Genomic DNA, 144,179 nt, shown 5'->3' with positions numbered 1-144,179 from the left:
AAGAGAGAGTGAGAGGGTAACACACGTACATAAAAGGCAATGAATAAGTACCTATCAATAATAACCTTAAACATAAATGGATTAAATGCTGCATTCAAAAGACAGAATAGCTGATTGGATAAGAAAACATGACCCACACATATGCTGCCTACAAGAGACTGACCTGAGGATAAAAGATCTGCACAGGCTGAAAGTGAAGGGCTGGAAACAAATTTCCCAAGCAAATATACAGGAAAAAAAGGGGGGGTAGCAATACTCATATCTGACAAAATAGACTTCCAAAAAAGGACCATAAAGAGAGACCCAGAAGGTCATTTCATAACACTCAAGGGAAGAATCCACCAAGAAGACATAAATATTGTAAATATATATGCACCCAACATAGAAGCACCCAAATACACAAAGAAAATCTTAGAGGACTTCAAGAAAGATAGTGACAGCAACACAATAATTGTGGGGGATTTTAACACCCCACTATCAAAAATGGACAGATCTTCCAAACAAAATGTCAACTGATATATTGAGGCATTGAACAATACCCTAGATGAAATGGGCTTTACTGATATATACAGAACCCTCCATCCCAAAGAAGCTAAATACACATTTTTTTTCAAATGTACATGGAACATTTTCAAAGATTGACTGCATGATAGAACACAAAACAAGCCTCAACAATTTCAAAAAATTGAAATCATACCAAGCAATTTCTTGGATCACAAGGGACTGAAACTAGAAACCAACCCCTAGGAAAAAAACCCCAAAACAGTCAAATTCATGGAGATTAAATAGCATGCTATTAAACAATGAATGGGTCAAGAATGATATTAGGGAAGAAATCAAAAGGTTTCTGGAAACAAATGAAAACGAACTCTCAACAACCCAAAACTTATGGGACACAGCCAAGGCAGTCCTGAGAGGGAAGTTCATAGCCATACAGGCCCACCTCAAAAAGTTAGAAACATTTCAAACAAACAACTTTACCCTACGTCTATAAGAACTCGAGGAACAACAACAAAGACAGCCCAGAGCAAGCAGAAGGAAGGAAATAACCAAGATCAGAGCAGAATTGAATGACATAGAGACTAAAAGCACAATTCTAAAGATGAATGAATCCAAGAGCTGGTTCTTTGAAAAGATAAACAAAATCGACAAGCCTTTAAGCAGACTCATCAAGAAAAAAAAGTGAGAACACCGAAATAAACACAATCAGAAATGAAAGAGGAGAGATTACAACAGATACCACAGAAATACAAAAGATTGTAAGAAATTACTACAAAGAGCTGTATGCCAAGAAATTTGAAAACCTAGATGAAATGGACAAATTCCTACAAAAATATAATCATCCAAAACTCAGTAAAAAAGAAGCAGAAAGCCTGAACAAACCAATAACAGCAAAAGAAATTGAAGCAGTAATCAAAAAACTCCCAACACACAAAAGCCCTGGACCAGATGGTTTCACAGGAGAACTCTACAAAGCATTTAAGGAAGAGCTAACCCCTATCCCTCACAGACTATTTCAAAAAATCCAAAAAGATGGAAGACTCCCAAACTCTTTTTATGAGGCCAATATCATCCTAATTCCAAAACCAGATAAAGACACCACAAAGAAAGAAAACTTCAGGCCAATATCACCAATGAACATTGACGCTAAAATCCTCAACAAGATACTGGCAAACCGCATCCAACAGTACATTAAGAAGTTCATACACCATGACCAAGTGGAATTCATTACAGTGATGCAAGGATGGTACAATATTCACAAATCAGTAAATGTAATACATCACATAAACAAAAGCAAAGACAAAAACCTAATGACCATATCAATTGATGCAGAAAAAGCATTTGATAAGGTACAGCACCCATTTATGATAAAAACACTCAGCAAAGTGGGAATAGAGGGAGCATTCCTCAACATAATAAAGGCCATATAGGAGAGACCTACAGCCAACATCATACTCAATGGGCAAAAATTAAAATCTTTTCCACTAAGATCAGGAACAAGGCAAGGCTGTCCACTTTCACCACTTCTATTCAATATAGTACTGGGAGTTTTAGCCACAGTGATCAGACAAGAAAAAGAAATAAAAGGCATACAAATCAGAAAGGAGGAAACAAAACTGTCACTGTTTGCAGATGATATGATAGTGTACAAAGAAAATCCTATAGACTCCAACAAAAAACTGCTTGACCTAATAAATGAATTTGACAAAACAGCGGAATACAAAGTCAATATCCAGAAATCAAAGGCATTTCTGTACACCAACAATGAAATACCAGAAGCAGAAATCAAGAAAAAAATCCTCTTTGAAATAGCAAAAATAAAAATAAAATACCTAGGAATAAATCTAACCAAAGAGGTAAAAGACCTGTATTCAGAAAACTACATAACACTGAGGAAAGAAATCAAGGAAGACACAAACAAATGGAAACATATACCATGTTCATGGATTGAAAGAATTAATATCATCAAAATGTCCATACTACCCAAAGCAATTTACACATTCAATGCAATACCTATTAAAGTACCAATGGCATATTTCACAGACATAGAACAAACACTTCAGCAATTTATATGGAACCATAAATGACCCCAAATAGCTGCTGCAATTTGGAGAAAGAAGAGTCAAGTAGGAGTGATCACAACACCTGACACTAAACTATACTCCAAGGCCACTGTTATCAAAACACTGTGGTACTGGCATAAAAACAGGCCCATGGACCAATGGAACAGAACAGAGAGCCCAGAAATAAACCGAAGTCTCTAGGTCAATTAATATTTGACAAAGGGAGCAGCAACATAAAATGGAATAAAAATAGCCTCTTCAACATATGGTGTTAGGAGAACTGGACAGCTACGTGCAAAAAAATGAAACTCGAGCACCAACTTACACCTTATACAAAAATAAATTCAAGGTGGATAAAACTTAAATATAAACCGTGACACCATTAAAGTCCTAGAGGGGAACATAGGCAGGAAAATCTCAGATATTTCACGCAGAAACTTTTTTACTGACATGTCCCCTAGAGCAAGGGACATAAAGGAAAGAATAAACAAATGGGACCTCATCAAAATAAAAAGCTTCTGCACAGATAAAGAAAACAGTATCAAAATAAAAAGAGAACCAACTGTATGGGAAAACATATTTGCCAATGATATCTCAGACAAAAGTTTAATCTCCAAAATATATAAAGAACTTACATGACTCCACTCTAAGAAGACAAGTAACCCAATTAAAAAAATGGGCAAAGGAATTGAACAGACACGTCTCCAAGGAGGATATAAAGAAAATCCAAAGACACATGAAACAATGTTCAATGTCGCTAGCTATCAGAGAGATGCAGATTAAAACTACAATGAGATACCACTTCACACCAGTCAGAATGGCCATCATAAACAAAGCAACAAACAACAAGTGTTGGAGAGGTTGTGGAGAAAAGGGGACCCTAGTGCACTGCTGGTGGGACTGCAGACTGGTACAACCACTATGGAAAGCAGTATGGAACTTCCTCAGAAAACTAAAAATGGAGCTGCCTTTTGACCCAGCAATTCCACTGCTGGGACTCTATCCTAAGAATACTGAAACACCAATTCAAAAGAACCTATGCATCCCAATGTTCATGGCAGCACAACTTACAATAGCTAGGTGCTGGAAGCCACCAAGATGCCCATCAGTAAATGAATGGATCAAAAAACTATGGTACATTTACACAATGGAATTCTATGCAGCAGAAAGAAAGTAGGAGCTCCTACCCTTTGCAACAGCTTGGATGGAGCTGGAAAGCATTATGCTAAGCGAAATAAGCCAGGCAGTGAAAGACAAATACCATATGATCTCACCTTTAACAGGAACCTAAACAACAAAACAAAGAGACAAGAAAAATATAACCAAGGACACTGAAATAGGGGACAGACTGACAGTGACCAGAGGGGAAAGAAGAGGGAATTTCAGGGGGAAATGTGTAGGGTTACAGGAACAAATTTAAAGGACACATGAACAAAAACTAGGGGTGGGGGGTAATGAGAGGGAAGTGGGGAGGGTTGGATGGGTGGGCTGGAATGGGAATAAAAGGGAGAAAACTGTACTTGAACAATGATTAAAATAAAATAAAAAAAGAAAACAGTATTAAAATAAAAAGAGAGCCAACAATATGGGAAAAAATGTTTGCCAAACATTTCCAAAGTATATAATGAACTCACAGGACTCCACTCTAAGAAGACAAACAATCCAATTAATTAATGGGCCAAGGACTTGAACAGACACTTCTCCAAGGAGGACATACAGAGGGTCCAGAGACATATGAAAAGATGCTCAGTATCATCAGCCTTCAGAGAGATGCAAATTAATACCACAATGAGATACCACTTCACACTGTTCAGAATGGCCATCATAAACAAAGCAACAAACAGATGCTGGAGAAGTTGTGGAGAAAAAGGAACCCTAGTTCACTGTTGGTTGGATTGCAGACTGGTGCAACCACTATGGAAAACAGTATGGAATTTCCTCAGGAAACTAAAACTGGAACTGCCTTTTGACCCTGCATTTCCACTCCTGGGAGTATATCCTAGGAACTCCAAAGCACCAGTCTAAAAGAACCTAAGCACTTCAATGTTTATAGCAGCACAATTTACAATAGCCAAATACTGGAAGCAACCTAAGTGCCCATAAGTAAATGAATGGATCAAAAAACTATGGTACATTTACACAGTGGAATTCTATGCTGCAGAAAGAAAGAAGGAGCTCCTATCCTTTGCAAAAGCATGGATGAAACTGGCATTCACTTAGCATTATGCTAAGTGAAATAAGGCAGGTAGTGAAAGCCAAATACCATATTTTCTCACCTTTAACAGGAACCTAAACAACAGTACAAACAATTGAGCAAAATATAATCAAAGACACTGAAATTGAGAACAGGCTGGCAGTGACCAGAGGGGGAGAGGGGAGGGAATTATAGGGGGAAAGTGTGAATGATTTACAGGAACAATTATATAGGAGAGATGGACAATAACAAGGGGGGGTGGAAATAGGGGAGGGAGGGAGGGAGGGCTGAGGTGATGGGGAGGGGTGGGGAGAAAAGGCAGAGAATTGTAGTTAAACAACAATAAAAATGTTTACAAATACAGGTGGGTTTTTATGAGTGTTTGCAATCAGCAGATGTTTTGCTGCTCAGCTGCTGTTCAGCATCCTGAGGGACACCTTGATCTGTGGCCTTCACTGACCCTATGTTTCCTGCAGGCTGCTCCTGTCCTGCAGGAGAAGGAGGAGTCCCAAACTTAAGCACAATAGAACATGGTTTCTGATAGGAATGGTGGAGTTCTAAGGCCAGTAGGTTGCTTATCCATACCAGCATAAAATTCTGTCAATAACATCTTGTTAAGTGTTGGCTCACTGTCCTCATATACTTCCAAAGGGTGGCATCTCACTACTATGTCATGCTCAAACAGATCAGAAATCTGATTTTTAGGAAAGGCTAAAACTACCAAACATTTATTGAGCCCTTTTTCTGCACCATGCTCTGTTCAGAGCACTACACATGGAGTAACTCTGAGCACACAGCCCCAACTCAGAGTTAACTCTCAGCATGCAGAACCAGTAATACTTTCCAGGTGTAACTTCTTCAGTACATATATGGGGCTCTTACCATCTTCATTGTATATCAGGGACCTCAAATTTTAGTGGACACCAGAATCATTTAAGTAGTGGCTTTGGTCAAAATGAAGATTCCTTAGGCTGCATCCCCAGTCACTGTGATTCAGTGTCTTACTTGAGGTCTAGAAATCTGTATTTTAAACAAGAATGCCAGATGAGATCTGAGCAGTCCAGGACCCAGACCTAAGAATCACTCCTCTGGCTCTGGTGCTTCTGAGAATGCAGCTTGATATTACACTAACATTTGTCAGATGACTGCACTATAGATAAGGATTATGTTGGTTTTATAGCCAGTAAAATGTACATAGGTCTGCCTCCCATTCTATCTACTCCTCTGGAACCTATGGAAGGAATTTGCATTTCTCCTGAGAAAGGCCAGTTTATTAAATTTAGTCCATCTTTCTGATATATCAATGTTACTTATTCTTTTATCCTCAGATTTGCTCTTCCTCTCAGGTTAGAGCCACCAGCAACCATGTCTGCTCATGTTATATCCTCATCTGAAAATGGAAAGGAACTTTTTATTTAACAGGAGAGATGACAAAGTGTGCACCTGCTACCAAGATCTCCCATCTAGCAGTCAGTCAGCTGTGTGTATACTTGACTGAAGTATTGGTTTCTTTATGCTGTATTCCCCTGGAGAGTATTTATGTCTCTAAAACATGAGGGTAAGGCTTAACCAAAAGGAATGTGTCTGGTAGTAGCTTTCAGACTTTATGGTACCTGGATTGAGGTAAAATATGCAGGAATCTGGGTCTTCCAGTTCACCTTGCTGGGCTAATAGGCGCAGAGCCAGAAGGCAGAGTTATTGAATGAACTCATTACTTCTCTGATGTGGTGTGGGCTGCTGACCTCAGCAGACTCCAGGAGAGCTGAGTGTTCAGAAAGGACCCTTTCCACTTCAGTGGGCTCAATCTGGTAGCTGGAAGAGAAAAACAAAACTCTTCCAAGTCCTCCCCACTCCTATGAAGCTTCAAAGGGAGAATGAAAGAGAAGACAGCTGGACCTGTAGGAATTTATTACATTCTTATTTTTGCCCATGAACCAAAATTAGCCATCCCTGTCCATGAGGGCTTGGTCCCCTCTGATGTAAAAGTTCCCTCATTCTGATGTTGCTGTCTTCTCAGGAAAACAAAGAAGGCTCATAAGTGGGGCATCTGGACACAGCCTCTCAGGCCAGTGACAGCCTGAGCAGCCGCATGCTGGAGGCCGGGGACCTCTCACAGGAAGTCTAGAAGTTTCTAAAGACCAAGCTGGCCAGAATTCACCACTGGACAAAAAGCTATGAATTGGTGGGCTTACCATAATTGGAAGAAATCTGTCAGGAAATTATTAAAGCCACCTACTACTATCTTTGGAAGAGTCCTAGGAAGCCTAGTTGAATATAAGTGGGTGGGCACAGGACCATTTGCTCTGTTTTTTTTTTTTTTTTTTTTTTTTTCAGACAGAAGAACACACTGATACTCTTCATGCTCAGGAATCACTGAAGATAAATGTGAGGGACTGGTCAAAATGCAGAATAGAGGAAAGCGATAAAAAAACACACTCTGATTCCCAACTTTTAAAAGAAAAAGTTACCATTCAGAAAGAGAAGGAAACAAATTAATGATGCATGCAGTGTCAGTAAGATGATGGGGACGCCTATCAGACACACATGTGTAAATCCCATGTTCTGCACACACTAGTTGATCGACATCAGATAGGTCACTTCATTTTTCCAGCTTCTTTATCAATAATAGAACTTTGTCAATAATGGTTTCAACCTACCTCCCAGAGTTATTGAAGGGTTAAACAAATAGGTGTTTATAAAGCATGAGGCACAATGGTACAGAGCAATTAATGTGAAATGGTCCTTCCCTACCACTTATCAAATAGCAATTGAAGAAACAGAAAGACATATAGGTCTAATGTGAGCAGCCATATTCCCCTCTTCTCCTGGGGGCAAGATGTTGCCTTCATTGTCCACAATCTGGCTTAGCCAGGCTACTTACTAGCCAAGCCTGGTGTTGGTAACCCAGAAATAAGTTTTGCCCTCCTCTTCCAACCAAGCCTCACCAATAGATGGGGGAGGCTGCCTGCCTGCACATCGTGAGATGAGGCTGCACATGCTTTCCCCATGGAGCCAGGCTTAATTTTAGTGCCTTTTGGATCAGCACAGATTACCATCCAGAGAGAGTCCAATACCAATAAAAAGGAGACTTATACCCTTAGCTTCCTTCCTGGTCCATGTGTTTCACCTCACTCTACCTTCTACTCTTTCTTACTCCCTCTTTCTTCTCCTATCCTCTCCTTCTTCCCCCCTCCTGCCCCTTCCTCCCTCCCTCCCTTCTCTTCCTTTTCTTTATTCTCTGATTTCCATAGTGATCAAATATTTTTGAACACCCTTATGGTTACTCACATATGAAGAACTTAATGTGTCACTAAGCTAAAGGACTCAGCTAATCCCCAAATCTCTGCTCAGATGGCTATAGAGAATACTGTTTAAGATCATAGGCTCTGACCAGAAACAGAAGTACGCTCTCCTGGTAGAGCCAACACGACCCTTGGCCACAGGAGTTTGTTTGCTGGCTATGACATCACAGTGAAGTTACCTTAAATTATCTTTAAGTCAAAGAGAAGAACAGCTGATGGAGTTTTACCAGTGTTTCCTTCTTGTGTTACAGAAAGTCAGGAGGCTTTGAGGGTGGCACCTGCACTGACAGGCTGAAGGCTCAGTCAGAGATGACTTGGGGCAAGAACCTGGCTGGCAGCACTCATGTATTAGGTTGGCCATAGATTCATGCAGCTCCAGGCCTGTCTGGCTCTCCCATCTCTCCCTCACACCAGGATTGAGGGGCTTTACTCTGGTCAAACAGTGCCTCAGGCTTTGAAATGGGTTCCTTTCTCAACTGGTGAAACAAAGCCGCCAGGTCAGGATCCCTAACCACACCTCACCCTCCAGGACTGTTGCATAGGCCCAGACACTAGACACTAGTGAAAAAGACTAGAGAGCACTCTCCAAGCTATTTAATCTGCTCCAAATGTCCCATCCTCTTGGCAGGTATGTTCCTAATGGACAGATCATTTTTTAAAAAAATATCAATCATATTTGAATTTGAAATAAAATCATAACTTCATATAATAATAGGTTTTGGCATAACATGGTGAATTCCAAGTGATTTGGCCAAAATAATTTAGTTGGAAACAAAATGATGATAACAAATTAGTTGGGACAACCACCTGGTATAAATTGATTAAAAAGATAGAAAGTAGCTCTCCAAAAGCCTTAAAATTCTGAGAAATGGGCCAAACCCAGAGATATTAAATATATTGCAAAACAACCTCTCCATTCAACAAATTATTCAAAGTGTGAGAAATCAGTGATTGCAGGTACATTTTCAACCATTTTTCCTTTGAATCAAATTGGTGTGACTGTTACCTGGTATTATTAAGTATTTTTCAACTAAATTGTTCCTGAACAGGTCATTCAAAGACTGCTTTGGGTTAAAAATCATGATGTGGAGATGTACACAACATACCAGGGAATGGGATGCAAGGATATAGGAGTTATAGAAGGACTGACCTTGATACAATCATGTAAGAACTCCTGTTTTAAGTGCTTCATGGAAGATATGTGGGATTAGGGAAGATGAAGGTAAGGCAGTGACAACTCTCATGACTCAAGATAGGATAGAAGAAGGGAACATAGATCAGGGTTGGTAGGTAACTAAAGATTGAGGGGTTTTTCTCCATATACCCCAGCAACTAGACTACTCCTGCTAACAGTTTTGCTTTGGATTCACCCAGGATGGGAGCCATCCACAGTGTCTTGCTACTTTCTCTTGGGTGCCCAATGGCATTGCACACTGATAGTGGCTTGATGGAATGAGTTTAAGGCTGAGGGATGGAGCATCTATTGTGGTCGGTTTGTTAGTCCCACTGGACCTAAGGCCATGATCACAAATTCCATTCTACATGTGGCTATTATCCAACAGTTTCTCTATTCTCACAGAACAGAGAAAACATTGCTGAGCAAATAGTCTATGGGTTGGAAGACAGTCCAGCTCAAGTGCTGATATCTCAGACTGTTAAATTTATTCACTTCCACCTGGATGCAAATTCCTGGGGCCAGAAATTTATTCTTGAGGTGTGTCAGCAAAAGATGTGTATGTGTATGCTTGAATATGTGTGAGAGACAGAGGCACATCATATATACACACACACATATACAGGGACCAGCACAAGTAAGGCCTGCTTGAGTGTGCTTGGTAGGGCAATAATATGGGTGAAATAGTTTATAGTTTTAATTTGAACATTTCATTTCACCTAAAATGTCATATGGTGGGCTTGAGTATGATATTGTTATGTTACAGAATTACATGCTTATGATTTTTTAATAAAAAGAGCATTATTTGTGTCAGATCTTGTGTGTGTGTGTGTGTGTGTATCCAGAAAAAGTTCAGCCATTGTTAATATAAAGAGGATGTTTTGTGTGACATTGATGTAAACTGGCAGTCAAGGGGAGTGGGATGGAATATGCACATGTGGGCAATGATAACTTCATTGTACCAGTCAGTGGGGGTGGTAGATGCCATTGACTGAGCATGTGGACTGTGTGGCCTCACATTCAGAATGACTGAGTGAGTATCCCAATGAATCTGCATCATCTCATTTTGCATTAAGCTTGAACATTCCCTTAGGAAACTATTTGGATGATTTGGAAGGCCACAGCTATGGGCAACTGGTGATTGGCAGCTTCATCAAAACAATATGCCTGCTTAATGCTTAATGTCTCCTGAAGTTTTTTGGTGAAACATCAAGTCACCCAGGTGACTCAGCTCCTCTACAGCCCAGATTTTGTGCCCTGTAACTTCTGGATCCAAAATGGAAACCACCTTTTAAAGGGAAGAGATTTCATAGCATTGATGAGATTCAGGAAAATATGATGGGGCAGGTGATGTCTACTTGGACAGCTGTGTTAGGTCCCAAGTTGCCTACTTTGAAGGGGACTAAGGCATCATTGTCCTATATGCAATGTTTCTTGTATCTTGTATCTTCTTCAATAAATATTTCTGTTCTTTATATTACATGGCTGGATACCTCTTGGATGGACTATATATATGTATGTGTATATACACACTTATATGTATACATACACACATGCATGTATATACACACATATGTACACAATATCTATATATTATAGATAGATTACAGAGGAATTTATAGATAAAGAAACAGAGACAGAGAGTTGAAATGAGACTATGAGTGTGCATGTAGTACCTGTGCTCTATGTTCACATATTTAGGCCACCAAAGCACCAAAAAGAAGTTTGTACCTGGTCATATCCTCCTACACAAGAAGCCAGATGGTAGGGACACAACAGAGGGTGGTGACCAAGAACGTGGAGAGAATCTAAACCAAAACAAATGATGGAAGATCTAAGAGTTATTGATATGGGACTTCATGGAGATGGAGCAGATGAATTGGACAATCATTCATGCCTTTTCTCCTACAAACTTAAAACCTATATTCCACTCATCTCATGTACTCCCAACTCATAAAAAGTATTTTTGTCTCTTACATTCAGGATGACATTGGCATCAACTTGGGGTGGTTCATGCTAAAAAATACAAAATCCATTTGGCCAAGCAGAGAAGAGGGTCCAGGCTGCCTTCACTCAGCCAGTGCCAGTCACATTCCAGAAGATGTCCAAGTCAGTCAAGGCCACCTACCGTATGCCCCAAATTAAAGAAAGCCAGAACCCTCAGTAATGCTTCTATCTTTGAAAATAATTAAACTAACTATGATACATTATTTACAACCTTACCCACAGTGGGTACTCACCCATGCTCTTTATAAAAACTATAAAGTCAACCTTTGTCTCAATAAATATTGATTGAGCATCTTCTATAAAAGGTGCCCTAGGCTAAGGACACAGAATTAAAAAGAGAGATGCCACAATTCCAAGGAATTTGTAATCTAGTGAGAATATGTCAAGAAACAGATAATCTCAATGCAATATGATAAGGGCATTTTATTTATTCAGCCAACATTCATGTAGTACTTATTCTGGATGTAGTGTTAGAGATATAGAGATGAGATATAGAGATCAGTCTTGTTTTGAGGAGTTTATGGTTTACTAAGTATAAAAATGTAGGAAGCCGCTGGAGAGCATGTTTTAATAGTGTTAGCAATAGATCCTCATGTAAATACAGAGAATTGGCACTTAACCTAGTGGAAGATGGTCTAAGAAATTCTTTTACAGGGGAAGGAACATCTGAGCTAGATGTAAATGATGCATAGGAGTTACACAGGTGAGACAGAGAAAGAAGAGCATTCTAGGAAGGGGAAACAGTGCCTACAAGCATGGAGTACAGAAAAGTGGTCCTGTTCTACACTTGGATTCTGGGACACATGCTCTCCTGGTCCTCGTCCACTTCACTGGCTGCTCCACTGCTGAGTTCTCCTTGCCTCCCACTTCAGTGTAGAAATGCCTCAGGTGCTCAGGTCTCAACTTCTTCTCTTTAAAATCCCATTACTTTTTGCTAATCCCATGCAATATAAATAGCCTTAAATACCATCTTTATGCTGGTAACTTCAGCATGAATCTTTTTTTTGTTAACTTTAGACTGGTATATTCAACTGCCTACTCAACACATCTACTTCTAACTCAGGGGATGGAGAGGTCTAATAAGCATATCAAACTTACAATGCCAAAAATGAACTCATTTTCTCCCAATAGACAGCTAAGCCCACAGTCTTCCCTATATATTAATGCTTCTGGTTGTTCAGACCCTAAAAGTTGGCATCATCCTTGACTATTCTCTTTCTCACTTCATATCAAATCTGTCAATAAATCTTACTAGGCTTACATTCAAAATATGTTCAGAATCATGCTTCTTCTTGCTCCTCCTCCTACTACCCCCCTGGGAAAGACTTCACCCTTGCCTCTTAAGGCACTGGCCTCTTAGGTGGACCTCAGCTCCACCCCTTGCCCCCTATATTTTATTCAGAACCCAATATCCTTAGTGGTCCTTCTTAAAAACAAATCCAATCACGTTACTCCTCTGATCAAAATACAGCAATGTTCCTCAAAAAATTACACACAAAATGACCATATGATCTAGCAATTACACTTGTATTTTGGGTTACATACCCAAAATAATTTAAAGCAGTTCTCAAAGAGATATTTACACATCTATGTTCATAACAGCACTAATCACAAGAGCAAGAAGGTGGAAGTGACCCAAGTCTCCAACAATGGATAAATAGATAAACACAATATGGCATATCTATACAATGTAATATTACTTAGCCTTCAAAAGAAAGGAAATTCTGACAAATATTACAACATGGATGAACCTGGAAGACATCCTGCTAAGTAAAATGAGCCAGAATCAAAAGGAAAAATGCTGCATGATTCCACTTATACAAGGTTCCCAGAGTAGTCAAATTCATAGAGACAGAAAGTGGAATGGTGGTTGTCAGGGCCTGGGAAGAGGGGAAGGAAAAGTTAATGTGTAATGGGTACAGAGTTTCAGTTTTGCAAGGTCTGGGTAATTCCTAAAATTCTGTGAACTGGTGAATCTTCTCACCCAATGATTCTCAACCTTGCTTCATCTTAGAGCCACCAGGTAACTTTATAAAAAAAATATCGTTGTCAGGGCCCCATTGTCTGGAGAAACTGAAAACAGAATGTTGGAAAGTGAGTCTGGGATTTGTATTTTATTAAAAAAAACTCCTTGTGTAATTCTAATGAGCCAGATGGAGAACCACTGACCAGCTGACAGCCCATCAAAATCATCTGGGCAGATCTTTTAAAATACTTATTTCTGGAGCCCTTGCATGCCTGGATAAGTAGGTTAGCTGTGGGGATCTATATTTAAAACAGCAACCATCAGTCAATCAATCAATCAATTAATAATAATTTCCTATAGTTTCATGGTAGAAAGTTTATTTTTGGTGCAGGAAATCACAATCTAAAAAGTATTTCCCATATTCTAATTTTTTAATCCTCACTCAAGGATATGTTTATTGACATTATTTTATTTTTTATTTTTAAAATATATTTTATTGATTATACTATTACAGTTGTCCCATTTTCCCCGTTCAATGCCTCCACCCTGCACACCCTCTCCCACCCACATTCTTCTGCTTAAGTTCATGTCCACGTGTCATACTTATAAGTTCTTGGCTCCTACATTTCCCATACTATTCTTACCCTCCCCCTATCTATTTTCTACTTACCATCTATGCTACTTATTCTCTGTACCTTTTTCCCCTCTCTGCTCCTCCCACTCCCCTGTTGATAACTTTCCATGTGTTCTCCATTTCTGTGGTTCTGTTCCTGTTCCAGTTGTTTGCTTAGTTTGGTTTTGTTTTTGTTTTAGGTGTGTGAGTTTGCTATCCTTTACTGTACATGTTTTTTTATCTTCTTTTTCCTAGTTATGTCCCTTTAACATTTCATAAAATAAGGGCTTGGTGATGATGAACTCCTTTAACTTGACCTTAACTGAAAAGCACTTTATCTGCCCTCCCATTCTAAATGAAAGCTTTGCTTGACAGAGCAATCTTGAATGTAGGTCCTTGCTTTTCATGACTTGGAATACTTCTTTCCAGCCCCATTTTGACCATAAGGTCTCTTTTGAGAAATCAGCTGACAGTCTGATGGGAACTCCTTTGTAGACAACTCTCTCATTTTGTCTTTCTGCTTTTAAGATTCTCTCCTTATCTTTAATCTTGGATAATGTAATTATCATGTGCCTTGGTGTGTTCCTCCTTGGATCCAACTTCTTTGGGACTCTCTGAGCTTCCTGGACTTCCTGGAAGTCTATTCTTTTTCCAGAATGGGCAAGTTCTTTATTATTTGTTCAAACAGCTTTTCCACTTGTAGCTCTTCCTCTTCTCCTTCTGGTACCCATACAATTTGGGTGTTGGAATGTTTAATGGTGTCCTGGAGGTTCCTAAGCTTCTCCTCATTTTTTTTGAATTCTTGTTTCTTCATTCTTTTCTGATTGAATGTTTCTTTCTTCCTTCTGTCCACACCATTGAGTTGAGTCCCAGTTTCCTTCCCATCACTATTGTTTCTCTGTACATTTTCCTTTATTTCACTTAGCATAGCCTTCATCTTTTCATCTAATTTGTGACCAAATGCAACCAATTCTGTGAGCATCCTGATTACCAGTGCTTTGAACTGTGCATCTGATAGGTTGGCTATCTCTTTGTCACTTAGTTGTATTTTTTTCTGGTGCTTTGATCTGTTCTTTCATTTGGGCCATTTTTTTGTTTTGTTTTGTCATACCTGTTATGTAGTGAGGGGCAGATCCTTAAGTGTTTACCAGGATAAGGCAACCCAGTCTCTGGGTTGTGATGCTATATGTGGGGCAGGGGTCCAAGAGGAAACAATGGTGCTTATTCTGCTCTCTGCTGGGTTTCAGTTTCTTCTTCCACTTCCCACAAGCAAATTGGGCCCTTCTGGTGCTGATTCCCATGTGGGTGGGTTTGTGTATGTCCTGGGACCTTGTGGGTCTCTCCAATGAACACTCCTGTGAGGCTGGGAGTTTCTCCTGGCACCTCAACCCCCACAGGCATTTTTGATATTTTTGATGGGTGTTTTGAGGCTTTATTTCCCCACCCTGGGGCCCTGGGTTGCATGGTCTGTCTAGCTTCCCAGTTTCACCTGGTTTATCTGTGTGGAAATGTGGGACTGGACAGTCCATGCCCCTCTACAATCTGCCACCCCCGCTAGGTCTGGCAGCTGCCATTTTGCATGCCCGGGGTCCGCCAACTGCTGCTTTGCATGTCTGGGTCTGCCCACTGCTGCCTTGTGCTCCTGGGGTCCACCAGCCACCCTGCCAAGAGCCCTCTCTGTTCCTGCTCCCCAACTCTGCCCCTCTTACTGGTCTAGATAAATGTGTTTACTTTAACTCCTTGGTTGTTGGACTTCTATACAGTTCAATTTTCTGTCAGTACTGGTTGTTTTTTTGTTTTTAAATTGTTGTTGTCCTTATTTTGTTTGTGCAAGGAGGCACAGTGTGTCTACCTATGCCTTCATCTTGACCAGAAGTCTGTTTATTGATTTTAGAGGAAGAGAGGAAGGAGGGAGAAAAGAAAGAAACATCAATGTGAGATAGAAACATTAATTGGCTGCCTCTCATATGCTCCTCCACCAGAGATGAAATCCACAACTTAGGTATGTGTCCTGACTGGGGATTGAACTTATTCATGAGACAACACTCCAATCAACTGAGCCACTTGGCCAGGGCCCCAGCAAAAGTCCCATGTCCTGAAACTTTTAAATATATCTTTTGTGCTTGATACTTAATACTTACACATGTTGAATATTTTTCTGTTCAAGTTTCTACTGCTAATTATTATATCAAAATATAACAAAATATATTACAGAAAACACCATTGTTAGAAACACAATATTTTGGAAAATACTATATATACATGTGTATATGTATACATGTACACACACATATATCATATATACATAAATAAATATATACATATACGTTATTGATTTTAGAAAGAGAGGAAGGGAGAGAGAGAGACATTAATTTGTTATTCTACTTATTTATGCATTCATCGGTCGATTCTTATATGTGCCTTGATGGGAGACTGAACCTACAACCTTGGTGTATCTGGACACTACTCTAACCAATCAAGCCACTAGGTATATTATTTATAATATGTCCTTATGGACCTTAAAAGCCTAAAAATTGTAGTACATTTAAATGAATGTGACACATAGTTCTCTTTTAAATAAAGAGACAAATATTAATACTATGAAAAAATAATAAAGTAAAATAGCACCTAAGTGAATCTGATGCAGTTTGTCAATGGGATGTATGGACATTGTGATTTAATGGTGCAGACCCCTGAGGGAGCCCCTTTTGGTTGTGGCCTCTGATCAAGACGAATTCTCAAATTTTTAGATGGGTTTCCACCAGGAACTTTCTCAAAAGCACATGGCTTTTGTTCTATCCTAACTTGTTCTATCTATGACTTGACTACTTGTTAGCATCTTGAGCAAGTCACTTCACTTTTCCAAATTTCAGTTTTCTCATCTATAAAAGTGGGTTAATGTAAACTCTGTAGGGGTTTTCCAAGAATTGAAGAAGATGATGTCTGATTCACTATTGTGTTCTGAGCACCAGACTCAAGGCTTGTTACAAAATAGATACTCATTAAATCTGTGTTGCTTGCTTATCTAGCATAATACCTGACAAACACTAAGTATTCAATACAAGGAAGCTATTATTATATTACTAACTGACCACCTACTATGTACTAAATACATCATAGGTTATTGCATTTACTCTGGCTGAGCTCTATTAACCATCACCATTATAGAAACAAATGCATAGAAAAGCTAGTGACAGTTCTAGTACAGACTGAATGAGTGATTTTGAAGGCTGTTATCACAATTAGGTCATAGGTCCCTCTGGTTTCTAACGTGAATGTTCATTTCTGATTTACTCTCAATGCACTCCATCTATTGTTGCTTAAAGTTGAAATGCCTTGGCCTCATTTTATGCCGTGTTCTAGTGAGCCTCAACTTACCAGAGGTGTTCCCTGAAGTTCATCCAGGCTAACCAACTGCTGTCAGACACCAGCAGCTTGGTCTGTATTCAAGGCAGGGGCACTCAGGGCTAAAGGCTTCTACCTGCAGAGCCAGGGAGTTCTTTGTAATAATGGAATTGGCCCTGGATGCCTCCAGCTGGTAGTTAAGGTCCTTCTCCAATAGCTGAGGGATGCCCAGAGTTATGATAACCCATGACACCACACAGAGAAAGGATATTGCCTGGGAAGCATGAGAAGACCCCTGAGAAAGGGTCCAGACCAGATGTTTTCACAGGAAGAGCATCAGGAAGGGGGCTAGAGAGGGTTGAAATGACTGCACCAGAAAAGGTAACAATAATGATAACAATAAAATCCATAAAATATTTACAGAACACTTACATGTGCTAAGAACTTTACATGAGTTATTTCATTTAATTCTCATAACCTTAGAGAGTAGAATCTATTGTTATATCCATTTTACAGATAAAGAACTAGGACTTAGACCTTTATACCTTAAATGAATGAAATAATTCATTGAAGATCACACAGCTAACATGTGTAGTAGAGCTGGAATTATAAGCCAGGCAATGATAAACCTAGAGTTCATGATCTTGACCACTGCATTATATTGTTTTAGAAATGTCCTCGCATGGTGGTTTTCCATGCCTTTCAAACAGAAGGCTCCTTAGTGGTGGGTGTGGGGTTGCTTGGGGCAGAGTGGAAGGTATAGCAGTAGGGGTTCCAAGATCCCATGTTATTTCAAGCAAAACCATTGTTAAGGTAGCTGAGTGTATATCCTCCAAAGGGGAAGAAAAGAGAAAACAGAAATTGGGCCAATTTTGATCGGACCCTTGAAACACCACTACAGTATCTCAGAATACAGCCTGACAACACTCCATTGAGGCCAACACTCTTATTTCACAGATGACAGAAGAAAGAGGTCCTTCAAGAATCAGACATCCTGCCAGCCAGAGAATGAGGGCAGAAGATAAAAGAAGAGGCCAATTCCAAATAGGGTGAAACCCAAACCAAAGTTTTTGTTGCTCTTAGCTCTATCTCCTAAATTTTTACATGAGTTAAACCCCATCAGGAACACTTTTGGAGATGAATTATATAGTTCTTCTCTCCATCTCTCTGAGCTATCTCCAGCAGAAGTCAGTTACACCCGATTTATGTGTGGTGCTTGAGGGTCCAAGCCAATGGTAGACAGCCAGAGCTGTTAGCAACAGAAATAAACCCAATACCAGACTGGAATCAAGGTGACAGGTACATACCAGAACATGGGAATGTGAAAATGCATTCTTTAATATGTTGTTGAGGATACTGGACTTGACATGGTAATATGGGATATGACCTTGAGTTATTTTATTTAAATGTCAAAGAAAGGAGGGAACCTGTGTAATGGGGGGAACTGAAGACATTTGGGTAGCAGAAAAAATAATGATAATATTCCAACCAGAACCCTTTATTATGCAAGATGCTTAACAAAATGGCACATAGTAGAACCTCAAGAAAAATAGAGGGGGTCTCTTACCATGGCCTTTGCCTAAATGGACATAATATGTCATGGAAGAATGTGGATAACTTCCCAGACCTGTGTTCCTGTTTCTTCTTATATCTGAGTACACTAGAATCATGCTCACTTTTACAGACTGTGCAAAATATATGAAAAAACAAAATTAAAGTTTCTGCCTTTGCGGGGAGACAATCCATTCACCAGATGGTAGAGTCAAGCTTGTTCATATAGAAAGGTTAATTCTCTGGTATGAGTTTGTATCCCTCTATTTTAAAAACATTATTTGTAAAAACATCTGTATTCCAGGTAGATTGTTCTATGGACATGACTAGAAGAGGGTGGACAACATTCCACATGGTGCAAAGTTTCCAGGGAGTGGAGAAATCAGCTCTCCACTAAAAGCAGCTGTCTTGATTTTGTAAAATCAGTATAAGAATTTCAGCTCTTTCACAAAGTGCATTGGACAGGGTCAGCAGAGGCTCTCTGGGCTGTGTTCTTTGCCTCTTCTACTCCTTTGCTGGAAGAACCACCCCAAGAACATCAGTGGTCTGCTGACTTAGACTTTCATGACAACAGGAGAAGAAACCTTCAAGGGTTAATTTTGCTGTTTTGATTATTTTGTTCTTTTTTTTTTCTTTCTTTGAGGGCTGGAAGATGCTGTGATGGTGGTAACCAGAGTCTAAGGGTAAACCCATGTGAGGTCCTTATGAAGATCTCTCATCCATAACTGCATTGTTCTCTACATACTGGAAGCTTCCAAATCACAGTCAGCAGAAAATATGTTTGGTTTGTCACACTCAGATTAAAAAAAATAGTTGTCAACATTAAAAGACTGAAAGTTTTAAAATAAAAATCCAGTGTTTTCTACGACAACATCTGAAATTTTGGAGATGCTGGCCCTCATCCACATGTGGAAACATTTGGATTGGAGTGAGAAGCACTTGGTTCTGTTTAACAAAGCAGGTGAGTGCTTGCTCAGTACAGTCCTCCCACTGACCTGTTTTAATTGGTTACATTGCTGTCTCACATGGGTACATAAGCAGCTTTGTGATTTGGGGCAAAAAAGTAAACAAGACCCAACACAGAATTTGATTGGCTCCATCTCCCAAGCCTTTTGGACATGACCTGTCTACACATAAGCCATGCTGATCAGTCACCACTGTGGGATCCTCAGGAACTCCAGCATCATTCTGTCCCCAGGCTACAGGTCACACATGCCTCAGTATGTTAGCCACCTCCCTGGACTGTGTCCCCCGCTTCTCTTGACCTCTGTTGCCATGCCAATGACCCACCAGAATGAAGGGATAAGGGCCAATGCCCAGCCTAGGCAGCAGTACAGGCAGAAAAGAAATAGAAACCCATTGTTGAGGATTTCTGTTTGCTTGATGTTGTTTTTTTTCTCTAATTTTATTTTTTAACAATAATTATTATAGTCACAGGCTTCAAAAATCAAAACAATATGAAAAGGCTTGTTTTTATACTTGTGTCCATTTCCTGTGTTTCATACTTCACCTCCCTCAATGAGTAATAGATATTATTAGTTTTTTGCTTTTTAATCTTCACCCATGGACATTTTTTTTTCACCACTTTTAGAGACAGAGGAAGGGAGAGAGAAAACATCCATGTAAGGGAGAAGCATTGACTGGTTGCCTTCCATGCACTCCTGGACCAGGGATCTTACACATCCAGACTGGGGATTCCATGCACCCATGCCTGGACCAGAAATCAAACTGAAACCCAGGTATGTGCCCTGACCAGGAATTGAACCTGCAATCTTTTTTGTTACAAGGCGATGTTTCAACAAACTGAGCCACTCTGACCAGGGCTTGTTTGTTTTTTGTATGGTTTTCCAGTGTTTCTTTAGGCAAACTCAAGTATATTTCTTTTATCATACCACTTTTTTAATGCAAAAGGAAGCATACAATTTATACTAGTCCTTGTTCTACCCATTTTTATTGACATAAAATTCTCATACCAAATAATTCACCATTTTAAAGTATACATTTCAATAATATCTAGTACATTCACAAAGTTGATTGACCATCACCACTGTCTAATTCCAGAGTATTTTTGTTACCTGCTAGCCTCTTCTTCCCCAATGCCTGCAACTACTAACCTGTTTTCTGTTCCAGGGTTTTTCTATTCTGTATATGTCATGTGAGTAGAATCATAGAATGTAAAGCCTTTTGTCTCTGGTTTCTTTCATTCAGCATAATGTTTATCTATGTTGTGAATATCAGTGCTATATTCTTTTTAATGGCTAAATAATATTCCTCTGTGTGGATATGCCACTTTTGTTCATCCTTTCATCAGCTGATGAAGACTAAGGTTGTTTCCAAATTTTGGCTATTATAATGTTGCTATCAATATGTGTGTACAAGTTTCTGTATGGCCATATGTTGCCTATTCTCTGGGGTATATACCCAGGAATGGAATTGTAGGGTCATATGGTTACTGTATGTTTAATGTTTTGAGGAGCTGCGAAACTGTTTTCCACAGCACCTGCACAATTTTACGTTCTCACCAGCAATGTATGAGGGTTCTAATTTTTCTACACCTTTCCTAACACTTGTTATTATTCTTTTCTGTTTGTTTGGTTTTTTGTTTTTAGTCATGTCACTCTGTGTGGAGTGATATCTCATTGTAGCTGGAATTGCTCTTCCCTGAAGAATAAGGCTATTCAGCATCTTCCCATATGTCAATGGGCCATTTGTTCATATTCTTTAGACAAATGTCTATTTAAATCCTTATCCCATATTTTAATTGAATTATTTGTATTTTATTGTTGAGTTTGAGTTCTTTATATATATGTGGATAGTAGATCCTTATCAGGTGTGTGATTTGGAAACATTTTCTCACTTTCTGTGGGCTTTCTTTTTGATACATGCAAATGTTACTAGTTTTTATGAAGTCCAATTTATTTTTCTTATGTTGCTTGTGCTTTAGAAACTATGAGCTAATCCAGTATATACAACTATATTTTCTTCTAATAATTTGATAGCTGCTGCTCCTCCATTTAGGATTTTGATCCATTTTTTAAAATTTTCACCTGAGGATATGTTTTTTTTTTATTTTAGAGAGAAAGGAAGAAAGGGTTGGAGGGATAGAGAAAGACAAACCTCAATGTGAGAGAAACATCAATTTGTTGCCTCCCATGTGTGCTCCCAATGGGGTTGAAACCTCTAACTGAGGTATGTGCCCTGACTGGAGATCAAACCCTCAGATTTTTAGTGTATGGGATGATGCTCCAAACAACTGCACCATCAGTCCAGAGCTTTAACAAGTATTTTTTTAAATAAACAATCTTTATGTTACCTCAGCCTTTGGTTAGTTTCCAGAGTCCTGAAAAAGTGGTTTGACTTTCCTAAGGTTTTTGTTGTTATTGTTTCTTACACAGAGGAAAAACATTTTGAAAGTCCTTATTCCACTATTTATTTTCCTTACTTAACACTATTTGTTTTTATCATTAGGTGAAGCCTTCTAAGGAGGACCCTGTATGATAGAAAGACCATAGATTTTGTGGACAGAAATGGAGAATGCTGGCTCCATCTCTTACATATGCTTCTCATTTAATTCTCACAACTTTGAGTGGAATACATGGTATCACTTCCATTTTGTAGGTGAGAAAACTGAGCTCCAAAGAGCTTAGGGCATTTGAGTCACACTTCAAAGTCACACTTCTTTATTTTTTTTGAAGATCTACTATATATTTAAGAATGTAGAGAATATAAGAAAAATTTAATTTTACTATTTTATTTAACCCAATATATCCAAATTATTATCACTTTATTATTTTTATTGTTGTTCAACTGCAATTGTCTCCATTTACCCTCCACCATTCCCCCCACCCCAGCCATCCCCACCCTCCACCCTTGATCCTATCCCCGTTTGGCTTAGCCCATGTATTAATTATATGTGTTCCTGAAAACCCTTCATTCTTTCCCCACTCCATTATCCCCTTCCACCTCTCCTCTGGTCACTGTCAGCCTGTTCTCAATTTCAGTGTCTTTGGTTATATTTTGCTTGCTTGTTGTTTTGTTTATTAGGTTCCTATTAAAGGTGAGATCACATGATATTTGCCTTTCATTGCCTGGTTTATTTCACTTAGCATATGCTCTCCAGATCCACCCATGCTGTTGCAAAGGATAGGAGCTCCTTCTCTCTTTTCTGCTGCCAAAGTCACCCTTCAAGTGGGTGAACCATGTCTATCTGACTGAAATTCCTGTCTTTACATCTCAGATATTCTCACACCACCTTCATAAATGTTAACATATCTGCTAGCAGTGTATTTCCATCATATATGTAAGGTATAATTTACCTTGTATTTTTTAAACAAGCACTGCTTAAATAAACATGAATGTTCTTTAAATAGTTTATATTTCACTACTACAAATAAAAAAAGTTAACACTATTAACATGAGTAAAAGATGACTATAAAATACCAAGAGACCCAAAAGACGCATAAGGAGGGGAAATCAAGAAGGAAGTACAGGCACAGAGACATACACAGAAATTTGGGGAGTCTCATTCAGGTCTACACAGCTGCTGTAGTCTGTTCACAGCTTTGAGCTTGAGCCCTGATCTACCCTTATTTAATAGGGAAGTATGTGACAAGAAGAGAGATATTAAAGGCAGAGTTACAGAAATAAACTTTCTCCTTCATTTGACTAGCATAACTAAATGGAAATCAAGGGGGTATAATGACACTGTGTGAGTTGGGTTTGGGGTTGGGCAAGGGGGTCTAAGGCTCACACACTTTGTCATATATTTCTTCCTAAGGCTCACAGTTTACAATGTAGGACTCACAAAATTCCCAAGTTAAAATGTCCACATTAACAAGTTCTGTAGCCTTGAGTCTCATTGGGTTACCTGAGGGCAGCCTCTGATGCCCAAGGTGGACACTTAAAAGCAGGCTTCAGTTCTTCCACCTGACTCCACATATCCAGCGCACCATGGACAAAGCTGAAGGACTTGGGCACTTGTTGCCTCTCCAGGTTGATGGCTTCCCAGGTGAGCACAATCTTCTGAGGAACAGGTGGAGGTGGTGGCTGCCCATGAGGTCCCACAGAATCCCTGGACACTGCTCAGTGCTTGGGTGGACCAGACCTCTCAGTCACAGCCCCATGTTTTTGCCTTCTTCCTGTCACCAATGACAGGGGAGAGAACATTTTTCTGAATTCTTGGCTTTGGGGAGAAACTGAAGTTGGAGAGAGAAACTGTCCTCAGCCATGATGGTGACTATATTACATATTGACTTGTAGATCAGCCTTAGTTCCACTGTGTGATTTTGGTCATCTCTCCTCTCTGAACCCAAGGTTACTACCTGTGAATCTCTGTAGATCTGAGGTCAGTAGCTCAGAGTTCATTTCTTAAGGCAAATTCTGAACTGGCCTGACATAACTGGAGAAAGTTCCAAAACAGAGTTGTCTAATAGAAATATAATGTGAGTGGCACATATAATATACAGTTTTCTAGTAGCTTCAGTCAAAGAAGAAATGAATAAAATTAACTATATATTAATTGATGTATTAATTGTACATTAACACATTTTATGTAACCAGCTATAGAGTAGTCTTTCAACATGTCATCTATGTAAAAATAAATTATTATGGAGCTATTTTACTTTTTTTTTGTCAGCAAGTCTTCAAAATCTAAGGCGTATTTGATAGTTACCAGCACTTCTCAGTTTGGATGAGCCACATTTCAAGTACTCAACAGCTACAAGTGGCCTATGGCCACTGTATTGGACAACACAGTTTTAGTGTCTTAATACTCAAAGTGTGGTCTGTGGACTAGCACCATTAATGTCACCTAAGAGTTCCTCACACCTCACCTGACACTGTGGAATTAGACTCTGCACTTTAACGGGAATCCCAGAATATAGCAATGATAGCTTCCATAGAGTAAATGTCTGTGTTTCCCCAAAATGTATATGTTCAGTCCTAACCCCCATGTGATAATATCAGGAGGTAGAGACTTTGAGAGGGGGTTAGGTCTCGAGAGTGCAACTTCTACAAAAAACACCCCAGAGATCTCTCTTGCTCCTTCTACCTGGTGAGAACTCAATGAAAAGAAAGCCATCTATGAATGTGAAAGTGAGTCCACACCAGACATTAAATCTGCCTCTGGTGCCTTAATCTTGGATTTCCAAGGTTCAAGAACTGTGAGAAATAAATGTTGTTTAAACCACCCAGTATATGGTATTGTTGGTATAACAGCCCAAACGAACTGAGGCAATAACCAACAATTATTGCCATCTACTGAAGGCTTCCTGTGTCCCAAGCATTTGTAAAGTGCTTTATGAAATATTATTTCCTTAAAGCTTCATAACAATTGTATAGTGTAAGGGTTATTTTTTCCATTTTATAAATAAAGAAAGTGAGGCTAAAAGGGGACAAGTAACTTCCAAGTTTCACCTCTCAGAGAGTCCTTTGCTGTGGCCACCAGCCCTGGGCCTGTGACCTTAGACTCCCCTACCTTGACTGTTGGCTCCACTACTCCTCACCTCTCCAGAACTCCTCCCAAAGCCTTGTCCTCTTCCTCCCATCCCTGGGTTCCTTGGGCCCCTTATCAGCTGTTAATTAGAATCCCCACACCACCTTTCAAGTGCCCAAGGCTGCTTTCAGCATGGCTGAATCAGCAAAGGTCTCAGGGGCAGATGACACCTGTCACCAAAGGATTTTTCTCTGCAGCACCTTGTTCTTGAACAAAATAAATGCCAAAGGGTTTTATGCTGTTTTAGCTGAATGCAGGCCTTAATGCCTGTAAAATATTCAAGTTCCTCAGAACACTGGTGTGGAGAGCAAGATCAATAAAATGGCATTTGGTCTGATCAAGATAGTATACAATAAAACAAAGTGGGGTCACTTGTGTCAAATAAAATTACTATCCATCAGTCATGACACTTTGATTCAAGAGGGAGACTACCTAAGTCAGAGCAGACTCATCTGGCAAGCAGACATACCTAAGATATCTCTGCACACATGATCAGAACAACCGTGTCTGCAGAGTGGGACCACCCATGGATAGGCTTCTGGGGAAATTCTCCACTTGGCATCAGGGGTGCCCAGACACTTATCAAAAGACCCAGAAGGGTGGAGTACACCACTTTCAATGTATAACTGAGGCATGCCCCAGAACACTGCTAAGACAGCTGAGCTCCACACACCAGAATGCTGCTCCATGCCATGCTGATCTCCCTTAGCATCAGCCACCAGAGGCTCTGCCCTGCTGGACTGTGGACTTCACCTGTCCTCCTGCCCAGCTGGCTTCTTCCTTGCAAGGTGCTGACAACTCTTGCCCACTGTGCTGTCTCCTGGACCTCAAGACTCTGGGACTTGGGTTTGTTATCCCCCATTGACTATTCTGTGTGCATGCTATATTTCTCCGTTACAGTGTAAGTAGGATATTAATGTATGTTGATATTGTACTTTGAGTGAACCTGCATTCAATAAAAGCTGAGTGAATAGCATAGTTACTATGTGTGACTCTTATGTATTCATTGGCCCTGAGCTGTTCAACAGGCAGCTAGCTGAGCAATTGCCTGGCTGACTTATGGGAAAGACTATGTTATGAACACACACTTGCAACTGGTGAGGGCAATTTTCTGACTCAGCCTCCCACGGGGAACTTTGTCTGCAAACACAGCCAAAAGAAGACAGAGCCTGAAACCAGCAGAGGCCAGGGTCGCTGCCACTGGTCAACACATTTGCAAGCTGGTAAGAGTGGTCCCAGCCAGCTTTTCTCACAGCTGACAGTGTCTGGGAGGTTAAACTCCAGCTCAAGTGCCTGGATGGTGTCCTAGACCTGTGGATGTTTTCCCTGAAAATTCAGGTCACAACCTAATCTAAGAAAGAACAGGAACTTTATCACCTGTTAGCAGAAAGGATACATTAGTGGCAATAATGTAAGTCAAGCCATATTCCCTTTCTGTTTCTGCTCCAACCCTCCAGCAAGTAGACAGAAAGCAGATTAGTGGTTGCCTGGGGCTGGGTCCATGGCACAAAGGGTCTCCGTGAGACAACAGAAATTGAAACTTTGGTCATGACTGCACAACTCTGTAAATTTATTATTACTACTACTACTAACAACAAGAACAAACAACCACAACTGTATGAGAAGCCACACTGGTCTTCCTGCTGTGTTTGTTTTTTTGAAGCTCTGGATTGTAGCAGGACTTCTGGTCACTGGCTTCTCTGAAAACAACAAATATGTCTTCCCTCGAAGTGTCTGCTAATATCTGCGGTTAAATATTTCCACTATGGCCAATTTCAAGATGCCAAAAAGTTAACAATCAACTTGCACAGTTCTTCAATATTAACAGTCTCGCACATGCCCTGAAACCTGGCCCAGCCAGCACTGCTTCTTGCCTTTGTGCCAGAACATTCCTTGCTGTGCTTCACTGCCTGAGGTCTCAGTACAAGGTTCCTTCAATGACATCCCTCTCCCACCTGGTAATACTAGTCCCCATTCTCTGCTTGACTTTTCTTCTCAACTTTTATCACTTTTTAACATTTAATATACTTTTAAATATATTCTATTTTTCCAGCTTTATTGAGGTATATTGACAAATAAAATTGTATACATATAAGGTATAAATTGTGATATAAATTATTACCATAATTAAGTTAATTAACACATCCATATCATTACCATTCAATATTTTTATTGAGTCACTGTCTGCCACCTCTCTCCCCATATTTACACACTAGAATATAAATTCCACAAGGAGATAGGTTTTTGGTACTATCATATCCCCAGCACTTAGAGCAGTACCTGCCACAATGCAAGAGTTCAATACATATTTGTTGATTCAATGAATAGTAAACAATAGCTAACATACTTAATTATCTACCAGATATTGTGCTGAAACTTTCAATGTGTAGAGTGTATAAACTGACCTCTGACTTTCTAAATGCAAAATTGTTATTTTTTTCCATATTAAACCTGATGCAAGCTCTCAGTCTCTAGGACCTATGGGAACTTCAAGTTCATTTAATCTTCAGAACATTTTCCTTATTCCTAGAATTGGCTCAAAGTCCTACTGATGGAGGAGGAACTCAGCGTGTTGGCCTCATTAACTGCCTGCCTTTGTAGGAATACAGGTGCACACTGGGTGCTCATCCTTCATTGTATTTTGTTCCCATGTGGCCCTGTGTAATTTCCTATCCAGGCCAGGGTGCCCCATTTCCACAAAGACAGGTGCTTTCCCTCCTGCCAAACTTGGCTACAAGGAACCATCTCCTTAGCTTTCAAAGTGCTCTTCCCCTGTGCCCAATACTCTTACTGAATCCAGACAACCTTCCTTATCTCTGAATTTTCAGTCAGATCTAAATACAATCTATGTTCAGGGAGGCGGGTGTACTACCGACTTGTTACTCAGGCAATTGGATCTCTGCATCACTCCAATGGCATTTGATAAGAGCAAGGCTGCACATTTGCTGGAGACTACAAATTCTAACAGTAATAATGATGATGCTAATAATAATAATAATAGCTGCCCTTAATTTATTCATTCATCCATCATTTCTGAACACCTACTACCGGCTAGGTAAAGTAAATTAGATGAAATTTAGAAAGTGATTAGTCCTAGGAAGAAAAATAAAGCCTAGAGAGAACAGGGAGTGCCTGGGTGGAGGTAGTTGATTCAGGCAGTTACCATTTTGAATAAAGTAGATGGGAAAGACCCAGCTGAGAAAGTGATGTCTGAGTGAAAACTTGAAGGGGATGAGAGTGAAAGTGCGCATACCTGGGCCAAGAGCCGCAAGCGGAGGATACTACCAGTGTGCAGGCCCAGGGGTGCAAATGTCATATGGGAGGAATTGTGAACAACCAGTGGGGTCCTACCCTTAACAGGAAAAAACTCTGGAGGCAGAGTTCAGTGGAAAGGAAAGGAATCATTTCTTCAAAGTCTATACAGTTTGAAATAATGACAGGTTTCTCCTTCAAAGCCTATTTCCCACAGAATATTACCTTGCTACCCTCTCTGGCTCAATTCAAGGTTGAGCCAGGAACCTCTTTCCCCACCCAAAAGCACCATCCTTTAAGAAACATAGGTGGCTTAGGTGGTTTCAGTTGCTGTCTGGCTTTCACCGTCTGTGTATCCAGTTGTTTGCTCACTGGCGTGTTCTCCTCTTCCTCCAGCTGCTGCCCTCTGGTGTGTCCTATGCAGCACAGCTCCAGTTGCTGCTGCTTCTCATGTGGAGAGCGGGGTGCAGGGCTTTCTGCCTGACCACATGGCACCCAGGACCTGCCACCATGGGCCTTCTCCCCTTTATACTTCTTTGCCGGCTGTGCTGCCTCCAGAACCAGCACCACTAAGTACACTAAGCTTGCCTCAACTGGATCAGGGAGAGTGGCAGCAGAAACTGGATACTGCCATTGACATGCTCATAAGAGAGGCATGGGTGTAGTCAGGTGGCCACTACTACTGCTTCCCATGCAGGAGAAAGGGTAAGCTCCTCCTTGCACATTGGGTCTGATAACCTGTTCAGGCAGAAGTAGGTGGACCAGCAGCAGCAGTGGTTGAAAATAACCACTGATAGGTCTATGCTGGTAATTCAGCAGGCAGCTGCCACCATGGCTTCCTGTGTTGGGGAGAGATGCAGGACTTGCTACTCTGCCATGCTCCTCAGGCCTGCCAACCTCAGCTGTAACAGGGGACCCCACTCCAGAAATAGGGAAGAGGTTGAGTGGTGCTGGGGTACACAAGGGATTCTGGAAGTTAGGAGATTCATTAAAAAACGGAGCATGTGGAAACATGGCTCCTTTTGATCTCCACTCCTTCCCAGCTGTGATGGGAAGTCCTGGGCCCCAGGCATTAGGGACGGGGGGGGGGGGGGGGGGGGGGGCTTGACACTGTTAGCAGAAAACCCCATATGTCAAAATTAAAAATTCATTACAACACAGCATGGGCCTATCATCAGTTGGCCTGTGTCCTTCCCCTGTGCGGACCTGTCAACAACTGCAGGCTCCACACCCCTCACCTGGTGGGGGCCTGTTAATGGTTATGAACTGACCTACCAGTGGTCACCAGAACAGGCCTGTGAGCAGCGGTGGCAAGAGGACAGTGTGCCACAGGTAGGAGGGCTGTACACACAGACTCCAAAAGATGCCTGAAGCTAGACAGTGACTGGAGGCCACTACATTTAAGATACTTTTGGGTGAGAGAAGAAGTTACTGGCTTAAGATTGAACTGAGCTGGCAAAGTAACAGGGTGATTTTTCCATAGATGTCTTAGAGGAAACAGGCTTTGAGGCAGAAAATAGCCATTATTTCAAGTTACTGTATTTTGCCATGTATAATGTGCACCCATGTTTTTGGCCTGAACTTTCAGGAAAAAAAAATCTTCCATTTTAATTTTAATACATTTATTTATTTATTTATTTGTTTATTTATTTATTTATTTATATTCAGAAGCAAAACCAATGATCATATTCCAGGGTATTATTACTATTTTAAAGTATATTTTATTGCTTATATTATTACAGTTTTCCCAATTTTCCCCCTTTACCCCCCCTTCCCTGAACCCCACAAAAATCCTGCATCCCCCCCCTCCTTAGTTAATGTCCATGGGTTGTACATATAAGTTCTTTGAATTCTGTTTCCTATAACATATTGACCTCTGCCCATCTATTTTATGCCTACCAATTATGCTTCTTTTTCCTTGTACCTTTTCCCCCATTCCTCCCCTCCCTCTCCTCACTGAAAAACCTCCATGTAATGTCCATTCCTCTGATTCTGTTCCTGTTCTAGTTGTTTCCTTAGTTTTTGTTTTCATTCATTTTCTTTTTTTAAGGTTCATTTGTTGATAGTTGTGAGTTAGTTGTCATTTTACTGTTCATAGTTTTTGATATTTGAATTTTTACATGAGTCCTTTTAACATTTCATATAATAAGAGCTTGGTAATGATGGATTCGTTTAACTTGACCTTATCTGGGAAGCACTTTATCTGTCCTCCAATTCCCGATGAGAGCTTTGATAGAGTAATCTTGGATGTAAGTTCTTGCCTTTCATGACATGGAATACTTCTTCCCAGTCTCTTCTTGCCTTCAAGATTTCTTTTGAGAAATCAGTTGATAGTCTTATGGGCACTCCCTCATAGGTAACACTCTCCTTTCCTCTTGCTGTTTTTAAAATTCTCTCCTTATCTTTAATCTTGAGTAACTTAATGATGATGTGCCTTGGTGTGTTCCTCTTTAGTGTCAACCTCTTTGGGAATCTCTGGGCTTCCTGGACTTCCTGGAAGTCTATTTCTTTTTCCAGATTAGGGAAGTTTTCCTTCATTTGTTCAAATAAGTTTTCAATTTCTTGCTCTTGTTCTTCTCCTCTTGCATCCCTATAATTCATATATTTGAATATTTAAAGTTGTCCCGGAGGTTCCTAAGCCTCTCTTCATTTTTTTGAATTTTTGTTTTTTCATTCTGTTCTGGTTGGATATATATTTCTTCCCTTTGCTCCAAGTTGTTGATTTGAGTCCTAGTTTCCTTCCTCTCACTGTTGGTTCCCTCAATATTTTGCTTTATTTCCCTTTGGGTATCTTTCATTTATTCTTTCATTTTTTTTGGCCAAGCTCATTCAGTTCTGTGAACATTTTGATTACCAGGGCTTTAAACTCCCCATCAGATAGGTTAGCTATCTCCTCATCACTTAGCTCTCTTTATGAAGTTTTGATCTGTTCTTTCACTTGGGCCATATTTCTTTGTACCTGTTAAGTTGTAAGGGGGCAGGGCCTGAGGTATTCACCAGGGCAGGGCAATCCTTCCTGCTGTCCTGCAGTGCTGCCTGTGGGAGAGGGGGAAGAGAGGGAACAATGCAACCCACCTGCTCAGCTCTAGCCCCACTTTCCAACAAACTTGTGTGAGACTGGGAGTTTCTTCCACTGTGGCAACTCCAGTCATAGTCTCCAGTCATAATCTACAGTTATCTCCAAGTCTCAATTTTTCATTCAGCTAGCCCTGCCCTAACAGTCAGCTGCCTTGCCACAGGTTCTCTCCCTCTGCCCATCTTACTGGTCTGGTTAGTCTGATTGACTGCTTATTACCTTGCCAACCAAGGTATTGGTTACCTTGCCAACCAATACCCTGGTTGTTCGAGTTCCATGCAGTTTGATTTTCTGGCACTTCTGGTTGTTAATTGATTTTAGATTTGTTGTTATCCTCCTTTTTCTTGTGTGAGGAGGCAAAGGGTTTCTACCTATGCCTCCATCTTGGCTGGAACTCTGCAGGAGTTATTTTGTATATGAATATTGTTATTGCTTTCTATAATTACACTTTTAATGCATAAGCATAAATAAAAGAATTAAAAACATTTATATAGAGGTCCCAGCCACGATGGAGGTGCATGCAGAAATGCCTTGCTTCCTCCTACAACCAAAAGGATAACAATCAATTTACAAACAATAAACACCAACAAGTGCCAGAAAATCAAACAGCATGGAACTCTGACAACCAAGGAGTTAAACATTAATCTACCAGTGGAGAGGCAGAAACAGGAGAGCTGCAGTCAAGCTGAAAGGATGCATGGCAAGGTGGCAAACTACGTGGGTGAGGTGGGCTGGCTGAATGGGAAACTAAAGACTCAAAACTAGCTGTACACTACTGCAGGGTTTGAAATGGCAGGAGAAACTTCCAGTCTCACAGGTGAATTTGTTGTAAAGTGGGCTAGAGTGGAGGAAGCAAATGGCATTGTTCCCTCTATGACTCCACCTCCACAGAAAGTGCCAAAATGCAGCAAAGAGGGCTGTCTCCACCTAGTAAATAGCAAAGGCCATGCCTCCTTATAACATAACAGGCACACTGAAACAGAGAAATATGGCCCAAATGAAAAAAAACAGATCAAAACTCCAGAAAAACAGCTAAGCCACAAGGAGATAGCCAACCTATCTGAGGCAGGGTTCAAAACACTGGTAATCAGAATTCTCACAGAATTGATTGAACTCAGTTGCAAAGTGAAGGAACAAACGATGGCTACCCAAAGTGAAATAAAGCAAAATATATGGGGAACCAACACTGAAGGGAAGGAAACTGGGTCTCAAATCAATGATTTGGAGCAGAAGGAAGAAATATACATCCAACTGGAAGAGAATGAAGAAACAAGAATTCAATAAAACAAGGAGAGGATTAGGAACCTGTGGGACAACTTTAAATGCTCTAATATCAGAATCAGGGGTGTGAGAGGGAGAAGAACAAGAGCAAGAAGTTGAAAACTTATTTGAATAAATAATGAAGGAAAATTCCCCAATCTGGAGAAAACTTCCAGGGAAGCCCAGAGATCCCAAAAAAATTGGACCCAAAGAGACACACACCAAGGCACATCATCATTAAGTTACTCAAGATTAAAGATAAGGAGAGAATCTTAAAAACAGCAAGAGGAAAGGAGAGTGTTGCCTATGAGGGAGTGCCCATAAGACTATCAACTGATTTCTCAAAAGAAATCTTGAAGGCAAGAAGAGACTGGAAAGAAGTATTCCATGTCATGAAAGGCAAAGACTTACATCCAGGATTACTCTGTCCATCAAAGCTCTCATTTGGAGTGGCAGGACAGATAAAGTGCTTCCCAGATAAGGTCAAGTCAAAGGAGTTCATCATCACAAAGCCCTCATTATATGAAATGTTAAAGGGACTCAAGTAAGAAATTGAAGATCAAAAACTATGAACAGTAAAATGACAACAAACTCAACTATCAACAACTGAAACTAAAAAACACACACATACACAAAAATAAAACTAAGGAAACAACTAGAACAGGAACAGAATCAGAGGAATGGACATCCCATGGAAGGTTTTCAGTGGGAGGGAGGAAAGATACAAGGAAGATGAAGCATAATTGGTAGGCATAAAATAGATGGGGAGAAGTTAAGAACAGTATAGGAAACAGAGAATTCAAAGAACTTATATGTACAACCCATCATACATGAACTAAGGGGGGGATGCTGGAGGGTGGAGATATCAGGGTGGAGGGGAAATAAAGGGGATAAAGAAATTGGGAAATCTTTAATAGCATAATCAATAAAGTATACTTAAAATAAAAAATAATTTAAAAATATATTGCATATATAAAAACATTTATATATATACAGAGTTAGTACTACCCATGTATAATGGACATCCATATTTTTTCCCTCAAAAATCTGGGCAAAATGTCCAATATACATGGCAAAATATGGTATATGATTGTTACAAATATTTAAATATCTACTTTTTTTCCATTTGCCTTTGTTATGATTGTTAAATAAAAGATTCCCCTCCTTTCCACCAAACTCTGTCTCTAGAGATTTGCATGGTGGGCAGTAAGTGGTAGTATTTGTCCCCTTACTGGTGGGATTTGGAACAAAAAATGTCAGTTCCACTTGGACCCTAGCCACTCATGGAAGGTTGACCCTGCACAGGAAGTGGAACTGTAGAGTCTTCTAGTTGCTGGGAATTTCTCTACACACCCCCTAGTGGTATCAGCTGCTTAAACATGCCTGGCAGGTGGAAAGGAAATAGGTCTGTAAAAGAAAAAGACTCTGGGAAGGAGGATGGATCACCTGAATTTTGAGGCTGTGAACTAGGGTCTGGGTGAGAACTGGTCAAATTTTGTGGTAGCTGTTGCTTGGGGGCCACCGTTTGTGAGATTAGCTGGTAGCAGGCTTGCTTGTGAATACTCTCTGGAATAATGGAGTTGTGGATTCAGGTTTTGCTTCTATGTTCCCAGCTTGCCTGCAGTCGTAGCTTTAGGTCTGTATGTCCAAATCTGTAGGGGCTATTCTGTGTTGGCTCCTGGAAGGAGTTCACTGAGTAGAATTTTGGCAGACTGGAGCATGTATTACCATTATTCAAAGTCAAAGGAGGAGTTATTATTGTAATACTGTGTGGCCTATGCATGCTTTGGATTATGGAGAAAGGTGGCCCATAGATGGTTCCCTAGATTACTGTAATTATTCATTTGGAACAGTATTTCTAATGGTTAGGTTGATGGGCTGAAATCTGTTATGTCAGTGCATTTATGTTATTGCACAATAGAGTTTTACCAGAGACAGATGTGCCCTTGATGGTGCAGTGAAGGAAAGGGGCCTTGAAACCTCTTCCTGATAGTAAGACATAGGAAGAAAAGGAGAATAAGGAAATAAACCTCATCAATGCCCTGAACCCAAGGTACTCAGCATTGGTGGCAGGGAGATTTCCTTCATTACCACACTTTTTGCTAGCTACTCCTATCATTGGGCCCACCGGGCTTATGGCTCCACCTATGTATGACAAGGGGCCAGTCTCTCCCCCAAAGACCTATCAAAGCACCCAATTTGGCCTGGGAGCCTTTTTACCTGGAGCAAGGCAGTTTCCTTTGACGCAGTACTCTGTAGACAAATAACTGAGAAAGGCCAGGCCACTGGCTACTTTTGGGCCCCTACTCCATTCTCCACTTCAGACTTAACGAATTGGAAGAATTCTAACCCCTCATATATGCAGGATTCTCAGAGAATGGCAGATCTTATTGCTTCCATTTTTGTCACTCACCAGCCAAATTGGGCAGACATATAGTCACTTCTTAACATCTTGTTAACCACAGATGAGAGAAACCTGCTTATAAATAAGGGTAATGAAGATGCCCAACATCTCCACCAAGAGAGTCCCAATGGGGCATCAGCCCAGCTGTGGCAATTCCCTTAACAGAGCCTGACTGGGACTCAAATGGTGGGGGCCTAGACTTCTTGGAACATTACAGAAAGTGTATACTGGAAGGGCTTAAGAAAGGGGTGCCTAAACAAAAGAGACTGAATATGATATAAGCCCTTCAACAAAAAAACAAATGAAGACCTTTCTGAATTTTTAGAAAGGCTCTACCAGGCCTATAAAAAGCACACTGATGCTGATCTGCAGGCACCAGAAAATATGTGGATAGTGAATATGACCTTTATCAGACAAAATGCCCTGGATATTAGAGGAAACTCCAGAAGTTGGATGGGGCATTAGGAATAAATCCCTCTCAGCTGGTAGACATAGCCTTTAAAGTCTACAATGGCAAGGAAGCAAAGAAGATAAAGCAGGCCACGGTATTCTTAGAAACAGGGTGGTGAGACCAGAAGAAAAGGTGGAGCTCTAAAGGAAAAGAAGAGGCCCACTAGTGACAATAAATGTGCCTATTGCAAACAGTAGGGCCATTGGATATGGGAGTGCCTGGAGTTCAAAAGGGAAAGTAGAGATGGAAACTGCCCCTCCCCTGAGAAATGCTAAAAAGGTGAGGGAGTCTGATGATGAATGAAGAGGCCCAGGGCCTCCCTTGGACATCTCCCAACCTATTATCATTTCCCCACAGAAGCCCCAGGTACAGGTGATGGTGGGGAACAAGCCAATTGATTTCCTTGTAGATATGGAAGCTACACACTCAGTGCTGAATACAAAAGTAACTAAGAAAAGTGTGGATTCAGTAATGGTTGCTGGAGTGACTGGACAATTATAAAAACAGGAATTCCTTCAGCCCTAGAATGTCATTTTGGGGGTCAGAGGATTACACATAGTTTTATCTACATGCCAGGATGTACCATTCCACTGCTGGGCCAATACTTACTTTGCAAATTAAATGCACAAATAATTTTTTCTCCTGAAAAGCAGCAACTGTGCACTGAGTTCTTACTGGATCATGCTCTATACTCCAGGCACTCCTGACTTGACTGTAAGGTCTTGGAGATGAATGCTTCCCACCTGAGATCTATGAACAAGTCAATCAAACTGTGCTGATGGAACCACAGGTAAAGTGGTGAACATCCAATACATAAAAGTTAATTTAAAAGACAGGATGAAGATCCTGTGGAATAAAGATTACCCACTCAAAAAGGAGGCTTTAGAGGGGATTCAGCCAATATTGCAAAAGTTCTTAAAGTTGAGACCAATTCTGCCATAGCAGTCTCCCTATAACAGTCCCATTTTGCCACTCAAGCAGCCTCATTCTGACAAATACTGATTTGTACAGGATCTTAGAGTCATAAATGACATTATGCAAGACATTCACCCAACAATGTCCAACCCCTATACTCTGTGACCATGGTGCCTGGTTGTCAGTCCTAGATTGAAGGGTGCCTTTTTCTGTATCCCAGTAGATGAACAGGCTCAACTACTATTTGTCTTTGAATGGAAAGACCCAAAAACAAAAGCCATACTTCAATACTGCTGGACTGTGCTGCCACAAGGATTTAAGAATTCCTTAACTATTTTTGTTGAAGTATTAGCCAAGGACTTAAGGGATGCTCAATTGAAATCAGGAGTTCTTATGCAATATGCAGATGGCATATTAATAAATAGAAACACCTATAAAGACTGTTTGCGCAACACCATCACAGTTCTAAACCATTTGGCAAAAAGGAGATATAAGGTATCACTTCACAAGACTCAGGTTTGCAAACAGGAGGTTGCATACCTGGGATTTCAACTGAAACAGTGCACTAGGAGCTTGATGGCAGATAGAAAGCAAGCTATTGCTACACTAAGAATTCCAGAGAACTGGAGGCAGCTTCCTGGTTGGGAGTACAACATTCTGCCAAATTTGGATTACAAACTTTGGATTTATAGTAAAACCACTGTACAATATCTTGAAAGGACTGGACTCTGTGCCTTTTGAATGGACAAGAGGCTGTCAGGTAGCATTTGATACCTTGAAGGAAAAGCTAGTTTTGGCTCCCACACTAGGATTGCCCAATATACAGAAGATTTTCAAATTGTATGTTCAAAATAAAAAGCGGGGCAGGGGATTGGACTGGGTTTACTAATTCAGACTCTGGGAGACATCTTCGGACCCATAGCTTATCTCTCAGAGAAGTTGAATCACATGACAAAGGGATAGCTACAATGTCTTTGAGCAGTGACAGCTACATGTGACATCTCATGGATCCATCCATGCTGCCACAAAAGGTAGGAGCTCCTTCTTTCTTTCTGCTATGTAGTATTCCACTGTGTAAATGTACCACAGTTTTTTGATCCACTCATTTACTGATGGGCACCTAAGTTGCTTTCAGCCCTTGGCTATTGACATCTCACAGAAAGCTGAGAAGTTCACTTTGGGACGATTTACTATGGTATTGGTACCACACCAGGTCTTAATTCTATTGAAATGGAAAGGGTGGTATTGGCTGATGGCAGGGCATTTGGGAAAATGAAAAGCCATTCTGTCAGAAAACCCAAATGTTACTTTGCAGACTAGCACACTTTTTATTCCATCCATTTTCCTCCATGACATGGAGGGAGACTCAGCCCTCCAGCATGACTGCTGGAAATTATTGAACAAGCTTATTCCAGTAGACCAGATCTACTGGACCAACTGCTGGTGGAACCAGACTGGGATCTGTACACAGGTGGGAACAGCTTCATGGAAAATGGCCAGCGATGATCTGGGTATGCAGTAGTCACCATTGACATGGCAATAGAACACCAAGCCCTTTTACTGAGAACCTCAGCAGAGAAGGCTGAACTGATAGCCCTCATGAGATCCTTGGTACTGTCACAGGGAAGAAAGTTAACATCTACATGAACTACAAATATGCCTTCATGATAGTCCATGCCCATAGAACAATATGGAAGGAGTAAGGACTCTAAACCTTGGGGAACTAGGTTGTTGAACATGAAGAGAATATTATACAATTGCTAAAAGCAGAGAATATATTGGACCAGGTTGCCATAATTCACTGCCCAGGACACCAAAGGGATGGTTCCCAAACAAACCAGGGAAATCAAACTGCTGATAAGGTAGTAAGACAGGTCACTGGAGGGCTGCCATGACTGGGAGTTTTGATCCTCAGCTTGGACTTATAAAAATTTAAGCCCCATTATACATAACAAGATGAGAAATGAACCCATGAATGAAAGTTCACTAAAACTTATCCTAATTCTATATGGAAGATCAACACTCATGGTATGATCTTATTCCCTGAGGCTCTACTATATCCCATCCTCAAACACCTACATGAAGGGACCTGTTATGAAAGGGATACTTTGATGGGCTATATTAGGCCACATTTGAAGGGCCCTCATTTGCAAAGGCCCATTCAGAGGATCTCTCAAGCCTGTCAGATATGTGCCAAAAACAATCCTTAGAGCATGCACAACCAGAAAGGGATTACAATATAAAGGGTTATTGTCATTTGAGTACTTGCAGGTAGGTTTTTAGACAAATGCTTAAAATCAAAGGGAATTTCAAATTCCTATTACAAACACATATTTGTGAACACTTTTCTGGGATGAGCAGAGGCATATTCACTAGAACTGAGAAGGTGACTGAAGTAGTGAAACTTTTTTTTGTATTTTATTTTATTTTTTATCATTTATATTGTTGTTCAAATACAATTGTCTCCATTTTCCCACCACCACATTCTTCCACTCTACCCACCCACCTCCCACCCTCCATTTTTCCCCCTTTGGCTTTGTCCATGGATCCTTTATACATGTTCCTTGACAATGCTTTACCTTCTTTCCCTTGTTTTCTCCCTCCTCCCTTACCTCTGTTTTCTGTCAATTTGTTCTTTTTTTCAATGTCTCTGGATATATTTTGCTCGCTTGTTTGTCTTGTTGATTGGGTTCCACTTACAGATGAGGTCATGTTGTATTTGTCTTTCATTGCCTGGCCTATTTCACTTAGCATAATGCTCTCCAGATCCATCCATGCCATTGCAAAGGGTAGGAGCTCCTTCTTTCTTTCTGCTGTGTAGTATTCCACTGTGTAAATGTACCAGTTTTTTGATCCACTCATTTACTGATGGGCACCTAGCTAGGTTGCTCTCAGCCCTTGGCTATTGTAAATGTGGCTCAGTGTGTGGAGTGCCAGTCTGCAAACCAAAAGGTCGTTGGGGGAGAGGGAAGATGGTGGCTTTACTCTAGACAGTGTTTTTCTCAGCTTCTGTGAAGAGGGGGGAAACTCGTGGATCGGTGGAGAAACAGAGCAGGTGGGCTAGGTTACCGAGTCACTTTTGAAAGCAGGACATCAAAAATTATTGCACTCACTGGAAAACTAGACAGTAAGGAGACGGCTACAGGACAAAAGGGGCCCAGGGATCAGCGCGGGGGGGGGGGGGGGGGGGGGGGGGGGGGGTCTAGGGGTATGCAGACCCCAAGCCCGCCCAGTGCTCCGGGGTCTGCCCCAGGGCTCCTGGGAGAGGAAAGTCGCTGCTCCCTCCCCCAAATACGGGGGTGAGCAACTCCAGGGGAGAACGTGTTGCTAAAAGGAACAGATTGGTCAGTTGGACTAGGAAAAAATCGCCCAGGGTCTATGAACACCCACCCAGAGACCTGGGAGGAGTGAGGGACTCTAGCCAACAGGACCAGGGGCAGCCTGAAAGGGCACCTGCACCCCTAGCCAGGTGGAAGTGTAGATCGGTGGAGAGTACAGAACCAGGCCGTGCTCCACTCGCGCCCCATAGGGAGGCCTGAATCTCGCGCTGCAATCCCGATCCCGGAGGGACTTGGCGCTTGGTGCGTTCCTACAGTGGTGGCTCAGAGATTTCCAGCCAGCCTGACCAGGGGAGCAGGGAAAGGCGCCAACACCCGGTTGGAGTGCGGTTCAGCGGGGAATACGGAGCTGGAAACAGCTTGGCTCGAGCACTGTCAGGATGACTGACTCTTGAGCGCTTTGATCCTGGAAGGGTCGCAGCGAGGCGCTAAGGGCGATCCTAGACCCCAAATCTCAAAAGTTTGGGGGAGGGTGCACCCTCTTACGATCCCCAGGGAGGGCGCAATGAATCCCAAAACGTCACGGGTGCCTCCTGAGATCATAGAGCTGGAAACCTGCAGGACCCCGGAGTCCAGAAGAACGTGGAAGTGAGATCCAAACAGCCAGTGTGTTCTGGAGTGCCCAGGCTACCTGACAGACTTGCTGAGATCTGGCTGGGACAGAGAGAAGCATTTCAGAGGTCTCTCAGCCAGCTGAAGCCAGCAAGATCAGAAAAACTGGTCTGGCCAGTTAGAAACCAACAAGAGGTTTGTTTTGGGGGTTTTTTTTTGGTTTTTTGTTGGTTTTTTTTTTGGTTTTGTTTGGTTTCTCCAGCTGTTGTTGGTTGATTGATTTTATCTTGTGTTTTATGTGACATTTTAATTTTCAATTCTTATTATTTTTATCTTGCAATCCCCTATGTTTCTCTTCCATTCATCCTAATATTATTCTTTCCACTCCAAATTTATCTCTCCTGCACTACATCTTCTGCTTTTCTTTCCCTTTTTTTTTAATCTTCCAAGTTACTGTAAATTTGTATTATATTTTACTCACTCTCCTGACATTTTTTATTTTAATAATATTATGGTATTCTTTTTTCTTTCTGTATAATCTTCTTTCCTTGGCTGGTTATACTGTCATTTGATAGGTTCCCCCTGGTATCTCAGTCACAAGGTATTGATAAGTTACTATCCTTCATCTGTGTTCCATTAATACACCTCTCAAGGTTCTATACTCTTTATTCTTATTATCTAGACCTCATCAATTCTGCCACAAGACTGTCACTTTACTATTACTGCTAGTAAGACCTAGTCTATACAATTGTAAATGCTTCTCAATACCCCTACCTGATCTCAGCCCACTTTGCAATTTTCTGAACTATCCTATTGTGGGGGTTGTCTCTACTCTTTTACTCACTACTCCTATATACTAATCTTTACTCCAACCCTACCTTAGAATCTGACCTCTCACAGCCTCACAGCTTTCTAGATCCAACTAACAATCTTCTCGTCCCCAATAAGAGTCTTACCTTCTTTCCATCCTTTCTACATTGTGGATACTGGAGTGGAGGATCACGGTTAACACTATAAGGAGTCAAAGGATAACCCATCTCTTCTCTACTGGCTGCTAAAGTAAATATCATAGTATACTGTCTTGCTGTCTTAAACCATTTTGCCTTACTCCTCCAACTGATCACAAAAAAGAATAGGGGGAAGCTGTGAGCACCAGGATACGTGAAGGAGATTGTACCACTGAATCTCACAAATATTCTACCACAGAAGTTCACACCATAATGAAAGGGAATTAGAACAGATCAAATTAACAAACAAGAAGAAAAAAGAAGAAACCCACGAACAATGAGGAAACAAAGAAACAACCCCCAATTGAAGGAAAACGAGGAAGCCTCAGGAAAAATGCTAAATGAAATAGAGGTACCTCAACTATCAGACAGTGAGTTCAAAACAATGATTACCAGGAAATTCAATGAACTCACAATGAGCTTTCAGAAATTAGAGGGAAACTACATCAATCTCACTGAAAACTATATAAACATGAAAAAGGAAATAGAAACTCTCAACAAAGGTCAAGAGGAAATGAAGAATACAATTTCTGAACTGAACAACACAGTAGAAGGAATGAAAAGCAGGCTTGATGAAGCAGAAGATTGGATTAGTGAGCTGGAGGACAAAGTAGAAAGCAGCATCCAGAAAGAGCAAGAAAAGGAAAAGAAGCTCAGAAAGAATGAAGAGGGATTAAAAAAAATGCAAGACTATATGAAACGTAATAATATCCGTATAATAGGGATACCAGAAGGAGAAGAAGAAAAGCAAGGGATCGAAAACCTAGTTGAACAAGTAATGAAGGAGAACTTCCCTAATTTGATGAGAGAAAAAGTCACACAAATTCAGGAAACACAGAGAGTCCAAATCAAGAGGAACCCAAAGAGACCCACCCCAAGGCACATCATAATTAAAATGACAAAATTTCAAGACAAAGAGAGAACCTTAAAGGCAGCAAGGGAGAAAAAGGAAGTAACATACAAGGGAGCCCCAATAAGGCTAACAGCTGACTTCTCAATGGAAAAACTTCAAGCCAGAAGAGAATGGCAAGATATATTCCAAGTAATGAGAGCCAGAGGTCTGCAACCAAGGCCACTTTACCCAGCAAGGCTCTCAATCAAGATAGAAGGCCAAATAAGAAACTTCCCAGACAAAAGAAGTCTAAAAGAATACACCTCAACCAAACCAGCTCTGCAAGAGATTCTAAAAGGACTGCTTTAAGGAAGAGAGGGAAAAGAGAGAGAGAGGAGAGGAACACACGTACATAAAACACAATGAATAAGTACCTATCAATAATAACCTTAAATGTAAATGGATTAAATGCTCCAATCAAAAGACATAGAATAGCTGATTGGATAAGAAAACATGACCCACATGTCTGCTGTCTACAAGAGACCCATCTCAGGATAAAAGACCTACACAGGGTGAAAGTGAAGGGCTGGAAACAAATCTTCCAAGCAAATGGACAGGAAAAAAAAGCCGGGGTAGCAATACTCATATCAGACAAAACAGACTTCCAAAACAGGTCCATAAAGAGAGACGCAGAAGGTCATTTCATAATACTCAAGGGAAGAATCCATCAAGAAGACATAAATATTGTAAATATATATGCACCCAACATAGGAGCACCCAAATACATAAAGAAAATCTTAGAGGACTTCAAGAAAGATATGGACAGCAACACAATTATAGTGGGAGATTTTAACACCCCACTATCAAAAATGGACAGATCTTCTAAACAAAATATCAACAAAGATATTGTGGCATTGAACAATACCCTTGATGAAATGGACTTTACTGATATATACAGAGACCTCCATACAAAAGAAGCTAAATATACATTCTTTTCAAATGTACATGGAACATTCTCAAAAATAGACCACATGATAGGACACAAAACAAGCCTCAGCAATTTCAAAAAAATTGAAATCATACCAAGCATTTTCTCAGACCACAAGGGACTGAAGCTAGACCAACCTGAAGGAAAAAAAAAAAAACAAAAACACTCAAAATCATGGAGATTAAATAGCATGCTATTAAACAATGAATGGGTCAAGAATGAACTTAGGGAAGAAATCAAAAGGTTTCTGGAAACAAATGAAAATGAGCTCACAACAACCCAAAACTTATGGGACACAGCCAAGGCAGTCCTGAGAGGGAAGTTCATAGCAATACAGGCCCACCTAAAAAGGTTAGAAACATTCCAAACAAACAAACTAACTCTACATCTACAAGAACTCGAAGAACAACAACAAAGGCAGCCCAGAGAAAGCAGAAGGAAGGAAAAAAACAAGATCAGAGCAGAATTAAATGACATAGAGACTAAAAGCACAATTCTAAGGATCAATGAATCCAAGAGCTGGTTCTTTGAAAAGATAAACAAAATCGACAAGCAGACTCATCAAGAAAAAAAGAGAGAAGACCGAAATAAACACAATCAGAAATGAAAGAGGAGAGATTACAACAGATACCACAGAAATACAAAGGACTGTAAGAAATTACTACAAAGAGCTGTATGCCAAGAAATTTGAAAACCTAGATGAAATGGACAAATTTCTAGAAAAATATAATCTCCCAAAGCTCAATGAAAAAGAAGCAGAAAGCCTGAACAGATCAATAACAACAAAAGAAATTGAAGCAGTAATCAAAACACTCCCAACACACAAAAGCCCTGGACCAGATGGTTTCACACGAGAATTCTACAAAGTATTTAAGGAAGAACTAACCCCTATCCTTCACAGACTATTCCAAAAAATCCAAAAAGATGGGAGTCTCCCAAACTCTTTTTATGAGGCCAACATCATCCTAATTCTAAAACCAAATAAAGACACAACAAAGAAAGAAAACTTCAGGCCAATATCACTGATGAACATTGACGCTAAAATTCTCAAAAAAATACTGGCAAACCGCATCCAACGATACATTAAAAAGATCATAAACCATGACCAAGTGGGATTCATTCCAGGGATGCAAGGAAGGTTCAATATTCGCAAGTCAGTAAATGTAATACATCACATAAACAAAAGCAAAGACAAAAACCCCATGATCATATCAATTGATGCAGAAAAAGCATTTGATAAGGTACAGCACCCATTCATGATAAAAACACTCAGCAAAGTGGGAATAGAGGGGGTATTCCTCAACATAATAAAGGCCATATATGAGAGACCTTCAGCCAACATCATACTCAATGGCCAAAAACTAAAATCTTTTCCACTAAGATCAGGAACAAGACAAGGCTGTCCACTTTTACTTCTATTCAATATAGTACTGGAAGTTTTAGCTAGAGCAATCAGACAAGAAAAAGAAATAAAAGGCATTCAAATCAGAAAGGAGGAAACAAAACTGTCACTGTTTGCAGATGACATGAGAGTATACATAGAAAATCCTATAGACTCTACCAAAAAACTGCTTGACCTAATAAATGAATTCGGCAAAACAGCGGGATACAAAGTCAATATCCAGAAACCAAAGGCATTTCTGTACACCAACAATGAAACAGCAGAAGCAGAGATCAAGGAAAAAATCCCATTCAAAATAGCATAAAGAAAAATAAAATATCTAGGAATAAACCTAACCAAAGAGGTAAAAGACCTGTATTCAGAAAACTACACAACACTGAAGAAAGAAATCAAGGAAGACACAAACAAATGGAAACATATACCGTGTTCATGGACTGGAAGAATTAATATCATCAAAATGTCCATATACTACCAAAAGCAATTTACACATTCAATGCAATACCTATTAAAGTACCAAAGGCATATTTCACAGACATAGAACAAGCACTTCAAAAATTTATATGGAATTATAAATGACCCCGAATAGCTGCTGCAATTTTGAGAAAGAGTCAAGTAGGAGGGATCACAATACCTGACACTAAACTATACTCCAAGGCCACTGTAGTCAAACAGCCTGGTACTGGCATAAAAACAGGCCCATGGACCAATGGAACAGAACAGAGAGCCCAGAAATAAACCCAAGTCTCTTGTCAATTAATATTTGACAAAGGGAGCAGCAACATTAAATGGAATAAAAATAGCCTCTTCAACAAATGGTGTTGGGAGAACTGGACAGCCACGTGCAACCATAATTAAAAGCTTCATCATAATTAAAAGCTTCTGCACAGCTAAAGAAAACAGTATCAAAATAAAAAGAGAACCAACTGTATGGGAAAACATATTTGCCAATGATATCTCAGACAAGGGTTTAATCTCCAAAATGTATAAAGAACTTACAAGACCGCACTCTAAGAAGACAAGGAATCCAATTAAAAAGTGGGCAAAGGACTTGAACAGACACTTCTTAAAGGAGGACATACAGAAAATCCAAAGATACATGAAACGATGTTCAATATCGCTAGCTATCAGGAGATGCAAATTAAAACTACAATGAGATACCACTTCACACCAGTCAGAATGGCCATCATAAACAAAGCAACAAACAACAAGTGTTGGAGAGGTTGTGGAGAAAAGGGGACCCTAGTGCACTGCTGGTGGGACTGCAGACTGGTACAACCACTATGGAAAGCAGTATGGAACTTCCTCAGAAAACTAAAAATGGAGCTGCCTTTTGACCCAGCAATTCCACTGCTGGGACTCTATCCTAAGAATACTGAAACACCAATTCAAAAGAACCTATGCATCCCAATGTTCATGGCAGCACAACTTACAATAGCTAGATGCTGGAAGCCACCAAGATGCCCATCAGTAAATGAATGGATCAAAAAACTATGGTACATTTACACAATGGAATTCTATGCAGCAGAAAGAAAGAAGGAGCTCCTACCTTTTGCAACAGCGTGGATGGAGCTGGAAAACATTATGCTAAGCGAAACAAGCCAATGAGTAAAAGACGAATACCACATGATCTCACCTTTAACAGGAACCTAAATAACAAAACAAAGAAACAAGCAAAACATAACCAAAGACACTGAAATAGAGGACAGGCTGACGGTGGCCGGAGGGGAGAGAAGAGGGAATTTGAGGGGACAGTGGGAAGGGTTCACAGGAACAAACCTCAAGGACACATGGTCATAAACTAAAGGGAGGGTGGTAATGGGAGGGAAGTGGGGAGGGTTGGAGGGGGGACTGGATTGGGAGTAAAGAGGAGAAAACTGTATTTGAACAATGATTAAAATAAAAAAAATTAAAAAATTAAAAAAATAAAAAGGTCGTTGGTTTGATTCTTGTTCAGGACACATGTCTGTGTTGTGAGCCAGGTCCCTGTTTCTCTTGCACATCGATGTTTCTTTCTTTTTCTTTCTCTCTCTCTTCCTCTCCCTCTAAAAATAAATAAATAAAATCTTAAAAATAATAAAATTTCAATGAAATTTTTTAAAAAATAAAAAATAATGTAAATTTCACTTAAAGAAGTGATTCCTAGGTTTGGATTTTCTCACAGCATTCAGAGTGACAGAAGACCATCACTCACTTTGGAAGTCTGCCAGAAAGTTGGACAGGCACTGAAAATACACTGGTAACTACATGCATCTTAAAGACTCCAATTTATGGAAAAGACTGAAGACAATGAAGCACACAGTAAAGAAGGCCCTGGCAAAAGCATTCCAGGAAATACATTTGAAGGGACAAGGAACCCTCCATTGCTTTGGACTGAATTATGATGGCACCCAGAAGTGGGCTCTAGTTAAACCCTTTTGAAATAGTTTATGGGAAACCCTTTTAAATCTCTGTTTTAGGAATTCCCCCTTTAGATTTGGAACATGAGTCGAAATTAAACCATATATATATTTTGGGCAAACACTATTTTGCACAAGTGTGCTCATCACCTGGAGACCTAGTCTTACTAAATAAAGACTCAGAAGACTCAAGGACCTGAACATTAGCTAGCTGAGAAATGGACTGGTTTCTATGACATCCTGTTGACAATGCATTCTTCTCTAATGCTCATGGGAATTAAGCTTCGGATCCACCATACACAAATAAAATGGGCACAATAGGAGAATTTGAACATGACTGCTGTGGTCAGTGCTGAAAAATACAGCTAAACCTGCACTCTGGAAGGAGATTTTGGAGAAGACAATGACCCTCCTGATACAAAGGGACAATTTTCCTTCATTTTACTTATTTTTGAAAACCTTGGGACTTTTGACTCCTTGATCTGAATGAGTATAGAAAGTTCTGAAACACTTAACTTGAAATGAAAGAAACCTCAGTTCTTGGTTCTTTATGATCTTGTGGGGACTAGAGGTAACTTAGCTGTTTTTTTTTTCTGCCATGACCATTTGTGATACCAGTTGAAGTGAGGAAATGTCTCTGCCATTTGGCCTTTGTGCCATTTGTACCTAGGAGAGGTTGTCTGTGTGACTGTTTAGTGTGACTGGTAGATGTGAAACAAGGTTCTAAGGCTAGTTCCAATCCTCTGCTTCCCTTTTCCCTGAAACTTTGTCTTTGCTTTGGCTGTTTTGAAAAGAAATTGAGGTTTCAAAAGGTTAAAACTTCACATTCAGTTGAAAAGTAGAGTAACAAATGATATAAGGCATAGAGATAATTATGGGTAGTGGACTTTAATATAGCTCACTGTCCTCAAAGTTTGTTTACATTTAGAAGTTGAACTAGTTATATGAAGGATTTGTCAAATTGTCACTGCTTGACAAGGTCTTGCAGCTGAACATCTTCCCCACTTGAGAAGCCTGCATTACCACCTCCTAAGACTCAATTGTTTGGCTGGACTAGATGATTCATTGGTGAATTATGAGGCAGCTTATCATCTTTGAGAGCCAAGGTTCTAAACCTAGTTCTAGTACTTCCTTATTTCTTTCTGCTGTTTTGTTTTGAAAATAAATTGAGGTTTCTAAAGGTTAAAACCTCACATTAGATTGGATAGTAAAGTAACAAAAGATATAAGGCCTGGTGATAATTGTGAAAATTGGACTTTAGTGCAGCTAACTGTTCTCAACGTTTGTTTTCACTTTGAAGTTGAACTAGTTCACATGTCATTACTTAATATCATTCCAGCAAAGGCCTTTCAGATGAACATCCTCCCCAATTGAGAAACCCACCCACTTCATCTCTTCATAAGACTCAACAGTTTGGCTGGACTAGGTGGTTCAGGTAGTGAAGTATGGGATGCCATTTTGGCTTTCTTTTGAAACTGGTCTCCTTCTCTGCCTTAAAGGTTTGGACAGAAAAAATCCAGAAGCCTTAAAAGGGGGAAAATGTAACAGTCCCTACCTTGGTTACTTAGTTGTTGTGGTTTGATTGTGCCTCTAACCCTCTGCCAACTTTGTCACCTCCAGAGCAAAACCAGGTTGCCAGTATCTCCATCAATGCAATCGTTTGGACATTGCACATGCCACTTTCCAGGGAAAACTAACTGAACTGCACATTGCAATATTCTTCTCCCTCCCATGAAGACTCTCCTCCACTCCAAAAACCCCTTTGTTAGGGAGCTATGGACCAGGGTATAGGTCAGACTATGTCCTTGGCCAGAAGGAAGTAGTTACAGAAGAATAAGACCTTCATCCATATGCCCTTGTAAGATCACAAATATCCAGAGTGTTAAAGGGAGAGTTTTAATGAGGGTCCCCACCCCTGGAAATCGGTGAGGGTTTGAGAGATGCTTGCATGTTTTGCCCTGGCAACCAGGGTGAAATGCACTTGTATATGCAAGGAATTCTGGGAGGGAGACTCATTTGAAAAATAGAAGCAGCATCATGTGGAAATGCAGCTCCTTTTGATCTCCCTTCTTCCTAGCCAGCTGGAATTCCTGGGCTCAGGACATTAGGGACAGGAGGGGCATGGGGATGAGGCTTGGGCCTATTAATGGTAGGCTTCATACCTCAAAATCTGTAATTCATTACAATGCAGCATGTACCTGTCAGCAGCTGGCTCCTTGCCCACATGAGCCTGTCAATAGTTGCCCATTTAGGCCTGCCAGGGGAAGACCCCATTCCACACCCCTCCCCTGCATGTACCTGTCAATGGCCACAAGCCCCACACCCCTCTCCCAGCAGAGGGCATGTTGACAGTCATGAAGACATCTGCCACCAGTTGCCAGTGTGTTTCTGTGAGCAGCAGTAAGAAGAGGACAGTACACCATGGGTAGAAGGCCTGGATGCACAGACTCTGAAAGATGCCTGAAGGTAGAGGGCAATTGGAGACTACCTAAGCCACCTATGTTTACGATACTTTTGGATGGGAGAAGAGGTTCCTGACACAACCTTGAAATGAGCTGGCAAAGAGTGTGACAGGGTGACTTTTCTTTGGGTGTCTTAGAGGAATTTGGCTTTGAGGCAGAAACTAGCCATTATTTCAAATATATGATTGTCTCAAATATTTAATTAGCTATTTTGTTTTTTTTTTCCCTTCTTTGCCTTTGTTATGATTGTTAAATAAAGATCCTTTCCACTGAACTCTGTCCTGGTAGGCAGCAGAGGATAGTACCTCCCCCTCTTACTGTTTGGGTTCAGTAACAGAGCATCTTCCTCTTTCCTTTTACAGGCCTAGTGCCTGCTGTACTCCAGGCAGTCTGGAGTTCTCAGGGAGGGGACTTGGGAACATTCCTGGATCACAGGATCCTTAAGACCTGGGACCCAGTAACTCCAGTTCCCAGTGGCTGGGAATGTGCATAAATCCTAGAGGGTGGTGTGGTGTTTCTGTGTGCTCTCCCTTTTACATAAAGGCCTCTCCTGTCCCCAGAACCTCCTGCATTTCCAGAATATGTTGCCCTAGTTATCAGGTGACATGCACTGCTTTGGCAGCCACATTGTGGCTGCTGTTCATGTGCTACCCTTGGCACTTCCCAACCCTTTCTTAACTTCTGGGGTGGAGGGAGGTTCTCTCCATTACAGAACATTAAGAAGGCCAGTGTGGCTGGCACAGATGGGGAGGGTACAAGAAGGGGAGGACAGGACAGGGCTTTCTGCCTTCTAGGTAGCATGCTGTTCACTTTCCACACTCCCTCTTCTTTAACACCCCTGTGAGCTGTATGTCATTTTTTGGAGAAGGGACTAAGCTGCAGAATACCCAGTGACATGCCCAAGGCCACACAGCTGGTTAGAAACAGAGCTTGGGATTCAGTTTTCAATTTTTAGGCATGAAGTTCAGGAATCTTCTATGTCCCCCAGAGCCCCATAGTTTGTTTTGTTTCTGGCTTCTAGGAGATCTCCAGCTCCCTACCACCTCCATGACCAAGCTCATCGCAGCAAGGGTAGGAGGAGCTCTTACTTCACAATAGCACATTTTTTTCCAGGCCACCTAGTGCTCCAGAACCCCAGAACTCGGAACATTGCTGCTGAGGCCATTGTGTCCTCATATGTCTAGGGAGGGATGTCATTTCTGCCTCTGAATTTCTTTAGAAATTCAGCTGCCTGCTGGTCCTACTCTGGTCATAAAGGGAAGCCAGAAGTTGCCCTTTGGACCACAGCTTCACTCCTCAAGTGCCACAAAGTTTGCTGCCCCAACCTGGTTTGGCCCCAGCAGTCCTGAAAGTAGCCAGGCTTTCTGCAGGTATGAGTTTGAGTAAGATGGAAATTCTGACTGACACTGACAGCTCCTACCCTGTCATCCTTCCTTCTGCCAAGGTGGCTACAAAATTTAAGTGTGGATTTTAGCATAGGTGGCTACACATCAAGATCACCTGGGAGCTTTAAAAGTGCTCAAACTAAACCCACTCCAGGTCAAAGAAATATGAACCTGTTAGGTGTGGTTTCCAGCACCAGTAATTTTTTAAAGCTCCTTAATGCTTGGTCATGGTTGAGAGCCAAAGAAACTGACCACAGAGCTGGTAGAGAATTAAATTAGGTCACTTGTTCATTGACCAATTCAACAAACATTTGTTGAGATCAAAATCTGGGTCAGGCACTGTTCTAGGTGGTAAGGAAAACACAATGAACAAAGACACTTATATTAATGAGTGTAGAAACATATACAAAGTACACCCAGAAATAATAATACAAACAGGGATGATGTGGCTGAGAGTGCTAGAAGCAGAGGTGGGTGAGAGAGGACAACCTAGAAAGACCTGATCTACATTATGTTTAAAAAAGGAAATCTCTAACAACTTATAGAAGAAAGCAAAGAGAATAAGCAGAGGGACAAGAAGGGAGGCTGCTGCTTCATTTATGAGAGATTACGGTGGCTGGAACAGAAGTATCTCTGTGGAACTCTGGTGGAGACAAGGAACATTTAGTGCTCAGCGCAGAGGCCAGTTGGTAGTAAGCCCTTCTGTGTACCTATTCTTCTTATTATGCTTACTAATAAAAGTTTTCCATTATGGCACTCTTCCACTGGTGGAAGGTGGAGGATGAATGCAGGAGCTAGTCTTGGAATTTATGGGATTGGGGCTAAGGATGCCCTGGGGACACAGAGGGGCCACAAGGGACATCAGGCCAGAGGGCAGGTGCAGAGACAACTGGGGTTCATGGGCAGAGCCATGGGCAAAGGCAGGGCTAAAGGCTCAGTGCAGAACATTGAAATAAAATGGGGCCCAGAGTTGAGGGAAGCCTTGTGATGAGGCAAGGCTGAGAGGTAGCCAGAGAGCATCTCAGAAGAGAACAAAAAGGAGAGGAAAAGACTTTCTTCTCCCCATACCTCCCCCCTACCCCCAGCAATGCAAACAATTCACTTCTTTGCTATCTTCAGTCAAATGCTAACTTCTGAATAAAGCTTTCCATATGATCACCCTATTTAAAATGTCCACACATCTCCCTCACCTTATCACTTTCAAATCTTCCCTGTTTTAGGTTTTGTTCTTAGCATTTATCAGCATCTATACAGATCAGAAACTATACTATACATTCTATCTCTTTATTTTCAGTCATTATGTTTCCCTATTCTAGAATATATGCTCTACGAAGAGAAGCACTATTGTCTATTTAGTTCACTTCTGTATTCCCATTACCTAAAATGGTGCTCAGCATGTATTAAGACCTTAAAAATATTTGATGAATGAGTACTTGTTGAATGAGTGGGTGAATGAATGAATGAGTCAGTGCATAAAGTGAATGATTAAAAGTTGTGACTGGAGTTGGCAGGTGTCTGTTTCAGGAAGGCTTTCTATACCAGTGGGGGGCTTGATTTCTGTCCTGTAAGATGAGGACACTGGAAGCTTTCTAAGCTTATATTCTAACCTGCCCATACTCCAGGAAACCTGCCAATCCCTCTTGGGGTTCTGACTTCCCCTTACCCACAAATTGCTCAGGAACCCATTGGGAATACTCTTGTCAAAGTCTTGTGATGGGAGATTGTGAGGGAGAGCCCACCTTGTGTCCTCAACCTATTAATGGTGAACAGCACCAGATGTTAGACATCAGTCCTTGAGTTTGGCTAGGAAAAAATTCAGAGTCAAGACTCAAGTAAAGTGAAAGTTTATTTAGAAAGAGACACAGGTAGAAGTGAACCAACTGAGCTGTGTGGACCCAGTAAACAACTTACTGAGGCAAGAGAAGTGCCCTTGGAGCTTAGGAGAAAGAAAACAAAGACATGCAACTTAAAGGAAGAAAGGGGAAGGAAAGATGTGGGATGGGGAAGATGGCAGCAAGGTAGGTGGGAGGTGAACATATTTGCTCCTGCATCCAACTGGGACATCTAGCTGATCTTCCAAAGAAAAGAGTAAACAACCAACAGAATCCCAGCTGATATGAAGTTTGGAAGCCAAAGATTGCAGAGGAAACTTAAAAATGGATGGTACAAAGATTTTGTAGACCAACAGGAGGGCCCTCAACACTGCACCAAAGACCAAGGCTGAGTCCAGGAGCATTGGAGGAGAGCTGGGTCAGTGACTGAAACTTAGAGGCTCCTTCCCTCCCAGAGAAGGGAAGTCACAAACCTGCACCAAGAGAGATCTTGACCCTTAAAGTTGCTGGGAGGATAAAGACACAATAATAGAAACACAGCCAGCAGTGTACCAGAGCTGTGACTGGGGTGGCAGTCACTGGCTGGGACAGTATCAGAAAATTTTCAGTGTCTTCTCACTGTTTTATCTCTTGCCTTTTTTCTCTTTTTTTGTTCTTTCACTCTTTCTATTTTCCCCTCTCTCAACCTGGGCTTTATCCCTTACTCTTATTAGTTTGTTTCCCCTATCTTCTCAAAATAATTTTTCTTTACTGTGGATACCTTATATTAACTTTTTGTTTTTCCTAAATATTATTTCCATTTCAACCTTATTAAATTTCATTCAGCTGGCATTGCAAGCACCCCTTCTGCAGGTTTTCTGCAATTTTGCTGAGATATGTCCAGTACCTTTTCAGTTTTACATCAAATCTCATAGTATAATCTTCTCTCTTCTTACTCCATTTTTCCCATCACCCTTTTGTGTTTTACTTATGTTGTAAATTTTGCTGTCTCCCTTTCTTCTCATTGTCAATTCTTACCAATTCTCTTCTCTTTTGCCACACAACAACATTTTCCCCTCTTCTAATAACCTCATATTCTCTTTGTCATAGCATATAATATCTTTGATACCTCTTCAAATTTATTAATCTTAGTTCTATTGTGGTTGAGGCTGATGATGTGGTAGGGGATTCTTTTTGCTGGCATATGTTTGGTGGTCTGGTAATACTGCTTTGTTAATCTACACATGTACAACAGCATAGAAGACAAGGTGGGAGTTGTGAATACTAGTAAACCTGCTGAAGAAGAGACCCCATCAACAAAGGATCCACCCACAGGTAAAGCCCAAGTACAAGAAGAGTTTCCACATAAACAGAAAGAAGGGCAACCCCTCAGCATCCAGACAAGGAGATCAAAGAGACTGAGCCACTGAGTCCCACAGAACTCCTACCACAGAATTTCACCCTATGAAGACAGCTGCAAAGAAGAACTTTGGGGACCACAGAAACAAACAAAAAGAGTAACCTAAAATAGGGAGACAAAGAAAGGACCACCAATAAAAGGAACAGAAGTTCCCCAATAAGAGGGCTAAATGTAATGGAAAAGAGCAAACTATCAGATGAAGAATTCAAAAGAATGGTTATAAGGATGTTCAAGGAACTCACTGAAAACCACAAGGAACTAAGTGGTAACTACAATACTATGAAAAAGGATATGGAAACCATAACCAAGAACCACGATAAAATGAAGGATACAATATCTGAAATAAAAATACACTAGAATTACAGGCAGGACGGATGAAGCTGAGGACAGAATTAGTGAGCTGAGAAAAGAATTAATGAGGACAAGTAGATAGAAATACCTAGGTAGAGCAGCTGCATGCAAAATACTAAAAAATATGAAGATAGCTTAAGGGAACTCCAAGGCAACGTGAAATGAACATTAGAATCATTGGAATACCAGAAGGTGAAGAAAAGGAGCAAGGGATAGAAACGCTGTTTGAAAAACTAATGGCAGAAAATTCCCTAACACAGAGAGGTGTAAAACCACTCAAGTACAGGAAGCACAGAGGATCCCAATCAAGATGAACCCAAAGAGGCCTATTCCAAGACACATCATAATTAAAATGGCAAGTTTTAAAGACAAAGAGAGAATATTAAAAGCAGCAAGGCAGAAACAAGAAGTAGCATACAAGGGAGCTCAGATAAGGCTAGCAGCTGATTTCTCAACAGACATACTTCAGGAGGGGAGAGAGTGGCAAAAATATTCCAAATAAAGAAAAGCAAAGGCCTGCAACCAAGACTATTCTACCCAGCAAGGCTCTCAATTAAAATGGAAGGTGAAATAAGGACTTTCCCAGACCAAAAAAAGCTGAAAGAATACACTTCCATCAAACCAGCACTGTAAGTTATGTTAAAGAGACAATTTTTAAGAAGAGGAAGAAAAACAGTGAGAGACAGAGGAAAAAAGGTACAAAGTGGGGCAAATGAATAAGTATCTGTCAATAATAACTTTAAGTGTAAATGTATTAAATACTCCAATTAAAAGCCATATGGTGACTTCCAGCCAAGATGGAGGCATAGGTAGAAACACTGTGCCTCCTTGCACAACCAAGATAGAGACAGCCAACAATTTAGAAACAGAATAACAACCAGAGCTGACAGAAGATTGATCTGAATGGAACTCAGAGTTAAAATAGACAGGTTCCAGCAGACCAGTAGGAGGGGCGGAGTCAGGCAGCCAAGCGCCCGTCACAGCGAGGACAGCAAAGAGTGTTGGAACTGGGTATGTAAGGCATCTGGGTCATGCAAGACCACAGCGGGTGGACCCTGAGAGTGTAAGCGGCAGCTGGCAGACCCTGGCCGAGGGGTGGCAACCGGCAGACCCAGCGAGGTGGCGATTGTGAGGCAAGGCACTGAGCGCAATCCAAGATCACAGCACTGGGAAATAGAGCCTTGGGGAAAATAGAGACAATTGTACTTGACTCACAGTAAAAAAACAAAAAATCAGAGCAGGTTTAAAGGACATGGAGACTAAAAGAACAATTCAAATGATCAAAAACTGCAGGAGTTTGTTCTTTGAAAACATAAACAAAATTGAGAAACCCTTAAGCAGACTTATCAAGAAAAAAAGAAAGACAGCATGGATGGAAATGGAGACCATCATGCTAAGTGAAATAAGCCAGGCAGTGAAAGTCACATACCATATGATCTCACCTGTAAGTGGAACCTAATGAACAAAACAAATGAGCAAAATAGAACCAGAGACATGGAAATAAAGAACAAAGTGATGGTGACCAGAGTGGGATTATGGGGAAAAAAGGGAGGGGTTGTCAAGGTACATGTTTAAAGGATACACTGACAAAGCCAAAGGGAGCTAGGATCGAAGGTGCGAGGTGGAGATGGGTGGGGCTGGGGGAAGTGGTTGGGAGGTAAATGGAGACAACTGTACTTGAGAAACAATAAAAATTATAAAGAGGGAGGAAGATGAAAAGAGAGTGAAAGATACTGAGAAACACTGAGAAAGTGAAAAAGAGAGAGAAGAGAGCATGCCTGAGGAAGGAAGGGAGTGGGTTGTTGCAGGCCTAAGAGAGAGAGAACTGAATTCTTGAGGGTTTTTATCTGCTTCTCTAAAAGTGTAGATTTTAGGGTAGGCCTCAGCTTTCCAGGTGTGTCCTCTCAGGAACTTCTCTACTGACTGGTTGGTGCTAGAGTAGGTGATCATTAGTCATCACAGCTGGTCCTGATATCAGCCATGTCATCCCTTCCTGGCTTTGCTATTTTACTGGACCTGGAGCTGAAACATAACTGAAGCTCTAGTTTCACTAAAACTCTGTCTTCGTAATTAACAGACTACAAACTATGTTCCTAAGATTATTTGATGTGGTTCTGAACCTCATGTGCTGAGGGCTTAATGTTTAAGGGAGTTGTTGTTCAAAGGCTTGTATGAAGTTCTTCTCTGGTCCCCTTGTTCCTTCTCTAAGGGTGTCTAAACCACATAAGTAGCAATAAGCCAGGGGAGGAATGACCAGCAATATGAAAGTTCAAGAGGTCTAAACCACATGACCAGTGATATGTTAGGGGAGGAAAGGTTTCCCTGGGGAGAGAGGCTGCACACTGTAATACTTCTGTTCCCAGTTTTGCTTTTTGCTAAAACTCCCAGGGCCTTCTGCCCTGGTGACCTTCTGTATCTGGCCTATATTTTTTCTACTGTGCTCATGTCTGTCTAATTGCCTACTCTATCAAACTGACTTACTTGGAAGGCTTAAAAGCACAATAACTAATGTTAATATATGGGTCTCGTTTGAACCCCAATTCAAATAAACTTAAAATTTATGAGACAATGAGGGTAATTCACATACTGTCTGGATAATTGCTGATATGAAAGAGTTATTTTTAATTTTTAGGGCAGGATCCCAAGCTGACATTTATTAAATTGTTTTTCATAATGTTAGAAACCAGCTCATAGACCTACTTAGCTTCATAATATTCAAAACAAAACAAAATAAAACAATACATACCACATAAGTCTACATTTCCAGCTTCTTTTAGCAAGGATACCCATTCCAAAGGGTATTTGCATTCCTGTTACCACAGCCCTCAGCATTCCCTGTCCCTTAGCTACCTGGCTCCTATTGGCACTTTAGTTCATGAACTCTGGATCAGAAGCTGCAAAGAAGATGCCCACTCCCTCAATTAAAGAATAGTGATACCGCTGTCCTATCAGCAGGCTAGTATTATAGATCTGTTTTCTCTCAGTAAGGACTCTTCACTGGGAGGGTTCAGGAGACCTGCATCAGCTCAGATCTCTGAGGCTTCAACAACACCTGAAAAAAAATCTATTGAGCACCTGACCTGACCTTCAGTCTCTCTTCATTTTGCTTTTTTCTTCCTTTTTTTTTTTCTCTTGGTCAGTGCTGACTCTGGATCTTTTCTCCTTTGCTTGCTGCTGCCTCCTCCTCCCCCCTCTGCTGCTTGAGCTCTCCCTAGTGCCATCCCCTCATATCCATTCCTTGTAGCCAAGATATCCTCTTCTTGATGCTGCTGTCTTTTCTTGCTTTTGCTTTTCTTATCACTGCATGTTCTGCTTTCTGCTTCCCAGGTCTCACTATCTACAGCAGCCTCAATTTCTTTATCCTCTATGTTCTTCCTCTTCATGTTGCTGCCTCCTGCTTCTGCTGCATAGATCAGTGTGTGCTCTGCTCTCTACCTCTGTTCTGACACTACCTAGAACCTCCTTACCTTCTCCTTTATCTGAGATCCTCAGCTTCTCTTCCTGGTGCTGCCTCTTCTTTTTCTTCCTTTTCCTAGAGCACTGATCAGTTTGTTCTCTGCTCTTCAGTTTCCCAAGATCTTTTGTTCCTGTGACTTCCTCCTCATCCCCTATGATTATTCCCTCTCTCTCACCTGTGACCTTTACTTCTTGATATTGTCTTTTCTTCTTCTTGCCTTTCCTGATACTATGGTCAGTGTGTTCTGGGTATTCCTTTTCTGCATTCCTTTCAATTGCTGTAGCCTCTTCCTCTTCTTTCTGCTTTTTTTTTTTTTTTTTTTTTTTTTTTTTTTTTTTTTTTTTTTTTTTGAGAGAGAGAGAGAGAGAGAGGCTTGCACTCACACTGCAGTTGAGGGATCCCAACATGCTGGCCTTGGAGCTGATCCAGGAAGGCCTGCTCCTGGGCTTCCAACTGAATAGGCTTAGCCTTCATCATAATCCCAAGATGGGGAGCCTTCTGTGCTGTTCACCCCTCACAGGCTTCAAGCAACATCTCATCAGTCAGACTGTTGGAGGGTTGGGGGAGAAGGTGGGAATTACAAACGTCTGGTAGAAAAGCTTGACCTCTCCTCCCCCTAAAACATTCTTTCAACACTGTGTTTCTGTTCAGGACCTGGCACTATTCTGATCCCAGGGCTAAAATGAAGTCTCACATTTTCAGAGGCCCCTGGTTGTTGCCATCACCGCAGCTTTCCAAGTCCTTATCTGGCTTCTCCCCACCTGTCAGCGTGGCCATTTGCAGAGACTCTTGATACAGCAAGTTGGGCTTGGCATAATTATGATGGGCGATCTCCTTAGAAAGGTGCTTTATCTGTACTCCATACTGTCTAGTTTCAACTACCAAACTGGCTGCAGTTTTGTTGAAGAGCTCATTCCATCAGTAGTTTGTGAACTCCTTGGCAGGGTCATGTCCCAATCCATGAGTGTCCTGCTTTAGCGTTATCCTGAGCACTGGATAATGCCATTCTCCTTCTGGCCCAAACCTTTGCCTTGAGTCCACCTATGCTTTAGCAACTGCTCCTCAGCAAACTTCATCCCATGACTTCAGGGTGATGACACTCATAGTGAGAAAAGAGTAACTGTCTTTGAGTCTTCATCAAAGAAGAGGTCACTTATCCTGTCAGACACTACAAAGCCCTCTCAGCAACACATGTGCCAGATCCAGCCAATGTGCCACCATCTTCCCAGAAGTGTCCAGACTTATTGTTAATTTTTAAGTAGGATAATGGTATTGTGGTTATGTTTTATTTAAAATCCTTATATTTTAGAGTTGCATGATGAAATATTTATGGATGAAATGATGTGATGCCTGGGACTGGCTTCAAACAAATGAAGGGCAGGGAGAGGATAAAATTATAAATGAAATAAGATAAACCACAAATTCTTCATCCTATAAAGGGGTTGTTCACCCATTCCACAGAAGCAGGTGCTAAGTTCTGGTAGTGGATTTTGTACACTACACAGGCAAATGGCTCATTGCTTGAGGAGGACGTGAGAAGATCTGATCCTAAACTCTAACTTGTTAGGGAAGATATATGTTATTAAGAAGAGAGGCAACTTCTGACCAGACCATCATCCTGACCATTAAGAATTTACAAAAACACTCCTTGAGGATAAGACTAAACTTCACATATGGTCTGAATTCAGACAGAGGAGGCTTAGCAATTACAATATGCAAAAAGCTCATGAGTTAGAATAGGATAGAGATGTTCCTAAATGGTTCAAAGAATTGTAACCAGATGCATATTCAACATATCAATGATTCTACTTCCAAGTTTAATTTTACCTGCAATTATAATTTATTTAACAAGTTTTCCCAAACTCCCACTGATGTACTTGCCATCTAGAGATGCCACATATAATGATAGTATTAGCTCTGTGCATAATAAGCAATTGGAAAATATGCAGAACTTAGTTCTCTCATTTATTGTATACACATTATTTTCAAATCTAAGGAATGACTTTCAGTATTCAAATGAAGTATGTATAGTTAAAAGGGAGTCAAAATACCTAATATTAATAGTATATAATGTTTCTTAACAGTAATTTTCATAAACTACTACCAATAATAAATAATATTTATAAGTTTAATTGTAATAATTATTTTTCTTAAATTAAACCATTAATATTCTAAAATAAAATTTGAGAATATAATACAAAAAAAAAAGAATTGCCCAAAAATAAATTTAAAAAAAGGAGGAAAGGAAACTATGTTATAGATTTAGTATGTACTTTTATGGGAAGACATTTAGGATGTATTTCATATTATTAAGTAAGAAATCATAAAAAACAAAGAATAATTATGGCTGATTTCATTTATGTTTAAAAACATTCATCCACATAAGCATTTTAAACCCCTGCACAGATTTATTCCAGACTGTTCATAGTATCTTTTGGGGGTGAGATTATGGGAGATATTTTTGTTTTTTACTTAACATATTTTATTGTATTGGTTGGCATTTTACAAGTGTGCACTCTAGTCATAACTTGTAAGTACATTTTATTGATTATGCTATTATAATTTTCCCATTTTTTTCTTTTATCCCCCCTTTGCCCTGCACCCCCCAACACTCCAGCATCCCCCCCCCTTAGTTCATGTCCATGGGTTGTACATATAAGTTCTTTGAATTCTCTATTTCTTATACCATTCCTAACCTCTCCCCATCTATTTATGCCTACAAATATTGCTTCTTATTCCCTGTACCTTTCTCCCATTCTTCTCCTCCCTCTCCCCACTGAAAAATCTCCATGCGATGTCCATTTCTCTGATTCTGTTCCTGTTCTAGTTGTTTGCTTAGTTTGTTTTTGTTTTTCTTAGGTTCAGTTGTCTATAGTTATGAGTTTCTTGTCATTCTACTGTTCATAGCTTTTGATCTTCTTCTGTTCCTTAGATAATTCCCTTTAACAATTCACCTAATAAGGGCTTTGTGATGATGAACTCCTTTAACTTGACCTTATCTGGGAAGCACTTTCTCTGCCCTTGCATTCTAAATGATAGCTTTGCTGGATAGAGGGCTCTTGGAAGTAATTCCTTGCCTTTCATGACTTAGAATACTTCTTCCCAGCCCCTTCTTGCCTGCAAGGTTTCTTTTGAGAAATCAGCTGATAGTCTTATGGGCACTCCCTCATAGACAACACTCTCCTTTCCTCTTACTGCTTTTAAGATTCTCTCCTTATCTTTAATCTTGAGTAGCTTAATGATGATGTGCCTTGGTGTGTGTCTCTTTGGGTCCAATTTCTTTGGGAATCTCTGGGCTTCCTGGAAGTTTATTTCCTTCTCCAGATTGGGGAATTTTTCCTTCATTATTTATTCAAATGAGTTTTCAACTTCTTGCTCTTGTTCTTCTCCCTCTCACACCCCTATGATTCTGATATTAGAGCATTTAAAGTTGTCCCACAGGTTCCTAATCCTCTCCTCATTTTATTGAATTCTTGTTTCTTCACTCTCTTCCAGTTGGATGTATATTTCTTCCTTTTTCTCCAAATCATTGATTTGAGACCCAATTTTCTTCCCTTCAGTGTTGGTTTCCCATATATTTTGCTTTATTTCACTTTGGGTAGCCATCATTTGTTCCTTCACTTTGCAACTGAGTTCAATCAATTGAACCCTGCCTCAGATAGGTTGGCTATCTCCTTGTGGCTTAGCTGTTTTTCTGGAGTTTTGATCTGTTTTTTCATTTGGGCCATATTTCTCTGTTTCAGTGTGCCTGTTATGTTATAAGGGGGCATGGCCTTGGCTATTCACCAGGGGGAGGAAGCCCTCTTTGCTGCTTTGTGGCACTGTCTGTGCAGGGAGGGGTCAGAGAAGGAACAATGCAACTTGCTTACTCTGCTCTAGCCCCACTTTCCAACGAATTCTCTCATATGAGGCTGGGAGTTACTCCTGCTGTGGCAACCCCTGCAGTAGTTTACAGCTAGTTTTGGGTCTTTAGTTTCTCATTCAGCCAGCCCTGTCTTGCCCATGTAGGCTGGGAGTCCTCTCAGCTAGCCCCACCTCACCCATGTGGTCTGCTGCCTTGCCCTGCATCCTCTCTGCTCAGCTGCCTGTCTCCTACTGGTCTGGATGAATGTTTCTTTAACTCCTTGGTTGTTGGATTGCCATACAGTTTGATTTTCTGGCATTTCTGGTTGCTTATTATTTTTAGATTGGTTGTTATTCTTCTTTTGGTTGTGCCAGAAAGAGTTTCTACCTACACCTCCATTTTGGCTGGAACTCCTAGTCATAACTTAAAAGACATAATTGTTCACTTGAGGAGAACATTTGTTCTAAAATCAAATGGGGTACACTGTGAGTAGTAAGCTTTCTAGGATAAGGGGCATTCAAGCAGGAGCTGGAGGAGCATGAAACAGAGGCTGTGAAGGGGGATTGGGCAGGTTGCCTCTGAGATCCAGAGGCTCAACCTGGGACTCATCTCTTCAAAAGCCATGCCTAGTGTCTGAGCAAACAGTTGCCTCAGTGGCTGGTGTGTGATTAGGCTTCTTGCTGCTCTGACTGAGGCCCTGTGTCTCTGAGCTATCCCTGTACAGTTTAAATGAGCCCTGAAGTTAACCTGGTGTTTTTGCCTTTCCTCCAAGACCATTGCCAAACTGTGGGCACTGCTAGGGAGACAGTGGGCCATGATCAGGCCATATTCTCCATACAGGGATTGGTGGACAGGAAAGAATAAGGGTGGGGGGGGAGTCATGACATGGGGCCTGCCGCCTGTGTTGTTTTTCCTCCTGCCCTGCAGGACAGTCATGGAACTGCTTTGGATATTGCTGCTGGTGGTGGCCTTTTGTGTATCTGCTGTCCAGAGCTCACCAGGAGATGACATCAAGGAGAACATCAATGTCAACATGTCCCATCCCTTGCACATCATGGAGGAAGGCAACCTGATGGTGCTGACACCCCCCAGCCTGACCCAGATGCTCAACCAGACCCGCTTCCTCATGGTGCTTTTTCGTGAGTGTTCCCCAATCCTTGGGGAAAGAATGATGTGTTGGGTGAGACCGGCATCCTTGCTCCTGGAGGGCAGAGGATTTTTATATATTGCTAAACATATGAGAACACATGTTATTTTTAACAATAATGTGCATGTAACATCCTTCCCAGTTTCCAGGTGATAATACAAATCCAGGCAGGTTAAACAATTTGAAAGACATTGTACAATGTTGCCACTACAGTTTTGATTTATATGTGGCTCTTCTGTCCCAGTGAAGACAAGGAGCCGGGCTTTACCTTCAGTTGTTCTTAGCATTCTGAACCTCAGTCATTTTTTCTTCTGTAAAACTTGCATGAAGATAACGACCATACAGGATTGTTGTTTAGATTAAATTAGGTAATGTGTTAAGCTGCTGGAACACAGTCAGAGAGCAATAAATGATGGCAGCAATGGGAAAGCTCTCAAAAAGAGAGTTTAGACCATTATCTTTATCATCTGAACTGCATGGCCAGCCTTACTCTTTGGGCTTTTATCCTTTGCATGAGCAGATATTCTGGGGGAAAGAACACATAGTCCTTTCCTCAAAGCACTAGCACAAAGCTCTGCCTGGGGACAGGGTAGAAGATATTTTCATGGCAGTTCTCAAATAGTGAGCACTTCCTTTGTGTTGGGCATGGTCCTTAGTGCCTCACTAAACATTAAGCCATTTAATCCTCACAGCAACCCAGTGTGGTGGAACTATACATTTTGTTTTATAGCTGCGGAAACAGAAATTCAGAGAGGTCGAGTGATTTTCCTGATGTCACACAGCTCACAAGTGAGGAACAAAAACCCTGGGTTCTAACACATCCCATGTGCAAAAATTGGAATGATACAGAAAGTAGATATAAATACTTGATTCCAGAATCCTGCCTTCACAGTTACTTCTGGAAAGTGTCTGGCTCTGTTTCAATCCCCAAAGTTCACTTCCAAGATGTGCCAGGCTTGTCAGTACCCACCCAAGTTATCAGAGACCAGGCAGTCCCCAAGTTTCCAGTACTAAGCATGGCTATGCAGGGCAGGTGCCTTTCACTTCTTGGTTTCTACCTCTTCCCATGCAGCCCCCCACCCACATTCCCCTTCCTCCCTCCTCTTGGCTGCTGTGCATGTGTAGCTATTTCCCCCCTCTCTGTTTGCCCTCCTCTAACCATAGCCCTTTAAAGATTCCATACTACCTCTAGTCTGACCAGTGCATGGGAAGAAGTTGGCTCTAGAGGGTCACAGTCATATGCTCAAGTGCTGGGCTCTATCACTTATTAATGAAGTGACCTTGGAAAAGTGGCCTTGATTATTCTGTGAACCTTTATTTATCTAGTTGTGAAATAGAAGTATTAATAATGTAATGTAATTCCTACAGTGTTTATCACAGTGCCTGGTGAATAATAAGAGCTTAAGAGTAAAATTCCTGCCATTCTCTTTATTCTTATTTCTGGCTTCCTTGTCTGTACAAAAGGGTCAGTAATTTCTCCCTTGCCGGTGGTTGGGGTGATGGAAATGGATTCAGATATGCAGTCATTAGCTCTTAGTGATCACTCATTGGGCAGAGCTATTACTGTTGAATTCTGATTTACCCCACTTTTACACAGTCCTGCTCCATTCCAGACCCTGTGTGGACCCAGCTGGGGCACCTGAGAAAAAGGGCCTTGATTTCTGCTGTTAGAGACTTTATAGTTTAAGCTAGAAATATCACAGACATGAGAAGCTCATGTCATGTTTAGACTATTAGAATAGTCTAAACTCTATACTTTGGGGGCCCCAAGGAGAAGTGACAGCTTGGACATGTCCTTGAAATGGTTCTTCCATCTGCAAATCCACTAAGCAGTTTTCTGTAGCTTGGTTCCCAAGCCCTTGTGTCTTCACATACACAAGGGCTTCCCAGGCCAATGCAAATGCACTCTGAAATTTGAAGTCTGGCTTCAAGTGAGAGAAATCCTTGCTATTTGGATCCCCAGTGATAACCAGTGATGGGGGATCTTCAGCCAGAGCTGTGGAGTCAGCAGAAGACTTTAGAATCAATGGTTGCTGTTGCCCAAATTTATCAAAGACCCTACTCCAAAGAACTGGTAAACCCAAAGAGTTTCTCTTAAACTGAGTCGTGTACATACTTTGGTCCTTACGTGACAGCAAGGTTTGGTGTAAAGGGAATGGGTTTAAGAATCAAGCCCGCCTGAGTGTGAAGCTCTATTCTGGCAAGACCTAGATATTAATATGTGGCCTTGGATACATATCTGTGTCTCACTTTCTTCATTTGTAAGGTGGACATAATGAAACTGGTAGAGTCGTTATAGGGATGAACCGGGACTATCTGGAAGGACCTGGCACATGGAAGGTGCTCAGCAAACATGAGTTCCCATTCTCCCCTGACCCTGTGGCACCTGAACAGATGCAACTCATGAACTTCCTGTCAGTAAGGACTGGGTTCAGCTGCAAGTAATAAAGAATCTGCTAATAATGGCTTAAATTCAAGAGTTTATCTCATATCCTATGTGGGCCATATAGAGGTGGTCAATGACTAGCATAGCAGCTCCACAGTGTCAAGGACCCAGGCTCCTTCAACTTTCTTGCTTTTTTACCCTTTCTTGCTTTCTTACCCTTGTTTTACCTCAGGGTCATAAGATGGCTGTGGAAGGCCCTGCATTGCATTGTGCATCTAGCCAGGAAACAAGGGGACAGGCAAACAGAAAATGGACAGATATGTACCAGCCAAGTGTGGTCCTTAAAAAAAACCTTTTCCAGGATCCCCACCACTGACTTTGGTTATACCATATTAGTTAGGGCCCTTGGCTGTTTCTTACTGAGGTGGCTGGAATGGTGAATGGTTTAAGTTTCTAACCTCTATGGTTGAGAAAACAAGAGGAAAAGAGGGCTGTGAATGGCTGATTCACAATATTTGCCAAAATATCCAAGGTAATAGGCTAACTTGAATATGCAATTATATTATTAACACTTTGTGTATTGTGGGTTTATAATGCTAGTGAAATCCTTTAAAGAAACAAATTCTAAAATTGATTGCCCACTTTTACACTGAAATTCCTCCTTTCCTTCCTTCCTGATTCTGATTAGCTGTTTTAAATACCACTGTACTATCAGGGAAAGCTAAACTTTATAACCTCTCAAATCCTGGTTCATAAAGTGTCATTTCATGCTTATGTCTTAGTTCCATGCAGGTTTGCAGAGGATCTGTGGTCCACATAGTCATTCAGGCACCCTGGATCCTCCCATCAAGTGACTAAAGCATGATTTAGGGCCTAGAGTACTCCACTGAATCCTCTGTCTCCAGGAAGCAAAAAGGGAGGGAGAAAGAACACATGTTTCTGAGCCAGGCCAGCCCTGAAAATGGTGCACATCAGTGCTACTCAAGGTGTGGTCCATGGACCAGCAGTGTCAGCATCACTGATGAGCTCACTAGAAATGTAGAATCTGAGGCCTCATCTCAGACCTACTAAATCCGAATCTGCACTTTAATGAGATCCCAGGTAATTCACATATGCTGAAAAGCATGAGAAACACTGTTTTACATCATTTCTACCCACATTCCATTGGCCACATCTCTACCATTAGCTGTACCTCCCACTGTTTGAATGGGATGCTGGGGAAATGTAGTCTAGCTGTATAAATGAAGAGGGAAAATCAGGGTTTGGGGAGCACATGACATTGTCTTCCTTAATCTTATTGTGCCTACTTTTGATATAGAAAACTTGAATGACCTTTGGTCAAAAAACTTGAAATGGCTGAGAAATACGCTTGGTGGTATAAGATCTTCCAGATTGTGAACCACCAGGAAAAGGTTATCTTATGGGCAGAAATTTCAGGATCTATTTTAGACCCTGTTTGGCTCAAACTAACATTCTAAGGACATGTGGCTCCCAAATCCATGGGGCACCTGCTGCTGCTCACTTTCCTTGGCCTCTTTGCAGCTCCATGCTGAGACCCTGTGCTCCTTGGTGCCCATGAGCCTGTTATCTTCTGGTTCCCTTTGATCTCTCTGGCTCGCTTTCTCAGTTCTCCTTTATGTCTACTCTTCTTTCCCATAACCCTGAAATCAAGGCTGTAACAGGCAGATCATGAACTGAAGATGACCAGCAGGTGGGTTATGTTTAGCCCACACTGTGTTTTAAAAATTGGAAGATTCACAATTAAAATTGAATTTATATTTGCTCTTGAAAAAAAGCAGATCTGGAAGCACTATTTTTGCACTTTGATAATTTGCTGGAACTGACTAATGATTTCCCCTTTTAATCAGAAAACTTGCCTATCAGTTTGCCATATCCCTATCCAGCCAACTCCACAGATCATACCCCTATCTCAACTTTGAGTTTGAATCTCCTGTCTGAAAGTCAGGCCTATCTCTGTCTCTTCTTATGTGATACATTCTCTCTGAGCCACTGCCACTTCCATGATGGAATCTGGATATGTTACAGTACCAGCAACTCAGTTGCGCTTGTCCCAGTGCCTCCTCAGTGGTCTTGTGCAGCCATGCCATAACCTACTCTGCTTCTTGTGGAATTAATTGTAAGATAATGGTTTCTACAGGTCAGACACCCAAGCCCTCTTCTATTTTTTTTCTGTGGTTCTAATTGCCAAATCCTGGGCCCTCAGTAGAGTTGTTGAAGAATTTAGAGCTACACATTTTTGTATGATGCAACACATGTATCAACACTCATTTACCCTTCCAAAATGGTACCACAGGTAGACAAGACTAGGGAGCACATCTGGTCCATGTGAGAATGCAAGAGTACTCTGTTTTAAGCAGGGAAGAAGGGCAAGTTCATGACTCTTGGGGATTTTAACTGAGCTGTTATCACTTAGAGATTTACACTGAATCTGGGGCTATACAGAGAGCAAATCAATTTTAAATTATTTAATTACTTTTGATAACAACCAATTTGAACACTTTAAACTTAAAGCATTCCCGCCAGTGGGTATTTCCAAGCAGTGAACACCAGCAGAGACTCTTATCTAAAAGAGACTCAGGGAAAATGGAGACAACTGTACTCGAACAACAATTTTTAAAAAGTTAAAAATAAAATAAATAAAAGAGACATTCAAACTGACTACATTTGAATATTTAATTCCTTCTAATATACAGTTTAAACCAAAAGTGAGTTCTCAAACATTTACAGTCCTTCTAAAGTGAACTTTGGAAAAACTAATCACTTGGTAAAAGCAGTATAAAAGCTTTTTTCCATGCATAAATGGGCTCCTTACAAAAAGGATATTTCCAATATTGTCCCACAGAAATATTTATTTGGTAACTCTCAAATCTTTAGTGGCTGTCCACTTTCTCCTCTCTCCAAGGAATCCAGGCTCAAAAGCCAGTGGTCAGGGGCATCTTTGCTCCTGGATGTCCTTCTCAGATCTTAAATGCTGTGTGTCTCTGAAAATAGACCCCATCATCTTTGATGTTCTCCCAGCCACCTTCTTCTCACATCCTGCCTTAACTGACAGCACCACAATCCACCCAATGTCAAAGTCAGAAATATCAAAGTCATTCTTGGCCCCTGTCTATTTTTACTTCTTACCCATCACCAAATCCTATTGATACCACCCCCCCCAAAGTCCTCTATAATCATCAGTTTTTTTCTATCTCCCCTGCCACTGCCCTAGTTCTAGCCTCATCATTCCTCACCTGAACCACTGCAGCATCTTGCTAGATGGTCTCCCTTTTCCTTTATATTCTGTCTCTACAATGAACCCAGACATATTTTTCTAAAATGCAAATCTGATGGTGTTGCTCCCTGATTAAAAAAAACCCTAAAGATTCTATAAGACGCCATGCTCTTTAACATGGCTATAATGTCCTCTGATTGATCTAGTCTAGGCCAACTTCCCCACTCCGTTTGAAAACTATAGTCTGGACCCTGATTTATTTCCAGATAGGTCACAGTGACTCAGGTTTTGGGAACTTTGCATTCACATTTGCCTCTGCTTGTAGTTTTCTTGTGCACTTCTTCATCTGGTTTGGGAGAGTTAAGCTCATAAAATCACCATGTCATGAGACTGTTTTCACCTCACTCTTACCTGAAAGGGCTATTCTTAAATCCTATGTGCTCACATAGCCCTTGCACCCACACTTTCATAGGATTTGTGACACTGTATTGAAACCATTTTAAGATTGTGTGCTCCAGGGGGGATAGGGACCAAATCTTACTCATCTTTTGATTCTTAACATCTGTCATTGTACTTGGAGCATGGTAAGTCTGTAGAGATGTTGAAAAAAACCAAATGAATTAGTGAATGAGTGTTCCTTTGGCCTATAATGTTCCTGAGAAGGTGTCAGTGAAGGCAGTAAGGCAGCAAACCCTGTAGATATCTTGGAGTAGAGCATTTCAGGCAGCAGAAACAATAAGTGCAAAAGTCTTGAGGAAGAAATGTGCCAGAGCAGCTGGAGCTGAGTTGTTGAAGACAAAAGTAGCAGAAAATGAGGTTATAAGGGTGAACAGCAGAACTTTTGGAGCTTTTTAGGCCATCACAATGGTCAGAGGAGTTCACTGGCTGGCCCCTGAGGAACTAGAAAGGGTTGATGACCATGCTGAAGTCCTCACCACCTGTGAGCACCTTTGTGCCCTATAAATGGCCCTATGGCATGGGAAAGAAGCTTATTCTCAAAACAACTTTTCATACTCGACCTGGAGTTTGGTCTAAAATAGGGTTCCACATCCTCAGCAGTATTGACATTTTTGCTGGGTCATTCTTTGTTGAGCATATTGGGAGATAGGGTTATAGTCCTGGTCATTATAGAATGTTTAGCAGCATCCACAGTCTTTGAACACTAGAGACCAGTAGCACTCCAGTAGTGACAACCAGAAATGTCTCCAGACATGGTGAAGTGTTCTTCATTGAGACCCATAATCTAAATAAAGGCCGATTCCAGCTCCCTGTGCTGAAAGCTAATCTCCAGTCCCTATATTCACATCTCTCTGATTGATCAGCCTCCATTCTGACTCATACTGGCTGCTCAGAAAAGGGAACCCAGGATTTTCTGAATACTAAGGACCCAGAAAAATATTGATTCTAGGTTCATTACCCATGAACATGTCTGCATTTCATGCAGGCAGGCAGAGAACCACAGCGTATTCCCATTTGCTTACCCCAAATCCACATGACATCCTCATGGTAGGCCGAAGCCTTGAGTCGGGTGACTTGATGCCAGTTACCCTTGTCTTCATTTCCCCCAAACCCAGAAGATCTGCTAAGGATTCTGACATGTCCATAGGACCCTCCATTCCCAGAGAGAATTTTGCAAGAACAAAGCCAAAGATTGCCCACTTATGTCATTATAATGGTTCATGTTTATTGAGCACTTCTGCACCAGGGTTTTGCATACCTTCACCTACTATGTTGGATCATCCTCTGGTATAGGATCTATTAATATCCCAATTATATAGATAAAGAAACCATGAAATGGAGATAGTTTAAAGATCACCTTATCTGGACCTCAAGTAGTGTTAATCACCATAACTGTTTTATGAGTTGATCTAAAGAATTCACATTCACTGAGTACCAAGTATGTGCTAGACAATGATCTAGGTGGAGCTCAGGACCTAAGGAGGTCTGTGCCCAAGCAGCAATGTATATGTAAGTGCCTCCATGCCCTACCCAAACCAGAATTTCCAGTCGGCCAGGGCAAGATATAGGCTCTGAGGCCTGAGGGTTGTATGCATTCATCTCACCTTTACAAACTCAGAACTCAAGCTTCCAGAGCCTCAGAAACCAGAAAATAGGCTCTAAAGAATATATTTGCTCTGATGGGAACCACCCAAAGCAGGGGATATGGGAAATGCACCCCAAAACTCCCTTAAGGAAGAAGGATGATTTTTCAGACCAGCTTAAGTATAAGGTCAGTTAGAGGGTGGATATTGGAGCTGAAACTCAGCATAGCTACTTACTAGCACTAAGATATCTGGGCTTTTGCTTCCTTGTCTGTAACTTTGCTTACCTGTAATAGTAGATAACTCATAGGTGTTGTTCTGAGGATTAACCAACAAAACACATGTAACACTTAGCAAAAATACTTGACATAGTAAGCGCTCAATAAATGTTGGTGTTATCTTTCTGTCAGTACTATCATCTTCCTCCTCCTCATCATCATTATCATCATCATCATCCTTTTGGTTGCTCAAGTCAAAAACCTTGATTCTTCTCTTTTACTTACATTCCACATTCAATCTATCAATAAATCCAGTTAGCTCCTCCCAAATATCTTTAGACTCTGACTACTTCTCATCCCCTCCATTGCCACTACCTTAGTTTAAGCCATTTCCATCTCTCACTTGTATTATTGCAGTGGCTTCCAACCTGTCTCCCTGGATCCACTCCCTTTTGACTTTAGGCTACTTTCCATTTAACATGAAGAAAAATCTAGTTAAAAAGTAAGTCAGGTCACATTTCACTCTGCCCCCAACCCTCCAGTACCTTCTACAACCCTCAGGGGAAACATCACAGTCTATTCAGTTGCCTTCATGTTCCTACCTCAGGGCCTTTGCACTTATTGTTCCTCTGCCTAGAATATATCCACATAGCTTTCTCTTCCACTTCCTTCAGGTTACATTAAAATGTCCCTTCTCAGAAAGGCCTCTTTTAGCTCCCCTACTTAAACTCAATTCCCCTGACAATCTGAATCTCTAGCTCTGCTTATTTTTTTCCTATAGCACTTAGCCTCTAATATAGAATACATCCTACTTTATTTTGTTTATTTTCTGTGTTCTCCAATGAGAGCAGGGACTTTTATCTGTTAATTGTTAAAACCCTAGAACCTAGAACAGCCCCTGGCACATTGCAGCTCGTAATATAACTTTGCTGGTTGGCTGGTTGGATAGATAGATGGATAAACCCCCATTACTATTATTGGTACGTCTTTCCTCTTAGCTGTCAGATCCCAGCATTTGAGCTGTCACAACCTCTTTCTCTCACTTTAATTTTGGACACTTGGGAGCACTGAGCTATGTGTGGAACCTCTAAAACTCCATCTTTGGATAATCATTCCATGTGTTTCTCTTACCCTGAGCTCATTCCCTTAGAAACTCAGATTTGGAGGCTATGTCAATTGACAACCCTGAGTCAGGCACCACTGAATCTACAAGAAAGTCAGGGGGAGGCCTGCAGGACAGAGCAGCTGGCAAAAGGCCAGTGTCAGTAGGTGATGACTGATAGGAGTATTGAAGGCAATAGTGGTGACAAAGCAGGCAGTAACAAGCATTGATCAATCAATCTATGAGGAAGTGAAAGGTCCTACTTTCCATTCATTGATTGGGTGTCTAATAAAAATAATCATTCACTTTCAGTTTCCACTGCAGGAGCAGGTATGCTGATTGGCAAGGGGGGACATGCCAGCTGTCCCAGGCCTGGCTTTTCTAGGTTTTGTTGAACTTGGACCTTTTCTGCAGCAGTAGAAGTGATTTGCCACTTCTCTCAGTGCTGTAGATGGACAAGGGTGTCTGAAAAAGATAGAGTTCTGGCTGGGAAAGGTGCCTTGGCTCAGCCCACCTGCCTCAGACATCAGGTAGTGAGGGGGCCAGATGAGGGACCCACAATGTTATCAGGAGGTAGAAAGGCAAACATGACTGCTTTTTAGTCCTTGGCCTTTGGGCCAGGAATACCTCATCTGCTTCCAGGACCATGTGCCAGTTCCCTGAGGCTGTTTCCAAAGAAGAGCTCCCCTTCCTACCTCCACTCACTGCCCAATAATATGAGAGGTAAAGAAATTTAATTTAAAGTTTTAATAAAGTATAGTTGACATAAAATAGTTTATTAGTTTCAGGTGTACAACATAGAGATTCTATATTTATATATGTTATGGTATGATCACTAGCCTAGTAACCACTTCTCACTGTACAAATCTTAATCCAGAGTGTGAGATCTCTTTGATGCCCCCTCCAAGAGAAGGTAGGAGAGCATCATAACCTCTACCTATACTCACAATTCCCACTTATGGCCTTCCTTACCTGAGAGCCCCCTGCCATATTTTATGGAGCTGCAGGGCTGCTGGGGACAAATTTGGCCTGTTACTTCCAGGACTTTCCACCAGATTGTGATCATACTCATCTCATTCTGTCTCCCCGTTGGTCCCCTGTAATTTCTCACCATAGAAATTTCACAATAATAACAGTATTCATTATATATATACATTATAATATGTAACATATTAAATTTTATATTTTGTATATTACAATGTATAATATATTTATATGTATATGTTATATTTTATATATTATATATTTATATATAGTTATACATAATATTAATATGTTAATATATAGTAACAGTGTGTTCTAAGGGTTTGGCAGGCCAAGTGGAGGTTAGAGAGCCAATGATGTGGGTTGAGATCCTGGCTCCATCTCTGCCTGCCACATGGCCTTGGGTGAATAGGTCATTTTGTTGCACGTCAGTTTCCTCATCTATACAATTGAGATATAATACCTTGTAGAGGTACTAAAAGGAATAAATGGCTTAATCCATGTAAATCTCTTAAAGATAATAACCACTATATAACTGATTGTTAAGTAAACCCTTTGATTGTGACAACTCCATGAGGTGCCACCCTTTCCCCCTTCACTCTGAGGGCATTGGAGCTTAGAAAGATGAAGTTGCCTAAAGCTGCATAGCTTCCAGCAGTGCTGAAAACTTCTCCCCACAAAAGACCCTAATGTGTGTCTTTCAAAGTGGCCAAATTCTTGAACCATGTGTCACATTTCTGAAAAAATCATGAGAGTATGAAAAAGGCTCAGGAGCTAAGTAGCCAAACCAAGCTTCCTCCTTGGGAGTTGGGAAGGGGAAAGGCTCTAGCAAGTCCTGTTTCACACTGGCTCTTTCAGACAACTCATCCTCAAAGCAATCCTGGAACCTAGCTGAGGAGCTGGGAAAAGCTGTGGAGATGATGGGCAAAGGCAAGAATGGGGTCAGCTTTGGCAAAGTGGACATTACAGTTGAGATGGAACTTCGGAAGGAGTTTGACATCCAGAAGGCCCCAGAGTTGAAGCTGTTTTTTGAGGGCAACAGGTTGGATCCCATCAGCTGTGAAGGTAATGGTGCCTGCATGTCATTCAAGGTAACATTAGCTATGGAAACACATAAACATCAACATTTTAATGGCTTAACAGAATTATGAATTAAATTATTACCATGTAAAGCTCAGTTGGCAGCCAGAGAGTAGAGGAGGTGTACCACACAGTCTTTCAAAGACCCAGGCTCCTTCCAGCTCGTGGCTCTCTCTTTCCTTACAGCCTCTTAGCCATCTGCTCTTTCCTCTGTATCTTGTCAGCAACTGGGGCAAGGAGGCAGAAAACCACCACTGGTTGTATTCATAGTCTAGATTTGGAAGTGGTATCACTTCTATTTTCATTCCATTGACTGAAATTCTGTTATATGATTCCACTCGTGAACAAGCTGAGAAAGCCATAAGAAAAAGAAGAGAGATTTTGGTAAGCATGTAAGCTACATCTCTCTATAGCTTGCATCTCATCTGGTGGTTCCTAGGAGCACCAAGAAGTGGGTTAGTGAGTTACATGGCTTATAAAACACAAGAGACTAGAGAGTAAGTTCCTAACTTTACATAAAGTTCCTTACCACCCCAATCTTCTCTCTAGAATAACTTTAGAATAATTTTTGTCCCAGGCCAAAGAAGCACTGCTTTCTAAAGGGTATACTGAGAGATGATGGAACAAGACAGATCTGGTTCACAGTGACTACCAAACTCTTGTTTCTATCATGATACATTTTACTCATTAACTCAGTAATTCACTTATTTAATGCTCTTTAATTGAAAACTCAACATGTGTCAAGCCCTATCTTCATGTTGAAAATGCTTGAAGAAGCAAGTAAAATATAACCAGAGACACTGAAATTAACAACAATCTGACAGTAACCAGAGGGGAGGTGAGAGGGGATAATGGAGGGGAAGGAGGAAAGGGTTTTCAGGAACAACTATAAAGGACACAGGGAGAAAACCAAGGGGGGATGGAAGCAGGGGAGGGAAGTGGAATGACTGGGGTATGGGGGAGTGGTGGGGGGTAAATGTAGACAACCGTACTTGAACAACAATAAAATAATTTTAAAAAGAGAAAATGCTTGAAGAACTAGGTGCCTCGGTGTGGCACATGATAGGCTCTAATTTTATTTTATTTTATTTATTTTTAAAATTTTATTTATTTACTTTTAGAGAGAGTATATGGGAGAGAGAGGGAGAGATAAATATCAATGTGTGGTTACCTCTCATGTGCCCCCCAGAGGGTACCTGGCTTGCAACCCAGTCATGTGCACTGACTAGGAATCGAACCGGCAACCCTTTGCTTCCCAGGCCAATGCTCAATTCACTGAGCTACACCAGCCAAGACACAGGCTCTAATTTTAAAAGACGTTAACTATATGAATGCATAAATGTATGCATAATGGGTGAATGGATGGAAGAACACTAATAAGCACAGAAGAACCTAGCACAGCCTGTACTATGCTGGTAGAATATTCCCATTATTTGTGTGTGGAATGGCTGTATCTCAGAAAACTGAGGTTGTCTTTTACAGGGCCTGTTGTTCTGCAATAAGCCTGTTTGAGTATTGTTGCAAAAACCAAGAGACCCAGGGAGTGCTAACAGCTTCAAGGGCTGCTGGATGCCTTGCAGTTCTCAGAATGGACACAAGGGGCCACAAGACACACAGGCCAGAGGAAGGTGCAAGGAAAGCACCAGTCTCAGGACAGGTTACACAAGAGACCTGGCAGTGCTGTGGCACTGGATCTGCTGGCTTGTGGGAGGTGGTGTGTGAGTAGGGAAAAAGAACAGACGAGGAAGAAGGCAGGAGAAGAGTGAGAAGGACAGAGAGAGCTGCTTCCTGTGGATACTGACTGCATGACAACCCTCAACAATGGTGACTAATTGATCACAGGCAAGCAGCTCTTTGTGGGGCAAGAACTGAGAAGTCCCAAGGTACATTGTCAAAGACCTGACTCCACTTAGCGGCAATAATGTGGCAACTTCTACACTGAGCCCTATTATGGTGGAAGTCTGTGCCAGTGACCTCCTCTGCCTTGCAGGAAACTTCATCATCACCTTGCCCTACTCCCTGATTGTGTGGTAGGGTCAGGGTACCTGCCCCTTTTGTGGGGTTCCACAGCATTTGTGATTCCTCCTCAACCTCTCACTTCACAGAATTGTATCTGTTCCTTATTGTCTTGTCTATTTGTCTTGAGCACAAAAGGTCAGGGTCAATGCAGGCAACCCTAGTTTCACATTCTCATTCTGTGCCTGAGGAACAATCAGTTCTTGTTGAATTTTGATTCCTTGTTTGTCAAACAAGGACAATGAGCATATCTATCTCCTGAGGTTACTAGGAAGATGTAATAACTTTGCAAGGCACAAGCTGTGCCACGTATCTGAAGCATTTACTGGGTCCCAGGCACTGTTCTTGTCCCTTCACATGTGTCACAACGACCCAGTATCACAGATGAGGAAACTGAGGTACAGTGAAGTGGAATAGCTTCATGTCTCCATGGAATCCACAACTATTTTCTATACAGGGAAAATAATAAATATTGTTTATTAAATAAATAAATTTAAGCCTTACGGTTCAGACAACCTCTTCCACAACTGCTTAACTGTTGATGCAGTGGGAAAGCAACCCTGCATGAGCAAATGGATCTGGCCATGTGCCAATTAAGCTTTATTTATAAAACCAACTGGCAGGCCAGATTTGGCCACGAGCTGCAGCCACCTGAGGCCTGCTGCATGCTGTGTTACTCTCTAAGTAAGTGGCAGGTAGGGTTATCATTAACCTATTAGTGTCCTGACTAGTGTCAAGATAGTGCCTGGAACACTTAGATAAGGGGTGTCAAACTCATTTTCACTGGGGGCCACATCAGCTTCATGGTTGCCTTCCAAAAGGGCCAAAATAATTTTAGGACTATATAAATGTAACTACTCCTTAACTGTTAAGGAGTTAAAATTACATTTGGCCCTTGGAAAGCAACCTTGAGGCTGATGTAGCCCCCAGTGAAAATGAGTTTGACACCCCTGAAAGAGTCATTTTGGAGTTTGAATGGAATGGAATTGCAAGAGTCTGCTATAGGCAAGCTTGGGGTAAGAAGCCAGCCATATTTTTACTGGGATTACCCATCCCCCTCCTTCCTCAGTATTACCTCAACCAGGGATGAGACATGCCATTACATCTCTCCAGATATGGTATATATCTTAGAATTTTAGAAGCTAAGATTTTTTTGTGTGTGCGTGGCACCTCCCACAGGATAGCTGAGAAATGGATGTCAGGATCTATAACCTTAGCATACATTTGTGTCTCAGCTGAGGTATTGGAGATACAAGGATATGACTGAATTTTCCCAAGGTCACAGAGCTAGCTGGTCTTTTGATTTATATTTTACTTATTTATATTTTAGAAAATATATTTTACTGTCAATTTAGAGGGTGAATAATAAAGGTTGGGCTTGTTTCCTCCTGGGTTTGACCCCCAGGTTTGCTAGTGGAGTGGCCATTGGCAAGTTGAATCTCAATTTCCTCATTTACAAAAAGGGGAAAGTAATAATGTTAATATCTAACCCTTAGAGCAGGGTTGTTGTGGGGATATAATATATGTGAAACACTCAGTGCTCAGTGCAGTGCCTCGTCCTTAGTATAGTGCTAAATAGTTTACCTGCTGTTAATGCTCATGCCTTGGGGCTTGGATAACAAAAGTTGGAGAGGTGACTATGGCCTTCAAGAAATGAGAGCCCAAGATAAGAAGCTTCCATACATTAAACTTGGGAAAGATAAGCCTTGCTGCTGCTCAAAATAAAACTTCTGTGGGATCCATTTAATTGTCTCCTCTCTCTCTCTCTCTCTCTCTCTCTCCAGGAGTGATTGAATCTGCTGCCCTGGTTGTTTGGTTGAGAAGACAAATTAGCCAGAAGGCATTTTTGTTCACTGACACTCAACAGGTGGTAGAATTTGTGAAAGCCAGGCCCTTGGTCATTATTGGCTTCTTCGAGGTACTGAGTTCAAGAGGTGGGAGGTGGATTTTCAACTGATGAGAAGTCTCATGTCTGGGAGGGGAGTGGGGTAAGGAAAGGTCCTACAGTTGGGATAATTCCATACACATTCTTCCTTTTCCAATGAGCTGGTTTTCTGGGGAAACTGCTAAAATGAAAAAAGTAAAAAAGGGAAACTGAATGTGGTAGGACAAGCTAATTAGAATGGAAGACAGGAATGGAGTGAAGAGATTTAGTTAGTTTTGATAGTATAACTGATGGGATGACTTTGGGGTCTGTTTAGAACAGCACCAAATGATAACTTGCAAATTGTTTTTCCTTTTGGAGAATGAATGTCTTGTGTATCTTAACTCATTTTCTGTAACTCTAATGACTCCTTTCCTCCTCCCAATGAAGTCAGAATTTTGGCATTAAATTTATATCTGGGGAGAGGATATACCTCTTTCTCTTACATTCCAATTTTGACAGTGTTTTTTTGCCCCAATTTTCTTTTAGGCTAAAGAATTAAGGCTGAAACTACAGCCATATCTTGATTGTATATATAATCAATTGGTATCATTGGTATCATTGGTATGAAACATTCTATGAAATTTAGAATTTCATGGTTTTAAATGAAATGGTTTGAGGTTTTGCTGGGCCACCATAAAATTTAGCTGACTCAGCAAAACCTCAGAAGTTGTAAAGATAAGGAGACAAATTGGTTACTATTTCTATATCGCCCTTAAATGAGCCAAGCATTTTGCCTTCTATCAAAACCTTACCAAACATTGTTCCCCAAATAGGATTTAGAGGAAGAAGTAGCAGAGTTGTTCTATGATGTGATCAAAGACTTCCCAGAGCTAACGTTTGGAGTGATATCAATTAGTAATGCCATTGGGCGTTTCCATGTCATCCTTGACAGTGTTCTGGTGTTCAGAAAGGTAGGTCTTTGATACTATTGCTAGTGAAGTGTTTCTAGTTTAAAGGTGGGGACTATGAGTGTATGTCTTGGCTTTGGGTACAAATTCTGGTTCTGCCACTTGTGAGCTAAGTGGCATTGGACAAGATGGCTTTTGCAAAACCAGTTTCCTCCTGTTTTCTGGCCTTTCTAGTCATTCTCTTATAAGCTCATCCTTATTTTTTAACTAGTAAGTGTCATTAAATGTCAATTCTCTGCCTTGTGTTTCCTTCTGTTCCATGCTCCCCCATCCACCCTCTATCAGCAGTTACTATCCAGACAACCAATGCTTATAAATCTCCAACTCCAGCCAGACTTCTCTTATCTCTAGACCTTTGTATCTATCACCAGATGTCTCAGCATGGCCAAGTCTTAATCTCCTCTCCAAATCATTTTCCACTGATTTTTTTTTTCTCTCTGAATGACTGGTACCATCATCTCTCCCATTTCCCATCTGAGCAAATCCAGAACACACAGGCATCATTCTAACACCTCTCTCCTCTACTCCTCACAACCACCCCATAACTCCAACCATATTGATTTTAAATTCAAAAGATCCATTGTGTTTATCCATTCTTCTTCATTGGTTCATTCCTAGATCAAGTGACCATCATCTCCTACAGTCTAATGCAATATCCACCCAACTGATCTACCACATTCTCTTTTGTCTTCTAATGATCATTCTTTTCAGAATTCAGACCTATTGGTAACTTTCCTCCTTCCCACTGAAAGTCCTTCTATGGTTTCCTGTTATTAATCCTATTATTACAGGATAAAACCCCAAGTTCTTAGTGAGACCCACAGGACCTTCCACAATCTAGCCTCTATTACACACCTTCTTCCTCCCCTTCTCTGGGATCTAAATCTGAGCTATCCAATGTGTCAGCTTCTGGTTACTTGTGACTGTTTAAATTAAAATTTAGTTCCTCAATCAAACTAGCTTCATCTGGGTAGTGACTATTCTATTGAGCAGCATAGATTAATAGAGCATTTCTATCATCCCACAAAGTTCTATTGAACAGTGTTACTCTAGACTGTGGCCTGGCTGGAACACGCCTTATTCCTTCCCCACAAAAACCCAAATCCTTACAATAACCATGTTACTTATAGATATGGCTCAGAGAGGTTAGGTTACTTGCCCGAGACCACACAAGAGGTAGGTAGAGTGAATACCCAGACCTGCTTGACTTTTAGAGAATACTGTAAACACAAATAATTTTTACAGAGGCTCATGGAAGTCACTGAAAGAATTTAATTTGGAGAATAAAATAAATTGATTTGTGTTTCTGAATGGGACAGTGCAGAGTCAAGAAATAGATCCAAATATGTATGGAAATGTTGTGTATGCTATTTTAAATCAATAGGAAAAGTATATTTTATTCAATGACTAGTATTGAGAGAATCGGGTAGCCATTGGAAACCAAATACTAAGGCTAAATACATATATTACCTCTTTCACCAAATTAAATATCATTTTTACCTCTGATTTAAAAATATAACAATGTGACCATGGGAAGACTAGAGGATGCTTGAGAAGAGTTTTCTTTGTAGTCTTGAAGTGGGAAAGGCCCTTTTTAAAACATGACAGAAACTCTAGAAACAAGGAAAAGAAATATTAATACTAATACTAATAAATTTTGAAATACATAAACATTTAAAAGTTCTGCAGAATAAACCTCATGAAAAAAAAAAAAAAAAGCCAAGTGGCAAACTTGGAAAATGCATTTGAGAAAGAGTTGGTCTATTTTAATGTTTAAGGGTATGGGCACTGGAGTCAGACTGCCTGGGTTGGAATCTAGGCCATACCTCTTACTAGCTTAGAAGCCTTGGGAAAGTCACTTCATTTCTCTGTGCCTTAATTTCCTCAACTGTAAAATGGGACAAATAATACTGCATGGATTGATAAGATGTTTTAAGGATTGAATGAGTTATTAGGACATATAGCATGTTTCAAGTGGTGGCTCATACATCATGAGCTTTCAATAAATTTAGTTAGTATTATTAGACTGTTTGTATGACCAGAAATGATTTTGGATTTTATCTGGAGAATAACAAGGTGTGTGAAGTGTTTAAGCAAGAAAATAACATGATCAGATTTGCATTTTAACCACATCATTCTGGCTGAAGTGTGAGGGATACACTGGAGGAAATCAAGGAGAGAAGTTGGAAGACAATTAAGAGACTTTTTCAGGAGTCCAGGAAAGAGGTATGGACTAAGAGGGTGGGATTGGTGGAGATGAAGAGGAGATAAGAGAGAAATTAGGAGATAACTACTTTCTTTTCCCCTATAGACTTTGAACCTGGGCTACAGAGAATTATAGCATTCCCTGTGTTGATCCAGATCCTTCTGAGAACTCATCAAGCAGTATTAGACATGTAGAGATTAGGGAAAATGCCTGTGAAAACAGAGAGGGAGATGGGGAGACTCTTAAGACCATGATGTAGAACTGACCGGAAGGGAGGGTGGGAGGGAAGGAGGGATGGAGGAAGGGAGGAAGGGAGGAAGGGAGGAAGGAAGGAAGGAAGGGAAGGAGGGAAGGAGGGAGGGAGGGGGGAAAGGAGGCAGAGAAGAAAGAAAGGAAGAAACGGAGAAAGAGTCCTTGACTGCAGTGAAATTATCAGAAAGTTCATCAAAGTCACTTAGCAGAGAAGCCCTTCATCTCACAAAAATGGGCTTGCCTTAGTATCCCTGACACATGCAGTCATAGGTTAGGAGCAATGTGTGAGAAACCACTCAGAATCAGCACCAATACCTTGATGGATTTCAGAGCAAGACAGCTGGGATGTTGGTCAATTACTGTGGGTGAATTCTGACCAGCAGAGCTCTCTGGCCACTGAGGTTGAGAATAAATCTACCAAGACATGATCTGCTTCGGGAGGAAAGGCTGGCCAATCTCTCAGAGGAGAAGGTCCTCAAGCCTCTTTCTCAATAGGCTTATATTGAATTTTGTTTGCATAGATATACATAGCAGGTATGCAAAGCTCATCAATCAATGTCAGACAGTAATAATCAAAGAAAGGAAATAAGGTTAACAGGTAACATTCGTAGGATCACAAGGGCCTTTTCTGAGTTAGGGTCTGCTAGACAGAGTGACGTCAATTGGCTATAAAACCTTGGGAAACAAACTCATTTTGTGTTTGGACCCTTAACATTTAAATTGAGGGCATTCTTAACAGCAGGTTTCACAGGATTCTATGCATTCTTTCTCAGACCTGATCACCCACACACCCCTTGCTGGAAACTGTCATTTCTGGCAAAGGGCTGTGCGCCCCTTTGGCATTGTTTCAGGCCTGAATCATGTGGGGGAAGCAAGGAAGCCAAGAGATTAGGAGACTTTTTACAGATACAATGAGGACTCAGGCTATGGCAAAGCCAAGGGGTGAGGATCTTTTGTCCCTCCTCCATAATCTCCTAAATCATTCCCTGATGGGCCCCTTCACCACTGTGTCTGTCTTAGATTCCTCCTCCATTGAAGAATCTTACCCATAATTGACTCTCCAGCCATCTTCCAGGAGCCAAGCAGGATGAAGTAAAGGGAGCAGAGGCTGTGCCCCGGCTGGGAGGATGTTTTGTCTCATTAGTGATTTATGGTCCCAAGGTCCCCTAGCCTTAGGGCCTTTTCACCTGTTAGCAAGGTTACAGCTCCTGAAACCAGGCAGGATGGTTCCCAACATATTACACTCCCCAACTTCGTTGATCAGAGATTTTCATGGCTGCCACATACCCATGGACTCACAGGCAAATCTGCCCAGCTGTACATACTTATGAAGTACCTAAATTATGGATTACATTGTTACCACAGTATTTTCTTTTTATCCAGTATTTGTTATTTATATTTAGTGCCTGCATCATGGAACATACTGCCCTCCAATGTTTTTCTTCTTTTGTTCAAGGGAAAAATTGTGAACCGCCAAGAGCTTATTAATGACAGTACCAACAAACATGTCCTCAACCAAGTCATAAAACAACACCTCACAGGTTTTGTTATTGAATACAACACTGAGGTCAGTGAGCAAAACCTCCCCCCAGGCGAAGGGTAGCTGGGACAGCTGTGTGGGTGGGATGATCTGTTTTTCTTTTTGTTTCAGAATAAGGATCTGATTTATGAACTGCACATCCTGAATCACATGCTGCTTTTTGCCTCCAAAAGCTCCAAGTCATTTGGTATGATAATGCAGCATTATAAGTTGGCATCTGAGGAATTCCAAAATAAGGTTTGTGAGGCATCATTTCTCTTTGGGGATCCTACCTTGAAAACCCTCACCCCATCTGCCTGTCTTTCTGATTATAAATTAAGCCAGGAATAATTTCATATTCATTTGCATACTAGTTTACTGATTTGCATATCAATGCTATGTATTATTAACTATTTACATTTAAATCAGCCTCCTCCATTCCTATCTAGTGTTTCTTCTTCTCTTGCCAATCCTATGCTCCTTCTCTCATCTTTGATAAGTCTACTACAGGAATATGATGGTTTGGCTGCTTTTTTGATGGACCATGCTCCAGTAAGAATGCAAACTGCTGTGTGGGTAGCATTTGACCTGGAGATGAGGGGGAGGACAGACCAGTCCTGCCAGACTGCCAGTCATGTCAGATGGTATGAAAGGCCTCGAAGTGCAAAACAGCACAGACTGGTGACTAATTAAGTTTCTAGGCTTTAGCATTACACAGTCTTAGGTTCAAATTCTCTTCTTAGAAGTGGGTTTTTTCTTAGGTAAGTTTCTTAACCTCTCAGTCTCAGTCACCTCACGTGTAAAATGAAGGTCTGTGGTAAGAATAAGTGGTGTTTATGTAAAGCAATGAGCAAATGTATAATAAACAATGCTTATTATCATTGTGATTATTATCATCATTAGAAATCAATTCAGTCTTCCTAAGCACTATACCTATAGTTCTGTAGTCACCACCACCTGGACTATGAGGGCTATTTACCTCATTTTTCTCTTTATTTTTATAAGAAGTATAGCAATAGTAAGTTTTTTCTTTTGAAGAAATGAGTGAAAGGTAGAGAAACAATGAGAAAAACTTGTAACCCAACATAAACATGGAATAAAGCCTCTAGGTCACAAATATATTTAATTATTCATGCTCATTCCACAATATTCCCCAGGAATAATGTTCTAATTACAACAATACAACTTATATGTATAGTTCCTAGTTTATTTTATTTTAAACTTTAAGATTTTGGTGTAATTAAATTAATCATAATTTAAACAATTCAATTGTTTTCCTTCCAAATGTATTAATTTGTTTACTCATTTGTTGCCTGACTTCTGCTCTAGAAATAAGCTCTGTGAGGGTGAGGATTTTGTCTGCCTTGGGCAGCAGCATAGCTTCACACTTAGCAAAATACCTGGTAGGCTCTCAATGAATATTTGTGAAATGAATAAGTGAAGTCATGAATTTCCTTGATAGATGAATAATTTAGAATCATAATGAGTGAATGTGTATAGAACATTTTCTACCTCCCTGTCACTGAAGTCAGCCTTTATATACATAGTCCTGTTCAATTTTCATAGCAACCCTGTGATGTAGGAGCTATCATCATTTTGCAGATAAGAAAACCGAGGCACAGAGAGGGGAAGTTACTGTTTTGCCCATGGTACTGGGATGAAAGCTCAGGACCTCTTGACTTCCTGCAGTATGTGGATGGTGATGCCAGGCTAGCTGATGGCTGTCTGTGCACTAGAGTGGAGGACTGCACCTGCCTGATTAAAGGGAGCTGTTATTAAGTCTTTCAGTGTCACTGCCCAGACCCTGTTGTTTGTACTACAATAGTGCCCTCACCCAGTTTCCCAACATTTTCTCTCCCTCTGTAAGGGATTCTTACCCAACTTCAATTTTTTAACTTCTTGATGACCTCCAATGCAAAAACAAACAAACAAACAAACAAACAAAAAACCCCACAGGTTTCATTTGATTTGACAGATCCTGTTCATCTTTGTGGATTCAGATGAACCCAGAAATGGACGTGTCTTTGAATACTTCCGGATCACAGAGGTCAATATCCCATCTGTCCAAATCCTAAACTTAAGCTCTGATGCAAGGTACAAAATGCCTTTTGAGAACATAACCTTCCAAAACCTCAAGAAATTTGGCCACAGCTTCCTAACTAGAAGTGCCAAGGTAAGTTTGTTCTTGAAAAAGGTTTATCACAACCTTGATGTCACTTCTTTTTCATAATTCTGCTGGCTTTGGTCATCTGAATGAGGTGAAGAATAAGGGTCAACCACAAGGTTCAATGTGGGAAAACATTCCCACATCTTCACCTCTAATCTATTCAACTTTTGATCTTTCCTAACCATGTAATTCCATTATTAATTCTTTATTCTTAAAGTAAAGGCATTTTCTTTGCAGAAATTTCCAGTTGAAATGCAGACACTCCTGGGGCTAATATATTCTTTTCAGACTCTAATGTGAGTGAAAGATTTAATTGGCCTAAGGTTAGATGCTTCCTTTGGGTGCAGGGATGGGGTGGAATATATTAAGCAATCAGGATTCAACCTCAAAGGCTTCAGGGACCTTTTGTTTGGAGGTTGGGGGTCTATTCTGTAATGAGGGAAGAGAGGCTGCAAAAGGATGGCTGAATCACCTACTGCAACTTCCCATATTGTTTATTTAGCACTTACTATATTCTCAATCATCCTGCTGAATTAAGTGACCATACTTTTTTATTTTCTAAATGCAGGCACTTTTCAGATTATTGGGGACATTCTTTAAAAGTATTCTGGAACAATAAGAATAAGTTGGGACTCTCCAGTCAAGCCAGAATGTATGATGACCTTTTCTTTGAGGGTTTCTGTTCATGGCCTCTGTCCATATTCCCACAGATAGTACTTTCCCTGCAGACTTCTCAAGTGAAAGCTATAATTTCTCTTATGCACATTATTCCCCACCAATTGGTGAGATCAGTGTCCTCCATGCTACTTCCAAGCCATTTCTCCTCCCTTACCTTCAAGAATACCCCACTCCCCCAGATCTTTTGGATCCCATGCTTTGGATTTCACCTGCTCCTGCCTCCCATTACAATTATTCTCTGATCATCTACTTTTCACTCTCTGAGGACTTAAGCACCTCATTACAGATTGCCCTCCACCCCTGCTATGCCAGCATTTTCAGGGATATCAATATCCAAAACCCTGGTCTCTCTTCTCTCATAATTGGTGTGTCAATGCCACAGCCATCTGTTTATGGCCACACCCTAGAGATGGCAACCCTTCTGAAAGCCTGGTTCAAGCTTCCCATTCACTTAGTTCCTTTCTCTAGTACCCACTTTGCTATAATCTCTTTTTTCATGGTCTCCAATCTCCTGATCCCATTTCACAATTTCTCTTTTTTTAACTTCATTTTTATTCTTGGCATTATTAAAGATGTCCCCACTCCTTCCCCTCTCTTTGGTTACCTCCACACAGCCCCCAATCCCCTTTCCTCTGGCCATCACCACACTGTTGTCTGCATCTATGCATATATGTTCTTTGGGTAATCCCTTCACCTTCTTTCATGTAGTCTCCCCTAACCCCCTTCTCTGACAACTGACAGTCTGTTCCATGTATCCATGTCTCTGTTTCTATTTTGTTCATTAGTTTATTAGATTTCACATATAAAGGAGATACACATGCTATTAGTCTTTCTCTAACCAGTTTATTTCCCTTAGCATAATAACCTCTGAGTCCATTCATACTGTTGTAAAAGGTATGCTTTCTTTTGTTTTTACAGCTATGAAGTATTCCATTATGTAAATGTACCACAGTTTTTTTATTTACTCTTCTACTGCTGGGCACTTGGGCTGCTTCCAAATCTTGGCTATTGTAAAGAACATAAGGGTGCATATATTCTTTCAAATTAGTGTTTTGAGATTCTTAGTATGTAATCCCAGGAGTGGGGTTACTGGGTGAAAAAGTAGTTCCATTTTTAATTTTATGAGGAAACTTCACACTGTTTTCCACAGTGACTATACCAGTCTGCATTCCAACCAACAACAGTGCACTAAGATACTGTCTTCTCCACATCCTTGCTAGCACTTGTTGATTGTTGATTTATTGATGGTAGCCATTCTGGCAGTCTTGAAGTGATATCTCATTGTGGTTTTAATTAGCATTTCCTGATGATTGATGACATTGAGCATTTTTTCATATGCCTATTGGCCATCTGTATGTCCTCTTTGGAGAAGTTTCTATTCAGGTCTTTTGTCCATTTTTAAATTGGATTGTTTGTCTTCCTGGTGTTGAGTTGTATATGATTTTTACATATTTTAGAAATTAACCCCTTATCAGATGTATCATTGGCAAATATGTTCTCCCATATAGTGGGTTCCCTTTTCATTTTGTTGATGCTTTATTTTGCTGTGCAAAGTGTTTTTAGTTTGATGTAGTTCCATTTGTTTATTCTTTCTTTTGTTTCCCTTGCACCAGGATATATATTGGCAAAAAATATTGCAACAAGACTTGTCTGAGATTTTACTGCCTATGTTTTCTTCTCTTCTATAATTTTTATGGTTTTGTAACTTACACTGAAATATTTTATCCTTTTTTCTTGTTCTTCATCTACAGTTATCTCCATTTTCACCTCACTATGTCCAACAGCCCCACATGTCCCCACCTCCAACCCTCAAATCTACCCCTTTTGGCTTTATCCATGTGTCCTTTATACATGTTCCTTGATGACCCTTCACCTATTATCCTCCATTATCCCTCACCCCCCCTCCCCTCTGGTTACTGTCAGTTTGTTCTTTATTTCAATGTCTCTGGTTGTATTTTGCTTGCGTGTTTGTTTTGTTATGTTCCACTTATAGGTGAGATCATATGGTATTTGTCTTTTACCACATGACTTATTTTACTTAGCATAATACTCGCAAGTTCCATCCATGCTGTCATGAAGGGCAAGAAATCCTTTCTTTATGGTTCACAGCAGCACAATTTACAATAGCCAAATGCTGGAAGCAACCTAAGTGCCCACAAGTAAATAAATGGATCAAAAAACTGTAGTACATTTACACAATGAAATTTTTTATCCTTTTTGAGTTTATTCTTGTGTATGGTGTAATTCAATGTCTAGTTTCATTTTTTTTTGGTATGTACGTGTCCAATTTTCCTACATCATTTACTGAAGAGACTATCTTTACTCAATTTTAAGCTCTTTGTCAAATAACAATTGAACACATAGGCATAGTTTGATTTATGGGATCTCTTTTTTTGTTCCATTGACCTATATGCCTATTCTTGTGCCTGTACTAGGCTGTTTTGATTACAATAGTTTTGTAGTATAGTTTGATATCAGGTTGCATGATACCTTTAACTTTGTTCTTCCTAAGATTTCTGATGTTGTTTGGGGCCTTTTTGGGGTTCCATAAAAAATTTTTGGAATATTTGTTCTAGATCTGTGATATATGCCATTGGTATTTTAATAGGGATTGCATTGAATCTATAGAATGCTTTGAGGAGTGTGAACAGTTCAACAATGATAATTCTTCCAAGCCATGAATACAGTATGTGCTTCAACTTATTCGTATCTTTCCCAATTTCTTTCTTCAATGTCCTATAGTATTGAATATGTCCTCATATTCATAAATTTATTTCTGTGTACCTGTTTTTTTCTTTTAATTGTTGCAATAGTAATTTACTTTAGTTTCTCTTTCTGATACTTCATTATTGGTTTATAAAAATTTCAACTATTTCTAAATATTAACTTTGTATCCTGCCATTTTATTGAATTAGTTTATCAATACTAGTAGTTTTTTGGTGGAATCTTTTGGGTTCTCTACAGAGTATCATGTCATCTGCAAATAATGACAGTTTTATTACTTCCTTTTGAATTTGAATGCATTTTACTTCTTCTTTTCTGATTGTTTTAGCTGGAACTTCCAGTACTCCCTGTCTTTTTCCTGGTCTTAAGGGAAACATATTTAGTTTTTTACCACTGAGTATGATGTTAGCTGTGAGTTTGTTATATATGGACTTAATTGCGCTGAGGTATGTTCCCTCTATTTCCACTGTGCTGAGAGTTTTTATAAGTGGCTCTTGGACTTTATCAAACACTTTTCTGCATCTATTGATAAAGATCACATGATTTCTATCTTTCATTTTGTTCATGTGATGTTTTACGTTTATTGATTTGCAAATACTATAGCAAACTCGCATTCCTGGAATAAATCCCTCTTGATTATGGTGAATAATATTTTTAATGTATTGCTGGATCTGGTTTGCTAATGTTTTGTTTATGATTTAACAGATGCTAATCTGTTTTCATCAGGGACATTGGCCTACAAATTTCTTTCTTTGTAGTGCCTTTATCCAGTTTTGGTATTAAGATAATTATGGCCTTGCAAAAAGTTTTGGAAGTGTTTCCTTCTGTTGAATTTTTTGGAATAGTTTGAAAAAAATAGGTGTTAGTTCTTCTTTGAATATTTGGTAAAATTTGCCTTTATAGGCACCCAGTCCAGGACTTTTATTTGCTGGAATTTTTTTGTTTACTCCTTCAATTTCATTAGGTGTAATCAGTCTATTCAAGTTCCCTGATTCATCCTGATTCAAGTTTGAAAGACTGTATTTTGTTCACTAAAAAGTTCATTTGCTTTTTCTCTAAGATGGGTCTAGTTGTGCTTACTTGTCTTTAACTTCATGTGGAACAATTTTGTTAGATTGTAAACAATTTTGTTTTGATTAGATTGTATTGTGACACCTGTCATATCAGCATGCACTTAAAAAATTTATCAAAATTAGTGAATTTTTGTTAGCCATTTTAATATTGAAAATGTAAGAAAATATACAACATTTTTGACATATTATACTTTATTATGTCAAAAAAGGTAAAAATGCAACTCAAACAAGAAAAAGATTTGTGACATGTATGGAGAAAGTGCTATGACTGATAGAATATGCCAAAAGTGGTTAGAAAAGTTTCATGCTGGAGATTACTTGCTAGATTGTTTCATGTTCGGGTAGACCAGTTGAAGTTGATATCAATCAATAGAGACTTAATTGAAAATAATGAATGTTCTAGCACACAGGAGATAGTCAACACATTCAATATATCCAAATCAATAAAATCACTTTAAAGGGAAGGCTTTACAGGAACAACTATAAAGGACACATGAATAAAAAACTAAAGGTGAGTGGAAATGGGAGGGAGGAGGGGAGGGCTGGGTGGGTGGGCTGGGATGGGAGTAAAAGATAGAAAATTGTACTGCAACAACAATTAAAATAAAATTTAAAAAATTAAAAAGTTAAAAAAGAAAGAAAAATTAAAACATGAAAAAATAAAATAAAATTACTGAAGAAAATGATAAATGTGTCTTTTATTTTACAGAAGAAATCTTACACAGTTTTTAGCCAACCCACTACAAAGGACTGTAAAAAAACACTGTGAGCAACTATGTGACAAATTGGACAACCCTGATGAAATTAATAAATTTCTAGAAAGATATGTTTTTCCCTTCTTTGTTTCTTTTACAGCCTTTGTTTTGAAATCTATTTTTTTCTGATAGATGCATTGCTATTCCAGCTTTTTTAAAAAAATATTGTTCAACTACAGATGTCCAGCTTCTTTTGTATGTGCATTTCTTAGAATATTTTTTCCATTCCTTCATTTACAAAACTATGTAGATCTTTTGTTCTGAGGTGAGCTCTTCTAGACAGCATACATGCAGGTCTTGTGTTCCTATCCATTCAGCTACCTTGTGACTTTTTATTGGTGTATTTAATCCATTTACAGTTAAGCTTATTATTGATAGGTATTAATTCATTGATATTTTATCCCTCTGTACCTGTGTCCCCCCCACTCTCTCCCTCTCCCTCTCTCCCTTTCTCTCTCTCTCTCTCCCCTCTCCTCTCCATATTTTTAAAGCATTCCTTTTAACATCTCCTGTAATGCTGGTTTGGTGGTTATTTATTCTTTTAGCCTCTTCAGTGTGTGTGTGTGTGTGTGTGTGTCTGAGAAACTCCTTACTTTGGCTTCCATTTTTAATAAGATCCTTGCTGGGCAGAGTTGTCTTTGTTGCCAGATTTTGCATTTCATTACATAGAATATTTCTTGCCTTTCCCTCCTAGCCCGCAGTGTTTCTGTTGAATAATCTGCAGATAGCCTTATTGGAGGTCCCTTGAATATAATTAGCTCTTTCTCCCTTGCTGCCTTTAAGACTCTCTCTCTGTCTTTAAATTTTGCCATTTTAACTGTATAATGCATCTTGGAATATACCTCTTTGGGTTCTTCTTAATTGCAACCCTCTCTGCTTTCTGTACATGTGTGACTTTTTCTCTCATCAAGTTAGGGAAGTTTTCTGTCATTATTTTTTCTTTTTATTTTCTTTTATTTTAATTGTTGTTTGAGTACAGTTTTCTGCTTTTTACCACCATCCCAGCCCACCTCCAGCCCTCCCCACCTCCCTCCTGTTTCCACTCCACTTGTTATTGTCCGTGTGTCCTTTATACTTGTTCCTGCAAACCCTTCCCCTTTTCCCCTGAAATTCCCTCTTTTCTATCCCTGACTCTTCTCCTTCTGGTATCCCTGTCATCTGGATATTATTATGTTTCATGTTGTCTTGCAGCTCCCTTAAGCCCTCTATTTTTTAGTCTTTTTTTGTTCAGTTGCTCTGTCTGGGAATTTTTTTCTACCTTGTCCCCTAGCTCATTGATTGAGTCCTCTGCTTCATCTAGCCTACTTTTATTTCCTTCGACTGTGTTCTTCCTTTCAGATATTGTATTCTTAATTTCCTCCTGGATCTTATTGATAGTTTCAATGTCATTTTGCATGCTGTTGTAGTTTGCAATAAGTTCCTTGTTGGTCCCCTGGAGTTATTTGTAGTTCTCACTGAGCTAATTGAGCATCCCAATAACCCTTATTTTGAACTCAGTGTATGATAGTTGGCTTGACTCTTTTTAAAATATATTTTATTGATTATGCCATTGTAATTGTCTCATTTTTCTCCCCTTTCATTAGCACTCTTTCTGAGATTCCTCCTTTCCTTTAGGTTGGTAGCTGTTTCTTTGTCTTCCCATTTTAGATGACTCTTCCTGTTTGATTCTGCTTCTTTGATTGATCAGCTTTGACTCCTTGTCTTCATGGTATGACTTTCTATGGGAGGAGAACTGTGAGATTCAGTGGTTCAGTCTCCTTAGTCTCCTAAACTTGATGCTGTGGGGATCGCCTTTATGCCATTTATGTAGGTTCTCTAGTTATAATTAGTTTTTGGTTGTTGTTGGATCATTCCTCTGGCTGGCTGGCTGAGAGTCACTCCACCCACTATGTGTTATATGTTGCCTTTATGCCGTTTATGTAGGTTCTCTAGTTATAATTAGTTTTTGGTTGTTGTTGGATCATTCCTCTGGCTGGCTGGCTGAGAGTCACTCCACCCACTATGTGTTATATGTTGCTGTATAGGTGTTGCCAGAACAAAACCACATAGCCCAGGAAAGAAACCCACACCCACAAAAGAAATACCCAACCACAACACACTATCAACCATCAATAAGTCAATATTAATAAAGATGTAAAGAGATTAAGACTATTATAAGAAAGGAAAAAAATGAATATTAGAGGGCTAACAGAAATAAAAATGATTTTGAGAGGTTAGAGGGAGGAACAATAATAAGAGTAGGGAATAGAGACAAGACAAAGAAAAAAAGTAAAATTTACATCATAAATTTAAAAAGGGAGGGATGAAGGCAGAATTGAGTAAAAGAAGGGAAGCATATAGTATTGGGTTTAAACAGAAAATTTAAAAAAATAGAGTGTAAAAGAGAAAAAAGTGTGGAGAAATAAAAAGTAGGTACCAAATTCAATGAAAAGATCTATCAAACCACTGCCAACAATAAATGAGCAAAGATCAATGTGGGTGGGATGGAAATAAGGGGAAAAAAAGAAAGAAAAGCTTAAGAGATGCCTAGAGGAAAGATAAACAATTTTGAGATGACAGAGGAAGAAGAAAAACTAAGAGTGAGGAATCAAAACCAGGCTAAGACAGGGAAAAATTAAAATGGAATATAAAAAAAAAATAAGGGAAATAAGGAAAATGGAGTAAGAGAGGGGAAGAGTAAAATTTGAGATTTGAAATACAAATATAGTAAATATCTAGAAACAATTGAAGAAATGCCTCAATGACCACCATATCCACAAACAACAAGCAAAGATTTAGAAAGGTGTAGAGAGAATAAGGGTATTTTAAGAATGGGATAAAGAATGTGAAATGACTAATGACAAAAAATGGATTTGAGAATCTGAAAGGCAGATAAATAATAAGAGTGCAGAATGGCAATACTGTAAGATTGCAAAATGGAATCATAGTAAGGTAGAAAATAAAATTTAAAACAAAAATAAGAAAAGGAAATAAGAAGGTAAATGGAGTAAGTGAAGGGATGAATAAAATATATTTGAAATAAACTATAATTTAAAAACTAGTGACTTAAAAGATACAAACTTAAAGGACAAGAAATGAATGTTAAGTTATGCAGGAAAGAAAATAATTCAAATCATAAAGAAGATCATGATAAAATTCATCTCACTGTTTTCTCTTTCTGGATCTTCCCAACTATGCCAGAGAGTGTCCCAGTCTGGTCCTAGGCAGCCTTTTCTAGACTACCATCATCCACAGTCTGTGGCTGTTTCCACTAGTTATTAACCAGGTTACTCTGTAATCAGCAGTCAGGCTTAAGCACCACAGGGTGGGGCACAGTAATTCCTGTGGGTGGGGCTATTACTTCTCAGGTTGATGACACTTGGAGGGGACTGCTCTGCATGAGCAAGATGACTCCTGCAGTAAGGGGAATGACCCAGTGCAGGGGTGCTAGAGGCTCCTCCATCAGTTCTCTCCCAAAGTCTCTCTCAAGTGTCCCTAGTCCATTCTGCCACCCTAGACTCTCCTCAAGTATCTCTAGTCAATTCTGCCACCCCTATGCCCAAGCCCAGTGTAAGTGGCTGCAAATGAAATTTTATGCATTGGCCCTTTAAGAGGCTGTCTGTTTCTCCAGCCATTTATCCCTGGCAGAGAGAAACCCCGCCACTTTTAATAACCATATGTTATCTGGGCTTCTTAGTGGCTCTGGTGCTGTAGGCTTAAGGAGGCCAACTTGAGGTTTAGACCCCACACTTCTCAAGGGGAACCCCCAGCCACTAATATTTCTCTCCTGCACTTCAGCTGTCACCCATGGCAGCCCACCCAACCCTCTTTTATCTCCTCTGCACTCTATACCAGTCACATGTGGTGAAGTGGTTTCTTCTGTCTGTTCATAGTTATAGGGATTCTCTCCAGTTATTGCTCCATTGTTAATTCCAGATGATTTCTCTACTTTAGTTATAAATCCAAATTGGTCCTGGGAGGAGGTTTATGTATCTTTCACCTCCTCCTCTGCCTTCTGGGATCCCCCTCACATTTTTACATTTCTTGAAATAAAAAAGCATAATATGCCAAAAATGTATATTTTCTTCCATCTCCAATATTAAAATGGATACATGAAAATTCACCAGTAGTGATAACTTTTTAAAAATACACCTGATATGAATGCTGTCAAAATTCAATCTTCCAAAATTGTTTTGAATAAAGCTAAAGACAGCTAAGAACTACTAGACCCATCCTTTGGTAAAAACAACTTTTTTGGAAGCCCCATATTTCTGTGATGTCAGTTGTTATTCCTTCCTTCTACTCACTCTGGCTTTGTTTTTGTTCCTTTCTTAGCTGTTTGTGGTGTTTATGTGAGGCATTTAGATTGCTTGAGTTCTTCCTTACTTCTTGAAGTAGACCTGTAATGCCATGAACCTTTTTCTCGGAGCTGCTTTCACAATGTTCCTTAGTTTTTTGTGTTGTTGTGTGCTCATTTTCATTTGCTTCCAAATAATCTTTAATTTCTTCCTTGATCTCATTGGTAACCCATTCATTGTTTAATAACATGGTATTTAGCCTTCGAGTGCTTGAATGTTTTTTAGCTTTTTAATTGGAGTTTATTTCTGATTTCATACCTCTGTGTTCTGAGATGATGCTTGATATGGTTTCAAGTTTTTTGAATTTGTTAAGATTTATTTGCATCTTAACATGTTTATCTTTGTGAGCATTCTATGTGCACTTGAGAAGAATGTATATTCTGCTGCTTTGGGATAAAATGTCCTATAAATATCAATTAACTTCATTCAGTCCAGTGTGTCATGCTAAGGTTGTTATTGCCTTATTCATTATTTTTGTCTGGAAGATCTATTTATTGATAACAATGGGGTGTTAGAATCTCCTGCAATGACTATATTGTTGTTGATCTCCCTTAAACTTCACTACTAAGATTTTTTTATATATTTAGGGAATCCTATGTAGGGTGCATATATGTTTATGAGGGTCATATCCTTTTGTTGGATTGATCCCATTAGCACTATGTAGTGACCTTCTTTGTCTCTTGTTATGGCCTTTGTCTGAAGTTTATATTGTCACATGTAAGTATTGCTATTCCAGCTTTTTTATGCTTTCATTTGCATGGAGTATTTTTTCCATCCCCTCACTCTTAGTCTATGCATGCCTCTTTTTAAAAATATTTTATTTCTGGAAATAGGGGAAGGGAGAGAGAGAGGGAGAGAAACATCAATGTGTGGTTGCCTCTTGTACATCCCATACTAGGGACCTGGCCCACGGCCCAGGCACGTGCCCTGACTGGGAATCAAACTGGTGATTCTTTGGTTTGCATGCTGGCACTCAATCCGCTGAGCCAAACCAGTTGGGTATACCTCCTTTTTTTAGGTGGGTCTCTTGTAAACATTATATATATGGGCCACTTTCTGTTATCCATTCAGCTGTCCTGTGTTTTTTAATGGAGCATTTAATCCATTTACATTTAATGTTATTATTTATAGGTAGTTATTTATTGCCATTTTTAAATACCTATGACCCTCTCTATATTTCATATTCTTCTTAAAGCAGGGTGTTTCACATTTCTTGCAATACTAGTTTGGTGGCATTGAACTCCTTTAGCTGTTTTTCCCTGGTATGTGATTTATTTCAACTTCATTTTAAAATAATAGCCTTGCAGGATAGAGTATTACTGGTTGCAGGTCTGTGGGGGAGCTGTGTCAAGAACAGCTTTCCTGGCCACTGTGGATGAAAATAAGTCTACCAAGACATGATCTGCTTGGAAAGGAAAGGCTGACCAGTCTCTCAGAGGAGAAAGATATTGAGCCTCTCTCAATGGGCTTTTGTTGAGTTTAGCTTATATAGGGATGCATATCAAAAAAAGGAGGTATGGCTTATAGATAGCACTTCTAGGACCATGGGGTTCTTTTTGAGTCAGGGTCTGGTAGACAGGGTGATGCCAATTAGCTGTAAAAGTTTGGGAACCAGGTCCACTTCCCCCTGCATATAGGTGGAACATATAACTAATCTTCCGAGGAACACACTGAACAGCCAATGGTATCTCAGCATCTATGAGGGTTGGAGGCCAAAAAATTGTAGAGGACATTGAAAACTCAGATGGTAAGGAGATTGTTTTTGGACAATAAGGTCCCTGGAACCAGTGCAGGGGCCAGGGCAGCTGCAGCCCTAGGTCTGGTACCTGCCAGGTCTGCTGCAGGATTCATGGAAGAGAGCCAGGTAAATAGTTCCCTCCCCTTCCAAACAGGGAGAATAGAGTGACACCAGGATGTACCTGGATGTTGAAGTCACTGGGGGTAATAAAGACAAAGTGGCAAACACGCAGAGGTGGTGTGCACCCACTGAAACTGTAGATGCCAGCTGGGCCATTACCAGAGAAACTGGGGAGCCACGTGACATCTAGAGATGGGAGGGGAGTTGGGCCATGACAGACCCTGAACTGGATAGTCTCCAGACTGGTTGGAAAGTTGGTCTGTGAGAGAGGCCAAGCCCTTGTTTGGAGCTCCAACTTGAACAGGAGGAATTTGTTCAGAGAAAAAAATAAAAGGCAGGCTCTCCGTTGCAGTTTAGGGAGTTCTCTCACAATGGCTGCTCCCACCTCCCCAGCTGCAACCCCACAGGCACTGCAGCCTCACCACAGGCCCAACCCTGATGCCACAAGCAAGGCTGTGCCCCTGCACTCCCCCCTGACTCAGAGGTTAAAGGCACCTGCTCATGCCCATGGCCCCACAGTATGCTCCTGAGTCTGCTCCCATATGGCTGCACAGCATCAGAGGCTGCACACTTAGGACTGCTGCCACAGCTGTGCATGCTCACCATCACTGCAGGGGAGCTGCAACCTGCACCCACCTCAGCAGCCACTGAGGTGCCCCAGCAGTTCAAAAGACCCACATTCTCAGATTAAGCCCATCAATCATTATCAGGCAGTAATGATCAAATAGATAACATTCAAAGTACTCTGAGGGCATATTTTGAGTCAGGGTCAGATAGCTAAAGGGCCATAAAACTTTGGGAAACAAACTCATTTCAAGCTTGGACCCTTATCATTTAAATTGAGGGTATTAGCAAAGAAGGTTTCATAGGATTTTATGCATTCTTTTTTTAGGTCTGGTTGCCCCAGGGAACCTGCCCTTTCCAGAACAGGACTGCACTCACCTCCTGCATTGTTTCAGACTTAGGTGGAGCAGGGGAAGTAAGGCAGCCAAGAGATTAGGAGACTTGTTGCACAGAATGAGGACTCAGGCTATGTCAAAGCTGAGGGGTAAGGGTCCATCACCCACTTTTTCTATAGCCCCCCAAGTCCTTTCCTGAGGGCCCCCTTATGATTGTATGTGTCTTAGGTCATCCCTTCCTTGAGGAATCTTACCCATCATTGATTAACCAATCATGCACTGGGGGTCTGGCAGAGTGAAGTAAAGTGAGCACAGGGGGTGCTCCTGCCAGGGAGATAAGCTGTGTCTTCTCAGTGGCTTAGGGTCCCAAGATCTCTCACTCAGCCTTAGTCATGGGGGTTACAGCTTTTGAAACCAGGCAGAGTAGTTCCCAACATCTAATCTCCCCCTTTTTTGTTTGTGAATGCAATTGTACTTGTTAAGCCTATGAAACCTACTATTTTCTGTTCTGAATGTGATCTCAAGAAAACAACCTCCATATACATCATAAGGCACACAAACAAGGATTAAGACAAGGAGGCACCCAAGGGCTGCCATGACCCAAACTCATAAATTTAGTCCTTTGAACCAGTTTTTAGGATTCAGCCATTGTTGATTATTGTGCAAGATCTGAAACACTTTTTGTTCAATAAGGCCTTTGTTTGAACATTAAGAGCCTCAATGTCCCCCCCTCCCCATGTGGCGGAGACATACCTAAAGGGAACATTATGGGGCACTGAGGGATTGTTGCCCTCTGCAGGAGGCACTTGAGCCTTGGCCCCTGTCATTGGGGCAGGCCCCATCCTCCTCTGTTGTTAGCCCAGTCCCATGAGTGATGCTGTGGGTATTTATTTTCCTTCTGGTTGTTCAGGGTCAGCTGGGCCATCTGGTCTGTCAGTTGATTGGTTCTTAGCTCCAGGTAGCAGAGCTTGGTGTCTATCTCCCTCATGATAAGGCTTTACTCTTTTGGCTGGTAGCCAGACAGGACCTGTAGGGATGGAAACACACACATACCCTCTTCCTCAAGTTAAGAGATCTACAGGGCTCTTCCAAGAACCATCTCCCAGCAAATCTCTATATAAAACATGAGGATAAGATGACTTTGGATCTTTCTTCTGAAAATGTCTCTCAGTTGGAGTACAGAGTGATTCATCACAATTTAGAAAATTATATGTAAACATGGCTAACATAATCAAATTTGGGGGGGAAGGACTCATGACTCTCCCTTTTTCTGTTTTTTTAAGAAGATTTTTGAAAGTACGATGAGCCCATTCTAGAACTGCCTGACCTATTGGATTGTAAGGTATTCCTGTTTTATGTTGGATATTCCAACACTGAAGAAAAACTTGAGTAGAATAGGCAATGTATCCAGAGCCATTATCAGTTTTAATATGCTGAGGCTGTCCTAAATGACTAAAGGCCTCAAGCCAATGGGATTCTATGTTTCTGCAAGCTTCAATGAGTTTGAGCAGCAAGTTAATTGCCTTGTTGTTCTCAGGACCTGGTAGCTCCTAGGTGCAGAGTTTTCAAGGAAAGTAGGAAAGATGGGGCGGGGGTGCTCTGCCTAAATATGTTTTAGATAAAAATGGTTACACACCAAGGGCCTTTTGTGACTCGATTGACTAACCATTCCTTCCAGGAGAATGGCCAGTTCTTCCCCTAGGAAATGATCAGTGTTTACAGGTACTGAGTTAAAGAAATGGTGCTTAGTTTTCCATGGATAAGGGCTAGTTCTCCCTATGAGACAGTACACATATATTTCATTTTTACAATAAAGGGTCATGGCTCCAGCATAAACAAGGAAGATTCTTAATATTTCTTTAACACGTCACACCCCCCATCCCACTTATAGCATGCTTTGGAATGACAAATTTATGAACACATTCATAACTTTCAGAAACAGTGTTTTTTTTTCCACTGGCAAATACATTTAGTTTTTGTTGTTGTTAATTTTTATTAATTACTGCATTCCTTGAGTGTGCTCAAAGGTGACCTGTCTCATAATCCAGTGCTCTTGACAACTTTAGGGAGGCTGGAGAAGAGGGAGGGAGGATACTAAGCTCTGCACAGCTTGTTCTGAGTACCGAAACAGTCTGTTGGCCTCTAGAAGGAGGATTCAGAGGGGTTATAAGGCACATTTTCTCATTACTTTTCTTCCTGTACTTTTTATTGTCTGAATGAAGTGAGATCTTTGTCCTTCTTTAAACAATCAATTTAAACTCTTTCTGAGTAGAATCCTTATGATGTAACAACATTAGAGATCTTCCTCTATTTACCAGAGGTTTAGCAAAATATTTTGATACTGAGCAGTTCCTTTCAAAACAAAAAGAAAAACAAAATTCAAGCAAACCAGTATTGTGAAATTAAATCTTCTAAAGGAAGGAGTGAGACACTAACCTAGAGTCTTATCTCACACCACCTGGTATTATTACATCTTCTGCCCAACTTTTCCCTAAATAACTAAGTCTAAAGAACCCTTATCAGGGAGACATTCAGCAGCCCTAAAAAGTCTATGAATTAGCTTAAAACATTGCTCTTGTTCCCCAGAGAGTCCATTCACCATGGTCGAGGATTCACAGAAAGCTTTAAAGACATTTTTTAACAAATAAAAGAACATTTTTTTCTGAAATTTCTCCCACCACAAGTATGGAAATTATAAAACCAGTCTCAATTTTGCTCCTCCTCCACCTGAACCTTTAAATCTTTATGCAGGCAGACAGAGGGAAAAGGGAAAACTGAAGGGACCACAAGAAGTGTCTTAAAAGAAAGAATTTGCTGAGATGATTTTAAATTGTCCTATAAATAGTTGATATTTTTAAAGCTGATTAAAGGGAAAATCTTTGCTCTTTCTCCCAAGCCTAGACCTAGTTGAGGGTTGTGCCATAGGGATCGGCTTGTGAGTGATTTTACAGTGTGTCTTGTGACTCTGAACTGGTCAACCCATGCCCAATAGGTTGAGGCAAATACTTAGAGAGCAAGGCTCCTGCTTACTAAAGAAGGTACACTTGCAAAGCAGTCAAAAGAGAGATCAACCTAGGAAGAAAACCCTTTTCCTCTGAAATCCAACACACCCTATGACTTAAGCGAAAAGCACTTGGTGTTATAGGCCCTTACCTGGGCTGTTGTGCATGCACTCCCACCAAGTTGGTGTGTTGTCCACAATGATGGCTTGTAACCCTGGGTCCCTCTTCCTGGGTGCCAGCTGATGTGGACCCTGGATGATGGGGTCTGCAGCATTACACATGAGACAAGACAAATTCACACAGACTACTGAGTCTTGTGGAAGAAAAGGTACAGTGCAGCTTCTCTCTGAAGAGGAGAAAAGCCTCAGCTCTTGCCTTGACACACTTTTAATGCTTTTCTGGGCACATTACATGATGGTCCTCATTTACTATGCACAGGTTCACTTTAGGTGGTTACCTTTTACAGAAAACAAAGGAGATAATGTCGCTAATCACATCACAGAATAAGGATATTTGCAAATTGAAAGGGAAAAGTGGATGAACTGATTACAGTCACCCTTGGTAGGTTTAGCACAGACTTTAGGAAGCTACAGTAAGCACTTGCTGCCTCAATTCAGGGTGAGGGAATTTTAGCAACAAAAACAAGCCTCAAAGTGGCCTAGGTACAATGCAGGCCTGATTCCCCGTGGGGGAACCTATCCGTGGGCATGGGTCCTTTGCATCTCCACGTGGAATCTGGGCCCACACAACGCAGAATAGTCTCCTATATTTACTCTCAGTATATCTCATAATTTGACCTCCCAAAAGGCCACTGTTTTCTGGATCCAACTGAATAATACTTCTCCCCTGTAACAAGAGTCTCATCTTTTTTATACCCTTTCTAAAAAATGGCTAGGTGGGTGAAGTATCATGGTTAACACTATACATATGCAAAGATTCTCCAATCTCTTCTCTATGGGTTGGTACTTTAAATACTATAGAACACACTCCTGTTGTCTGAATTCATTTTGCCTTCCATTTCCAACTGATCACATAAAAGAGTACATGGGAGCTGTGAACACCAGTATACCTACTGGAAGAGAGAACCCACCAACAAAGGAACCACCAACACATAATAATGGAAGAAGGTGAAGGAGTGAGTGGAAGCCACACTAACTTCCATCCAGGATGAATCTGGTATTACAACTAAATGGTGGAGAAATTACCCAAAACAAAGAACTGAAGAAGAGTTAGAAAGAAACCTCAAAGCCTTGGACAGACAGAAGAACCAGCTTCAACATAAGCTGTCCACACCTGCACAATAGCACACAAGATATGATGGGCAAATTGACCTTAAGTTAACCAGGTGGAGGGAAGGACCCACCAAAGAAAAGCCCCAAAACAATCAAAACCCAAAGACATGCAGAGAGCTAACATAAATGACAGTCCAAAACCAGTGAACTCAGAAGATCAAGGAGATTGCACCACTGACTCCCAAAGGTCTCCTACTATAGAACTTCACACCATAAACCCAGGGAATCAGAACACATAAATTTAAGAAGCAGAGGTTAATAAAAAGAGTCCCACAAACAATGGGAAGACAAAGAAACAATCCCCAAATGAATGGAAGGGGAAAGTCCCAGAAAGAATGCTAAATGAAATAGAAGCAAGTCAACTATCAGATGTTGAGTTCAAAGCAATGGGTAAAAAGAAGCTTAATGAGATCACTGAGAATTACCATAAAACTACAGGGAAACTACGATGAGCTCACTGCAAACTATATCAACATGAAAAAGGAAACAGAAGCTATCAATAAGGACCAAGAGGAAGTGAAGAATATAATTTCTAAATTGAAGAACAGAGTAGAAGGAATTACAAGCATGCTGTATGAAGCAGAGGATTGAATCAGTGAGCTGGAGGACAAAGTAGAAAAAAACACCCAGAAAGAGCAAGAAAAGGAAAAGAGACTCATAAAGAATGAAGAATTGTTAAGGAAACTGCAAGAAAACATGAAACATAATAATATTCATATACTAGGGATATCAGAAAGAGATGAAGAGTAAGGGATAGAAAACCTGTTTGAAAAGTAATCATGGAAAACTTCCTTCGATGAGACAAAGAGTCACACAAATCCAGGAAAAACAGATTTCAAATCAGGAGGAACACAAAGAGGCCTACTTCAAGGTACATCATAATTAAAATGGCAAAATTCCAAGGCAAAGAGGGAATCTTAAAGACAGCAAGGGAGAAACAGGAATTAATATCCAAGGGAGCCCCAATAAGTAATGAAAAACAAAGACCTCTCTCCAGCAAGGCTCCCAAAGAAAAGGAAAGGCCAAATAAGGAACTCCCCAGACAAAAGATGCCTGAAAAGATATACTTCCCTTAAACCAGCTCTGCCAGAGATGCTAAAGGTTCAGCTTCAACAAAAGAAAAAAACAAAGAGAGAGAGAGAGGAACACAACACACCAGGATCCAAATACATAAAGAAAATCTTAGAGGACTTCAGGAAAGATATTGACAGCAACACAGTTAAGGTACAGGATTTTAACACAACACCGTAAAAAATAGATCTTCCAAACAAAATATCAACAAAGATATTGTGGCATTAAACAATGTCTTAGATCAAATAGACTTAACTGGTATATATAGAGCCTTTCATCCCAAAGAAAAAATACCTATGAATAATACCCTTAAATACAAATGGCTTAAATGCTCCAATCAAAAGACATAGAATAGTTGAATAGATAAGAAATCATGACCCATACATATGCTGCCTACAAGAGACCCACCTCAGAACAAAAGACCTACACAGACTGAAAGTGAAGGGCTGGAAACCAATATTTCAAGAAAATAGACAGGCGGTGGGCGGGGGGGGGGGGGGGGGGAGCCTGGGTAGCAGTACTAATATTGGACAACATAGACTTCAAAAAAGGGGCCATAAAAAGAGACCCAGAAGGTCACTTCATAACACTGAAATGAAGAATACATCAGAAAGACATTGTATATATATATATATATATATATATATATATATGCACCTAGCATAGGAGCACCTAAATACATGAAGAAAATTTCAGATGATTTCAGCAATGATATGGACAGCAACACAATTATTGTAGGGGATTTCAACACCCCACTCTTGAAAATGGATAGATCTTCCAAACCAAAGTTCAACAAATATATTGCGGCACTGAACAGTACTGTGAACCAACTGGATTTAACTGATAGAGGGACTTTCATCCCAAATAAATGAAACACACATTCTTTTTAAATGCACATTGAACATTTTAAGAGACGGACTACATGATAGGACACAAAAGAAGCCTCAACAAATTCAAGAAAATTGAAATTATACTGAGCATTTTCTCTGAACACAAGGGACTGAAACTAGAAATCAACCTCAAGGAAAAAACCCCAAACACTCAAACTCATGGATATTGAATAATATGCTATTAAACAATGAATAGGTCAAAATGAGATTAAGTAAAAAATAAAAATAGCTTCTGGGAACAAATGAAAATGAACTGACAACAACCCAAAACTTCTGGGACACAATGAAAACAGTCCTGAGACAGAATTCACAGTGATACAGTCCTACCTAAAAAAGACAGAAACATTTCAAATAAACAACCTAACCCCATACCTACCAGAAGTTGAGGAACAACAAGAAGGACAGCCCAGAGTAAGTAAAAGGAAGGGAATAGCCAAGATCACAGCAGAGTTAAATGATATAGACTACAACCACAGATCTATGGATCAATAGATCCAGGAGCTGGTTCTTTGGAAAGATAAGCAAAACTGACAGACCTTTAAGCAGACTCATCAAGAAAAAAAGAGACAACCCAAATAAACACAATCAGAAATGAAAGATGAGAGATTACAACGGATACCACAGAAATACAAAGGATTGTAGGAAATTACTATAAAGAACTATATACCAAGAAATTTGAAAACCCAGGTGAAATGGACGAATTTGTAGAAAAATACAATCATCCAAAACTCAATGAAGAAGTAACTCAAGGCCTGAAGAGACCAACAACAGCTGAGGAAATTAAGCATTAATCAAAAAACCTCCAACACACAAAAGCCCTGGACCAGATGGTTTCACAGGAGAATTTTACAAAGCATTTAAGGAAGAGCTAAACCCTATCCCTCACAGACTATTCCAAAAAATCCAAGAAGATGGAAGACTCCCCAACGTTTTTTATGAAGCCATCATCATTTCAATTCCAAAATCAAATAAATAAATAACAAAGAAAGAAAACTACAGGCCAATATCACTGATGAACATAGGTGGTAAAATCCTTAATAAGATGATTGCAAACTGCATCTGGCAATATGTCAAAAAGATCATACACCATGATCAACTGAGATTCATTCCAGGGATGCGAGGATGGTACAATATTCACAAATCAACAAATATAATACTTCACATAAACAAAAGGGAAGGCAAAAATCACTTGATCATATCAATAGATGCAGAAAAGCATTTGATAAGGTACAGTACCCATTTATGATACAAACACTCAGCAAGTGGGAATTGAGGGAGCATTCGTTAACATAATAAATGCCATATAAGAGACCTACAGCCAACAACAGAGTCAATGGGCAAACACTTAAAGCTTTCCCAACAAGATAAGAAACAAGACAAAGATAAACACTTTCACTATTCTTATTCAACATTGTACTGGAAGTCCCAGCCACAGCAATCAGACAAGAAATGGAAATAAAGCTTTCAAATTGGAAAGCAGGAAATAACACTGTCACTGTTTGCAGATGACATGATAGTATGCATAGAAAATCCTATAGACTCCACCAAAAAACTACTCAATCTAGTAAGTGAATTTGGCAAAACAGCAGGATACAAAGTCAATATTCAGAAATCAAAGGAATTTTTTTAAGATTTTATTTATTTATTTTTAGAGAGGGAAGGGAGGGAGAGAGAGAGAGAGAGAGAAACATCAATGTGCGGCTGCTGGGGGTCATGGCCTGCAACCCAGGCATGTACTCTGACTGGGAATCGAACCTGTGACGCTTTGGTTCACAGCCTGCACTCAATCCACTGAGCTACGCCAGCCAGGGCCAGAAATGAAAGGAATTTTTGTACACCAACAATAAAATATCAGAAACAGAAATCAGGACAGAATCCCTTTTGATGTAGCAACAAGAAAAATAAAGAACCCAGGAATAAACCTTACCAAGGAGGTAAAAGACCTGTACTCAGAAAACTACACAACATTGAAGGGCAAAATTAAAGAAGACACAAACACATGGAAGTATATACCATCTTCACGGATTGGAAGAATTAACATCATCAAAATGTCCATACTACCCAAAGCAATTTACATATTCAAAGCAATCCATATTAAGTACTAGTGACATATTTCACAGATACAGAACAAACATTTCAAAAATTTATATGGAACCAACAACCCTGAATAGCTGCAGCAATTTTGAGAAAGAAGAACAAAATAGGAAGGATCACAATACCTGTTATCAAACTGAACTACAGGGCCACTGTAATCAAAACAGACTGGGACTGGCATAAGAGCAGACACATATAGACCAATGGAACAGAACAGAGAGCCCAGAAATAAAACCAAGTCTCTATGGTCAATTAATATTTGACAAAGGGTAACGAAGCATAAAATGTAGTAAAAAAAAAAAATAGCCTCTTCAGTAAATTGTATTGGGAGATCAGGACAGCTACATGCATAAAAATGAATCTCAATCACCAACTTACACCATACAGAAAAATAAATTCAAGGTGGATAAAAAGACTTAAATATAAGACATGATCCCATATAAGATATGATCCCATAAAAACATCAGCAGGAAAATCTCAGACATCCCATGCAGCAATATTTCACCAATCTGTCCCTTAGAGCAAAGAATAAAAAGTAAAGAATGATCAAATGTGATCTCATCACATTAAAAATCTTCTACATGATTAAAGAAAACATCATTAAAATGAAAAAATAAACAACTATATGGGAAAACGTATTTGCCAATGATATTTCAGACAAAGGTTTGATCTCCAAAATATATAAAGAACTCACACAACTTCTGCAGAAAGACAAACAACCCAATAAAAAAATGTGCAAAAGACTTCAACAGGCACTTTCTCAAGGGGGACATACAGTGGGCACAGAGACATATGAAAAGATTCTCTGCATCACTTGCCATCAGAGAGATACAAATTAAAACCACAATGAGATACCGCTTCACATTGGTGAGAATGGCCATCATAAACAAATCAACAAGAACACTTGTTGGAAAGGATTTAGAGAAAAGGGAACCCTGGTGCACTGTTGGTGGGATTGCAAACTGGTGCAACCACTGTGGAAAACAGTATGGAATTTCCTCAGAAAATTAAGAATGGAACTGTTTTTTGACTTAGCAATTACACTGCTGGGATTTTATCCTAAGAGTCCTGAAACATCAATCTAACAGAACTTTAGCTACCCAATGTTCATAGCACACAATGTACAATAGTGAAGTGCTGGAAGAAACCTAAGTGCCCATCAGTAAATGAATGGATCAAAAAACTATGGTAAATTTACACAATGGAACTCTATACAGTAGAGTGAAAGAAGGAGCTCCTACCCTTAGCAACAGCATGGATAGATCTGGACAGCATTATGCTAAGTGAAATAATCCAGGCTGTGAGAGTCAAATACCATATGATCCCACCTGTAAGTGGAACCTAGTCAACAAAATAAAGAAGCAAGCAAAATATAACCAGAGATATTGAAATTAAGAATAATCTGTTAGTAACCAGAGGGGAGGTGGGAGGGTATAATGAGGGGGAAAGGGGTAAGCATTTTCAGGAACAACTATAAAAGACACATGGACAAAACCAAGGAGGGTGGAAGTAGGGGCGGGAGGTAGGGATGGCTCAGGTGGGGTGGCATGGTGGGGGGTAAATGCAGACAACTGTACTTGAACAACAATAAAACAATTTAAAAACTACGTAGGAATGTGTATCCATTTCCAATAGAGTTAACAAAAATATATTTCCCTCATATATTCATCTGAATACTTCATTGTTGCCATTTTATCACTTTGCTTATAGCCAATTTATATCTGTAAATTAAAAAAAGAAACCTTGGGAATAATCTTACTTTGTACTTGGACCTTTTACATTTTTAGGACATTCTTAGCAAAGCAGTTTTCACAGGATTTAATGCATTCTTTCTCAGGCCTGATAGCCCTGCCTCCAGGAACCACCAGTTCTGGCACAGTGCTGCACCCACCTTCAGCATTGTTTCAGGCCTGATTCATGTGGGGGATGCAGGCAGTCCAGATATTAGGAGAGTTTTTACAGATAGAATGAGGACTCAGGCTACAGCAAAGCCGAGGGGTGCAGGTCTTTTTTTCCTCTTCCACAGTCCCCTAAGTCCTTCCTTGTTGGGCCCCTTCGCCATGTTCCTGTCTTATGTTGTTCGTTCCTTGAGGAATCTTACCCATAATTGACTATGCAGGCAGCCCTGAGGGACCAAGAAGGGTGAAGTAAAGGGGACAGAGGCTGCTCCCTTGCCAGGAGGATAAGTTTTGTCTCCTTAATGGCTTATGGTTCCAAGGTTCCCAAGCTATGGAGTCTTTTCACCTGTTGGTGAGGTTATAGCTCCTGAAACCAGGCAGGATGGTCCCCAACACAAGTCTTTGCTTTTTATCACTTTAAATATTTCATGCCAACTCTTCTGGCCTGAAGTATTTCTGCTGAGTAATCAGCTGACAGCCATATTGAAACTCCTGTGTAGGTAACTAACTGTCTCTCTCTTGCTACTTTTAAGATTTTCTCTTTGTCTTTAACCTTTGCCTGTTTTATTATGATGTGTCTTGATGTGGGTCTCCTTGGGTTCATATTATTTGGGACTCTCAGTGCTTCCTGAACTTCTGTGAGTTTTTCCTTCACCAGATTAGGCATTTTTTTCAGCTGTTATTTCTTCAAACTGGTTCTCTACTCTTGCTCACTCTCTTTTGTTTTTGGTACCACTATGATGCAGATGATGTAACACCTGATGTTTTCCCAGTGGTCCCTTGAACTTTCCGCATTTTTAAATCCTTTTTTTTTTTTTAATTCTGTTTGGGTTCTTACTGCTATCTTATCCTCTAAATAGCTGATTTTGGTCATGTTCTTCATCTAACCTTCTGTTCATTCTTTCTATTGCATTCTCATTTCAGATGTTGTATTCTTCATTTCTGACTATTCTTTTTTATGGTTTCTATGTATTTTAATGCTTACCAGCTCTTTGTTTAAGTTCTCACTGAGATAATCCGTTCTTACTCTAAGGTTTTTGATCATCTTTATAAGTACTTTTTAAAAACTCTTTAGTATTTTCATTGCTTCCATTTCATTTAATTCTTTTTCTGGGGATTTCTCTTGTTCTTTCATTTGGGGTCTATTTCTTTATCTCCCCATTTTGTCTCTGTGTATTAGGTAAATCTTCTATGACTCCCAAACTTGTTTTGAAAGCTTTATGATGATATCTTGCTTGGCTCAGTGGCACAGTCTTTCAGATAACCTGAGCTCTGTGATCTAGGAATATTTCTTGTAGGTTATGGGTACCTTCCTGTTGCAGTTGAGTCTTAAATTCTGTTGGCCCTTTTGTGGTGAATTTAACCCTTCAGGCTGGGTGACTATAAGGATACACCTTGACTTCTGTATATAAGTAACTGTGTAGGGGCTACCCCCTGAGTCAGTGCTGTTTCCATTAGTGTCTGATGGCTGCTCAAATCCCTCTTTGGGGGTGCCACTTGTGTGGCTAGTTGGGTTGAGCTCTGTTTCTTTCTGAAGCCAACCACTGGTTGCGTTGGTTCTGAGACCACTTGGGTGGAGTTCAGGTACAAGTTGGTATCAGACATTGTGTGTAACCACTTTTGGGCTACCTGTCTAGAATTACTATACTGTTCACTGCTTGTATCTCTACCTACTGGACCTCAGTGTGAATGGGAGGGCCAATCTGTGTGTAAAGGTTAGCCTCCTCCAGCTTAGAGCTGAGGGCAGAACTGTAAAAGGACCAAGTCTCCCTGAGGTCTGCCTCCCCCTGAAGTTGCCTGGTATTCCTCCAGAACCTTCTGAAGAAAGAATGTAGGATGAACCCAGTGTAGCTACTGTCCACAGCCCTTTCCACAGGTTGTGAGCTTGGTAGTGCAGGATAGGTAGCACTTTCCACAAGGCAACTGGTATTGGGAGTATATGACTAGTGGGTTCCCATACTTGGGAAACAGGCAGACAGGCACTCAATTGGGGAAAGTGGTACTTGTTTTAAAGCAAAACCACTCAGTCTATGCCAGAGTTTCCAACTCTATTTACCCCTAGAGGGGCTTGCTGAAGGTACAATTGTGTTCTACCACATGTAGCCTCTGAAAGGGGAAAGCTTAGCAGCCCCAGGCTCAGGGGGATAGATCAAAAAAGTCTTCCATTGGGGATGATGCTGGCTCAGCCCACATGAAGTGGGTTAAGTATTTCACCCCAGTCCCAGGCAATAATCTCTGAGGGTCTCACGCTTTGAAAGTCCCAGCTTTGAGCCATTGCCATCATCCTTTCCCCACCTGAGCCCATTGGATTTAGGTATCTGGGACTTGTTAGGGCTGATTCAAATAGTTTCTCCCTGGGGGTGGTTCCCAAAGGCCTGTGGGGGAGTAGTGGGCACTTCTTCCACTTCCCAGGCTAGCACTTTTGAACTCACAGGGAAGATTGGATTTGTACCCCTGAAATGTAGCTTCCCACCTCACACTTGCCTGTCTGGTTTTTGACAAAAGCTTCCCTGGGAGACACAGTCCAAAAGTTCCAGCTCTGTGTGGCACTCTATTCCTTTTACACCACTGAACTCAACAAGATGGTTCTAGTCAAGTGATTCACTAGGTTGGGAGAGGGGCTCCAGCTTTGCTCTAAAGGTGAGGGAGACTAGCCCTTTTTCTCAAACCACATAATTTAGTCATTGTCTGAGCCTCTGCCAAAAGTGTCCCCAGAAAAAGGACCCCAAAAGTCACTTCTAGGTGCAGACAGAAGACCCAAGTCCTCTGCAAGACCCAAGCATGGCAGAGTGGCCTCACCAGCAGTTGGAGACCAGGCAGTGCACTCCACAGACTGGTTTTATAATAATGGGAGTGCTGATCCTTGGGAAGGTAGGGCCTGGGTCCCCCAGGAGGACTGAATCCCACTGATTTTCACCCTCAGATGTTACATGGATTCCTTTTTCCCATTTCTGAGTTGGGGATATCTGTGTGGGATTGAGACCCCACACTCCTATGGAGAAGGGTTGTGCAGCTGTGATATCCCTCTGGCTTCTCAGCCATCACCACACCTGAATAAAGGTGCTATCCCTTTTTGCATCGCTGCTCTTCTTATCAGTCTTTTTATGGCTTCTTCTGTAAATTCTTGGTTATTGTATTTCAGTTCAGCTAGAATTCAGTTGGTTATTTAGGTTGATTCCTCTGTAATTTAGCTGTAAATCTGATTTGGGGCCAGATCTACAAATCTGGTAGGTGGTTGTAGATTCCACCTACTCTGTAGCCATCTTGGAATCTTCCACAATCCCTTCAGAGCCCTCCTTTGTGAATTTGAACTCCATGGCTCATTACTCTGTTGATGATTCTTTTAACTTCTCTATCTCTTCCACCGTGTACCTCTCTACACCCTGTAGCATTTTCCAGGCAAAACCACAACCTTAGTTGAAGCCACTTAACTTCCCCACTCTTCCCAGGCCAATACCAGAGAAAAAGAACATTACTGTGAAGCAGGTTGGCTTAATGGGGCCAAAACCAAACCTCCCATGAGCGCTTAGAAACTTTCTGACATCTCAATATAAATTTCTTAGTGTGTTCATTTTCTTAATCTCTGAGCTTAATACTCCTGTCCCCTTCCCATTTTCATTATCAACTGAGCACTCTACTCATGTCATTAAAAAATAGAAGATTTTAGATCAGGGCCTCATTTTCTATCATCACATCTACAAACCTTCATAGAGCTCTACCCACCCTCTCTCTATTCCCTCTAATTACATCTCAGGAGGTGTCTGTCTCTCTGTCAAAGGCCAACAGGTCATCTTATGCTTTTGGAGTAGAGATGGACATCCTTCATAAGACCTATGAGATCTATCTGATCTTGTCAATTCTTAATTCTCCATCATTTTCTCTATTTCTTATCCCCATGCCCAACCCCCCTCAGCAGCTGAGATTGGCTAAGTCTCCTTTCAAGTTTAGTCATAAAGTTCCTGGTATTTATTGACAGTTCAATGTCATCAAATAATCATCACAAAAAAATGACTCATATTAAGTGCTGTAAAAAGAGCCTGACACTCTAAAGGACAAGACAAACAAGGGTACAAACAAAATACTTATAGGAGGAAATTGGTTTAATGTTTATAACAGTCATAAAATGGTAAATGTTGGGCTGTTGATAATATCAAGTTATGGAGTATACTTCATACTATGCATAAAAATGGGAATATATTGAAGCTACTTAAAAGATCTGACATTTTAGGATCTGAGGCCATTTTGTGATATTCTTGCTAAGATTCTTCAGACTGCATTATTAAGGAAATATGAATGGTATGAGCAGAGAAAGTCTTTCAGGGGTGTCCAACCTGAAGCCCAGGATGACTATGAATGTAGCCCAAAACAAAATCATAAATTTATTTAAAATTTTTTATTTGCTCAGCAGTTTTTGCTAGTATTTATGTATTTAATGTGTGGCCCAAGACAACTCTTCTTCCAGTGTTGGCCAGAGATGCCAAAAGGTTGGATACCCCTGGATGGTATGAGAAAATTAATGTAGCTCTTAAAAGTGATGTGAGTTTGTGGAAGTAAAGATAGATCTGAATGTAGACAGATGTGCTCTATTTTTATAAGCTACTTAAAATGACAGTGGTTTAATAAGAAAGTGAATTTACTTTTGTTGACGTGCCTGAAAACAGTTTCTCTCTTTTTTATAAACTGGAAATAGCCAGAATCTGGCTGGTGTTAACTTCAGTCTGCTTTGGGGTGACCTTTGATTCTCACAAGCTTCACTTGGCCATTTCCAAGGATACCACACTGCAGACAAAGGTCCTAGATAACTGACTGAGTCATTTAGATGCAGACCTGAAGTTTCCAGGTTGATTGTGCTTGTCATTTATGTTCATTTGGGAAGAATCTTCAAGTTCCTCTCAGAAGTTGGGGTAGGTACGAAGGAAGGCATTGTGAGCTATGAGGCTGTTGAGCTGGGCAAAAACTGGATAGCAGGAACTTGTTAAGCATATTAAGGATATGATATCCCAATAGCAGTGGGGAGCCAGACTTGCATGGCAAAAATAGACCACTGCTGGTAGGAGAATGAAAGTGTGGGGAGGATGAGGAGATGTGAGGTTATTACAGTGATTTAGGTGAGAGATAGAGGCCTATCTGGACTAGGGTAGTAGCAGTGCAGATGAAGAGAAAGATGTATTGAAGGCATATACAGAAAGCAATGGTCATAAAGAAATATGTATGTTTTGAGATTGATACCACTTCCTTCAAAGATAAGCAATAGCTGGATTTGTTCTTTCACACATTCACTCACAAAGTATTTACTGAGTTCTGATTATATACCCAGCACTGGATACTCAATGATGAAGAAAGAAATGTCCCTTGTGACTTCTGTCTAGTGTGGTGGAGACACATTAATTAAATAACCAGGAAAAGAAATATAAATGATAATGTTGAATAAGGGATAAAAGGATCAGTACCAAGTGTTATTAGAATGTGTGATAGCATGAGCTGAGCTAGTCTCAGGAAAAGTCAGGGAACTTTTCCCTTGAGGTCATTATAAAGGATAAATGTGAATTAACTAGTTAGAAAAGACAGCAGAGGCATCAGAAGTGGTGGAGGCTTTCCAAGCAGAAGAACATCACAAGCGAAGGCCTGAGGCAGGAAGAAAACTAACCCGTTGGGTAAATATAAGACCAGTGTGGCTGAAGAAAGCAAAGAAAAAGGGCAATGAGCTTGGAGAGGCTGGCAGAAACCAAAGTGTGATAAGATAGGTCATGTATATTATCTTAGCATTGATTCTGGATGTTATTGAGGACAGCTAATTTTTATGGGGAGAACAAACTCTCAATATATTAAAGACATAAACCTAGCTTTCATCTAAGAATTAAAAGAATCATGTATTGAAAATGATAAACTTCATCCCAGATTGGAACCTGGCCTCCTCCTTGGCCCTCTGATCCCCATTTGCCCTGGACAATTGAGTTTGACATCAAGCTCATGATTGACCTCAACATCACATGCTCTTCCCCAAGGCTTTCCTAAAAACAAGAGCAAATGTCCCATTGTCTCCAGTCAGGGCAGGAGCGGGGGGGGAGTGGAAAAAATGGGGCTGCCAACCCTCTTCTGGAGACTATTACACCTCTCATATTTTAATTTTAGAATCATCAATCCAGTGAAGAGGTCCCAAAATATTGGGACCAGGGGCCAGTTAAGCAGCTTGTTGGGAAGAACTTCAACCTCATTGTCTTTGACAAGAAAAGAGACGTTTTTGTGATGTTCTGTAAGTATCTCCACAGAGGCCACAGAAGGCAATAGCCCCAATGTTACTTTTCAAGTGTTGCTTCTAAATTCTTGAGCACCAAAATCTCCAAAATCTAAGCATGATGCCAGGATGGTCTACAGACAGAGTTTGGGTCAAGATGTTATCAGCTACAATGTAACTGTGCCCTCAAGTTAAATTCTTGGAATGTGTCGAATACCTTCCTCATATACCATGCTAGTGGATACTTTTGAGTGTTTTTTTTTTTATTTTAATTGTTCTTCAAATACAGTTTTCTGCCTCCCCCCCATTCTGACCCACCCCCAGCCTTCCCCATCTCCCTCCCATTTCCACAACCCCCCTGTTATTATCCATGTGTCCCTTATACTTGTTCCTGCAAACCCTTAATGCTTTTTCCTGAAATTCCCTCCCCTCTCTCCTCTGGTTGCTGTCAGCCTGTTCTCAATTTCAGTGTTTTTGATTATATTTTGCTTGTTTCTTTGTTTTGTTGTTTAGGTTCCTGTTAAAGGTGAGATCATATGGTATTTGTCTTTCACTGTCTAGCTTATTTCGCTTAGGATAATGCTTTCCAGTTCCATCCATGCTGTTATGAAGGGTAGGAGCTCCTTCTTTCTTTCTGCTGCATAGAATTCCATTGTGTAAATGTACCATAGTTTTTTGATTGCTGCTATTATTCCCACTTTACAGATGACTAAACAGAAACCCAGAGAGGTGAAGAACTTTTCCAAATTTAGGTAGCTAGTAAGTGCTAGAACTGGAGTTGGAACCTAAGTAGCCTGACTCTAGTGCCTACACTGGTAACTGCAGTATTCAGCATAGTTCTGATTTTTAACTGACTGAATGGCCTGTATTTAACCTACTTGAGTTAGTGTGGCCATTTTGGGGACTCAAATAATTCATGAAAAGAACTTATAAAATGTCTAGCATATTATAAGTACTTGATAAATAACAGCTATTATTACTGTTATGATTCCTTTTGTTATAATTATTTCCTGTGGTCATCTAAAAACTATTGCCCTTTCCCCACTGTTTCTGACTTGAATGTGACATCCAAGGCTGGTACCTCCTCTCCTGTCTTTACTGAGACACAGTAAAGGTACTTCATATATTCCTTTAACAGATGAAGTTTCCATTTACCAAGCATTTACATTGAGCCAGGCATGAGTTTGTTATTTACACACTTGTTATTTTCTCCTCAAAACAAGCTTCTTAGGAAGGTTCAGTGGATATTTCCAAGACACAGATCAGGGAACCTAGCCTCAGAGATGTTAATTACCTTATCCCAGTTTATACAATAAGTTGCAAAGGAAGAAGTTTAAGCAAGTTCTGATGCAGTCACTTCCTGTGGGGTGAAACAAGGGCCAATATTTATCTTGAAGTCCTTTCAAAATCTCATGGAAATGGACTCTTAGCCACAGTGTGAGGAGTTTAAGGTCTTCATGTCTGAATAACCATGACCTACCATCTTTAAATGAGAATCTGGAGCAGACTCTCTGTACTTACCCGACAGCTGGAGTTATGAGAATGCTTATTTGGTTCTGGTAAAAGGCAAAAACAGCCTTGTTTTCTTAGAAACAGGACTGTGAGTTTGGTCCCCTGGGACTGCAACTGTTCTGCTCCTGTTACAACCCAGTGCCCAGTGGGCTCTGGAGGAGGTGCAGAGGTGCTGCTGGTCCTGGTGATCCTGGAGGCACTTGGCTTGAAATTGGAGGGATGATCATCCAGCTGTAGGGTGTATGGGGCCATTGAGGTCACTCTTTACACAGTAAAGAAGTTTTAATGGAGTGACAGAAGGCAAAGTATGATTTTTTCTCTGTATTGAAGCTGGTCCCTGATTTCTCTCCAGAGGGCTAGGTACCTAGGCTAGACTCGAAACTCAAGGGATTGTTTGTAAAGAAGTCCAGTACCCTTTTTCATAGGTAGACCTGCTGATTACAATTTCCTCTTCACTTCTTTGGCAGTGTCCTCCACTGTACTGGAAGGGAGTGTGGTACAATGGTCACAAAACAAAGCAGCCTCTGTAAATCACACTTACTCTCCCTAATCAATTGGGTGACCTTGAACTAGGGAAACTCTTGTGTTTTCTCTCTCTCTTTTTCTCTCTCTCTCTGGCAGAATACAAGGAATCATCTAGCATAAATAGTTTTCTTGGTTTTCTTCTTCAAATGGAGTGGAAATCTATGTTAGAGAAAACAAAGAATGGAAGAAAATGTCCCAATATGCTAAATGTGTCAGTGTCTTAGTGAAAGGAATGAGGTTAACTTTTTCCTAATGTCTTTAATAATGATCAGGTTACATGTTTGAGATGTCAAATGACTTGACACACTATTAAATGAAAGAGAAGGTGTAAATTTCAAAGCTGTCTAAACATTTCAAAGTTGTCGAACACAGTGCTAATGTTTATAGAGTACTCTCTATCAGTGTGAGTCTAAGCCATGGCCCTTCTTTTGCAGATGCACCCTGGTCTAGCAAGTGCAGGACACTGTTTCCCATGTTGGAGGATTTAGGCATAAAGTATCAAAACCACTCCACAGTCACAATTGCCAAAATTGACATTACTGCAAACGATATTCAGTTGATGTATCTGGACCGGTATCCTTTCTTCAGGCTCTTCCCTGCCAACTCAAAACAAGTAAGGGGTTCCTGGACAGTTATAATAAAATCTGATTGTTATTATCACAAACACAATTTCTCCCTATGCTGGTTCTGCCTTCTACCTAACAGCTTCATACTCAGCTCTAGGCTCTATTATCCTCTCCTGTTTGATTTAGAGTGTTTTCCATTGGATTTCACAAAAGTCCTAAGACGTAAGTCATTGGGTCCAGCTTAAATTCACTGCTCATACCTGACCCAATCACTGTAGCCAAGTGGTTTTGGGTATTGGATTGGTCAGGCCTGGGTTCCATGGTTCCCTCTGGTACCCAGACTATATGGGGGAAATTGCCACGTGAATATTGGGGATGGTGTGCTACTGAAATAAAAAAAATAATAATACATGATAGAAAAACAACCAATGTCTTTGACACTTTGGCACTATGCTAAGCAACTGTTGTCAGTGTTCAGGGAACACACTCTCCATGCTGCTTGGGTTAGTGGGGTGGCTGTCAGTAAAAGAATTATAAGCCAAGGTGCCTGCTCCCTAGAAGAGTCTGACTGAGTATCGGGGAGTCATGATGTAGGTCAATCTCCAAATGCAATTGGAATTAGAGAGAACATATTATGGAGAGCTGGAAGTCTTCATGCAGACATGAGATTTTGAAATGTGGTAAAGATATAAATTAGATTAGGAGAGGGATGTTAATTATAGGTAGGAAGTATAATAAGAATTAAAAGGTGAGTAGAAGGGTGGCCACAGCCCTGTGAAGGACATGCCATCTTCCTGGTATCAAATATACATGTGGGAGGAGTTGTGGAAAATGAGGCTAGATTGAGAAGTTTGATCTGTTGCAGATTTTCAGTTATCTGACATATGGTTTAGACAACCAGTGGGAAGTAAGCGGCTTCCTAAACTTTTTAAAGACTTTAAGAGAAAGGGGCAGAAGGACAGTAGTGATAGCTGAGCAACAAACATGTACTACATGCTTTGTAAAATAACTATTCATATTCTTCTTGTAATAATAATAATAGCAAACACAAATAGCACTCACTGTGAGTCAGACACTATTTTAAATGCTTTTTATACAGGAACTCATTAAATCCTCTAATAACACTATCAAATAGGTACTGTTATGATCTTTATAATATAGGTAAGGAAACTGAGTCAGAGAGAGGTTAAGCAACCAGGCCACACTATTAAGTGATGAAGCCAGAGTTTGAGCTCTGACAATGTGGCCCCATAATCCCTACTCTGAGAAATTTTTATTATCTTTATTATAGAGCCATGGTGATGGAATCTTAGAGAGGTTAAGGAACCTGCCCATTATAATCAGGTTATTAAGAATTTGACCCTGGATTTATCTGTGTAGCAATACCTGAGCATTTTTTAGGAAAAGGCTATCATTTTGACCCTGTTTTATTTTCTTCCTAGGTTGTGCTATATAAGGGAGAATATACCATGGAAGGCTTTTCTAACTTCCTGGAAAGTCAGGTCAAGAGAAGGATTGAGGATGAAGATGAGGTAAAGCAAAATAGCAAAACCCTGGATTATTCTGTCCCACACAGAATTAAGAACTCAATAGACCAAGAAAGTGTGTGCCAAGGATCCCATAATCTTGTGCTCGCTAGAAATAATTGAGGATGAACAACCATACACTTTTGATGACTTTACTTCAAGGGCACCTACTACAAGGAAGCATAAATGGAAGACTTTAGAAACATTGAGAATAGCAAAGGCTCTTAGTTCTCACACAACCCCTAAGGCTGCTTCTCTGAGTCTACTGTTCCAAAGTAGCTAACCAGATGTCTCGATGGGATCCTGCTCTCTGACAACATTATTCCCCCCAAGGAATAAGATAACAATCCCCATTCTCTCTTAATCTTATTCAGGTTTCAGTGAGGCTATCTCTTGGATGGTGCCATCTGTATTAAGACCCTTTCTGTTACTAATGTTAGAAACACTTCTGGGAATTTCAGGGGACAATGGGAAGGATTCATGGGAACAAATTTAAAGGACACATGGACAAAAACTAGAGGGAGGGTGGTAATGGGAGGGAAGTGAGGAGGGTTGGGAGGGTGGGCGGGATTGGGAGTAAAAGGGAGAAAACTGTACTTGAACACTGATTAAAATAAAATTTAAAAAAAAGAAAAAAAAAGAAACACTCTTCTTTGGCTTAAACAACAATGTGATTTTTTCCCACATAACTGGCAGAACATTTGGCATAGATAGATCCAGAAGCTAAAACTTGTTTTGTGTCTCCCTATCACTGTACTATGTTCCTCTATGTTGGCTTTATTTCCAAGCCATCACTTTTACATGGAGCATCAAAGATTGCCCCATAGCTCCAAACTAATATCCTCCTAGCTTAGAAAGTACCTACTTCTCAGTAGACATAGCAAATGTCCTGGACAAGTATCTCATTAGCTACTGGGTCACAAACTCAGTTCTGGAGCTAATTATGGGACAGCCAGACATGTGGACTGTGTGGAGGAAGGGTAATTCTCAAAGTTCCCTCTTACTAGAGTGGCAAAACCACAGTTAGGCACTTTCCCATCCAAGGCAAATGGATCTTTGGATAATTCCAGAAAAAGAAGGCTTGGCAATTACCATCACGATTATCAAACATATTTATTGCCTCTTTATGTATTTCCTTCCCTCCCTCCTTTATTTTCTTGAATAGCTAATGTCTGTTGAGCAAAATGAAGTGATAGAAGAGGAGGTATTGGCTAAAGAAGAGTTACTTGAACAGAAGTCACCTGAGCAAAAGAATGTGGCTGAGCTGAAAAAGCCAGTTAGGCAGAAGGAAACAGTTAAGGAGGAGGATGAGGAGGTGGCTAACCCAAAGGGACCACCAAGACAAGAGAAGAAACCAGAAATCAAGGAAGAATTGTAGCTTTTCCAACACCAGGAAGGAAGATGCCATTTTTCAGGTTCTGGAATCATTTTCTAAGTGGATCTACTCCAATAAAATTATATCTCACTGTGATGGGTGTGTAGAGGCTGAGTAATAAAAGACTCTGAATGTCCTCTGTTCTGTTTCACTCATTATAGTTTGTCTGGTTGGTGCAGCTTTGGAGGAGCTATATGGCCTGGAATTCAGATGGGACTGAAAGGGAAACCATGAGAGCAACACTCTAATGAGTATTACAACAGGCTGAGCATTATCTAGTTCTTACAATATCACTGGGAGCTAGGTTTCATTATCCTTATTTTACAGATGAGGAAACTGAGGCAAAGAGAGGTTAAGCAACCAACCAAGATCATACCTTAAGATGTGGTCCCAGGTAATCTCACTCCACAAACTTTGCATTTAATCACTGTGCACACATCACCTATACCAGGTTGAGGTCTCCAGAATTTGGTTAAAACTTTCAAATGAGGTGAATTTATTTATTTTACACTGCATTTTGGCACAGTAATAAAGGGATCCAACCCCCAAAGTATACTCACTCTTCCACATCTCAATAAATGACCTAGTCTCTTAAGCAGTAATGTCTTAGGATAATTCTCAAATCTCATTTTTCCTTTGACTACTGGAAGAGTAACTTCATCAGTCCATGTGACTACCTCTACTTCACTCCATCTCCACTCACTATTCTCAACTGCAATAGTCTCTAATGAGTTACTTTACTCCCACTCTGTACCTTCCCCTTCCCCCCACTCCAATGTCCATACTCCATAACACTGCTGAAGTGATCTTTTAAAAAGCCACAGCCAGGAAGGCTTAAAATACCACCTTGTTTTAAACCTCTAATGGCATCTTCATTGCTGTTAAAATAAAACCCAGTCTGCTTATATCATGTCTCCAAGGTCCAGAAAAGTTCTGATTCTACAGATCTCCTACTCCCTCCCTCTCATTTTCTAGGCTTCAGCCTATTTTTTGAAAAATTCAAATTCTCTCTTTGTGGTTATTTCTTCTGCCTAAATGCACACATAATATGCCATCCCCCCCAGATCTTTATGCAACTGAGTCCTTTTTATCCTTTAAATCTCACCCCAAATATCACCACCTCCAAGAGGCCTTCCTAGATGCCTGTATGTGAAAACACCACATTATTTTGCTGATCACTAGTCTATCACCCACTGGAGTGTAAGCCCCAGGAGAGCAGACCTATATTTTCTTCCTCACTGCATTCCCCAGCCTAGAGCTCTGCTTAGATACAGCTGATGTTCAATAAATAAGTAGTCATGGATCAAATGAACTTCTACAGGAAGCAGCACTCTTATCTCTGAGACACATGATTTTACTCATCCAAAAAGGGAGAGGTGCTGACAGTTGTGTCCTCATACCCAAATTAGATTCTGTATTAGTTTCCTAATATTGTTCTGACAGATTAGCACAAATTTAGTGGCTCACAATAACACAAATGTATTCTTTTACAGCTGTGGAGGCCAGAAATCAACAGCTGAACTAAAGGTGTCATCAGAGCTGGTCCCTCTGGCAGAGTTCCATGATGTGTTTTTTTCTAGCTGCTGGAGGCAGCCAGCGTTCCTTAGCTCATGGTTTCTTCCTTAAATCACTCTGACTTCTTGTTTCCATCTTCACATCTCCTGATTCCTCTGGCTCTAATTCCTCCTTCATCTCCCCTGTAAGCACCACTGTGATTGCTTTAGGCCTGCCCAGATAGCCTTTTCATCCCAAGGTTCTGAAATTAATCATATCCTCAAAGTTCCTTTTCACAGTTCTAGAGATTAGGATATAGGTATATTTGGGGATCATTATTCAGCTGAAACAATCTCATGCTGCTCATTTGTGACATTTGTTTCAGCCAAGTAATAATAGACCTTCTTGTGGAAAAAGGAGGGGTGTATTATTTTAGGAACCAACATCTCTACAAGTCTTCCAAGTCTCTCCACTTTTCACCTGCCATGTATGGCAAAGGTTGTCTGTGCTCTTTCAGGCCTCCCAGGCCAATTCCCACACCATTCCCACCATGAAGCTGGCCTGTTCACATCCAGATGAGGTAGGGAACAGACTGGGATTCTTGGAACTTGTCTGAGCCAGATGTTCTGAAAGGGGTAGGTGTTAGTATTTAGGGCATGATGCAAGACTTACCTGCCTCAGCCTTAAGGTCATGTGACTTGATGCAAAACTCACCTGCCTCAGCCTCAAGGCCATGTGGCTTCTGGTTGAAGGAAGGGTACATAGGGACTTCTAGGACAAAAATCATGTGAAACAGAGTCTGGCTGGTCACAAGATGGATAATGTATGCTACCTGCAGTTCCCTCAGGTGTAACAGGGACCTCAGGAAATGGGGACTCAGATTGAGATGAGCAGGATATGTATGTGGGCCAGATGATACCCTTCGATTGGGAGGGTCTTCTCCCCTAGCTTTCTGCCTTCTCCCAACACATATCTCTTACAAAAATTTGTTGTGTTCAGTTTGATCATTTTTTTAATTTCTTTTTTTTATGTCATGCTAATCTTTATTTACACTGTTGGATATAAAAATTATACCCATATTATAAGCATGATAACTGTGTTAGTGTAGAAAATCTGAGTTAGAATCAGAAAAGGATTTAACAACACATTAAATGATATTTTAGTCAAAATTCAACTTTTTTTTAAAACTAGGAATATGTGAAACTTCTGGCTATTTAAAATGATTTTTACTTTTATGGTTCTTTTTTTTTTCATTCTTGTTCAAGTAAAATTTGATCAATTTTTTTAAAACCTTCACTCTTTCAAGATCTAAAACCACTTATCCCTGTAAGTCTCTTTCATAACTGAGCATAGTATGTTCTTCACTCCAAGGAGTGCAATACATCATAAGGATATATATGAATGACATTTGAGCTTTAGTATGGATTTAACACTAGCTAACTGTGCAAACCTGGGGAACTGCCTCAACCTCTCTGAACTACAATCTTCTCTGTCCCTGTGTTTTCATACAATGAAATGTAAAAACATGTGGCACAGTATCTTACTCAAGAGAGGATCTCAGTGAAAGCTATCAAAATTACTAAGATCAAGTCTCTAATCCATTTTTAAAAGTTGAAAGAAAACTGTTTTAATAAAATAGAAACTGCTAAGTTTCATTCAAAAGCAACCATTGCTTTCATTCAAAAGCAACCATCCAATGTGCACAGTAATGATAAGAAATGCTTTATAAAACTTTTATTTGGCATGCATGCGTGCATGTGCATGTGTGTGCTAATGCATGCACATGCACAAGCAGGTGCACTGGAACATGGCATAAAATACCTCCTCTATAGCAGATCATGGTCATAAAAGCTTGGGAAACACTAATCTAGAACCTAAGTTTTTTTGAGGACTTCTTCAAATATCCTGGCTCATCATAGTCACTTGGTTTGTGGAAGCAATGATCCCTATTTCATAAATGAGGAAACTGAGTCTTAGTGAGTTGCTCAATGTTGCACTGCTAGTGACTGACAAAACAGATATTTGAATCCTGGTGCAGGCTCCAAGCTCCATATTTATAACCACCATGCTACCCAATTTTGCTGCTGCAAAAATTACGGTAATAGTAGTACCCATGTAGGATTAAATAAGGGACCACTCTCAAAATGTTACAATGCTTGTGAAGGTTAATCACCTCTTAAGTCACTTCTTTACAATATGTGAGTTGCTTGAGGTAGGGGACATTGCCTGTTCTGTTCACTGTTTTTCTTGGTGTGTTTTACATGCAGTAGCTACTCAATAAATGTTTGCTAAATGAATGAATGAATCTGGACATCTTGCAAGTTTCTCAGCAGGAGATCAAGAATTGAGTGTTAAAAATCAAAGCTACCTCCAGTAAGGTGATGAATTCAGAACATTTTACTGCTTCCTGTTCCAAAGGAGACACTCGGTTCTTTTTTTTTAAAGATTTTATTTATTTTTTTTTCAGAGAGAGGGGAGTGGAGGGAGAAAGAGAGGGAAAAATCAATGTGTGGTTGCTTCTCACATGCTCTCTTCTGGGGACCTGGTCTGTAACACAGGCATGCGCCTTGACTGGAAATCAAACCAGAGACCTTTTGCTTTGCAATCTGGCACTCAATCCACTAAGCCATATCAGCCATAAATGACACTCAGGTTTTTTTAAATGAACCAAAGCTGAGATAGTCAAGGCTAGGAAGTGGGTAAGAGTAAGAGTGAGATCACAGAGAGGGAAACTCCACCAAAGCAAGGGCTACAGCACTGCACAATTTTGTAGCTCATACATATGACATCTCCTGGAATTATACAGTGCACATTGAAAGCATTCTCTGGCTCTGGTGAGAGCAGTCAGAACATGCATTTGTCTCATCCATCTCTACTCACAGAACTTTAGGCATCAAGGAAGGAAGCCACAAGGGGTTTACTTGTCCTTGCCTTTGAACAAGTCTTCTCTTAACTAGAATTAGCTGTAAAGGAAGACCAGAAAAAATGGGATGGCTTTTTGCTCTGACTTCAATGCAGATGATGATGGTGGTAATCTCTTGGGTGGTCATTATAACAGAAGCTATTGACTCCTTGGAAGCAAGTAGGTGGTGTGTGTGTGTGTGTGTGTGTGTGTGTGTGTTGGGGGTGGGGGCAATACCATCCTCTGCACAAGTGTCTCCATCCTTCTCCTGTCACACATGGGATTCAAATAACCTTTATTTCAAGTGCATTTTTACACTTAAAAATAGATTTATTGTAACTTACAGTTTTCATCAAAACCAACACACTTAGGCTTTTAACCTATAAAAGGTGCTAAACCATTAGTAAAAACTATTACCCACACTTAGATTTAAAAAATTATTAGAAATATTTGAAGGAGCTTCATTAACATGAGGGGAAATTATAAGCCAACTGTATACTGAATTAAAATGTTTAACTATAATTTGATTTGGCTCTGTTAAAGAGAATCTTAATGATACATGCACTTTTTTATACTTTAATGTACACAGAACTCACTCAAGAATAGTGGGGACTGAGACTCTGCATCTCTGTAAGCTCCCAGGTCACGCTGATGCTGTGGTCATTGGACCACACAAGGAGAGGTGAGAGTCTAGAACACCACTAAAGCCCCTGGCACTTGACTGGAAGGTCAGAAACATGCTTAGTCACACAAGAAATTTGAAAATACCCAGGTGGCTCCCTAATACCTTGCCTTTCACTTATGAGGTCATTCCATCAGATTGAGCAATGCCCTCATTCTGTTTTCAGCTTCTCCCTGAAGAAGGCAGCTGGGGTAGTTTGGGCACAGTAAATACCACTGTGATGACATAGTTAAAAGCACACAAATTTTGTGGTACTGCCACTTGGATGTGTCCTGGCTCTGCTGCATACCAACAAGTAGTTCGAGCCTTTTGAACCTGGGTTTCATCTTTAAAATAAGGCTGAATACAAAAGTGATCTCACAGGCCACTGGGGTGAGGATTCAACATATAATGAATGAAAAGTGCAAATACCAGTGTAGACTGCATTTAGTAGCAGCATTTAGTCAGTGCTTGATAAATGACAGCTCATTATTTTTATTGTTATTTTTGTAATGGAGAAACACAAAGTGTGACTGCCCAAAGTGTGTTTGCCACTCCCAAGAGAAGTTGGGAGACTCTTCAGAGAGGAGGCAACAGTGAACAGAGTCTTAACGAAGGTTTACCAGGAAACTAAGGAGACTGGGCTAAAGGGCATAAAATGTGCAAATGTGGGCAAAGGGGGGCATCAGTCATTTAAATCCTAAGGAAATGGCAAGAACCCTGCATTATTCCGAATGTGGGAATGTGGATATTTTAAGATACAGCTTAAAAGCGACATGTGGACATCATCACAGGGGTTTTATTTGTTTTGGAAGGGGGTCATCTCGGAACTAAGCGTTAAAGAATACAGGTACCCTCCAGGAAGTGGGAGAATCTCTGGATGACATCTGGCCCAGCTGCCCCCACTCTGAGGCTGGGCTGTTCTGTCTGCAGTAAGCTGTTCTGAATGTCACAGCAATGCCACCTGCATGGAAGATGGGGCTGCCATGACGTGCTCCCGCTAGGTGGGCTTCACTGGCAATGGCTTCAAGTGCATGGACCTAGATGATTGTGCCACCCCTGACGCCCACACTGCTCTGTCAACAGCAGCTACTTAAACACGCTGGGCTCTTACATGTGTGTTTGTGCCCAAGGCTTCCGACTCTGGCCTGGGCTCGCTTGCGCAAATGTGGACAAGAGCGCAGAGCCAGGGCTCAGCAGCTGCCATGCCCTGGCCACCTGTGTCAACAGCCAGGGTAACTACTCTTGCGTGAACCCTGAGGGCTACTGAGGGGACAGGCAGCGCTGTGAGTGCTTCTCGGGCACCTTCTGGCCAGGGCTTGTTTGCATGGCCTAGGGAGAGGCGTTCGTGTGCTCCAATCCATGCCAGGTGCACTGCACTTTGGACCAGTACTGGTGCAGTACCAAGCACGGTGGGGGCTACATCTGCGACAGGAACCTGCACGGCTGGTACCACTTTGTGGGGCAGGGCAGCGGGCGCCCGGCTGAGACCTGTGTGCCTGTCCCACGCTGCAACACAGCCATGCCCTTGTGGCTCAATGGCACTCTCACCCGTCCAACTGCGAGGGCATCTTGAGCCACAGAGCCTGTGCTCACTGGAGTGGGGACTGATGCCTGTGGGACGTGCCAGCTCAAGGGAAGACCTGCGCCAGGTGGCTACTATGCCTACAACCTGACCGAGCCCCGTTCCGCCCCGCCAAATGCCATCTAGCTGACCGCACAGGTGAGCGGACTTCTCCCCTCAGCTTTAACCCGCATCTCTGAAGAGCACTGAGGGTTACTGGGGTTCATCCTTGCTGACTGTCTGTGTGCCTGTGATCCTGCAGATCCCAGCTCCGTGGAGGAGAGTGTGAAGAGTGCAGTATAGAAGACTGCATATCGGATAATGGCAGATGGGGCTGCCAGTGCAAGTAGCACTTTAATGGCAGCAGTGAGGACAGTGGAAGGGGGATAGGTGTTGAGAAATGTCAGCAGCTAGGGGAGGGACACATTCCTGTGTGTGAGCTGAGGTGTATGTGGATGACCTAGGAGATACATAAGTGCCAGTTCAGTAATATGCATTAAAACCAGCAAGAAGCTCTCTGGGCTTCCAGAATCTCTGCTTAGTTGACCACAAACTCCCAGAGCTTCACCTCACTCCCAGCCTTCTTTAGACTCTTAATGTCACCTGTTGGCCAAAGGCTACCTGAGCCATATTCCTGCAGCATGGAACACAAGACTGGCAACCAGCCTGTGGTTTCTTGAGCTCAGACCTCCAATGATCAGCTCAAGATAGTGAGCAAGATCCTGACCATCTCCAAGCCTCCTCCCTATATACACAATGATTGAAGTAGATAGTAGTTCCCAAACTACAGTCATGATTTTAGTTACTACATACCAACTTTACAATTTTGCTTTATCCAAGTACTATCTATACTGTGATTTTTATTATTCACTTGTTTTTCTTCAAATTGATTAAATCTTTCTTCTTCTAAGTGAACTTGGGTTGTTAATGATCACTACTACACCTATGTATGGCAAGTAACATGTATTTTATGTAGAAAGTAATAGTAAAAAAAATACAAAGAAAAAAGTTGTTAAATTCCAACAGCTTTATAATACTCCCATAAAAAATGTTTTAAAAAATCCACCCAAATGTCATGCATGCCACAGACACTTAGCCTGAGGTCTGTGCTCTGTTGTTCTAAAGGGAAAATTAACAATTATACAGCACCAAAAACATCAGCAGCTAGTCTCCTTGATGTAGAAGGGATGGGCAGAAATTGCTATCAACTCATGAGCTCCTTGAGTTTGTGGTTTTGTTTTATTAGGATTCAGTGTTATTTAATGGTGGGACAGTGAAGGACCCCAAAATCATTCTATTTTTTGTATGCATCCCACACTTAAAATAACATCGTACTGAAGTTTGGCCACTTGGATCCATCCAGTGAGATCAGAATCTAATCTCATGTCTCCAACACTCTGAAGATGAGACCACAGCAAAATCAAAGGGAAGCTGCTCTTAGCACTCCAGCTGGTGGCTAGACCAGCCTGCTGGGCCTGGGCTCTGGGGATGTGCTGGACCTCTGAATTGTGGTCACAGATCTCTAATCCTGCCTTCCCTTTCCATTTCAGATCTCTCTCTCCTTCAGCACAGGCTGGAGTGCAGGGCTTACACTTTGAGAAGGTCTTCATGTACTTGCATGACTACCAGTGTCCAGGCTTCCTTGAAAGGGGTGACTGAGTCTGGATGTCTGTGGTGACCCCAGCCAGGGATGACCCCTATGGGACAGTAACAATGGTAAGTCCTGGCCAGTGAGGGACAGGATTAGAGCACTGGCTGGTTCAAACCCCTGCTCTACCACTTACTAGTTTTACGAGCTTGAGTGAGTTATATAACTAGCTGTGCCTCAGTTTTGTCCATTGTAAATGGAGAAATATTAATACCTACTTCATTTGGTTGTTAAGAGGATAAAATGAGTCAATGTGTATGAAGTGATGGGGTGGTGACTGGCACATAGTAAGTATTCAAATGTTAGCTTCAAATAAAGAGGGTGATGCATGGTTATAGTTCCCCATTTTACAGAAGGGAAGAGTAGGACCTAACCAAGGCAGTGATTATTCTCATCCAGTTGGTATCAGCACTGGGTTCAGAAGTAGATTTGTTTGTCCCTGGAGGTCCTGGGAGGCAGGGTCAACATCACTGGTGTTGGGGAAACTAAGACAGAAACCTCCGCAAAGACTCAGAGCTCAATGTGTGATTGGAGCAGTGTTCTCTCTCCCCTCCTCCATTCCCCTAAAGAAAAAGAAAGAAGGCAAAAAAAAAAAAAAAAAGGAAGAAGAAATTAACTAACTTGAAATTCCACCATTAATAATGACTAGACACATGGTTTTCAGCCTTTTTAATGTTTGAGAGAGGAAACATGGCATAGGAGGAAGAGCTCAGGCTTTTATAGCCTATGTGCTAAGGGCAAGTTACTCAGTTTCTATGAACCTCTGGCTCCTCAGCACAAGGCAGGGAGGTAGGGTTATGGAAAGTTCTAGTGCACTGATGGAGGAGGAGCCCAGGGACTCACACATACATGTGCTCATAAAAGAACAAAAGGTTGCTGTGGTAACTTTTGATCATGAAAGTTGGGAGAGCAGTTCGCAGGTGACTAGAAAAAAACTTTTGGTTTACAATCCTACTTCAATGCCTACTTCTCATGCCTTTTCTCACCTCCCTCCCCTACCTTTTCCACAATGCAGAAGTATCTGGCAGATGATATCATCATTCGTGATGTCAACAGCAGCATCAAATTTGGGTTCTTTTACCCCTGGACATGAAAGTCAGCCTGAAGTCTTACCTGCAGCCAATGATCTGGTGTGGCCACAGAGGGTCCCCAGTGCCCCTGTCCAGCTGCACCCTACAATCCCTTAACCACCAAGCCCTCAGCTTCTCTGTCAACTGCCTCCCACAGGGAACTGGATGAGGAAACTTGGAGATGGTGTTGTTCACTGGAGGAACCCAGCTAGGAAGTCTGGAGCTCAGATCCAAATCCAGATAGCTCTGGGAAGTTGATAGCCCTATTCTGGGTGTCTTGTTATCCATGAAATGGGTTTAGCAAAACTATACTGCCTTTCTTCAAGGTGCAATAATGCTCTTCAGATGTGAATTAAATATTAAGTTCTGTGGCTTATCCAAGGGGCAGTGTGGTTGGACTAGAGGGAAGAAGGGGAGGCTCTCAGACCAGACCTGCTATGGGATTTTGGGAAATCATATTCTACATTTCAACCTCGGCTTTTTTTCTCTGTAAATAATAGGAGTTTGATTAAAGAGGGATTTATGAATTATGTTTCTTGGAGCTTGAGAGTCTTTAAGGAGGTGCCTTGGAGTGCTTGTGGCGTGAACCACATAAGTTTCACCCATACTAGGTACCAAATGAGGTTTTATTGTTGAAAATATTAAAGCTGTTTCTTAATGAAATTGAAAATCTCTGAATAGGATGAATCACAGGACAATAATGCTGAAGCTAAAAAATATATAATAAGCATGTCCTGAGAGCTGAATGTGTGTCAGGTATTGTGCTCAGTGTTCTACATAATGCATTTTATTGGACTCTTGGAACACCTTAAGGGGTGTAGGTATGATTATTATTACCATTGTGCGGTGTGGATATGGAAGCTCAGAGAAGGTTGACTAACTTGCCCAAAGTTGCAGAGACTAGTAAGTGGCAGAGCTAGAATTCAAACTTAGGCCATCAGGCTCCAAATACTACTCTATCATGACCTTCACTTTGAAGCTTGATTGTGGTTGTGTGTTCTTTGGACCAACCATACTTAGAGAAGTGCACTGGGTCCTGGTGAGCAACATGCCTGGGGGAAGAAATCTCTTTTGGGTGAAACATCACCTGGCCAAGCAGTGCCCTGGAGCAATGTGGCCACGTCACAGATCTGGTAGGCACCCGGGAGCAACACACCTATGCACAGATCTCTCTCTGGTATGTGCTGGAATTCTTGCCTCAGTCCAACTCTGAGTCTAAACTGATAACCCAATTCTTACCTGTGAAATGGAATTTCACGTTACTGAGTATTTCTCATGCACCTTATTTCCTGGGGCATTGGTCTTGAAGTGTCCTTTGAGGGATTATCCCATGAAATTTGTATGAGTATGGTTGTTTTCAACAGGGTTAAAAATAACCCATTTAATTCCTCCCCCAATTTTCTGCTGTAAGTAGAGCCAGAACCCTGACTTAGGCTTATAGGGCTCATAGCCCATCTTTTTAAATTTCCAAGTTGAGGACAAAGAAAGAACCTAGGTGATTCCCTTGAGAATTTATTTGCTGCACATCCTGAAGACAAGGGCCACCAAGAGAAGGGGTGGCCATGTTACCAAAAATGTAGTCTGTGGACCAGCAGCTTCAGCTTCACCTGGGAGCTTGCTAGAAATGCAGGACCTTGAGCCCCTTCACCCCAGACCTACCAAACCAGAACCTGCAGCTCAGCAAGATCCCAGGGTGACCATTTGTACACACTGCACTTTACAAACCAATGGTTGGTGGGTACTACTGTTGTATAAAAATGCAAAGAACTGTCGGTGACTGCCCAGGAACAAGACTAGAGAAGGTAGCTCATCTGTTGCTATTCTCAGCTCTGGTTCTCTTACCACATCTTTTCTTCCTGCAGTACCCTCAATAGGAATAGGAATGTTCACTAGACAAATGGCCCTCTTTCAAAGCTCTGACTAAACACAGCCCTACCAAGACTCCACTGTTACCCTATCCACCAACACCTTTCTCTATGTGGGCACCACGTGGGATGGGGGCAATTTGTCCTGCTTTGTACTGCTGATGACCAACTGCTATGCCACATCCAGTGGCAATACCACAGACCCTTTGAAGTACTTTATTATCTAGGACAAGTAAGACCCATGGATGAAATTCAAGGGTATCTTTACCAAAAATTGATTTAGAAGAGGAGCAGACTGTACATGTGGAAAACTTGGAAGGTTTTGAAAAGTTAGCAGGAAGAAAGTCTGGGCATGCCTGTGTTCTTCTGCCTGGTCATTGTGGGAGCTGGGTTGAACACCACTAGTCTAGGCAAGGTGTCAGAATGCCACAGGACTAATAAGGAGGAGACCAGATGGAGAGACAATGAAAGTGGCTAGAGGGGACACTTGGAGGCCCAGCTCAGGTTGAGTGCATAGGGCTGCCAAGAGCCATGCTGGACACCACAATCTGTGGCATTCAGGAGATGAGTGCCCTTAACCACAGGGCTTTTATTTTACCGAGTGCAATTTACACCTTCTAAATCAGTTCTGAATTGTGGGGTGGGATGAGGGGAGCCACCCAATTTACCTGCCTATATATCCCAATGCAGTCCAGCACACACAGGATTCTCTGTGTGTGAAGTTTTCAGTTTCTGTTTGTAAGCATGTTTTAGTGTAATTATGCATGCATATAGATGGGCACACACTGGTGCTTGGCTAGTGACCGCCAGGACTCAGAAATTGCCATTGTTATAATTAATATCAGGTACATAGTAGACAGCCAATAAATATAACTAATTATTCCTGAATGCTGTTTCCTGGAAAATCAGAATGGGTTAACTTTAGGTCAGCTTCAACTCTATTCCAATGATATTTTTTATTCTAGAGGCATGAATATGTTGCACCTACTGTGTGCTGCATACTTTGAAAAATGAACTCAATCTTCACCACTACCTTATGATATGGGTTACAATTATTATTTCCTATTTACAAATGGGGAAATTGGGGCATAGAGATTAATTAAGTTGTCCAAGGTCAAAAGTGGCAGACTAAGACTTGACCCCAAGAAGTTGGACTCCAGAGTGCTTGTTTAACCAACCATGTTATCTGCTATAAATATCTCAAATGCCCATGTACTAAGGATTCAACCTTCCAAGTGCTGGGGAATGGGGACTCCCCTCAGGGTCGATTCTCTGTCCAGATGTTTTGTTTTGTGGGAAACCATGACCTGGCCTACCTACACTGTAAAGTGTATCTCTGTGATATCGTAAATGAACAGTGCAAACCTGTGAGTCACCTCCTCTCTCTCAGACTGCTCGCTGTGTCCTTCCCCTCGCCAGTCTCCCAAACCAAAGACATGTGGTCACAAGGTGGTCTAAAACGATAAGCACCTGGCTGGCGTAGCTCAGTGGATTGAGCGCAGGCTGGGAACCAAAGTGTCCCAGGTTCGATTCCCAGCCAGGGTACATTCCTGGGTTGCAGGCCATAACCCCCAGCAACCGCACGTTGATGTTTCTCTCTCTCTCTCTCTCTCTCTCTCTCTCCATTCCTTCCCTCCCTAAAAATAAATAAATAAAAATAAAAAATAAATTTAAAAAAGGATGTTTAAAATACTCAATTTAAAAAAAAAGATAAGCAAACATTTCTGCTGTGTTTCTCTGAGCAACAAGATGTGGCTAGTAGGAGACTTAAGATGATAGGCTGGTACCAGCTCTGGCTTATCTGCAAGTTTGTCTTCTAATAACAGAAGCTAACACTTTAAAGCACCCCATACACCTTATTTGTGTGAAGTTAGCATTCTGCTAGTCATTTTTTCTAGTGAGGAGAAAGGTTCAGAGAACTTAAGTGACTTTCCTAAGGGCATACATTTAACAAATGGTAGAGATGGGCATGAGCCCAGGTATCCTGATGACTCCTGCCTCACCCAGCTTTGAGCCCAAGCCTGAGGCAGGGATGTTCTCTGAGGGGTGTAACTGCCTTTCCTTGACAAGGTACATTCAGTCTCCCTCATAGAAAATTTCTTTATTGCTCTGTCCCTGCAGACCTGCCCCAGGACCAGATTGTACAATAAGGGCATCATAAACCAATCTCATGTCCTGAACTTGGGTCCCATCATGTGAAAAGGTAAGAGGGTCACTCATGCCCCCAAATTTCCAGCAGGGAATGTTTTCCAGAGATAAGGAAGGAGGACAGAACCAGGTGCTTGGGATTTTATCAGAATTCTGAACAGCTGGAGCAAGTAGATTCTTTGGGGTGAGGTGAACTATATGCTTTCTGTTACCAGTTCTCATTCATTAATTCATTGCACATGTTTTTGTGACTACTATGTGCCAGCAAAAATAGATATGGGCCCTGCTTACATGGAGCTTATGGACCAGAATCTAGATAGATAGATAGATAGATAGACAGACAGCAATAGATATAGATCTGCAATTTTATTAAATGCCATCAAGAAAATATATTAGGAATTTTTAGCTCCTACAATAGGGGAACAAGACCCACTCTAAAGGACTAGATAAGAATGGAGCTGACTTTTGGAAATTGAGAGGGATAACTAATTGAAGAGGTCGTGGAAAGGGGAAGGAGGGAGGGAATCCCTGGCATAGGATACAGAATGAGCAAAGGGCCTGTGGTGGGGGTTCCAGCCTGCTAGAGGACTTGAGAGAAATCCATGCAGGCCAGAAAGAAGAGGAATGTGAGCTGAGGCAGGTGAGCCTTGTAGTTCTTGTTAAGATTTAGGGCTTTTCTCCAGCAAGTAACTTGGAGATCATGAACCTTTCAGGGACATGATCAGATTGGGGTTTCAGAAAGACTACTTTGGCTGCAAAGAGAAGAGAAGATTGAGTGGAGTATCTCCCAGGCTTCTTGTCCACCACATGCCTTCTCCTTGTGCTGATACTTCTCTCTCCCTTACAGGTGCCCAGGCCACAGTTCCAGGGCTGCTCCCAGAAACTTGGGAAAGTTTATGTCTTCTTTAAGAAGGACGTGCACCAGAACCTTACTCCAGGGCTTTTATCTGCGGGCCCAAGGTGGGCTGGAGTGCCAGCCTGCTAGGCCTCAGCTCTGAAGAAGCAACTGTATCTATGGAAACACCTGGACCTGAAGCTGTACATATGCACATATACCAGTGCTATCCCACAATAACACACATGTGCACACAGCACAGGCATGCACATACAGACATACAAGGACATGCATGGTCCAGACATGTTTGCTCATGCACATAAGGTTTCATGCCTGCCTGCCTTCATATTTGCATATTTAGATACACAGACAGCTGAAGTTGCATGGATGCATGTACAGATATACACACATTTGTTGCAGATCTGTTCTCAATAGACATGAACAAATTCTAGATCTTCAACTTGGGAAAATTCCATGGCTCATCTCTAACATATTCTTTAGGAATCATTTAACAAATGAGAGATATGTGTTGAGTGGTACTACATAATAAGCACCATGCTTAGTTCTGGGATGAGCACAACACAAAAAAGGAACCTTATTTTTCCATTTCTTTGCTTCTCTGCTCCTCTGGCCACAATGACCAGGGACTGGTGCCATTCTTATGGACCTTGATTTTTATGGCCATTGAGTTGTCTGATGATCTCGATGAATCCTCATCACTGTTGCCCTTCTTGTGTCCTGGCATCTAGATCCAAGGAGGTAGTTTCACCAACCCAGCGTTTGACCTGAGTCAGTTCAACCTAGTACCTATAAGCTAGGAGCTGGGAAGTCAAGGTGGTCCGGAGGGACCTGTCTTTTGTGAATATCCCAGGATCACAAAGGTGGTGGAGTAGGTTGCACACTACACAAGGTTGCTCTTTGATGGGATGCCAAGCCTAGTGCCAGAGGAAAGGCTGTCTTCTTCAAATTGACCCCCTGAGAGGGTACTGTCTTCTATTTTTCTATCTATATTGACATCTTTTCCAATTGATTCTTGGAAAAAGATAAAGAGAAAGAGAAAGTTTCCTTTTCTAACTGATCAACCCAGAGAGGGTGTCCTTTCCTGACTGGCTACTCTAGAAAAGGCATCCTAAACTAGTTTTTCACAAAGGCACATCAGAGCTACTAGTGGCCCTATAATCACTTCCTTTTTAGGGCTCCTGAAGGTTGGGCTGCCTCTACTTCTGTTGGCTACCTTCATCCTGATATCTCCATGGTTGGCAGCTGAAAACTGTGTGCTTTGTGGCTACAAGTCACATCCTGCTGGCTGGGGAGGTGATGCAGAAAGGGGGCTCACACTTCATTGAGCCTGCTCTTATTTTCTCCCCATTAATCTGTTACCAAAAATAAACAGCCTATGTCTTTAAATGCTGTTTTCTCCAAAAATGGGACTTGTGATGTGTTTGCACATGAGGCCCCTGTCTTATTAAAGAGTATGGCAAATTAATAATTAAAAAAGCTCAGTCTGTGAAGTCATTTTTTCATTCAGCAAATATTTATTGAGCACTTACTTTACTTGGCATTGTTTGTGGTGCTGAGAATCCCATGGTGAGAAAAAACAGACTCCATCCCTACTTAATGGAGTTCACAGTCTGGTGAACTCTGGTTCTGCTGTATGACTTCAGATAAAATACACAATGTCTCTAAGCTTCATCTATGCATTTATTCATCCAACTGTTCATTAGTTATTCAAGAAATATTTGCTGAGACTCTACCATGTACTAGCTGCTGGAATTAAAACATGAACAAATGTGGCACACTCCCTACACTTCTGGAGCTTAAGATCTGGCAGCAGAAAGAGAATTTTAACAAGTACACCAGGCTTTGCAGAAATAGAGGGTACAGCAGGGGGGGCACTGCTTATGCAATAGGGATAGTAATGATACCCTCACAGGATTCATTCACTTTTCCAGAAACATTTATTTGAGTACCCAGAATGTGCTAGGCACTGTGCTCGGTGCTGATAGAACACTGGTTAATCAGACAGATGCAGTCCCTGCCTTCAGGAGTCTCACAATCCTTAGAGGTAATGTATGTGGTATATTCCAAGGGCTCCCTCCCTCCATTGCACTTCACCCTCCCAATTCCAGAATATGTAGACTTGTTTACAGAGCTGCAGCAGCAGCAGAGAACAGACCCATTTACCCCATTAGAAGTGAATGTTTTGCAAGGGGGGCTTCCTGGAGGATTCTTGGAAGCACAATCGAGAACCAAGGGGTCACTAGGCCCAGGAAACCCAGACATTGCAAAGGTATCTGGACTTCTTTGCCAAGTGAAGGAAAACTGATGCTGATGGGAAATATCTGCCTTGACACCAGCTGCTTCCCTGGACTCCAGCTGTGGATTTCCAGGAAAAACTAAGGCCCTGACACATTATTAGAACCTTCTAATCCCAGGGAAAGCTACACATGTGTATCAGCAATTGGAGCCTGCAGGGACAGCATATCTTGAGTTAGGGACCTCTTATCACACCCAAATACACACCAAATTCTCAAGCCTGCTGCCTTTACATAAAAGCTTTGCATAGGAGGACAACAATACTGGGACTAGCCTTGTTTATAGTCAATCCATGATCAGTTGTGCCTGTCTGGATCATGTGCAGATTCATTATTTTCTGACACAGGTATAACAGAACATAAATAAAATTAAAAACAAGGGCCAAAAACAAGATCCAGGGAAAAACAATGACATTTATTCTTTTGTTCCTCTGTTTCTTCTCTTTTTCTTTCCTTCTGTTTTCTATCAGTTATACAGCTCACTATTTAATAGATATTTTGAGCATAAATTCAAGGCAAGACTTTTATATGCAGCAAGAAAACAGAAAGTAATTAAAACAGAGACCTTGCTGGTGAGGAGCTTATGTTTAAAAGGGGGATACATTTAAACACTAACTATGTGACATATCACGTGGTGATAGCCACTTTGGGGGATAAAAAACTAAGAGTAATAGAATGATGGGGAATTATCTTACATCACATGATTGGGAAAGATCTCTCTGATAAACAGGGACTGAGAGAGTAAGAGAATAAACAAGGGGAATATTGGAGGAAGAATAATCCAAACAGTGGGAAGAGCAAGTGAAAAGTCCCTGAGGCAGGATTTTGTGGCTTTTCACCAAGTTTGACTAAAATTTGTACTAAATTTTAAATTTGAGGATTTATTTACAAGAGAGGATCTGAAGCATTCATTGTGATTTTTTAAATCTGTTTATTCAACAAGTACTAGGTACTGGATAAAGTTGCAAAAACACAATCTCTGTCCAAAAAGATCTTATTATAGCCTTCAGAGATAAACAGATAAATTAGTGGGTATGTGGGTGTGATTGAAGTCAGCTCAGAAAGGCAGAGAAGCACAGAAGAGCAGCCCATAAAGCCTGTGGAACATAGGAAAGGCTTCCTGGAAGAGGCAAACCTAACTGATAAGTAGCAGAAGCTGGGTAGAGTGATCCAGGCAGAGAAAATATGCAAAGGTCTGAAGGTAAGGAAGAGTCCACAGATTGACTGGAGCATAGAATATGTGTAGGAGAAACTGTAGACAAGGTAGGAGCTGTGGACATGGATTAGGTTCCAGGAAGCAGAGAGTGCTAGGATGAGGGTGTGAATCTAAGGGATGATACTGTGGCATCTGGTTGAAGGGGAGATAACAGAATCAAAGGTGGTAAGAGTGAAAACAGGGAAACCCATTAGACATCTGTTAAATCACCCTTGTAAGAGATAATTATGGTTTGAATTAGGTTCAGTGAAGTGGGGGTAAAAAAAAAGGAAGGATAGATTCAAGAAATATTTGAAAGGATGAGTGGCAAAATTTGGTGATTATTAAAAATGTGAGACTGAGGGAGAAAGGAAAGAGCTGGGTTTTCAGTTTAGGTGATCACGTGACCAGGTGTCCTTGCTGACTATAAAATCATTAATGCCATTGATTAAGATAGATGATGAAGACATTAGAGGAATGTAGATGTGAGATATCCCTTCAGTCTCTCTCCTTGAAAGATTTCCTGCTCAACTCACAACCAAGCCTGAGAGATTCATGCATTAAGACATCTAAGCTTGGTGAGAAAAGTGAAGGGGTTAAGCAAAGAAACAAAAAAACTCATTGGCACAGACAACAGTATGGTGATTGCCAGAAGGAAGGGGCATGGGGGAGATAAAAAAAAGTAAAGGGGGGATGAATGATGATGAAATAAGACTTGACTTGGGGTGGTAAGCACACAATTCAATACACAGATGCTGTATTTTAGAACTGTACACCTGATACCTATATAATTTTGTTAATCAATGTCACCCCAATAAATTCAATAAAAATAATCTAAAGGAGGGCAAGCAGGAGTAAAAAGGGGAGTCAAGAAGGGAAAAGGATTCAGATGAGCCATGGCCTCAGCTCTGCAGCTGGGAGCTCATGATGGGCCTCTGCTGGAGAGGGGAGGAATCCAGATGTGGCAAGTGCTTTCTTTAGCTGGGAAGAGGAAAAAGATTCAGTGAGAGTTCCTGCAGGAGTGAGTAGTATGAGCTGCAGCTGATCCCAGTGACCTGAGGGGTACACAGCGTGGGGGCACAGCTGCAGTTATTGGGCAGGAAAACAAAGCCACAGAGCCCTGATACCCCTTAATATCCCAGAGCTCACCTCCCTTTGCCCTTGGTGTTGGGTTGCTGAGCACATTATCTGTAAAACCAAAAACTGGTATTACAGACTTGCTTTCTTCCCTGAGCAAATAATTCATTCTGTGACTGGTGTGAGGGTCAGGGTGCAGAGGGGACACAGTGGAAGTCCAAGGTAGCTATTACTAGAAAGGCAAAACAACAAAGAAGCTGTCTGATTCTCTGAACCTTCCCCACAACCATGCATCCTGGTTACACTGACAGCAGCTCCTGACTGACAGCAGCTCCTGGCTGGAGACAGAAATAGGGTTTCACAGAGCTAAAAAAAAAAAAAGGTTGTATTTTAGCACCCCTTACAGGACAGTAAGAGAAATACCTCTTTGTATTAATTCACTAGAGAAGTGCCACTTGTACATAGATGCCTAGACAGGGAAGGAATCTATCAAGTACCATGAATGACCAAGGTAGTGAGTTATTCCTAAAAGAAAATAAAAAATCTTCAGAAACCAAACTTAAAGACATGGAAATATTTGATATAAATAACAGAATTCAAGATTACAGTTCTGAAAATATCAGTAAGATATAAGAAAATATATACAGGCAATTTAATGATCCCTGAAAACAAATCAACCAGTACCTTACCAAAAACATTGTAACTTTAAAAGAACCAAACAGAAATTCTGGAGATGAAAAACTCAATTTTATTGAGTTTTATTGATATAAAAAATGAACTAGCTAGCATAGGAAATAGAGTGGAGCAGACAGAGAAAAGAATTAGTGATAGTGAAGATGGAAATATAGAAATGATACAGAGGAAAGAAGAGAGAGACTTAAACATAAAAAAAATGGAAAAAAAAACCCTCTAAGAGAACTATCTTACTCTATCAGACAGAGCAATATATAAGAATAGACATGATAGAAGAAAAGAAAAAAAATAAGAAGAGAAGTGAACAAGGAACCAGTTCAAGCAAATAGTTGATAAGAAGTTCCCAAAACTGTGGAAAGAGATGGGTCTTTGAATTCAAGAAGCAAATAGAACAACTAGTCAAACTGAATCGAACAGTACATTAAAAAGATCACACACCACGACCAAGTGGGATTCATTACAGGAATGCAAGGCAGGTACAATATTTGCAAATCAGTAAATATAATACATCACATAAACAAAAGGAAAGACAAAAACCACATGATCATATCAATAGATGCAGAAAAAGCATTTGATAAGCTACAGCACCCATGTATGATAAAAACACTCAGCAAAGTGGGAATAGAGGGAGCATTCCTCAACATAATAAAGGCCATATATGAGAGACCTACAGCCAACATCATACTCAATGGGCAAAAATTAAAATCTTTTCCACTAGGATCAGGAACGAGACAAGGCTGTCCATTTTCACCACTTCTATTCAATATGGTACTGGAAGTTTTAGCCACAGTGGCCAGACAAGAAAAAGAAATAAAAGGCATCCAATTCAGAAAGGAGGAAACAAAACTGTCACTGTTTGCAGATGGCATGATAGTGTACATAGAAAATCCTATAGACTCCACCAAAAAAACTGCTTGACCTAATAAAAGAATTTGGCAAAAGAGCAGGATACAAAGTCAATATCCAGAAATCAAAGGCATTTCTGTACACCAACAATGAAACAGCAGAAGCAGAAATCAAGAAAAAAATCCCATTTGAAATAGCAAAAAGAAAAATAAAATACCTAGGAATAAACCTAACCAAAGAGGTAAAAGACCTGTATTCAGAAAACTACATAACACTGAGGAAAGAAATCAAGGAAGACACAAACAAATGGAAACATATACTGTGTTCATGGATTGGAAGAATTAACAGCATCAAAATGTCCACACTACCCAAAGCAATTTACACATTCAATGCAATACCTATTAAAGTACCAATGGCTTATTTCACAGACAGAACAAACACTTCAAAAATTTATATGGAACCATAAACAACCCCGAATAGCTGCTGCAATTTTGAGAAAGAAGAGTAAAGTAGGAGGGATCACAATACCTGACACTAAACTATACTCCAAGGCCACTGTAATCAAAACAGCCTGGTACTGGCATAAAAACAGGCCCATGGACCAATGGAACAGAACAGAGAGCCCAGAAATAAACCCAAGCCTCTATGGTCAATTAATATTTAACTAAAAGGGCAGCAACATAAAATGGAGTAACAATCGCCTCTTCAACAAATGGTGTTGGGAGAACTGGACAGCTACATGCAAAAAAATGAAACTCAACCACCAACTTACACCTTATACAAAAATAAATTCAAGGTGGATAAAAAACTTAAATATAAACCGTGACAGCATTAAAGTCCCAGAAGAGAACATAGGTAGGAAAATCTCAGATATTTCACTCAGAAACTTTTTTACTGCCATGTCTCCTAGAGCAAGGGGCATAAAGGAAAGAATAAACAAATGGGACCTCATCAAAATTAAAAGCTTCTGCACAGCTAAAGAAAATAGTATCAAAATAAAAAGAGACCCTACTGTATGGGAAAACATATTTGCCGATGATACCTCAGACAAGGGTTTAATCTCTAAAATATGTAAAGAACTCATAGGACTCCACTCTAAGAAGCCTAGGAACCCAATTAAAAAATGGGCAAAGGACTTGAACAGACACTTCTCCAAGGAGGACATACAGAAGATCCAAAGACACATGAAACAATGTTCAATATCGGTAGCTATCAGAGAGATGCAAATTAAAACCACAATGAGATACCACTTGACACTGGTCAGAATGGCAATCATAAACAAAGCAACAAACAATAAGTATTGGAGAGGTTGTGGGAAAAGGGGACCCTAGTGCACTGTTGGTGGGACTGCAGACTGGTACAACCACTATGGAAAGCAGTATGGAACTTCCTCAGAAAACTAAAAATTGATCTGTCTTTTGACCCTGCAATTCCATTGCTCGGATTATATCCTAAGAACACTAAAACACCAATACAAAAGAACCTTTGCATCCCGATGTTCATAGCAGCACAATTTACAATAGCCAAGTGCTGGAAGCAACCTAAATGCCCATCAGTAAATGAATGGATCAAAAAACTATGGTACATTTACACAATGGAATTCTATGCAGAAGAAAGAAAGAAGGAATTCCTACCCTTTGCAACAGCATGGATGGAGCTGGAAAGCATTATGCTAAGTGAAATAGGCCAGGCAGTGAAAGACAGATACCATATGATCTCACCTTTAACAGGAACCTAAACAACAAAACAAAGAAACAAGCAAAATACAACCAAAGTCACTGAAATAGAGGACAGACTGACAGTGACCAGAGGGGAGAGAAGACGGAATTTCAGGGGAGAATGGGTAGGGTTTACAGGAACAAATTTAAAGGACACATGGACAAAAACTAGGGGGAGGGTGGTAATGGGAGGGAAGTGGGGAGGGTTGGGTGGGTGGGCTGGAATGGGAGTAAAAGGGAGAAAACTGTAGTTGAACAATGATTAAAATTAAAAAAAAAATAGGGGGGGGGGGTGAGAACAACTAGTTACCTCAACCAAAAAGGCCTCCTTAAAGGAACATTGTATTAAAATTTTCCAAAATTAATGACAAAGAAATAATTCTGAAGGAATCCAGGAAAAAGAAGAAAGTAACCTATAAAGGAAAGACTATTACATAATCATCAGACTTCTCAGCAGAAACTCTACAATACAGAATGAAGTGGAACCAAATATTAAAACTACTTAAAGAGAGAAATTACCAGCCAAGAATAATAAATTCAGCAAAGCTATCCTTTATATATGAAGGAGACTTAAAGACTTTTCCAGACACGCAGAAGCTGAAGGAACTTATCACCAGAAGTCCACTGAAGGAAATAGTCAAGGGTACAAAGAATAAAATGTTACAGAACTACAAGTAAGATCACCAACAAACCTACATCATAAACAGGGATAATTTGAGACATCAAGAACACAAAAGGGGTGGAGGTTTTGAATTTACAAGGGAGGATGAAGATCAGAGGCATTCAAAACAAAAAGAACTATATGTAATAAACTTTCTTTTTCATAAAGCTGTTGGTAAACACACACACACACACACCCAAGACTGGGACACAACTTAAAAAAAGAAGAAATAGAGGGAAAAAACTATGGAATATAACCAACAAAAACAAAAGACAGAAACACAAAGGAAAACAACCAATGGAGTCACTAAACTACCATAAAACAAAAATAAAATAGCTATAGGGAATCCTCATACATTAATAATCACCTTAAATATAAGTTTGACTGAATTCACCAGTAAAGAGGCAGAGAAGCAGATTGGATCAAATAACAAAACCCAACCAAATGCTACCTTTAGGAGACACACATAAGCTGCAAAGTCAAAGACAAAGACTCAAAATTAAAGGGTGTAACATTATTCTCTAATCAAATAGCATCCACATAAAGGCAGGTGTAACCATACTTATATACAATAAAACAGATATCAAGATAACAAAGACAACATGAAACAAAAAAGGACATCTTATAATGATAAAAGGGACACTGCAACAAGAAGATATAACACTTCTTAATATTTATATCAAGGAGCACAAAAATATCTAAGTCAACTACTAACAGAATTATAGGGAGAAACAGACAAAAATACAGTCATAGTTGAGGACTCTAACACTCCATTGATCTAGGAATAGATCATCCATATATAAAATCTATAAAAAATATCAGCATTAAATGACACATTAGAACAAATGGACATAATTGATATTTACAGAGCCTTTCATCCCAGAACATCAGATTATACATGGAACATTCTGAAGGACAGACCATATGTTGGGGCACAAAACTAGCCACAAGAATTTAAGAACATCTGGTCAAGATGGAGGTGTAGGTAAACACAGCTTACCTCTCACACAACCACATCAAAATTACAACTAAACTGTAGAACAACCATCATTTGGAAACATCAGAAATTGAGTTGAATGGAAGTCCAAGAAATACGGAATTAAAAAAAGCACATCCATCCACACTGGCAGGAGGAGCAGAGACACAGAGATATGGAACAGCATGATCCCACACCAACATGTGGTGGATAAAAGTTTGGGAGGCATGTCTCTGAAGTGAGGAGTACCAGCCTCACACTAGGCCCCCCAGCCCAGGGTTACTGTGCCAGGAAGACAAGTCCCCATAACTTCTGGCTGCATTAACCAATGGGGATTGAGCCAGTAGAAAAAACTTCTGGAGTCTCCAGCAGTTCCTCTTAAAGAACCTGCATACGGACTTACTCAAACTCACTCCCTCTGAGCTCCAGCACTGGAATATCAGCTTGAAAGACACCAGTAGCATATGGGGAGTAACTGAAGTGCCTGACATATAGCTGAGAGTGGGAGTACACTAGTTTCCAAGATGGAAAGATGGGCAGAGGACAATGGTTCCTTTTCTGAATACTCCCACAGCAGAGTCATGGAGCTGATAGGTGGGTGCCATATCTGAGACTCCATCAACCTGGCTAACACTCTGCCCTGCCCTGGTGATTCCATGAAGTTTTGTCACACCCAACTTATAGACCCACCCTAGCTGTTAACAGTGACTTTTCCATATGAATGGCTGGTCTTGGATCATGCTTCAAAACTTCTTAAATTCTCTTAAATAAGCAACAGCTGGCCTCAGCAAGCTCCCAGCCCCTGTACCTCTTGCTAAGTGGCCACAGGCCTGACACTAGCAAAATCCAGCCTAGGTTCACAGCTTAGCTTTACCTGGGAACCTCCAAGGTTCTGTGCTTGTCCTTGCACAGAACAAGTAGCAACCATCTTCAGATTGCTTTGTACCTCATACAGCATGGCCCCCGCAGAACACAGGTGGGGGCTGGCCTTGGCCTGCACCACCTATAAAAATGCCAGGATCTGTCTACCCATTGGACAGCTAAAACCCATGTTGGAGCACCACTAACCTGCCATTTCACAGGTGATCCTCCATGGAGCATGAAGATTGGTTGCCAGTGGTTACGGCCAGTCCTTGCAGATGACTGGTCTGGGTAAATCCCTCCCATTGACCTGCCAACAGCAATCAAGTCTCAACTATA

The 144,179-nt window shown here is 40.7% G+C and overlaps 2 protein-coding genes, 1 long non-coding RNA gene and 2 pseudogenes across 3 annotated transcripts in view; 3 read left to right on the top strand and 2 right to left on the bottom strand.

Annotated features, from left to right (window-relative positions):
* The window catches only part of ACSM5 (acyl-CoA synthetase medium chain family member 5), a 37,104-nt gene extending 11,033 nt beyond the window's left edge, over positions 1-26,071 (bottom strand). Inside the window, 15 exon segments of the mRNA XM_036020102.1 lie at positions 6,474-6,570; positions 6,655-6,805; positions 7,513-7,548; positions 7,551-7,621; positions 7,732-7,827; positions 8,417-8,527; positions 10,966-11,042; positions 11,212-11,358; positions 11,458-11,551; positions 17,199-17,266; positions 17,269-17,439; positions 19,850-19,934; positions 19,936-20,037; positions 23,584-23,794; positions 25,963-26,071. Coding sequence (XP_035875995.1) covers positions 6,474-6,570; positions 6,655-6,805; positions 7,513-7,548; positions 7,551-7,621; positions 7,732-7,827; positions 8,417-8,527; positions 10,966-11,042; positions 11,212-11,358; positions 11,458-11,551; positions 17,199-17,266; positions 17,269-17,439; positions 19,850-19,934; positions 19,936-20,037; positions 23,584-23,794; positions 25,963-26,071 — 1,626 coding nt within the window.
* On the top strand, positions 20,336-21,501 carry LOC118499632. Its single transcript, XR_004902138.1, has 2 exons — positions 20,336-20,455; positions 21,326-21,501. It is a non-coding gene; the product is annotated as an uncharacterized LOC118499632 (long non-coding RNA).
* A 2,633-nt stretch (positions 26,072-28,704) lies between the features above and the next one.
* On the bottom strand, positions 28,705-59,192 carry LOC114511755 (annotated as a pseudogene).
* A 3,554-nt stretch (positions 59,193-62,746) lies between these two features.
* PDILT (protein disulfide isomerase like, testis expressed) lies at positions 62,747-119,314 on the top strand. Its single transcript, XM_028530547.2, has 11 exons — positions 62,747-62,951; positions 73,785-73,991; positions 77,807-77,940; positions 78,723-78,860; positions 82,772-82,882; positions 82,967-83,092; positions 84,810-85,007; positions 113,705-113,825; positions 116,279-116,457; positions 117,853-117,942; positions 119,102-119,314. The coding sequence occupies exons 1-11, from the start codon at positions 62,747-62,749 to the stop codon at positions 119,312-119,314; spliced, it is 1,722 nt and encodes a 573-aa protein (XP_028386348.1).
* Positions 119,315-123,829: 4,515 nt separating this feature from the next.
* LOC114504283 lies at positions 123,830-128,908 on the top strand (annotated as a pseudogene).
* The last annotated feature ends 15,271 nt before the right edge of the window (positions 128,909-144,179 follow it).

The sequence above is a fragment of the Phyllostomus discolor genome, chromosome 3, assembly GCF_004126475.2.
Source record: "Phyllostomus discolor isolate MPI-MPIP mPhyDis1 chromosome 3, mPhyDis1.pri.v3, whole genome shotgun sequence".
Classification (NCBI taxonomy): Eukaryota; Metazoa; Chordata; class Mammalia; order Chiroptera; family Phyllostomidae; genus Phyllostomus; species Phyllostomus discolor.
This window is presented reverse-complemented; position numbering and strand designations above follow the sequence as displayed.

Bases quoted from the DNA above. Each gene is read 5' to 3' on its own strand.
- PDILT (XM_028530547.2), top strand. From the start codon at position 62,747: ATGGAACTGCTTTGGATATTGCTGCTGGTGGTGGCCTTTTGTGTATCT. The intron at 62,952-73,784 runs GTGAGTGTTCCC...TGGCTCTTTCAG, and splicing joins CTTCCTCATGGTGCTTTTTC to ACAACTCATCCTCAAAGCAA. The intron at 82,883-82,966 runs GTCAGTGAGCAA...TTTTTGTTTCAG, and splicing joins TTATTGAATACAACACTGAG to AATAAGGATCTGATTTATGA.